The sequence below is a fragment of the Neovison vison genome, chromosome 3 (genome assembly GCF_020171115.1).
Source record: "Neovison vison isolate M4711 chromosome 3, ASM_NN_V1, whole genome shotgun sequence".
NCBI lineage: Eukaryota > Metazoa > Chordata > Mammalia > Carnivora > Mustelidae > Neogale > Neogale vison.
The window spans coordinates 218,293,323-218,395,038 of record NC_058093.1 but is presented as its reverse complement, the minus strand read 5'-3'; the positions used below and the strand labels follow the sequence as shown (position 1 = coordinate 218,395,038).

Here is a 101,716-nt window from a genome sequence, read left to right as displayed (position 1 = left end):
CAAGGGACGTTTTGTGGCCTGAAGCCTGGCTGGCCCTTGCTGTGCGCCGGCCTTACGGTCACTTGGTGTGGCCTTGGTCAAGTAACATCCTCATCTTTCTGGGCTTCCATCTCTCCACCAGACCAAACTCCAGGAAACAGAGAACCAAAGATTGGCGTGAGAAGGAGATGGCGGAGATTGAGACAAGGGTCCCGGAGGGGCAGGAAAGGGGCTGGGGACATTTGCCTGAACAAAGCAGGCCAGACACAGCTCCTCAGGGGGGCCCAGAGGCTAGGTCTTCAGGCAGGTCACTCTTCTGGGCAGTGAAATGGGCACGATATTAAGAGCAGCACTGCCTCATCTCCAACAAATAATCTCTGATGCCCACAGAAATGTGAAAAGTCCACACACTGTCCTAAAACTCATCTTTTTCTCAGAGGGCTGTGGCTGCTGGGAATCGCCTCATCTGAAACCTGAGCCTTTTAAAAAGTGTATCCTGATAAAAGGGTAAAGGCCAGATAAGCCACAGCACTCTTTCCCCCCATAATTTTTTTTTATGATTTTATTTATTTATTTGTCAGAGAGAGAGAGAGCATAAGCAGGGGGAGCAGCAGGTAGAGGGAAAAGCAGGCTCCCCACTGAAGAGGGAGCCCGATGCAAAGCTCAATTCCAGGACCCCCCTCCATTATGACCTGAGCTGAAGGTAGACACCTAACTTAGCCACCCAGGTGTCCCTCCCCCAATATTTTTTTAAGGAAAATTTCAAACATACTGAAAAATGAAAAGAATTTTATAGTGAACACCCATATAACCACTAATGTTGAATTGTCAAGGGACTCCTGAAGAATATGATGGAGAGAACAAGAGAATCTGAAGTAAGTCCAAAGACAGACAAATGGGGCATGAGACAGAGAAGCCAGAAACCGGCCTACACACAGAACTGTGGCTTTGTCCGAGGGACCACTGCAGTTGGAGAGAAGAGCCGTATTATGGACTGCTTGACAAATTGTGCCAGGGAAATGAGTTAACCATAACAAAAAGCAATGAAATTGGACCTCTACTGCACATTGTACCGGAAAAATCAATTCCATGTGAATTAAAGATCTAAATATGAAAAGCTATATTTAAGCATTTTTAGAAAGAAACGTAGAAGACTATCCTGTTTACTTCAAGGTCAGGAGAGATTTCTTACTGTATAAAAACAGATTATAAAGGAAAAAATTGAAGAAATGCATCTGCAGTAAAATGAAAAAAACCCTTGTAGTAAAGTGGTAGGGAAAGCAACAAACTGGGAGATGGTATTTGCAACCAAATTATTGCTATGCAGAATATACAAATGTGTAGATAAGGGCCCAAGATGCAAGTAAGCATTTGACAAATAAGAAAACAACAATGGCCAATAAATTTGAAAAGATCCTCAACCTAATTACTAATTAAGGAAATAAGATCACAACTCGTCAGTAGGAGAAGAGAGAAATCTGTGATACGTTCATATGTAAAATACCATGTAATAGAGAAAAACAAATGGTTTATTTGTGTGTATCACGGTGGATAATTCTAACAGAATGCTTAGCACAAAAAACAAGTCTCCAAATAATTCATATGATTTAAACTCAAAAACATCAGTATTTATAGCAACAGTACACAAAAATCAGTTCTGTATCTCTATGCCAGCAATGAACGATTTTAAAAGGACATTAAGACAAAAATTCAATTTACAACAGTTGCCAAAAAAAAAAAAAAAACCCAAAACCCACTTGGAAATAAACTTAGGCAATGAGCTGAAAGATCTGAGCACTGAAAACTACAAAACATTGCAGAAATAAATGAAAGGAGATCCTAAATAATGGAAAGACATCCCTGTTATTGGATTGATAGGCTTAGTAATGTTAAGATGGCCATACTACCCAAAGCAATGTACAGACGCAATGTACAGATTCAGTGTATTGAAATTCCAATGATCTCTTTTGAAGAAATGGAAAACCCATCCTGAAATGTACATGGAGTTGGAAGGAGCCCTGAATCCCCGCTGTGGACAAAAAGAAGAACAAAGAGTACTAACACTTCCTGATTTTAAAATGTACTACAAAGCTACAATAACCAAAACAGTGTGGTTCTGGTGTAAAGAGACTCATAGATCAATGGAATAGAATTGACAGTCCAGAAATATGCCCAGACATCTATGGCTGATTGATTTTCAACAAGGGCACCAAGACTATTCAATAAGGAAAAGAATAGTCTCTTTAACAAATGGTGCTGGGACAACTGGACAGCTATACACAGAAGAATGAAGTTGGACTCCTACCTCACATCATATACAAAAATTAACTCAGGGGTGCCTGGGTGGCTCAGTGAGTTAAGCCGCTGCCTTCGGCTCAGGTCATGATCTCAGGGTCCTGGGATCGAGTCCCGCATCGGGCTCTCTGCTCAGCAGGGAGCCTGCTTCCATCTCTCTCTCTCTGCCTGCCTCTCCATCTACTTGTGATCTCTCTCTATCAAATAAATAAAATCTTAAAAAAAATATTAACTCAAAGTGGATCAACGACGGGAATGTAAAATGGTGCAGCAGCTGTGGAAAATAGTATGGTGGTTCCTCAAAAAATTAAACATAAAATTACTATATCATCCAGCAATTCCACTTCTGGGTATATATCCAAAATAAATAAAGGCAGGGACTCAAACAGATACTTGGACACCAATATTTATAGCTGTGTTATTCACAATAACTGAAAGGTGGCAGCAACTGAAATGTCCATTGATGGATGAGTGGATAAATTTTGATATGTCCATATGATGGGATATTGTTTAGCTATAAATAAAAATGAAGTCCTGGGGACGCCTGGGTGGCTCAGTTGGTTGGACGACTGCCTTCGGCTCAGGTCATGATCCCGGAGTCCTGGGATCGAGTCCCGCATCGGGCTCCCAGCTCCACGGGGAGTCTGCTTCTCTCTCTGACCTTCTCCTCACTCATGTTCTCTCTCACTGTCTCTCTCTCAATTAATAAATAAAATCTTAAAAAAAAAAAAAATGAAGTCCTGACCCGTGCTACAAGATGGATGAACTTTGAAAACATTATGCAAAGTGAATTAATCCACACACAAAAGGCCTAGATGTCAAATGCTAGATCCAGAATAGATAAATCAGTAGAGAGAGAAAGCAGATTGGTGGTTGAAGGGAAGGGGAAATGATAAGTAACTGCTTACTGGGTACAAGTTTTCCTTTTGGGGTGATGAAAGTCTTTTGGAATCAGAGGTGCTGGCTGCATAACATTGTGAATGTACGATACTTCATACTGAATTTTTTTTACTTGAAAATGGTTGATTTCATGTTATGTGAATTTCACTTCAATTAAAGAAAAAAAACAAGGCAGACTGACTACATTTTGAAGAGAGAAATTCATCTGTAACAAAACTATCAAGAAAATCAAGGGACTGAGAAGTACAGACTTCCGTTCACCAGGTGGGATGTAATTGGGGAAGGGCACCCAGGAGTGTTCTGCTTAAGTCACGTGGGTGTTTCTTGTATCATTCTTTATTCTTCGTGCTAATGTTCTTTCATACCTTAAGCAATCTCTCTTTGTAAGTTGCAAAAGGCACTCTGCAGGCCCCTAGGTGTCCATGGAGAGTCTTGCTTCTCCAGGTCCGTGAATGTCCCAGTCCATCTATCAGCCCCAATGACAGGGTTGCAAGTTCACACCCTGTAATCAGTGAGGCTGTTGGCTCCGCTGTCTGCCTATCCCTATTCCTACAGCTTGCTCCCTAACTCCATCTTGCCCACTTAGGCAAGGGGTCCTCTCTGTCCCCTTAACACACACACACACACACACAAAACAATGAGGCACAGACCCTTGCCTCTACCTGTCTCCAACCTGGAACAAGCTTCTGTTTCCCCCATGAATATCCACATCCTAGCTTTCCATCAGTGGGAGCCTGAGGTGTCCTGTAAACTTAGTGAGTAACCAAGGTAACTCTGTGGTCTGTCCTCCCACCAGGGAACGGTTAGTTATCCCAGAAGAAACAAGTGCTTGGAGAGATAGTCTAAATGTGGCAGGACCCTTCTGCTATAGAGAAAGAGTGTAGATCAGAGCTGCCATTGGAGGGAGTATTAGCCCAGGGACAAGGCAGCAAAGGCCAGGAGACTGATAGCAGGGAATGAGTGCTGGGAGAGCATGTGAGGAATAGGAGACTAGAGGACCACAGAGGGAAGGACGAGATCCCAGCTGGGAGTAGCAGGCCTGGTGCTGAACCTTAGCCTCCCTGCTCTTAGGGCTGGGCAGACAGGATGCTCAGCCCAGTGGGCCCCTCCAGAGGAGCCGAGCCCCTAGATCCCAGCTAGCTTCCCTTCTGGGGCTGAGTGGGGAGCTGGCATGGACAGGGCTGTTACTCTTTCTGCCGTGTTCCTCCCAGTAAGCCACTTCCTTTTTCTTGCCTCATGTCCCCAGCTGTAAAGGAAAATGAGAGTTGGACCAAACGATTTGGGGGCAGGGGGTCCTTTCACCAGACATGCTGTGATTCCAAGTGACTTGTGCCTTGGATTACAAGGTTCCTTGGCCCTGGGCTGGGCCGTGAACTGGGTGGAGGAGGCCCCAGTGTCCCGTCTCCTTCACCCCCTAAAGTTGCAGGAAGACCTTGGAAGAAATGAAGCTGTTAATGAAAGTGTGAGGCATGGGCTGTGTTACCGAAGTGGAACAGGCTTGAGGCAGTGAAATGTTCTAGAATTGACACCAGGAATAGAGTATGTGGTAAGGCCGGTGAATTCCATGGGCTTGTGCCCACGGTGTCTCTTCCTCTGCTGTGAAATGAATTCTTCGCTGTGATGCCAGGCTGTGCATAAAAATGGACAAAGCATTATGTGAGGGATGCTGGAAGTGGGATGAAGGCAGAAAGGCAAGTCCATATCCAGAATCTGGGTCTGCCCCCTCCCCCCACCTCCCCAGCTGCGAGCACCCTCCCAGATGGAATAGGACCAATGCAATCAAGCTGCCACCAGGTGGCAAGATAGTCCCCAGGGAATGGGACCACGCAGGGGCCCAGTTTTGGGCTCTGCTCTTTTTACAAAGGGCCGTCAGCTAGACAACTCCCAGCCCCTAGGAGTGCAACCCACCCCTACAACCGTGGGGGCTTTCAGGAACAGTGACAAAGAGAGAGCTAGACTGGCTGGCGACTGTTATTTTGAGACCCCAGAGATCCTTGAGGTCCTTCCCCCTAATCGGCATGAGCCACTGGATGTATAACAGATTTTCTTAGAAAAACCTTAGATCTGGGGGGCTGGGGGGCTCAGTTGGTTAAGCATCTGCCTTTGGCTGGGGTCATGATCCCAGCGTCCTGGGATCAAACCCCGCATCAGGCTCTCTGCTCTGCATGGAACCTGCTTCACTCTCTCCCTCTGCTGCAACTCCTGCTTGTGTTTTCTCTCTCTCTTGCTCTCGCTCTCAAATAAATAAATAAATTAAATCTATTTTAAAAAGAAAAAAACCTTAGACTGTCTCTTGGTTGCTTAGTTCCACTGCTTCTTCCCTTTCCTCACCTGGATGTCCAGAGAGGGGAGGTGACATGCCCAAGATCACACAGGGCAGGTGCAGAGTAGCAGCAGATAACTGTGGTTTGGGAGAGAGGAAGGGGTACTGAGTGGAGGGGTGGCCAGGGGCCTGTCTGTCCCTGGGCCCAGCCCTCAGGGGGCAGAGTGAGTGTTGGCTCATCTGGGCACTGGACATGGAACAGCGACCATGACCAGCAATGGCTCCTGCCCTTTAGAATAGCTAGGAAACCATAACTACATATACAAGCAAGGTAATTTCAGACCACGGTAAATGCTACACGAAGGAGATAAAATAGCATGGGGAGAGGGAGTTGCTGGGTGCTGCTTCAGCTTCAGTACCAGGGGAAGAAAGGCCTCTCTGAGAGGTGGTGTGGGGGGTAAGAATGGCAGGTATATCAGGGTTGGGTGGGGGGAGAATAAGAAGTACGAGTGAAAACAGCTGATATGTTTACTCTGTTCCAGGCACTGTTCAAGGCCCTTCGCACTAATAAACTTGTTTAATCTCATTACAGCCATATGAAGTAGTAAGATTATCATCGCCATCCTATGGAATGAAAATTGAGGCATGGCAGTCAAGTAACCGTGGTAGGTGTTGGAATCAGAACCTGAACCCAGGTAGTCTGACTCCAGAGTCAGGAGGGCTCATCCCCTGCTGTTCTGTTTCTCAAAATCATTGACCTACACTGAACAAGTCGGGTGGTAGAATCTGGATTCCAGGGGAGCCTGGGTGGCTCAGTCGGTCGAATGTCTGCCTTCGGCTCATGTCATGATCCTAGGGTCCTGGGATTGAGCCCCACATCTGGCTCCCTGCTCCTCAAGGAACCTGCTTCTCCCTCTCCCTCTGGCTGCTGCTCTCCCCCTGCTTGTGCTTTCTCTCTCTGTCTGTCAAATGAATAAATACAATCTTAAAAAAAAAAAAAAAAAAAGAAAAAAGAATCTGGATTCTATCTCAGATGCAGGGTACAGGGCTAGAAATGAAAACCCACTCTTCCCAAGAGAGGTCTCCAGGCTCATGCTAGCCAGTCCAGAGCCTGGGCAAGGTCTCCAGCACCCTTCCTGCCCTCCTCTGCCCTCCCCTCCACTCCAGGGGAGTCCTGAAGTCCCTGCTCCCTGCCCCCAGCCTCTGGGTTCACAGTTAACTGGGCCAGCTCATTCTAAAGGGATTTGACTCCCTGAGACAACTGGAGACCGGTGAGAAAGGGCTTAGGGATTAGACAGTGATAGCCAGGAAGGTAAGGGACTTAATTAGAGGGGTTTGGGTGTGGGAAGTGGGGCGGGGAGGGGATTTGTGTCTTTGCAAAGCCAGGGTGGACTGCGGAAGTGACGAGGAAGTGGGCTCCTTGGGAGGAGCCTGGAGGCAGGCTCGGTTTCTCCTGTTCTCTTGTGCTTTCTGAAAAAACACATAATAGTACTAATAATGCTCCACTTTGTACACCCATCATTTTTCCAGCCATTATTCACCTGGAATTCTCACAGCAGCCCCCAGAGAGAGGCAAGGATTATTTTTCTCCCCAGATAACAGGAACCTGGAGAAGACAGGTGACTTTGCCCCACCCATCCCCCAGCTGGGGTTTGGTTCCTGGCCTCTGGCTCCAGGTCCATGATTGCTTCATTGGCTCTCTTGCATTGCCTCAGGGGGAGACACCCCAGGAGGAGCCAAAGAGCTGCCAAGGAAGAATGAAGTCATTCATTCAGTGCCCTGGCTGCCACCTCTGCCACTGAAGTTTCTGAAGACCCCTGCCCTCCTCACTGGGGGCTGGGAAGGGGGGAAAAGAGTTAGGGAATAAATGGGTTGCCATCCTCTATCCTGGGCAGCAAGGCAAGGCTGGGGCTGGAACATGAGGGGCCTGATTAGGGGGCTCCTTATCCCACCCCCTCTCCTACACACACCCCACCCTCTTCAAGGGAGACTCATTTGCCGACCTCCACCCTTCAAAAGCACTCTCCACCCGCAGTCTGAATGTATCCTGACTGAGGTTCCAGTTCGGTTCCACACCAAGGATGCTGAAGCCCCTGAAGGAGAAGGATCTGCCCACTCCCACGGCTCACACAGAACATACTCAGCTCAAGCTTCTTGGAATAGGCCCTCCCCATCGCTCAAAGTCCCTCCTGACACCTGCCCTCCTACATGCATGTACCCCTAAGTGCTGATTCTTTATCTGACCCCGTCACTTATCTAGCCCCTCTCACTTATCCACAGACCAAGCTCAGGCTGGTCATGCCCCCAATCTCGATACTGTGTGTTCCCTGAGGGCAATTTTCCTACTCCAGGACTTCCACAGTGTTCAGTGAAATATGTGAGGAAGGAAGGAAGGAAGGAAGGGAGGAAGGAGTGAATGGTTTCCAGGTCTCCTGTCCCCTCCAGTGTGGCCAACTCCTGCTTAGTCATCAGGTCTCTGGGGAACGGGAGATGCCAGTCCCCCTTGACCGGGATGGGGAGCTTCCTGACTGCACCAATATGGTGGCACCAGCCGCAGTGGGCTGGAATGACCTGTTGCCTTAGCCATCTCCCCGTGGACCAGGAATTTCTTAAGGGCTGGGCCTGGTCAGCCTCCTTCCCCCAGGTGTCCCTGTGCCTGGCACCATACCTTCTACTTAAATACTTTTGGAGTGAAGGAATGAAAGGTGCTCTGGCTCCCAGCTCTAGTTAGGAGCTGAAGCCTAAACCACCTGGAGGAGAGTGAGGGCAGGTACAGGAGTGAGCCCATCACTGTCACTTCCTCATTCTACTGCTGTCACGGCCATGTCATCCCGGGGAGGGTGGATTTCTTCATTCCTTCCCCACTTTGTTGGAAAGAAACTTAAGGCAGCTGAAACCCCACATGGCAGGACTGGGATAAGGAGAGGAGGCAAGGAGGCTGGAGTCAGGATCCTTCTGCACGGTTGCCTGCAAGCACAGGGTTTTTCCAGAGAGTTCTGCCGTCCTGGTCCCATGGAAGTAGAGTGTTCCACAAATATTTGTTGAAGCGTTTGAAAGACTGTTTTCTCCGACTCTCGAACCACTGTGCCAATCTCGGCACCACCCCCTTTCCCTGAGGGCACCAGAGAATCAGGACAAGGTCCCCCAGGGGACTCTGATCTGGAGGTCAGTGCCCTTGTTTTGGAGAAGAGTCATCCAAGGCCCAGAGGCGAAGGCAGGTAGCCCAGAGGAACACCCCTTTCCTCCCCAGTGCTCACTGCTAAATAGTCACTGAAGCACATTTGCTTGAGAACATGGTTGAAAGCCCGGCCCCGGACTCCCAGTCCAGTGCTCCCACCTGATCCCACAGCCACCTCCTAGAGGCATCTGAGCCCACTACCTGGCAAGACTAGAACCATTAGTTAGCCCATGCTCCTCCTATATCTCCTAGGCCTGGCAGCCTTCTTTCAGGTGTAACACTACCTTGCCTGGCAAGTTATACTCCACACAGCACTCTGGTTACAGAGCTGGAAAGTGGTAGAACTTGGATCTTACCTGCGGCCTGCCTGACTGACAAGGCTGGGCTCTTCCTGTCGGGCCAGCCTGTTGCCTGACAGTCAACTACTGCAACACAGAGCAGTCGGTGTCAAGGTCGGGAGAGAGGGGCTGCTGTTTAGTAGGGCTCATGTTGGATTGGTTAGATCAGGGAGAAGTTCCTGGAAACAGCATTTGATCAGGGCTTTGAAGATCAGGGAGGATCTGGCAGGAGGAAACAGGAGAGGGAAGTAACTATGACAGAGGCAGGAGGGCCAAGGAATGTCTGAGGGATAGCAGGGAGCTTCTTTGACTAAAATCAAAGTGTGTTGGGGACGAGTGGGTGGCTTGGTTGGTAAAGCATCTGCCTTCAGCTCAGGTCATGATCCTGGGGTCCTGGGATCAAGCCCTCCGGTGTGGCTCCCTGTTTAGTGAGGAGCTTGCTTTCCCCTCTGCCCCTCCCCCTGCTCATGCTCTTTCTCTCTCTCTCTCAAATAAATAAATAAAATCTTTAAAAAAAAAATGAAAGTGTGTAGAGGGGAAGAGTGGCAGTTGAGGCCCACAAAGGATGCTGAGACAGGATAGGCCTTGGCCTGGAATGCAAGTTGGTGAGATTGTGCTGACTCCTGAAGGAGCTAGGGAGCTACTGCAGATTCTTGAGCAGGTGAACAACATACCTAGCAGGGAGCGAAACTTGTAGGACAGGGGTAGGGGATGAGAGGAAAGGTGGGGATGTGGAGGAGGGACTCTCTCTTAGTAACCAGCTCAAAGGAGGTGACCAGATTATTGGTCTAGGATTTATATTATCAGATTAACTAGCTGTTCCATAGTGGGCCAGAGCTAGGTAAGTTTCAGTGGAGGAAGGAGAATCAGGCAGTAACAGGATCTGGGAAAGGCAGACTGGAAGAAAGGTATTTCACTTAGACCTTTATCGTGGGTAATTCTAGATTCCCAGGGGCTTGTTTAGGGCTGAGGATGATTTCCTGCTGGGTGAAAGTTTTCCTTGTGCTTTCCTGGGGAGCCGGTGTAGGCAACTCCCAGGCTAGTCCATGCTGCAGCATGTGGGTGCCTGGAAGCACTTGGCCCAGAAGCCAGAGACTTGGGTGCAAGTCATAAATCAGCATGTACTCTTACAGGATGGCCTCCTTCCTTAGGTTCCTCAATAAATCACCTGACTTAGAGGTTCACCACAGGCTTAAATGAAAAGCTAGATCGGAAAGTAACTTGCAGAACTATAAAGCACTGTGAAAGGGCTATTGTTCTATTTTTCTTTGAATAGGCCCTACCTCTTGCCCCAGAAGGGTCTTATATAAAGATTTCAGCCACGTGTTCAACAAGGAAGGCAGCCATGCCTTCTGCCTTAAGCCAGAAGCCCATGCATGATTCCTTAACTAGGGCAGAACTGCAAGGACAGCTAAAAACTTCTCTCAGGGGTGGAGGGTGGCAGGGGCCTCTCAGCAACAGGGCTGAATGGAGACCCTCAGCTCTCTGCACCTCGAGGCAGACCTTCACTGTGTGGACCATTTCAGGTGCACAGTCCTCCCAGCGACTCTAGCACGCCTGCTATAGCCTGCCTCTGCCTTCTGACCCAGAGAGGCTGGGATCATCCTGCTTTCTATGCCCTTGGAGACCTGTGTGTAGAGTTGGCAGGGGCCTCCCCACCCACTCCCCCTTGAGAGGTGAGATGTCCTTGGGCTCCTGGGATGAATTCCTTGGGCTCTGTGTGAATTCCAGGCTGTAAGTGGAGGCCTTCCATGCACCAGGAACCAGGCAAAGCTCTCCACAGCTGTCATACCACTCAGGATTCGGGGCCATGCTCTCTCTGGGTCTTTCCATGGCTGTTAAGTGAGGTGAGCTGCCGGATCCCTGAATGATCTGTGCTTGTGTCTCCTCCCCAGGGCTCCCTCAACACCTGGCTCTGTGCCTATTGGAGCATTTCTTGCATTCATTCATTCAGCATACATTTCTTGTCAGTCCCTGTGTGTAGGCTGCTGTTCTGGGGGTTGGGAGCTTGTGGGGATTCAGGGCCTTTTGCCCAAGGACCTCACACTCTAGCAGGGATGATGCTGCTAAGCAGGGCCACACAGTGTCTCTCTGTGGGTCCTCCCTGCCTATTCTTCCTCTGCTTCCCGTCAACCATCCACACTTGGCTTATGCCATTGTGCCAGCATGGAATGAATGGATTTCCTTTCCCTTTCCTTCCTACCCCATATTTTAGGGCCCAGCTCCAATGCCACTCACTCCACATAGCCTTCTAGGGTTCTTAGAACCCAAAGCAAATTCACCTCTTTTAACCTCCCAAGTACTTACTCTCTTTGACACATTTATCTCTGTCTTATATTCTGGATGATGGTGCCATATTTTACCTCTGGGAGGGCAAGGTAGTGTCTGATTCATTTCAGGGTTCCCAGAACAGTGCCTAGGGCCTGGCACACAATAAGAGGAAAGAATGGCCCAGGGCATGTGAACAGCTACTATCATGGAGGTAACAATAGAGTATGTGGTTGAACTCAGAAAGGAGGAAATGGCTTCACTGGATAAGGAAGGGGCTGTGAGGCACGGCAGGACAGTCAGAGGGCATGGAGGCATCCATCACACAAGTCAGATTTGCAGTTACAGGAACCCACAGCTCTAGCCTCTGGGCAGGAGCAGGGGAAGCAGGTAAGCGGACCGCAAGGCGGCTTTCACTGAGTTTTCCTGCGACTTCCTGCATGTCCACCCTACCCAGAAGGCCAAAGCCTGGCCAGGCAGGGGGCAAAGGGAGGCTGTGCAGGGCGGAGTAGGGCGGGATCACAGACCTGAACCCTTGGCTAGGCACCACTGTGCTGACGACTTAGGTACAGTAGCTCACTTGATCCTCTCAAGCTGACTTGAAATCAAATCACCTCCTGTGGAGTGAGCGAAGAAGCTCAGGTTCACAGGAGTGAAGCTGCTTGCTGGAGTCTGACAGACGGAAGTGGAAGATGTAGGGTTCAGACTCAGGCCTTCTGACTCCAAGAGAGAAAGCCCTCCTACCTGCGAGGAGGGGTGGGTGTGAGCATCTCAGGAGCAGCTCTTTGAGAGCTGGGAAGGTTGGAAGCAGAGGTCAGGGCCCTGGGTGGGGAAAGGGGAGTCTGTGCTTGCTTGTCCCCTAGGCCTGACTGCCTCACAGGTGGAGGGGAATGCCTGTCAACACGGAGAGGCTCCAAAGTTGGGTTGGCAGCAGTGGACCAAAACTCGAGGCAAACAGGAAAAGAGCAAGGACCCCCGGGAGAAATGGCTGATACCACAGTCCATCACAGGGTGCAGAGCTATGCTAGGCTTCGGGACTTGTCTCCCCCACCCCCCCCAGTGGCACAGGGCAAGCTCCCGCCCATCTGGGAGAGTGAGGTTCTGGACTAAGGGACCCCAACTCGGGAGAGCTCATTAGATAGCATCTCAATGGGGAAACTGAGGCCCAGGGAGCACAGGTGTCTCGTCCAAGGTCACAAAGCGAGCTAAAGAGAGATTTGAGACTAGAACCCAGATTTCCTGACTTTCTAATGTCCACTGGCCTCAGCCCGGGTGGGCACTCCTGCTCGCCTTCTGCCAGGGTCTCCGCCTTCAGGAGGACAGAGACGGACGCTCCAGAGTCTTCCGCACGAGGCGCATCCCTCCCCACTCCACCCCTCGGGATCCTTTAAGAGGCGGGGCTTGGCCGCCCGCCCCGCGGCCCCGGCAAAAGGCTGGGACTTTACTCCGGCGGCCGGGAACGAGCCCGTGCTCCATCAGCTGCCGCAACCGCCGCGCCCCGAGCCCGAGCCACGATGAGCGGCAGAGTCGGCGATCTGAGTCCCAAGCAGAAGGAGGCACTGGCCAAGGTGAGACGTCCCCCGCCCACCCCACCCCCCGGGCCCCCCTTCGGGCCAGGGCCTCGCCCTCCGGCTGCAACGAGCTGGGAAGGGGCCGGGGCGGGGGGCGGGCGACCGTGCGGGACAGGCGGACGGAGGAGGGAGCTGCGGCCAGCGGCACCTGACGCCTCGTATCCCTCGTCCCAGCGGCCCGCCGCACCGGGGCGGGGGGAAGTTTGGCTACCCCAGCCTCATCCCCGAGCGAGCCCTTGGCGGTGCCACCTGGGAAGAAGCGGTTGCTTGGAAGCCCTCGGAGGCAGCCGAGGGCACAAAGGCAATATTCATTCTGGAAACTGGCAGCCGGGCCCTGGGGGCCGGGGCAGGGGTAGGGCTTCGGGTTTCCTCCCATTTCCGGGAGGTTTTCCTCTTGTAGGGGCACTAGGCACCACAAACAGGCCCCTGACAGCTCCTTAGGACACTTGGAGAGCCCCTGCTGGGGCACCAGGTCTCCCTGCGACCTTGGGAAAAGCCGTCCTCCTCTGTGTGCTGCTCAGTAAAAGGAAATGAGAGGTTGGACCCCACGATGTCGAAGGGAGCACCCTCATGTGTGAAGCCTGGGATCCTATGGGTGACTCATTGGGTTGAGGTTAGTTTGAGTTCAGACCAGGCCTCCCCTGACCAACAATCCAGGCCCCTCCCTGGCTGGCAACTTGGGCAGAGGCTCTTCAGAAGGCTGGGAGGTAAGCCTGGCTTTGCCTGGGCACCTGGGCAGAGGAGGGGGCAAGAGTTTGAAGGCTGGAGCCTCTGTCCACCAACTGCATCTACTCTTTGTTGCCCTGTAGGAGAGAGGAGGTTGGCTGTACTGGGACCCAGAATTGATGGGGTCTGGTCTCCAGGTTAGGGGGCTCCACGCCAAGGAGTTCTCCATTGCTGGGGGGACAGATGTCTCTCCTGCCACACAGTGGGGCTGAGGCACCAACCCCACGAAGGCTTTGCCCCAGGCTGGGCCTTCCCCCATCCTGGGGAGGCTGGATAGGGAGGCTTCAGATTTTACTGCTGACCTGCAGGGGAAGTCAGGCAGAGGAGGGGATTAGGTGGTGATTAAACTGGAAACCAGGGGCTGGGTTAGGGTCCTTGGTGAGGGGCCGCTTCAGGCCTGGGCCCTGGAGGAGCAGTTTCCCTGGGAGTCCAGGAGCTGTTAGGGGTGGGGTGGGAGGATCTGTGTCCCTGGCTGACCTCAGCAAGGGACAGAGGTGGCAGGTCCTCATTGGTCCCCTCCCGGGCTGCCCTATAGGTCAGTGACTAGAAAAAGGTGAGGGGTGGGGAGCAGGAGGCATGGGGAGAGCATGGAGTGTGTGTGTGTGCTCACCTACAGGGCAGTGAGCAGTCGGAGGTGGATATAGTCATCCGTTGGGGTCACTGTCCGTCTCTCTTGTTTGGTACTCCCTGCCCTTTCCCCCTTCGTGGCTTCCTGTTGAAACTGTTCCCTCCCACCTGGTTTGTCCTCCTCCCTCCTTCTGTTACCTTTGAAGTCCTTCAGGCACAACACAAACTTTTTTTGAATAGGATGAGACCACCGTCTTCCTGGGCCTGTCACCATCAGACTCTTCCTTCCCTCGCTTCCCCAGCCCGTTGCTCACCAGTCCATGACCATGGGGCAGAAGACTACAGTGGAAAGCGTGCACCCTCTTGCCTTGGACAGATGTGGGGCAGGGGGCAGGGTTGCATCCCAGCCCTGCTGATCACTAGCTGTTCAACCTTGGGCATGTTACTTAGCCTCTCTGAGCTCTAATTTCTTCATCTGTAAAATGGGGACAGTAGTACCTCTAGGGACTCTGAGTGAGGCATGAATAAGATAAGTGCCAAGTTCAGTGCTGGGTACACAAGGAATGCTTGGCGAACGGACATCTTTGATTGTGGCACATCCCCAAGTGTCTACTATCACATTTAGCAGGGATAGCCTATGGCTGCCTGCCACACTGGAGTGTGGAAGGGCGTACAGACAGGCAGGGGTAATGTGTTACTCCCTTCCTGCCACCTCCTTGCTATCCACCAGGGCAACCGAGTATACCCATGTGCTCAGCCAGTGTCTGCAGAGTTGACCCGTGTTGAGGTGGGGTCCAGCCGAGTCCCTATGGAGAACCCCGGGCAGGGGGTGGTCAGGGAGGGGACCTGCCACTCACCTTCCTACCTCTCCCTACAGTTTCGGGAGAATGTCCAGGATGTGCTGCCCACCCTGCCGAATCCAGATGACTATTTTCTCCTGCGCTGGCTCCGAGGTGAGGGAAGAGGGGCTGTGGGAGGCTGGGCAGGGTCTCATTCTGGGCCACAGAATTGTACCCCCGGAAACCCTGCCCCTCGCAATCTGAGAATCTGGAGAATTCAACCATTAGAACCAAGAGAGCCCCGTGTAGTTATATAACCTTGACCCTCCTATTGGGTGGAATAACAACAGTGAGACTCAGAGAGCTGAAGTAACTTGCTCCAGGTCACACAGCACCTGAGCCACAGGCAGAGAGAAGGTGGTACCTGGTGGGCTGACTCCCAGCCCAATGCACTTTCCTTTCCTTCCATAAATCCTCTCTCCTGGTGGGCTTGGGGAAGTAGGTTGAGGAAAAGCCTAGGAAGACCCAGGTGTGTGGGAAGTCTTGAACTTCCCCCAAGTTTTGAACCAGAGTGCAGGTCCCTAGGAGAGGCTGGCCTCCTCTGGGGCCTTTTGGGGATGGCAGGCCAGCTGTTTCAGCAGCTTGCTGGAGGGGCAGAGTGCATTGGGTGGGGATTGTGGGGGGTGCTCAGCCTGACCTCTGTTGACAAGATTCCGCTTGAGCCACCACCCAGCTCCAGAGCCCCACGTTCAAGTTCCAGCTCTGTCCTGGCCTGGCTGTGGCAGGTGGGCCAGGGGTGCACATCTACTTTAGGAACTACATCTAGTTCCAGTAGAACCAGACCACATGGGGTGCCCTGCCTATCGCAAGATGTAACACGACAGAACCCTGCCTGTGCTAATGAAGGGTACAGCTTTCTCCTCACATCAGAGTCCAACTCAACCCCCTGTCCCGACTCCTGAAATTTCCCCTTTTCTTTTTTCTCTTCTCCTCTCCTGTGGTTCAAGTCATGCGCCAACCTCTCCAGTTCCTGTGACACAGTTTTTTTTCTTTATAGAAACTTTAATACCAGACATTGAAATAATAGAGAAAATTCTACCGCGTGAGGTTGGTAGAGAGTCGGTTGTGTTGTAGAACGATAGCCCCAAATATTAAAGTACACATCATGCCTGAGTATGTATAGACACAGGCACACATATGCATCCCCTAGGGGTCCTGGGACAGGTGAAGGGATGTATTTTTCTTTTCTGCCCAGAAATGGAGCTGGCACACTCTGGGGAACTGCTAGTAGGCATCCCAGGGCAGGAAAGCCAGGAAAGCCATGTGGGGTTCCGTGTGCCTCTGGAAGTGCCACTTGCCCGATCCCCCCACAAATGTTGTGACACGCCTCCACCCCCCTACCCCCCAACCCCCTCCCCTGCTCCAGCCCACTCAGATTGGGTGGAGGGGCAGTAGGGGGGCGCAGTGGAGCCAGTCGAGGGCTGGAGGATATTTTGGTCCAGCATTTGCTGAAGGACTGTAGCTACAAGCAGGTGGGTAGGCAGCGTGGGAAGGTTGTGCTGCCTTAAAGGGCCAGCTGCAAGAGGATCAAAGACACCACCGGGCTGCTGGTAGGTAGAGACATGTGGTTTCAGAGAGCTGAACAATAACACAGCCCTTTTATCTTGGGGAGGCTGCTTGGGCTCCTGGCAGTTGGTTTCCCTGACATTCCCAACTCTGCAGTCCTGGGATAACCCCTCTCTTTGCAAGAATATCAAAGAGTATTGTCATCCTCTTTTTGCCAGATGAAGCATTGGAGGCTCAGAGAGGGGAAGGCACATTCTGGAAGGCACACAGCTAATGAGGAGCAGAATCCGGGTGGAAACCTAGGGCCTCAGAGTCCTGGGCCAGCATTCTCTCCTTTAAGCCATGGCTGCCCCTTGCCCCACCGCCCCGCCCAAAGCCAAGCTTGGCCTCTTCAGACAGAGGAAGTGTCTCTTCACTACTTTACTTGCGCCTCACATTTCCTGGGCAGGAGCTCAGGCCTTGTCAGACTCTACTGTGAATTTCAATTAGGGTTTTTGTTGCCCTTTTTTTAATGGAAACCTTTTCCCTCTCTACCTTTGCTTCTAAAGGAAACATTTTCAAAGTGCATGCCAAAAGAATGCCTTTCTCTAACCTAGGTGTGAGCTCGGGCTTTCACTCTTGGCCCCTTTCCCCTCACATGGGTTCCGTTTTCTGCTCCCCGCATCCACCCCCTGGCCCCCGCCCTGAGAGCAGGCACAGAAGTCTTTACTGCTTTCGCCTGACTGGGGCTGAGCTCTGGGCTTCCCAGCAAGGTCCGAAGGCCAGATGAAAACCCACAGGCAATAGCAACTGTGTGCATATTGGGGAGATAGGGCCTTGTCAGGGAGGTAGAGGGCAAAGCAGGTTGGAGTCTCCTTCACCAGGACTCAGAAGTTATCAAATCAGGACCCAGGACAGCTGCTCCTAGGTCATCTCTGACATTGACCTAAGCCAAGCTTTGATCTGCCCCCAACCAGGGCACAGGAACCCTGGAGAGGCCTGACTCAGCAGGCATAGGGAGGCACTGGGCCAGGTACTGCCACGGCCAAGTGGCAACTCGGGGAGGACTCTCAAAGAAGACCCTGGCTGTTGGAGCTTGGCAGATACGGGTGAACTGGAGAGCTGTCTGGAGAGAGGGGGGCTCACGCTTTACTGCCACTCCTGTTCCTATGGACCACGCCCACTTTCACAGACCAACTGGGCTCCCCCCTCATGACAGTAGGTTACTTTGTGTTTTCATGTGTTTCTAGATTTAGTTGGTGATGTGGAGTATCTTGTCCAAGGTCAGATTGGGAGAAAGGGGATGGGCTGAGAGTCAAACCCAGATTATATGCCTCTAAAAGGTGCCCCTCGCTGCCACAATGGTGCGTGCAAGATTGCCATCAAAAGAAACTTCCTAGGAGTAAAGGCCATTCAGTTCTATAAATGGGTGTCCAGCAGTGATGGTGGGCATGGCATTGGTCAATCCCCAGATGCACCCTTTGAGTGCAGGAAAGTGGAGTTGATTTCATGATAGCAGAGTCAGGGAATATGCTTGGCCACTCCCAGAGATCAGTGATTAAGGGACCAGTGATAGTCCAGAGGGCAGCCTATCTGGCCCAGGTCCCAGGGCTGTCAGCATATCTCGATGGCAGTCCGATCCACAGAGGACATAGGGATGGGAGGGACAGTTCACAGGGCAGTTGGCAAAACTGGTCAGAGTCTGGATCTCAGAAACTCTTTAAAGGATGAACTGGAGTGAGCTGTCACAAGATGAAATCTGATAGGGATGGATCCAGAAAACCACCTCACAACATATGGGTTGGAGGCTTAGCAACAGCACAGCTGAAAAGGATTTGGGAGTTTCAGTTGACTGTAAGCTCCATCTGAGTTAAGAGTGTGACTGTTGCCAAGAAAGTTCTCAGGCTTTCTTGGAGAAGGGTAGGCAACACCTCGCGCCGCACACAGTTCCATGGAGCGCGCTTTTGAAGTAGGGCGCTCGCAGACTGGGAAACATCCAAAGGGAAGTCCTGTGAATGGACTTGAAACCAGGCTGCGAGGAACAGTCAGAGGAAGGATCCATAGAGGGGCAACATGACAGCCAAGGGCATGCAGGGAGCAGCACAAAATTCACCCGTATTGGAAAACTTGTCACATGGCTGAGGGAGGGACCCCACTCTCAGAGCGTTTCAGCTGTGGGTCCCTGCTCAGTGTAACAATGAGTGCAAGTGCAAGTGGCCACTCAGATTATCTGAAAGCAGTTGGCTTTTGGGGGGCAGTGAGTTCTTCGTGTTCAAGCTTGAGCAGGATGACTTGGGGTGAGAGCATGAAATGAAGAGTTGGCCCAGGTGAATTCTTTAATTTTGAAGTTTTCCAGGAACCCTGGTAGGAGGGCCCTCTATGTCCCATTAGGGTATATGTGGATCCTTTGAAAATATGGCAAGGTTGACCAGAGGCTCATCAACCATTCTATCATCCTGGGATGTTCTGCCAGGTCCACCCCAGATGACAGGGCAGCTATGCTCATCTTTGAACTAGGGGACAAGTTCTCAGAAAATGAAGGAGATTAACTTTGTATAAAGGGAGAAAGCTGAATGATAAGGGTGTCCAGGGTTCACTTTCCCTGATAGGAGATAAGATCTTTCACCTCTTGTATCCACGAGGGTAAAATTCATTGGACCCCAGTGTTACAAGACTGCACCCACCTGCCCTGATCCTTGACCTGCTCTTTGGGGGCTGTGGTATTCCAGAAACCCCTTTGTGGAGTTTCTCCTCTTAAACCTCTGCATGTGGGGTCATCTGGAAGTCAGCTGGGGTGAAGTTGGAGAGGAGCCATCCCCAACACAGGAATAGGGAAATCTCCCTGTCCTTGGATGCCCAGCCCCCTGGTCTAACCCTGACCACATTTCCCTGTTACAGCAAGAAACTTCGACCTGCAGAAGTCTGAGGCCATGCTCCGGAAGGTGAGCTCCATTTAGATATAGCCCACTGTTGTCTCGGTTCCCACCCATCAGAATCACACTGAGGTAGGACTATCTTTGCCCACCCTGCCCACCTGATCACAGCTTCTGGCTCATGTGGCCAATCTGAATATTAGCTGGCCGCTGTTACAGCCTTATCCCTTTGGGACAAAGTGCATTCCCTTCCCTGAAACAGAGCTTCTGGTCCTGCTAAGAATTACAATCTGTTCTGCCTGGATCTCCGAAACAGGCAGTGCCTTCTTTTCCAGTCCCACCACTTGCCTTCTCACGATGTACCTGGGACACAGTGTCACCTATTGCTAGATGCCTATAAGGGGTTCTACTACCCCTGCCTTTTTTTTTTTTTTTAAGCCCTATCTCTATGTTTGCAGCACGTGGAGTTCCGAAAGCAAAAGGACATTGACAACATCACGAGCTGGCAGCCTCCCGAGGTGAGGACGAATGATCTTGCCCCAAACCTGTGTTAGTTAGGTCTGTTGCACCCATAGTCTGTGTCCTGAAGGCCGTCGGACTGAGGCCCTCAAGAGGAAAGGTTTGACAATGCTCAGTGAGAGCAAATGGTTCTCAGAGTGGGTATCCATTGGCACCCAGGGGGAAAGGCTGTGGAAGGAGAGCCTGATGAACCTATGGGAAGGCCCCGGGATGCAGGCCCATGGGCCTGCTGAGTGGGGGCCTGGTCTGTGTCTTTGCCCAGGTGGTCCAGCAGTATCTGTCAGGGGGCATGTGTGGCTATGACCTGGATGGCTGTCCCATCTGGTACGATATCATTGGACCTCTGGATGCCAAGGGGCTGCTCCTCTCAGCCACCAAACAGGACTTGCTCAAGACCAAGATGCGGGACTGCGAGCGGCTCCTGCAGGAGTGTGCATGCCAGACCAAAAAGGTGAGTGGTCTTAGCATGGTGGAGAGTGAGTTCACCACCGTGGAGTTGTTCCAGCAGAAGCAGGCGTGTCACACGGGGATTTAAGCACAGGCTCTGGGCTGAGACGTGGACGTTTGGATTTCACGGATGAGTGAAATCTCCAAGTTTTAGGGATGGACCCACGTTGCCAGATTCGTACTTTTTTTTTTCCAAGTAAGGACTTAAAAAGAAAATGTACTGGCTGCTATTGTCCTGGTTAACCCCCAAATCATAGGAATGGCATAGTCTCAGAATGAAGGGCTGTCCTTTAAATTGGAGAAATGTGGTTTCCTAAATAACATACTATACTGTCATCGCATTTCTCATTCATCCAGGCACTGGTAAGATCTCTGTCATGGCCCAGCCTCTCCTCAGACAAGTATCTGGGCACCTCTGGTGCAGATGAGCTGAGAGTCTGTGCTTCTCTAATTCTGTATTCGAAAAAGAGAGGACAGGTGATTCCCTCTCCAAGAAAAAGGCTAAAGGGAGAGCTGGATCTTCTCTCCTGCCTTTCTCTTGAGCCTGCGTAGGATCCAGCAAAATGATGTCATAGGTTTGGGAACATTTCAACACTGTTGTTCGCGAACATGCACTGAGAGCCTAGCGTGTCCAGAGACCCTATAGGCTGCGGATGCGGAGAAGTGTTTGATGGGCATCCTTCAGGGCTTAGGTTGGATGAGGTCCCACGGACTGAGCCCTACCAGGTGCTACGCACAGAGGAAGAGGGAGGCCATCAGGTCAGACTGCAGAACAGAAGAGACCTCAGATATATCCTAGATCCACCCAGTTGTTTACTGGATGAGAATAGGACAGCTAGGCAGGAAGAGTGACTAACCTTGGCCATAATTCTGGCCTTGGGGCTGCTTATCTCAATTTGGAAAACCCTAGATATGGCCCTGCCCAGATCTGGTCGCCCTACGGGTACATCAGCAAATCAGCTTCCTGCCCTGAACTAGGGTAGGCTTCTGCAGGGTAGCAGCCTGCTGTGACTTTCTCCTCTCTGTCCCCTGCAGATGGGGAAGAAGGTGGAGACCGTCACCCTGATTTATGACTGCGAGGGGCTTGGCCTCAAGCATCTCTGGAAGCCTGCGGTAGAGGCCTACGGGGAGGTGAGAGGCAGAGCCGGGGGTGTGGTTGGGAGGAGGAGAGAAAGCAGAGGGGAGTGGGCCCCTCTGCTAGGAGGTCCTGTCTGGCCTGGGAGAGGCAGGGTGTGCTGGACTCAATGATTTTGTTTCCTCAGTTTCTCTGCATGTTTGAGGAAAATTACCCTGAAACGCTGAAGCGTCTTTTCGTTGTTAAAGGTAAGATGGGAACTACCTGTGGTATAGTCAAATGGGAAAGAAGGGCCCCAAATGTTCCTGAGACAGATTCGGGAGAGTGGAATGGGGTGAGCCAGAGGAGGAGATCCGAGGGCCCCTGACATAGGCAGACGGATTTATGATTCACAAAGCTTTTGGATTTATTGCCTCATTGGAACCACTCAGAGTGGTGACACAGGAAGACTAGACCTGCTGTCCAGACAGGGAAGCCAGAAGTCAAAGAGGTGCCTGTACCAAACCTCCCACCCTGGGCTGACCCGACACAGGGCTGTGGTGGACACTGTCAGGGACAGATTGGGCCTTGCTCCGGGTCTCACAACACCTGCTCTCTCGTCCAGCCCCCAAGCTGTTTCCTGTGGCCTACAACCTCATCAAACCCTTCCTGAGTGAGGACACCCGCAAGAAGATCATGGTCCTGGGGGGTGAGTAGCTCAGACTCTTCTCAGTGCCACCAGTTGGCCCGTGACCCAAACTGGGGATAGCTTTAAAGGTGGCTAGGGTGAAGGCTTCCTCTGCTGATGGTAGTAGTAGGATCCAGGAGCAAGTGGGCGCCACGGAGGTCATAGGAGCAGAGTGCTTCCTTTGATGCACGCTTACCCTGGGTCAGCCCTGGACTAGGTGACAAAGAGGTATCAGAGTCCCCTGAGGAGCTCCTGGCCCTCTTGGGGAAGGGGAGTTGCACCCTGGGTGAGTGGGTGGGAACACGGACTAGGGGCACTCAGCCTTCCCAACCGAGACACCCAGGCAGGACCAGATGCTGACCTCAGCTGAGTGTTGTGGCATGAGTAAGAGGCAGTCCCATGAAGCCAGGCAGGAAGCCACCAGGCAGAAAGAATAGCACTGAGCGAAGGCCTTGTGCACCACGGCTCAGGCAGTCTTGGAGAGCACGTGGCAAGAGGGGAGGTACAGCTGGATAGGCTGCCTGGAGCCAGGCACAGAGAATCCAGGGCACCGTGCTGAGAAGCTGGGACACAGTTCCACAGGCTGTTGGGAACCAGAGAAGAGTTCTGAAATGGGGACGTTGCTGGGAAGGACCAGGATCAGACTCTTTTTTTTTTTTTTTTTAAGACTTTATTTATTTGGCAGAGAGAGGGAGAGAAAGAGAGCACAAGCAGGCAGAGTGGCAGGCAGAGGCAGAGAGAGAGAGAAGCAGGCACCCCGCTGAGCAAGAAGCCCGATGCTGGGCTCGATCCCAGCACCCTGGGATCATGACCTGGGCCAAAAGCAGTGGCTTAACCAACTGAGCCACCCAGGGGTCCCTAGGATCAGACTTTAAATGGAGACCTATATGACTGGCATGCCTGTGAAGGACAGGTACTAGTTTGTACGCTGTGGTCATCGTCCGCACAAGAGCTGTTGCAAACCCAAGCCGGGCGGTGGCGGTAGGGCTAGAGAGGAAAGGAGGGATTTGGGACTCACTTAGGAAGTAAAACAATAGAACCCCAAGATCGACTAGGCATAGGGAGGGAGGAAGAGGAATCCAGAATGACTTTCTGGTGGCTGGTGCGGCTGGTGTGAGTGACTTGAGTGTTGCAATGACTCTGGTGTGTTTAGTTCAGCCGGCGGACATAACCTTGATGTTGAGTCTGGGGAGTCTGTGAGATGCACAGAGACTGGGGATACGTGAGTCTGAAGCTGAGGCGAGGACTCTGGTTTGGAAATTTGGGAGTTAGCAGTTATACGCAGCAGCTAAGAACTTGAGAGTAAAGACTGCCCACGGAAGAGTGAACCCTGGGGACTGAGTTCAAGGGCAGGCATGGCAAGAGGAGCCCACCAGGGAGAAGGAGTGATTGACGAGCTTGGCAGGGTCACACTCGACACAGGTTGGATATGCAGGGGAGCTGAGAGGACATCAAGGCACTAGGAGAAGCCAGCAAGGAAGATGCACAGGAATCAAGCCAGCCAGGAACAGAGAGGAGCTGAGTTTCACCAGAGTATTGGTAGAGGAATTGGTAGGAAGGAAAGGCCAGAGAGGTAGACTGGCATTGGCTTGTGTCAGGCCAGGTGCTGCCTATGGAATTGACCTTGGGGGTAGGTAATAGGGATTCTAAAGGTTTCTGGATGTTCACCGCTAGGTGACAAATGGAAAGTGGAGATCTTTCCGATGCGTATTAGTGAGCCCCAGGAGTGGCGTGAAGCATTCTGGAAAGTTCAGAACTTCTGGGTTCTGGTCCTGACTCTGGCAGCAACAAGTTCTGCTTCCTGTTGCCTCAGTTACTCTCTCTGTAAGATGGGAAGGGCCCCTCTGGCCTTATTCCAACTCTCCAGCTGAGCTGGGGGAAGACATACAAAATCTGAGCAAAAGGCTCCAATGATTTTTAGCTTTGCTGCCGCTACCGCCCACCATGAGCAGGAGATGGCTGGGTTTCCTGGCAGCAGACTGTTCTCCCGCCCACACCTAAAACCCTTTCAACCAAGCCCGCCTCAGGCTCAGAAGATACCAGATCTTCAAGAGAAGATGGAAAACATTCATGCTGGGCTGGTCAGGGGAGCTTAGGAAGCACAGATAACATGCCCCACCAAGAGCACAGAAGCTGTTTTCCAACAGTTCTAACAGTATGGTCTCAGGACCCTAGAAATCAAAGGGCTGGGTGACCCTGGGCAGCCTCTATGAGGCTTCTAGTCAGTCCCCACAGCCGAGGACCCTGGGTCTGTACCCCATGACTGCCTATTTATGGTCTATAGAGTCAGCATAGAAAGGTTTCCAGTATCAAAATATTGTGCTTGGCTGATACTGGTTTAGGAATTTGGAGTGGTGAAATGGTTCTCAGCATTGGTGGCACTAGAGTCAAACTCTCCTAGTCAGGAAAGGGCTTGGTTATTTAAAAAAAAAAAAAAAAAAAAAAAAAAAAAAGGAAAGAAAAAAAGAGCCGAGTCACTGGCAGCTAGACAGCCTGAAAAACAGCAGAAGTAGGTAAAGTCGTGGCTGGGGTAAAGCCAAGGGAGCCCCATTTAAGGGGCCACTCGACAGTGGTACAGTCGGTAAGTCACGACTGAGCACGATTACGTGTAGGTGAAAGCAGGGGATGAGACATGTGGTTAGACCCCTCAGTCTAAGCAGGAAAGATCAGATTGATTCAGGCCTTCCTGCTGTTCCCTCTTGGTGGGATGCCCTTCCCTCTATTCTTTGTTCCTTCTGATTGCACACCAGATATTTGTACCCCATGCCTGGGAGTGAGCGTACACTCTCATACAGGTAGGGGGTTAATAGTTTACGACATCCTCTCAAGTAGTTAGTTCCCTTCACTCCCCCCGCCCCCGCAGCCTCGTGGGGCAGGTAGAATCAGGCTCAGCACAGAGTGACGTTACTGAAGGTTGCTCAATGGGTCAGAGGCAATGGAGACAGACTCCAGGGGTTCTGATTCTTAGTCCAGGGAAAGGGCAGTCCTCTGGATGATGCTGCCTCCTGAAGCCCCCAGCAAAGCTGTGTGCACATCACCGGCTCCTAATGTTAGTGTTTTCTGTGCTGGGGCAGACAGGTTTTTCCTGCCCATTTTGTGTTGACCACCAGGGCTGTGAAGCAATCCTGCCTAGTGGTGATCCCTTTTTCCCTCCTTCCTTCCCCCCTGCTGCCAGCAAACTGGAAGGAGGTTTTACTGAAATATATCAGCCCTGACCAGCTGCCTGTGGAGTATGGGGGCACCATGACTGATCCTGATGGAAACCCCAAGTGCAAGTCCAAGGTATGGGCTGTGTAGTCCCCTGAAGAACCCAGAAGGGCTAGGGATCACCAGGGGAGCCTGGCTCAAATGCACATTCCAGTTCACTCTGTGCCCTGCTTCTAGATCAACTATGGGGGCGACATCCCCAAGAAGTACTATGTGCGAGATCAGGTGAAACAGCAGTATGAACACAGTGTGCAGATTTCTCGTGGCTCCTCCCACCAAGTGGAGTATGAGATCCTCTTCCCTGGCTGTGTCCTCAGGTAGTGCTCTGGACCCCGACAGGCAACCTGTGCCTTTCAGCCCTAGGGTGCCAGTGGTTGGGCTGGGGTGGGAGAAGCCTTGGGGGTAGGACCCACAGAGAGTGCGCACAGAGACACAATCAGGTCTGAATGGGCGGATGTCCCCGGCAGGTGGCAGTTCACATCGGAAGGTTCGGACATCGGTTTTGGGATTTTCCTGAAGACCAAGATGGGGGAGCGGCAGCGGGCAGGCGAAATGACAGAGGTGCTTTCCAATCAGAGGTACAATGCCCACCTGGTGCCTGAGGATGGGACCCTCACCTGCAGCGATCCTGGCATCTGTAAGTCTCCCTCTCGTGGCTTAAAGCCCCTTCCCTAGCTGTCTGCCTCTGGGGTCCCTCTTGCTCCATGGATTTAGGCTGTCAGACTCTCAGAACTAGATGTGGGGCTCCATGAGCTCAACACTCTCCTTACACAGATGAGGGAGCGAACCTAGGGCAGGTCTCTGACCTAATACTTCCAGGTCGAGGTGAGTCATGGTCCTAGGTGATCACGAGGGTCCAGAACACCTGCTCTCTGTTCCAAGTTTAACTGGATCTGTGACTGTGACCAAACGTTTCTGGAGAATGCTCCTTCCAAAGATGTCAGAGAGGCAGAACTGCCTGGGTGGGGGCAGGGATCCGAAAACTGGGTACAGGACACAAACAGAAAGTTTAGCCAGGAGGAATAAGAAGAATGGCAAATGGGCCCCCCCGTTTTTTTTGCAAACAGGCATTTGGAAGTGTTTTACATCCCTCCACTTTGTAGTATCAATTAAAATTCCTTTTCAGCAATTCTACTTCCAAAAATGTATCCTACAGAAATGTTTACACAAAGGCACAAAAATAGAGGTACAAGGATGCTCTTAGCAGCCTGGGCAACTGGCAATAAACCAAATGACCTTAAATAGGTCTTGTTAAATGAATTATGGTACATGGGTACATGAAATACATTATACCCATTCAGGAGAATAAATTGAAATGTAAAGGGTCTAATGTAAAAAAAAAAAGAATGAAACATAGCATATGGCATACACTCACTTTGTTTTTTGGGGTTTTTTTTAAGTATATACATTGAAAAGAATTCTGAGGAATGTATGCTAACTGTAATGGTGATTATCTCTGGGATTGTAAGATGCTTCTAGAGGGCTTTACTTTTTTCACTAGTTCTGCAACTAGCTTATTTTACAATGACCATGTACTACATTTGTAAGCAGAAAAAGCACATACACGCACACAAAAAGCCCTTCAAATCTCCCGTTTCCTTTCTATCAGAGCCAATGTGCCAGGCGTGGAAAATTAATGAGAGCAAGGGCTTTATCATCGAGCTGACGTGGATTTGCCTACTGATTAGTTCTTAGGCAGGTGACTTAGTCTCCCCGCGCTTCAGTTTCCTGATTGCTACAATGGGGATCAAATTCTTCACCTCATGGGGATACATGATGATTAAATGGGCAGCACTTAGCATAATGCCCGGTGTGCAGCAAGCACTCAACACACTGTAGACATCATTATCCTTAGGGCAAGACCTGTGTGGGGAGAAGGGCCATCCTGGAGATGGTCCTGGAGATGGGAGAGAAGCCCTGTGCCCTGTTTCTAGGGGCACAGATGTCTCTCATACCATCATCCCAACCCCGGATGCTGTGTACTTCCCCACCTGCCAGGCAACCTTCCGTCTCAACCACCCCTTTCTCACAGATGCTCTGTGGTATGTCTCCCTGGGGAGGAATATTCTTGTTAGTGAGCCTGCAGCCAGGTCCTTGGAGGAGAAGGCGTATTATTGTATGCTTCAACAAGAACAAGGCCTGGCACACTGGCACACTATAAAGAAGTTCGAATTTTTTAAAGGGTTCGCCCATTTTTTCTGAAGATTTTATCTATGTATTTGACAGAGAGAGCGCGCACAAGCAGGGGGAGCAGCAGGGAGAGGGAGGAGCAGGCTCCCCAAGGAGCAAGGAGCCCAATGCTTGATTCCAGGACACTGGGATCATGACCCGAGCCAAAGGCAGATGCCCAACTGAAACATCCAGGTGCCCCAAAGCTTGATTTTTTTTTTTTAATTTTACTTATTTGAGAGAAAGAGGGAGTAAGAGCATGAGTTGGGGTTGGTGTGGGGGAGAGGCAGAGGGAGAAGGGACAAGAAGACTCCCTGCCGAGTAGGGAGCCTGATGTGGGACTCAATCCCAGAACTCCAGGATCATGACCTGAGCTGAAGGCAGATGCTTAATTGACTGGGCCACCCAGGTCCCCCTAAGCTTGATTTTTTTTTTCCCCTTAATGGACAGGGAAGCTGAGGTATAGAGAAGGGATGTTATCTCTCCCACAAAGCAGTTCATGTACACACCAGAAGACGGAAGACATGAGGGAATCCTAAAGTCCTGGTCCAGATCTCTAGGCAATAATCTATCCTAGAGATGATCAGGTCTGTCTCTGATGTGACAGACGAGAGAGTAGTCCTGGACCAGGAAAGTAATTTACCTGAGATCGCGCAGCCAGGATTTTCCAGCATTGCCCATGATTGTCTGTAGTATCTGAAGGAGGCAGCCTGAGAAAGGACCAGGATAGCTTACACCATAATCAGGCTTAGGTTTGCAAACCCCAAATTTATTTCAGCTCTTCTTGGTTACATTCCCAGCTGGAACATTTATCTGCATGCAGGGCCTTGACTGGGTGCTGCTTCTCGTCCATTCCAAGGAGGATTAAAGGCAGGTGGCAGCACCCACGTCCCCTTCCCAGGTGGAAAGACAATGAGGTGGGATCAGCTGTTGCCCGGAGCCATGGCTCAGGTTAGATCTGAGCCCAGAGAGAACCCAGTGTTAGGTTACAAGCTCACCTGTGGGAGGGCAGTGCCCTTGAAGAACCAGGCGACTCCCTGCAAAGTAGAACATAATCACCCAGTGGAGAAATTAAAACTCTGAGCCAGCCTCCAATGGCAAGAGCACATTAATCCTCCCCAGGCTGGTCTGGTCCTTGCCCAAGTGTGCTTAAAGTAGGGAGAAGGAGAAACAAAGTCAGAATTGATTTCACTTATTTTCTCTAGAGTAATGTTTCCTGGGGGCCTGAGTGTAGAATACTCTATTAGGAAAGAAGATTCAGCAGAAAAGATCTGGACTTTGTCCACCAGGAGTGCATGAGGTGGAACAGGCAGCCTCAAACACGGGATGAAGGCTCCATCGTACTTCCAGGCAGTGCTGCGGGCAAGAGAGCCCAGCCAGGCTCCAGGAGGCCTGGTTTCTGAGCTGGGATGTGCCACCAACTCTCTAAATAATTAGTTTTTGCTTTCTTTCTCCTTAAAATGAGAAAAGTGGGCTACAGAAGGAGGTCTTCTTTATTTATGTACTTATTTAAGTAGGTTCCGTGCCCAGTGTGGAGCTTGAACTCACAACCCTGAGATTAAGAGTCAAAATCTCCAGGTGCCTGGGTGGCTCAGTTGTTAGGTGTCTGCCTTCAGCTCAGGTCATGATCCCAGAGTCCTGGGATTGAGCCCTGCGTCAGGCTCCTTGCTTGTCGGGGAGGCTGCTTCTCCCTCTCCCATTCCCCCTACTTCTGTCCCTGTTCTCACTGTCTCTCACTCTGTCAAATAAATGGAATCTTAAAAATAAAAAAAAAGAAAGAGTCGTACATTCTAGCAACTGAGCCAGCCAGGAACTTCTAGAACGGGAGGTCTTGATCTGGGGTTTATAGACTCCCTTAAAGACCAAACACCTGTTTTTTATAACATATAGCATTTAATATCCCTCTTACTATTCTGAAATTAAGTTCATGGATAACATAACCCACCTAAACACATAATTTAAAAAGCATTATCATCTTCCATCAGGAGAAATAAAAGGAAGCTGCTTTAGAATATGTATTTGTTTCCATATATAAATGAGAGGGGATGATCACAGCTATTTGCCACCACTCTTCAGAATGGTGCCTTTCCCACTGGGAAACCCTGCCCCCAAGAGTCCATGATGGGCTCCAGGGGATCTAAAGTTGGGTGCGTTTATCAGATTCTCAAGGGGGTCAGTTCCCCAACAAAAGTTGAGGAGCCCTAGCCTAGAGGATCTCTGCGGTGGGGGGGGGGCTTTATAGGTCTGTCAGCATATAATTAGTGTCAAAATGAACCACGCAATCCATGAACTCTACTTCCCCTTAGGCCTCGACCTCTGAACAGCCCCTTCCTTGTTTCTGAGAGCAGAATATGCAAAGCAGAGCCATCTCCACCCTGGTGCTTGATCCAAGGAGCTCAGACCTCTCCTCCAGCATGACCGATTCTGGTCGATTCTGGTCGCTGGGACTCTGTCATCCAGGGCACTGAGGAAGTGTCCCTCTTTCCAGAGGGACTACTGGCTCTGAAAGACCTCTGGTGCAGAGAAAATTGATGAGTAATACTTTATACCATGAAGAAAGTGTGGGTGTTATGTCTACCCAATGTCTAAACTATGCATTTAACTAGGGTAAGAAAGGAGCGAGGTTGAACCTCAGGATTAAATACACTTTTGGGGGGCGGGGGAGGATTGTTTTATTATTTTTTTTTCCTCCCCTGGCAAAAGTAAGAGAAGACCAGGATAGGGAAAGGGCAGAGCCAGTGTTTCTGTTCTCACACTCTGTTCTCTTGAAGGGCTGTTTGACTGAAAGGGAACAACTTCTCAAAAAGGGCCAGATTAAAAGCAGTCTGTTTCTTGGCCAAGGCTTCAAAGCCTTCTCTGCCAACTCCATGCCCGTTTTGAGGTTTCCAAATCTTTTAGGATTACAAACAGGGGTGCAGGGCACATCTTGGTCTGTTTATCTTTCTGTGGGATCAATTCCTGGCTCAAAAACTCCGGGTATTTTACCTTCACCAGAACCTGAACGGGGCTCACCTTTCCGGGGCCCAAGACAGGCAGTGATGCCGGTCAGAGGGAAATTCCAGCTCCATCACTTCCTCACCGTGTGACACAGTGCCCTCCTTTTTATACGCTATAAAACAGGACTAATGCTGAGCTATTCTGAGCAATAACATAATAGTATATATAGATTACCAACCCAGGGCTGAGACACCTCCATAGCCATTGTTGCCATTATTACTATGACAATTGATGCTATTCAAGTTCAAGTCCTACCTCTTCCAAGAAGCCTTTAACAAGGCCTTCTCCTTCCAAGCTGTGACAGATGTGGCTGTCTCACTCATCTGGCACTCAGCATGTTCTGTTTTTTATTTTTCTTTCTGTGAATATCTTGTCCACCCAGCTTAAGTTTCAGAAGGTGAGGGACCACTGCTTATGTCACCTTTATCCTCATTACATACCACACTGCCTTGTTCAGTCAACAAAATCGCTGTCCTTTGTAGAACTGCCTGAATGTCCGGTTTTCTGCCTCCCCTCAGATGTCCTGCGGTTTGACAACACCTACAGCTTCATTCATGCCAAGAAGGTCAGCTTCACTGTGGAGGTCCTGCTTCCGGACAAGGCCTCAGAAGAGAAGATGAAACAGCTGGGGGCAGTCACCCCGAAGTAATGCCTCTTCCCTCGGCAGGCTTGGCTCCCTCCGTGTCTCCCTGTCAGTTTCTGTCCCTTGTAGCAGTCATTTTCCCAGTACCCAGATGCCCAAAAAAGCTGGGCTACAAGAAAGATCTTGGGCTGGATTTGGGGAACTTTCATTTCAGAATTAGGAAGAGGGGGAGCAGCAGGACAGGGTCTCCTTCCTCTCAAATTACTCAGGGGTCCCCAGGGGCTGGGCACCATGATAGGATCTACCATCCTATAAGCTGTGCCAACATCACCTGTCCAGTGACAGTTGAGACAGGAAGGGGTGGGGGGTGGGGGGAGATGCGGGTGACAGCAGGGCAGAAATTAGAAAACGGGGGGAAGGTTCTGTTAACACTTCAGGGAAGTCAGCTGTAGGGGAGGAACTTGCTCCCAAATTGAAAATGTTAAGTCTAGATCATTATGAGGAGTAGCAAGGTAGCAGTTTGCTAGAATTATGGTGGGGGTTCAAAGGCTCTTCTAAACTTTCTATCTCCAAGGCTGGGACCTTTTGGCTTTTCCCACAAGTTTTCAGGGATGGCCTGAGTCAGTATAGATCTTCCCACTCAGGGGCAGACAGAGAGGCCACCTTGAGACTTGGGACCCACCGGCTGTCTCTTTAATTACTGATTGTCAGTGACTCAGAGCTTCTCAGGACAGCAATTTTGTACCCAGCCACTGTCCTGCAATGCAAACAAAGCACAGGAAAATTACTTCCAGGAATCCCAGTTCCAGGATGGGGCCAGGAGGCTAAGGGTGGGAGTAAATCCTGAGGCTTCCAAACCCCCCTCCCCTTTTCAGTGCTGTCAGCCTTTCATCAACTCTCCATTTGAGCACCCCACACAAAAATGACAAGTGGGATCAAGACAGTAGATCTCAGTGAAAGCCTTTTTAGTCTGAGTCTCCCACGGTGCCTGCCGGTCAGCCGGCTTCCTGAGTGACCTCAGCAAGGCTCTGGCAGTCCCGTCTCTGTGGGAGGCATATGGCGGGTGCATTGGGTTCCTGGTGTCTGGCGGGGAGGCTGCCCGGGCAGTGGGCCAAAGGCTGGCCCGGCATCTGGGGGCAGCCACAAATAGCCTCGCAGGCCCCCAGCCCCGCCGTCCACACTGACAAGCAGGGATGGCCAAGGAGGCCCTCAGCGACCACGGATTGGAGGGCACGGACCCTGCGGGCAACCACAGCACATAACCCAACGCCCCGCCCCGCAAACGAACAATGGAGAGCGCCCCCCACCCCCATCCCCAGGCCCTCGCAGTAACTCCCTTCCCTCCGAAAGCCAGCCACCCCCGCCCCGGCCCAGCGTGGGGAGATGGTCTGGGGAAGCCGAGGGAGAAGGGGGCAGGGCTGGAGCTGACCTGAGCGGCCTGAGGCTGCGCCGGCCTCAGCTACTCCGCTTAGGAGGCATCATCCTGACCTTGGTTTACAGCGCTCTCTTAGGAAAATTAACCAATGAATAAAGCAACGTTCAGTACACAGGGAGTAGAAGTCAATGCCCACTGCCTCCCTCCTCGAAGCCCCTCACTCAGACAAGATTCACGCCTCAGTAGCGGACCACATAGTCGCCAACAGCTGGGGCGCACGCGCAGAAGCCCCTCCCTGTTTCCCCTCTAGCGCGCTTTTCCATGAGGCCCAATGACCAGATTGCTTCCCGATTGGTCCACGTGATGGAATATCTTCCGCCATCTTTGTTAAGGGCACCAGGGGGCCTCCTGGCTGCCTTCAAGGTCTGGGCGGAGGCTCCGCCCCGCCCGGTTTCTGGATACGTGCCCGAAGGTTCTAGCGCGCGGATTTGTGCGGGTCTGGGGAGAACGTGCAGCGCCTGCGGTGGGCACAGAGTGGGAGGGAAGCGGACGAAAGATGCTCACGTGGTGCTAGGGACCGTCTACTAATTCCGCGCCAGCACTACCGGTGTTTCTGGGGCTGGAGAGCGTTTTTGGTCGTCGCTGACCCGGCTGCCGTATATACGACCATACAATGACAGAGACGCCCAGGGCTGAAAATGGAGTCGTTAATATTGAACTAATGGTCTTATTTCCCTCATCCTAATTTGATAATAAAAAGCCAATTCTTTAATAAAATAAGTGCCTACTGGGTACCACGCCTCAACCCTGTGCTTATTTATAGCCCTGGGTTGTTGAAGAGGTTCAAGGAAATAATATGTGCAAAGCGCTTAGAAGAGAACCTTGACAAGTGAGCGCTCAGTAAATATGGGCTACTGGTAGATTTTACAGACGTAGATAAATAGATGGCACAACTGGGATTTGAACCCAGGACCCCCTCTCTACTTCTTTGCTGCCTGATACCTCCAAAATCCAAAGGATTCACGGTTTTAGTGAAGGGCACTCATTGCTCACGTGAGAATACTGAGGTCCAGCTGGGGAATAGTTTCTTAGTAATCATGACAACCCAAGACCACTCTTTCTGTTTTGCTCACTTCCATGATATCTTGCTTTCCCTGTCTCTTCGTTCGTTCGTTCATTCATTCATTCATTCATTCATTTTAACCATTCGAGGTCCTGCCCCAGAGAATCTTGGTCCGGGGGTTATGCTGATCCAGTTAGACCTCAGAGCTTGGTATATGAACATAGCACCTGGCAGGGAGAGTCCAAATATCCACCTCACCAGGGTGCTGCTCACTATTCACTTCCCCAGCCTCATTCACTCAGCTCAACTTGAGAGCGCGGCACCTGGAGCCACGACCTGGATTCAAATGTCAGCTTCACCTCTTAGTTGTATGACCTGGAAAAGTGACCCTTTGCGTGTGTGTGTGCCTTTATTTCCTCGTCTGTAAAATAGGGGTCCTGGGTTGGTGGGAGGCTTTTAGGAGGCAATCTGTCTAGAGTCTTTAGCCAACGGTCTGGCCAGTAGTAAACTTCATAAATGATTCCTTATCATTAATCTTTGCAACTGTCCCAGGACTGAACACGGCGTTCCCCATTTAATAAATTAATAAAACGAAGCTCAGAGTACAGTGTGTTGCCTGAGGTTATAAAGTGCAACTAGGAAGTGTAGCATGTCGCATTTGAACCCCAGTCTCTTAGGCTCCAAGACTACAGTCAGTCGTGGGAAAGGATTGCGCCAACCACTCAACCCCAGAGAAAACGTGAAGCGTGTTAATCTGCAAAACCCAAGCCTGGGAGAGGGGCTTCAGTGCGCGGGGTAATTTGCAGACGCTCCCTGCTGGCGGGGACCGCACGACCTGTCCTTCAGCCCGGGACCTTCAGCCCGTCCCGCCGCGGTAGTGGAAGCTGAGGTGGTAACGGCAGCAGGACCGGCTGCAGTGGCTCCTGCGGAGGCGGAACGCCATGTCCGAACCGCTCCCGCGGGGCGCCGAGCGCGACCTTTTCCGGGACACGTGGGTGCGGTACCTAGGTGAGTGCGGTGGCGAGGGGCACGGCGACTCCCCTACCATGTGGCTGGAGAGACAGGGGTCGCCGGGCGCCGGTCAGTGCCCTGGAGAAGGTGGGAGGATCGTAGTTCTCATTCTGCATGGGCCAGAGACTGGGCTCGGAGAGGCCTGGGGACTTGCCCAAGGTCACACAGCTCAGGTCGGCCCAGCTCTGCGCTCAGGGTCTCTGCTGGCCAGTCTCCCAGGTGAACGTTCCAGCCCGGCTGGGAGGAACGGGGTGAGTGGGCTGCTCTCTCTGGTATGTCTGGGCCTTGACTATGGAGTCACTATCTGGACTCTCATATGGCTCTATTTGATGCTTGGTTTTCTTTGGGGGCATACGGAGATAAACGGCGCCTCTCTCGTGGGCTGGTAGTTGGAAGGGTAGAATAAGGCACAGGAAAGACTGGTGCAGGGTGAGTGCCTCATCAGCGGACCTGCTGTTAGTCTCTGCCTTAGTGCACATGCTCCTAGAACCCAGACTGGGAAGGCAAGGGAATGATGATTGTGACTGTACTCAGCTCTCCCACAGTGGCCCTAGACTGGAGGTGGACTTAATGGTTGCCTTTTTAAAGACTGGGAAACAGAAGCTCAGAGAAATAAAATCACTTATCTAAGGTCACTCAGCTACCATTTAGCAAGCTGGGATTAGAATTAGTGCCCCCTTGTGGAGCAGCCCGTCCCCCCTCCCCACCACTGGAATTATTTTTATTTTTGGTTTTTTAGAGAGAGAGGGAAGGGGCTGAAGGAGAGGGAGAGGAGAATCGTGGGGCTCTATCTCATAACCCTGCGATGTGACCTAAGCCAAAATCAAGAGTCAGAAGCTTAATGGACTGAGCCAGCCAGCCGCCCCCCCCACCCGCCTCTAGCTCCCAGGGCTCACTTGCTCATTCCTGTCCACCACAGGAGTGAAATGTCTTCTCCCCAACAGGCTATGCCAATGAGGTGGGAGAGGCATTCCGCTCCCTGGTGCCCACAGCTGTGGTGTGGCTGAGTTATGGTGTGTCCAGCTCCTATGTGCTGGCGGATGCCATTGACAAGGGCAAGAAGGCGGGAGCCGTGAGTGTTGGCTTGCCCCTCCACCCCCCACCCTAGTCCACTCCCTTTGTGCTTCTGTCCACAGCCAGTGTTTGCTACAATGCCTGGTGGGACAGTCCAATTCTTACTACCTTGCCTGTTGCAATCCATACCCCAGTCCTGTTTGTAGGGTAGTGTCCCCTGCCCCCAGCATGCATGTGCCCTAGCCTGTACCCCAATTCTGGTTGTGGATGAGTTCACGCTCAGCCCTGAATTGGTACAGTCCAGAACCTGACACCATTGTGGTTCTGTCCCCACCCCCACTCCCCACTGGCCACCTACCTCCCCTGGTCCAGTCTTATGCCCCTTGTCCACAGGGTTTCCCACCTTTGCTCCTGCTGGATTAATTCTCTCTTCTCCATACCAGGTACCGTGCCCTGAAGCGGGCCGCAGCACCAGGGTGACCGTGGCTGTGGTGGACACTTTCGTGTGGCAGGCTCTGGCCTCTGTGGCTATCCCAGGCTTCACTATCAACCGTGTGTGTGCTGCCTCTCTCTACATCCTAGGCACCGCCACCCGCTGGCCTCTGTCTGTCCGCAAGTGGACCACCACTGCACTGGGGCTTCTGGTCATCCCTGTCATCATCCACCCCATTGACAGGTGGGTGCCCCTTCTAGCCTCAGGGGTCCTCTGAGAGATGTGGGGTGTCCCCACTTTGCACAGGACAAGAGCAGCACGGGAAGGGCTGACAGAACAGACTTCTGAGGCAGAAAGGACGGTCTGTGCCTGTGTTCTGGCAGGCACTTAAGCAGTAAAGGTATGGGCGGAGCCTTGAGGGTATAGGACACAGGACCACTAAATTCTAGAAGGAAACCCTAGTGTTACAGAACAATCAGAGGCAGACAGGATCAACCATTGGAGGGGATGTTGGGGAGATTTTGGTGACAGAAGCCCGACAGAAACTAGGTGAAGGAAAATAAGAATGATTTGTTTCATGAAACTGAGAAGTCCAGAGTTAATGCTGCTTTCAGGCATGGCTGGATTGAGGCACCCAAATGGGGTCATTGGAGTCTTGGTCTCCACATCCTGCTGTGCCCTTCTTCCCATACCATCCCATGTTGGTATGTTAGCTTCACTTGCTTTCCCCACGTGGGAGCAGAGATGGCCTCCAGCAGCTCCTAGCCTCCTCCCCACCAGCTTAGCAAGCCCCATAGGAAGCTTCTCGTAGTTGACCAAAAAAGTCCCAGGGAAGGCTGACATTGGTCTGTTCTGGACTGAGTGCCCACCTCTGAGCCAATTTCTCTTTTCTGATTGGCCACCCTTGGGTCACATGCCTACTCTTAGAACCAGAGAACAAGGCCAACTCAATCAGACCAATGTAGAGTGGGAGGAGCAGGCCTTTCCCAAGGGAACACAGCTTACCCAAGGGCCCTAAGTGAGCCTTTTACCCTCTCTGTGCCTCAGTTTCCCCAACTGAATAAAGAAAAGGGTGATGTCTGCCACCTGGATGGCACTCATGTCCTGCATCTAGGAGTCCCTTTCCTAGCGCTGACCTCCTACCTCCTATTCCCCCCTCTAGCTCCCAGGGCTCACTTGCTCATTCCTGTCCACCACAGGTCAGTGGACTTCCTCCTGGACTCCAGCCTGCGCAAACTCTACCCCTCAGTGGAGAAGCCCAGCTCCTCCTGACCCCACCTGGGTCCCTGGCCTGTGGGTTGGCCCACTCCCTGCTCTGGTCCAGCTTCTTCCTCCTGCCAGGGGATCTGGATGCCTGGCTCCCTGGGGCCTGAGGCCCTGGCATCTGGGCATGTTTGAGCCAGATGGAGACTGAGAGACAAAGACCTCAAGGAGCAGCAGCTGCGGTGACTCACAGAAAGGGAGACCTGACCCCCATCTGCTTCCATGGAATCTGTGATACTGACGGCGAGCAGACCTGTCTTTTGATAGGAAGGTAACCTCCTCCCATGGAGGATAAGCAGACAGAAGCCCAGACATGGCAAGGAATATAGATAGCCAAGATCGCTTAGCAAGCTGGGGACCCAGGAGTCCCGGTGGCTCGGCCCCGTGGCAATGTGGCTGGACTGAAGAGCAGCAGACATGCGGAGAAATGCAGGGGATGCCGTCACGGGCACCCTGAGGACTGATTCTCTAGCTGGCCCACCCCTGGTGCAGGATCTGCTCGGGCCTAGCTGGAAGGCAGGACAGCCCCTGGCCCAATAAATCCTCAAGAAACTGAGTTCTTTTACCTTTTCTTCTGTGGATGAGCAGGGATGTGGTGGTGGGGAGCAGGCCCAGGGGCCCTCAGAGGTAGAGGCTGACTTCTCCAGTCACACGTGGCTCACAGTATGTCAGGTACTCCTCGCCCACCGATGCTCCCCTGCAGATTCGGGGATCTCCCCCTCGGTGCTGCCATTCTCCCTTTGGCATTGGCCTCTTTGCAAGCCTGCTAAAGCACTGATACCTTTGAAAGGGTTACCACCTGAGCCTGAAGGTGCCCGAGGTGAAAAGAGCCCCCTTATGAGTATCACATGAGATTCCCAGGAGGAGACTCAGGAGCCTTGGAGAAAAGGGAGTGACCCAGGAGGCTGTCCCTGAGAGCACTGAAGGGGGCATTCCTCCTCGATGCTGGGCCAGGCCCATTTTTGGCTGCTAACAACTCGGAGGGGTAGAGAGATGGGCAGCCTGGGTGCACACTTGGGGGCTGACCCGTGCCTGTAGTGACCCCCTGCACCTGGCTGGGGACTTACAGGGGCCAAGGGACCGGGCAGATTGCTGGTGTGACAGGATAAGGGCTCAGGTGGTGGCTCGTGCTCTGGGGATGTCTGTAGCTACAGGGTGCGTCTGATGGCTGGGGTCCCTGATGGTGGGCCTTTCTCTGCTGCTCTTCTCATCCCACAGCCACTGGATTCCTTTCCCTGGCCCCCCTTGACCTCTGCCCCGTCTCCCATAGCTACCTTAAATGCTCTGAGTCCCCTTCTTGGCGCCTCTCCAGTCCTGCACCTCCCCATCTCCCCACCGGGGTCGACCCACACCTGCATTCCTGTGACATGTGGGCTCTGCCACCAGTTCCCTGCTCACTTAGTCTCTACCTTGGTCACTGAGGTCGTGGTATAAACATGTTCTTTTTTTGCCTCAGGACAAGTAACTTCATTTTCTGTCAACTTTCAGTATCAGTGAGCAGAAACTGGGTCAGAAGGTTAGAGGTGTGTAGAGGTTGGCTGGGTGGCTGGCTTCAAGCCTTCTGGTGGGGTATCTTTGTCTTCCCTTTGTCTCTGGGAAGTCCGCTGAGAAAGTTTCCCACCAGATGATCTGGTCCTCTGAACTGAGTCAGGCTTCTGACTCCAGGGGGTGCAGAGATGAGGAAGGGAGTCCTTTTCCAAAACCTGGGCCCATTTTGGGGTCCCCTTCATAGTGGGAGACATGGGGTGAGGGGCCCCTTGGCAAATCCCAGCAGAACCTGGTTCTGGCTTCTTCCCTCCCCCCTTCTTCCACTTGGCCCCCATTCATGGCCTGCCAGGGCGAAGCCCGAAACATCAGGGAAGTTAGCTGTGAGCTCTATGACCCCATCACTGGAAGCCACTCACCACCCTGAGCCGCCTCATCCCAAAAGATAACTGCTGTCCACTGTATATGGACAATCAGTGCTACCCCCTTCGTTATCTGGCGGTTTCTCTTTTTCTGCAATGACCACATGTGATTCTCCCAAGAACCGTATGTAGTACCCCAATATTTATAGCATTGTCCCCAATAGCCCAACTGTGGAAAAAGCGCAGATGTCCATTGACAGATGACTGGATAAAGAAGATGTGGTATATACACATGGAATGTTACTCAGCCATCAAAAAATGGAAAGCTTACCATCATTGACAACAGTGTGGATGGAACTAGAGGGTATTATTATGCTAAGCGAAATAAATCAATCAGAGAAAGACAATGATAGGATTTCACTCATGCGGAATTTGAGAAAGGAAACAGGATCATAGGGGAAGGGAGGGAAAAATAATACCAAATCAGAGAGGGAGACAAATCGTAAGAGACTCTTAATCGTAGGAAGCAAACAGGGTTGCTGGAGGGGAGAGGGGTGAAGGGGCGGGGTAAGTGGGTGATGGGCATTAAGGAGGGCATTTGATGGAATGAACACTGGGTGTTATATATGACTGATTAATCACTAAATTCTACCTCTGAAACTAATATTACATGAATATACTGTATGTTAATTTAAATTTTAAAAAAGAACCCCATGCAGTAGACAAGATCAGCTCCGTTTTAGAGATGGGAAAACTCATCTCTACAGGCTTGAGGTCACACAGGTACAAGTGAGCCCCATGCTCCCACACTCTCCATGTTAACAACATGGTCTGGCTGGTGGAAGCTGTCACCCAGCCCCCTCACACCAATGACAGGGACTGTGCTCATGGTGATGTTGATGTCCATCCTAAGCACGCATTTTCACCCACGGCCACCGGCTCACGACACAGAGTCTTGCAGGCAGGTTTTAGCTCCAGACCTAGGCAGTGGGGTCAAAGGAGTGCTCAGTGCCTACTGGAGTTTCCCAAGAAAGAGATGCTCACCAACGACTCTACCAATCACGGTTTTTCTGAGGTGGGGCTGGGGGGAATTAGTTCTCCAAGAGTAGGAGCTGGTGTTGGGTCTCTTGTGAGGTGAAGACCCAGGAAGTGAGCAGGCCCAATGCCTGCCATCTGAGAACATGGGCAGGAGCAGTGGGGTGGTGGGCAAACCCGTGGCTTGCCTGGGGGCACTGGAATCAGGGTGCTTCTCCCTTTGCTCCTTTAATGCTTGCTCAGGGGCCCAGCAGTCCCCTAGCCAGAGTGGGGCCTCTTCTGGATGCCTGAGACCTGACCCATCTACAGGCTTACTTTGCAAAACCTTATTGTGGGCCAATGAGTGGTGTGTAAGAGGGGTTCACAGGGGCCAGAACCAAGATCCTTACCTTATTCCGAATCCTTTTAAACACAGCCATTATTTAAATTAAATAATGGGTGGGGGGGTTGCGGCCCCTGGGTGGCTCTGTTGGTTGTGGGTTAAGTGTCTGCCTTTGGCTGAGATCATGATTCCTGGGTCTGAGATGAAGCCCCACACGGGGCTCCCCTCTCAGCAGGAAACTGCTTTCCCTCTGCCCCTCCCCCTGCTTATCTGTGCGCTCTCTCCCTCTCTCAAATAAATCTTTAAAAGAAACACAAATACACACTAAATTCACAAATAGCAAATCATGTTGTACACTGAAACTAATGTCATGTCAATTACTATCTCAAAAAGACAAGTCAGCAAAACAAAACCCAAGCAAGCAAAAAAGAACAGGTGGTAACACTGAAAGCTTCTTGATGATTTTAGCAGGCTTTGCTATGATCTGCACTCCCAAGGTTACTTGCATTTCTTGCATCTGTTTGGTGGCTATACTTTGTTAGAGTTATTGCACATTGCTTCCCAACTCCATTTAGTGACCTCTGGGTAGCCTGCAACAGGTCATGAGGGGACTATCTATCTGATGGAGATCAACAGATCAGCGTCCCCCTGCTTGAGGAGTGAGAGGTTAAATGTTTACCAGCCCACCATTGCTCTGGCCCTCCTGCCAACTTGCGGGCGGGGGAAAAGGGGGGAGGCTCACAGCACCCTCCCCACCGTGTAGAGCCACATCTAGGATCAGAGAGGGCAAGTGACTTGGCAGAAGCCTCACAGACTGCAGAGTCACGGATTAAGACTCAGCCCTGCTCTGCTCTTTCTTCTCCCAAACAGGCAGGGAGAAGGGAAGGTGGTCTCAGCTGCAGCTCCTGCTTGTCTAGAACCTTCACTCCAGCTTTCCGCCTTCAGCTGCTACCCCAGCACCTGATCCTCCGGCTCAGACCCTTCTCGCTCTTTCCTGGGTGTTCCCTTTCACTCATGTAGCTTCTGGCCCCAATCCTCCGCCACCACATGTCCTATCTGTCCCCTCCAGGCTTGGATGAGGGCAGCAGCCTCTGGCTTATCTCCCCCGGACCCTGCCCCCAGCTTTTCTATCTAGCCAACCACTTCTTAAAATGTTCAGAACAGAGCCCAGACTCCTTGAGGTGGCTCTTAGACCCATAGACCCAACCCTTTCCCCCTACCCTATATCTTCATCTCAGGTTTCTTGGATCTGGCATTTGTCTTGACTGGGGCTTTCTCATACGCTGTTCCCTCCAACTGGGAACCCCCTTCCAACCTTTCTCCACCGCTTCCTGCTGGCCTACCCACCCTCCCTCTTGACTACAGCCCACTCAATTCGATCCCCCTCAAGGTACCCTCTGATCCTCTAGGGCTGGCTTGGGAGCCTCCTCTGTGCTTCCTCCAGCCCAGTATTTCCTCCCCTGCCCAAGAGGGGGCCCAGACCCCTGCTGGGAGTGGGGGCAGGAGGCCTGTCTTTCCCCACCTCCTCAGGGCTTTGTCCAAGAACGTTCTGGGACTTGGGAACCCAGAGGCCATCTTCATGCAATGCTCAGCATCACCACAAAGAGGCAGCAGCACCCAACATCCCCTTGCTGGCTGTTTCAAACTGCCTCCAGGGTTAAGGAGAACAATGTGTTAGTCAACTGCTCCTAGTGTGGGTCAAGTCCAACGCTAAGCACTTCCTGTGGTGTTGCTCATTTACTCTTTACAATCACAGCATGGCTAGGTCCCTGTTTCTTGGAGTTGGAGTCACTGGCCCAAGCTCACAGTCTGGCCCCCATCCCTCCCCCCAACCCACATAACTCAACATTCCTCCTACCTTCTCCACCTTCCCTCTCTCTCTCCCCTAGCCCCCCTTTCCCAGCCCAGTTCTGATTCTGTATCTCCTGCCTTCCAGCCTGTGGTTCTCTACACAGTTGGTGTGCAGCTGACTCACAGGCTGTGTGACCATGGGCAAGTTGCCCAACCTCTCTGAGCCTTGGTTTCCTCACCATAGAATTCTCTGTAATGACCTGCTGAAGCTGCTGCCAGGATTACAAGATAAATGGCTCACAAAGCATTCAAGACAGGCTCACAGGGCTCCGCAGACATTGGCTATTATTAATGTGTCAAGACCTCTCCTTCAAGGACAAATGATTGAATCGCCACCTGATAGCCAACCCAGATATCAATTATGCCAATTAGATACTTCAAGAATTCCACTCCTAAGAATTTATTCAGAGGTGACCATCCCAAGGAGTGCAGCTGAGGGTTTTATTTGTATGAAAATCTTGGGACCTCCTTAAATGCCCAGTGCATGAAGAAACAGTCTTCTTTTTTTTTTTAATTTTTAATTTTTTATAAACATATATATTATTTATTTATTTGACAGAGATTACAAGTGGGCAAAGTGGCAGGCAGAGAGAGAGAGGAGGAAGCAGGCTCCCTGCTGAGCAGAGAGCCCAATGCGGGACTCAATCCCAGGACCCTGAGATCATGACCTGAGCCGAAGGCAGCGGCTTAACCCACTGAGCCACCCAGGCGCCCCTATAAACATATATTTTTATCCCCAGGGGGACAGGTCTGTGAATCGCCAGGTTTACACACTTCACAGCACTCACCAAAGCACATACCCTCCCCAATGTCCATAACCCCACCCCCCTTCTCCCAACCCCCCTCCCCCCAGCAACCCTCAGTTTGTTTTGTGAGATTAAGAGTCACTTATGGTTTGTCTCCCTCCCAGTCCCATCTTGTTTCATTTATTCTTCTCCTACCCACTTAAGCCCCCATGTTGCATCACCACTTCCTCATATCTCCCTGATATGATGAAGAAACAGTCTTCTGATCATGCTGATGGCTGAAATCTCCCCAGGGGCCTTCTGTTCTGATACCTTCTGTGACTCCTGACAGTCTGCAGGATCCCATCTGAACACCTCCGCCTGGCAGTCAGAGCCTCCAGGCCTTGACAGGCTTATCTCTCACCAGGACACATTGGCGCACCAGCATTCCTGCCTCCGCGGACACCTCACCTTTCCCTAGATGTGCCCTGCGCGCTAGCCTCCGTGCCTCCACACAAGCCATGCCACTGGCCAGGAGTGCCCTCAATGTCCAGCTCTGATGGCATCTGCCCCATGCATACTTCTCGACTTTTCCTCCCAGACAGGATCATGTTGCTGTACAGCATCCTCCATCATCACGCTCTCCCCAGCCCTTGGACAAGAGTTATGAAAGACACCCACGGAAAACCTGGAGGGAGGGTTTGCTGTATGCCAGGCCCTGCACTAAGCCTTGTGTTACATAACGTCTGTAAGAGCCAAAGCAATAGGCGCCATCACCATCCTACAGCTGAGAAAATGAAGCCCCCTGTGCGGTAAGCCTTCTGTCAGCATTAACTCTTCCCTAGCCTTATTAAATCCTCATAAGTCAGGAGGACTTTGGTGTCCTTTCTAAAATCAGGAGGCACAGCAGGTGGATGGGGGAGTATGGACATATTTGGCCCGTGCCCCACTAGCCATATGGGCTCCAGGTGAAGGGGTTCCTTCTCCAGTCCCCCCTTGGCCAACTTAAGGAAGCTTGTGGCGGGGGGGCAGTAGGGACCGGTCATGTTTCTTTTCATTATGCACCCCAGGGGGGCTTCTGTGTGTTGCTCTGGTCTTGCTGTAGCTGCCAGCAGAGTACCTGGTGAGTCTCCTCGAGGATACCTTGTCCCACGCTGTCCTGCTGAGTAGCAGCAGGAGCCAGACATCCTGGGCATACCTGGAGGAGGGAACTTCTTTCCTAATGGCCTATGAGTTGCTGTGCTGGTTGCCTTTCAACCCTTGGCCTCACCTCCCAATGCCTCCAGCCCTGGAGTCTCTTGTTTTTTCCCCCCAGCTGAGAGCTGAGGACAGCTCCTCTTTTGTGACCTTCACCGGGCTTCTTGGAAGCCTTTCAGCCTTGTCCCAGGCTGAGCAGGACCCTCCTGGACTTGAGGGCAATCCTGCTTCTTGCTGCTTGGGCTCCCCAGCCAGGCCCAACTTGGGGGGCAGAGGCCCACCCCAACTCTGCACCCTGGGCATTTAAGGCAGAGCCTGTCGTTCAGTAAAAACTTCGGAAATACTAAACAAATACCTTAAATTCGTTTTTTTTTAAAAGATTTTATTTATTTATTGGACAAAGAGAGAGATCACAAGTAGGCAGAGAGGCAGGCAGAGAGAGAGGAGGGAGCAGGCTCCCTGCTGAGCAGAGAGCCTGATGTGGGGCTCGATCCCAGCACCCTGGGATCATGACCTGAGCCGAAGGCAGAGGCTTAACCCACTGAGCCACCTTAAATTCTTAAACACACACACACACACACATAAATCCCTAAAACTCCTTTCTGGTCTTTGGTCTTCCCAAGGCCCCCTGGGTCGAGATGATAACTCCTGAGACAGTGTGGCAATGTGGTCAGCCCAAATGGTAAAAAAAAATTCACTGGGGCCTATGCCGGGATGAGTGGTCTTTTAAGCAGTTGCTCACACAGATGAAAAGACGTTTCTGGCAGAGAGAGGATAAGGTAAACTCAGCTTTCATTTTTTAAAAAATATTTTATTTATTTATTTGACAGACAGAGATCACAAGTAGGCCGAGAGGCAGGCAGAGAGAGAGGAGGAAGCAGGCTCCCTGCTGAGCAGAGAGCCTGATGCGGGGCTCGATCCCAGGACCCTGAGACCATGACCTGAGCTGAAAGCAGAGGCTTTAACCCACTGAGCCACCCAGGTGCCCCTCAGCTTTCATTTTAATGTCGTTTGATATCTTCTGAGTCTTGCCATATAAAAATTTCAGCCATTAAATATTTCCAGAAGAGCCCTGGCTTGGGATTTTGAATCTGAGTTCTGCAGCTGATAGCTGCATGTAAGCACCTTGGGCAGATGATAACAGGACTTCCTGCCTCAGTTTCCACATCTGTAAAACAGAAGTGGTTGTGCAGTTCACATGGCATGTATGAATTTGCCCCTAGTAGCAGCTATGATGATACTCAGTGCTGATCAAGCTTATTTATTTAGCAGCTTCTCCTTGGCCTTCCCACTGCCTTTGCCTCCCCCATGGGAGCTTGCCCAGAGCTTGCCCTTCAGTCTGGCTGGGGGAACCCACTATTCTGCCTTGATCTATAAGCCCCGTCCTCGGCAGTCATCCAGCCAAGGCTGCTCCTTGGGGAGGAGGCGAACACTTCTTCTGCAGCCGTCATAGACCCCACAGAGCTCTCCAAATGGCACCATCCTCTGGGACCCCCACCCCATGTAGGTGACCCTCCAGGTACTGGAGGTGAGTCTCAGCCTGGTGTGTGTAGCCGTGGTGGGAGTGGACTGTGAACCCCTGAGGATTGCCTAAGGAGGTCAGAGTGTGAGCCCTTTGTTCCATTGTGTTGAGCCTCAGTCTTCAGCCCTTGGTAGCACAGGGGTGCACCCATTTGGTAGGTGAGACCAGGGTAGGAGAACTGAAGTTCAACCACCTCTCTGAGCCTCCATCATCTCACCTATAAAATGGGTATAGCAAACACTACTCAGACCATTCAGGAATAAATGGAACTATGGTTGCCGCCTACAAGGCATGTGGTAGATGCTTGTTAGGAGGTGACCATACTACTTGCTGGGAATAACCCTCTTCCCTCTCTTCCCTCAGATGGCTTATCCCCTCCCTATGTAGAAGGCTCATGGCAGACTCTTGAAGCCTGCATCCAACCGCTGTCAAACTGGGCCATGAAACTCTGTAGATGAGTGTGTGGCTCTCGGAGATAGCACCTGAACTACCCAGAGGATATACACTTTTGTCTTCAACCGAGGGTCTGTGAGGCTGCAGGGGAGCGAGGGCGAGGGCAGGGGGCTTATCCCAACCCTGGAGTCTTGCTTCACTGGACCATTGGTGTAACCTGGTATAGAGGTCTGTCTTGTTGGGCTTGGTTGCCGATGACCAGCCTTTTTTTGTGCCTGTTTGGAACATGTCTGGGTCTGAACATGTCCGCCTGGGCTGTGAGTTTGGCAAAGGACGGGTTGTCCTTCCCAGCCAGGGTGCAAGCTTCGAGAGGCTGCCACAGCCTTAGAGTCTTGTCAGTTGGAGCTGATTTTCTAGCATTTGCTCTTTGCTCAGGCTAAGTGCAATGGTCCCTGAGCTCTAGGAATGGGGTGGACATTATTTAATGTGGGCTTTCAGGGGAAAGAAGTTCCTGGAGTATAAGTCTCTCATGGCTTCCCAGGAAACTTGTTCTGGCCAGTGTCTGAGTTAATGGTCCCTCCAGATGCCGGCTGTCTGCCAGGTGCCTCTCAGAAAGCCCCAGATCTGGCCCTTGGTCCCGGCAAGATTAGACACTGTAGTTCGGCCTGGAAGTTTTTGTGCTCATCAGTGAAGTGGAAGAGAGTGAGGTGAGGGCCGCGACTCAGGCCCAGCTGTGGGTCTGGGGACTCTCTTCCTGTTACTCCGCTTCCCTCCCCAGGGCTATTCTGGGCAGAGCTGGGGGTGAGGAGTCAGCCCAGAGAGGGGTGCTAGATCCCCTGATCAGGTCTCCAGATTTAGCAGATGAAACTACAGGATTTCCAGTGAAGCTTGGGAAGGCCCATTCATCCCAGAGAGAGCTTGATAGATATGATTATGGGGGAGGGAATCTGTGCACCATGGCTTCTGTCCCTCTGGTTGCAGGAAGCCTGGGTCTACTTAGAGATTCCTTCCTTCATAAGTATCTTCCTAAGACACGGTCACCACAGGACTTACCGGTGTATGATAGACAACTATTACTGCGTGGTAGGTGTCCCAAGATGGCACTGGAATTTCCCAAGTGCATGTCTATAAAGAGCCACACTCTACACTTGACTCTTTGCTGTCTTCCTTTTAAGAGCTGTTCTCAGCATTACTTGTTTGTGTATAGAACAGAATTACCAATCCTCGGGCATATGCTAAGTTAGTGTTTTAGAAAATAGGATTCTGTGTGCCATTATAGAACTCATGTCTGTCCCTCATTCTTTTTTTTTTTTTTTTAAGATTTTATTTATTTATTTTGACAGAGAGATAGTGAGAGCAGGAACACAAGCAGGGCAAGTGGGAGAGGGAGAAGTGGGCTTCCCGCTGAGCAGGGCCTCGCACCCAGGATGCTGGCATCATGACCCAAGCTGAAGGCAGATGTTTAATGACTAAGCCACCCAGGCACCCTGCCTCCCTCTTGATATTAGCACATTTCTCTACATAGGAGAACATGTTTTTGTGTTCTCCTATGAAAGTTAACAGCTACGGGTTGCCTGGTGGCTCAGTCAGTTAAGCATCTATCTTCTGCTCAGGTCATGATCCTGGGATCCTGGGAACGAGCCCAGCATTGGACTCCCTGCTCAGCGGAGAGTCAGTCTGCTTCTCTCTTATTCTCTCTCTCCCTTTCTCTTTCTCCCTTTCCCTCTCTCTGTCAGAAAGAATAAATCTTTAAAAAAAAAAAAGAAAGTTGGGGCACCTGGGTAGCTCAGTCGTTAAGTGTCTGCCTTCAGCTCAGGTCATGATCCTGGGGTTCCGGGATCGAGCCCCGCATCGGGCTCCTGCTCAGTGGGAAGCCTGCTTCTCCCTCTCCCACTCCCCCTGCTTGTGTTCCGTCTTTCACTGTGTCTCTCTCAGTCAAATAAATAAAATCTTTTAAAAAAAGAAAGTTAACAGCTACATAGAACCTACTGTCAGGCCAAGTTGTAACTTGGGAAACCAGGGAAACTTGAGAAACAAAGGAAACCAGGGCCCTATTGTAGTACCTGAGGATTTGTCTGTTCTTGTTCCAAACCAGAGCTACAGTGAGGAAATACTCATGGATAGGGAGAATCAGGATTTTCTTTTGCTCTAAGGGCTTGCAATGGCCTAGGGCTCAGAGGCTGGCCCAGCTTCCCACCGAGCTGGTGGGGGATACATGAATTATACCGTCGTTCTATACCGGCAGGCTGTGTCACTGACCATGGGAGCCAGTGGAGGAGGAACCTCTCAGTGGGTGTTGGTGTCCCAGATTCTTCCTTAGACCATGGTGTTTTTCCAAGATTATATATCCCTACTTGGTGAGTGTCTGGAGTTGGACAAGACCCTCTGAGCCTGCTTGGAAATCTGTATTTACATTTCCTCCTATAGGTGAGTGTTCTTTGTTTCAAGCTGTGAGACACCAGGCAAAGCCCTCCCCCATTTTGGATCTTGGAGGTTGACAGGGGGTGGGGGGCTGCATTTCCAAAGTGAAAGTGCTTGCTGCCATGATGTGCGGGCTCTGGGTCCTGAAAGCTGGGCAGCGGGAGAGGTAGAAGGCCCCACCTATAATGGGGTGCTTCATCTGTACTATAGGAATCCTTACCCTGGAAATGTAGGTGGCCTCTCCCTGGTATAGTCAAACCAGGGAGAGGAGGACCCAGAGAGGTCAAGTGATGGCCTGCTGTCACCCAGCTAATAGGGCCATGCAGGAATTGGGATTTGGGATGGGCCTCTTCCCCAGGCAGACTGTCTTCCCCCTACCTCCCTGCCTGAGCACATCTTTCTGTCTGGACCACCGGCAGCTGACAACTGATTAAGTGGGAGAGCTCTATTCGTGACTGCTGTGATTTTTGGCTCTTCCCATCCACAAAGAACCAGGTGAGAGGGATTACTGAGGAGCCCACAGCTTGTGTGGCCAATGGATGTCACTGCATCTGCCACGGGCACGGCCCCTGGGTTGGGAGGGTAGACAAAGTAGTGAGTCAGGGGCCAGGAAGAAACTGTGGCTGGGGCAGGGTAGGCTGTGGGCCATCCGGTCGCCCACAACTGCCTCTTCTGTCCCATGGTGGGTTTTCTGTTGTTATTTGGTTTGGTTTTTAAGGTTTTTATTTATTTGAGAGAGAGAGAGAGAAAGTGAGAGAGGGAGCACAAACAGGGGAAGTGGGAGAGGGAGAAGCAGTCTTCCTGCCGAGCAGGGAGCCTGATGCAGGGTTCGATCCCAGGACCCTGGGATCATAACCTGAGCCGAAGGCCACCCAGGCTCCCCTGTCCCATGAGGCATCTTCCTCTGCTTGGGACAGGACCTATGACGGGTATACTAATAACTTCTTTCCCTGCCCACTGATGTGGAAATAGAGTAGGAGCTGATTTGCCATGGCTGGCCATCAGCAGATGGAGAGGGGTACTTGGTTCAAGAACTTGTGGTTCTTGGCTTCAGCCCTGGCCAAGGCTCCTGGTAGCAAGTACCCTTCTGCTCAGAGGGAGCTCTCTGAGTGGCAGTAGAGGAGGTCGAGCAAATGACGGCATCCTGTGCTGACGGCTGCCTCAGCTTCAAGGGTGTAAAGGGTCCACCCCTCATCCTCCTTCTGAGCCTGCTGCAGTGTAGGAGGCTTTCCCGCAGGGGACAAGGGTAGTGCTGCCTTCCGCCTCCATCCTGCACCAGAGATGCTGGGCCAACCACTCCCAGGGACCCCTGGACCCACATTGCTGATGCTACCACAGTCTTCCAAGAGAATGAGCCCATCCTCCTCTTCCCTTTCTTCCCTGCTTCTACCTCCTCTCTCCCTCATTTGTAGGGTAGACAGATAAAATACAGGATGCCCCATTAAGTTTTATTTCAGATAAACAATAAATTTTAAGTACATTCCACATATTGCCTCTTCCCCCCATAAATCTGACAACCCTCTCCTCCCTCCCTCACTTTCCCCACTTCTGAGAGCCTTATTCTGGCAAATTGCTACAGTAGTGTGAATCTGGTGCAAGTGAGCAGGTGGGGGAGGGTGGCCCTAACTTCAAGACTATTTCTCCCACCCATAGGCCAAAGGAAACCAGGCCAGTGCCTTCTGAGATCTCAGGTTCCCATCTATAAAATGGAGATAAAATCTTGTGCCCATAAGTGCAGATGGAAAGTGCTAGGCATTGCTGAACACTTGCTTGATTGGTTGTCTTGAGTGGAAGACAGGCCTTCCACTGTGGCTCACTTCAGCAGCCTTGGTCCTGGGCAGCTCATTCCCAAGGACCAGTCAGCCTTTGGTTTCCACCTACCCACCTTCTCTGTGTAATTCGGAACCTCCTGGCGAGAGGTCCTAGGGCTCAAGCCAGTGTCTCTGTGTCTCTGGCTTGGATGGAGCAGGAATGTTCTGGAGATGTGACTTCTCCCTCAGTCACCCAGGGCCATGGAGGGTGTCAGGAGGTCATGCTTCTCAGAGGCCATGTGAACAGTGGACAGGGTGCATGGCTTAGAGGCAAAGGCCTAGTCCATTTTGCTGTGAATCTCCTTGGACTAACAATATACAATTGAGCACTGGGGAGCTCTATTACCCCAGCTGCCCAATGGACATAACACATACTTTGTCCACAAACTGGGATTGGAAAGGATGACACCCAGGACACTTCTAGTGGAAGATCTAGGACAAATAAGTCATTCTTTGTTTCCTTTGTGAAAGTAGGGTCTGAGGAAGTGGAATTATAGACAGTTAAAAACAATGTCTTTGGAGTAAAGAAAAAACAAACCCTAGGGCTTGAATCTGCCACTTAAGAACTATATGTTAGAGGTGACTTTACCTCTCTGAGCCTTCCTTTTCTTATCCATAAGATGGTCATGAGAAGTGGCCCCCGGGGGAGGTTTGAGAGTGAAATGAGCAACACCCATAAAGCACTTGGCACCATGTGTGGTGTGCAAGAAAGCACTCATCAGATGATAGCCTAGACTTTTAAATTGTTATCAACAGGCAGCAGCCAGAGCCAGATAGGACCTCTTTGGCTTTCAGTAAAGTTTCTTTAATTGCTTAAAATATAAGGTGTGAGTTCCAAGGGAAGTGGGTACAGGTGGGAGTGATGGGTTGGGAAAGCTATGTGGCGGGAGTCAGACAAAGTCTTATGGAGGCCTGTCCTACCTACCCGAGGGGGCAGGTACTCCCAGAAACGAGGGTGGGCTTGGCCTCTGTCCGTGGTGCTGAAATGTACACCCGTGAATTACCCTGCTCACTACCCTCATTCAAGTTCACAAGTATATATTGAGCATCTACTGTATAAGGAGTAGAAGTAAAAAAGAATTTAGATGTATTTGTAACCCAAATGGCTCATAGCTCATAGCGTAGAAATTTGAACACACACAAATGCCTTAGGAGAAGTGAGGACAAAAGGTAAGGATTCGTTTTGTGATTTCTTGGGTTTCAGTGATGTCACCTCTTGCTTTCACCTTTCTTCCTTCTCTTATGCAATCTTGGCATCCTTCAAAAACTATGCCTTTCCTGATCTGACCACAGCACATAAGTCTTCCTCAAGGCAGCTCTTTCTTTACTGACTAATCTCACAGAGTCAAGAAGACTAGTGATCAGTTTCTGAGGGAAGGAAGGGTGGTAGGATATAGATAGAAAAAGGAGAGGGTCTGGGGTCTCAGAGAAGTGAGGAAGCTGCCTAGACAGGGGTGAGTTCTTTGTCATACTTCTGCATGCCTTCGTCTGGGAGCAGCACTTCCACCGTAAAGCTGACCTTCTTGGCATGGACAAAGCTATAGGTGTTGTCAAAGCGCAGGACATCTGGGGGGACAGATGGACAGATGTATAGTTAGGCCTGGCTTCACATTCCCCATGTCTCTACCCCAGCTACAGGAGGGAGGACAGGCTCTGTTTCTACCGGCTATGTTAACTAAGCTGGGCCAAGTTCCCACCACTCCTTTTCCCTTTCCCATGGGAACTGTCACTCTTAAGCCATGTCTGTAAACAGACACTGACCTCCTCTTGGCGCATGCCCAGCCTGACTTCAGTTGCATGAGTTGGCAATGAGAACAATGGCCACTGCGTCCCATTATCTCCACACCTGGACACTTGCATGATAGGGGTTGGTGGGGGTGGGAGGGCAGCTGGGAATGTCAAAGACCTCCCAGCCCACTTGGATAAAGTGAGACCAGTGTATACCTTCTACTTCCTCACAATCACCCAAGAGGCAGAGGTTGTAACCTCTGCTTCACAGAAGAGCAAACCAAGGGTCCAGATTGGTAAGCTTTGCCTGGGGTTATGCAGCTACCATGAGACTGAGGTGGGACCCTGACATCACACTCAGCTGTGTGGCTCTGAATAAGTTGACTTACTTCTCAGAACCCCAGTTTCTGCCTGGGAAATGCCTTATTGTCCTTTGTCTGTGTCCTGTGGCCCAAGTACTCTCAGCCTTTTCAAGGCATGTGTGTCACTAGCTTTTGGTGTGTAGTAAATGCCCGAGAGTGTAGTCTGAATGATCAACTGTGTGAATGAATTACACTAACCTAGGCTGTATGTTCCTGGGGTAGCAGAGTCATTGCCCCTCTGTTTCCTCCTCTAAACCATGGGACAGGTGGCTCCAGCCTTCCAGAGCTGAGGCCCAGCCAGGGTAGACTTACAGACACCGGCTTCTGCACAGGTGAGGCTCCCATCCTCAGGCACCATGTGGGCATTGTAACGCTGGCTGGGGAGTACTTCTGTCATTTCCCCGGCTCGCTGCCGCTCCCCCATCTTGGTCTTCAGGAAAACCCCAAAACCAATGTCTGCACCATCAGAGGAGAACTGCCACCTGGGTGGGCGGGAGGGGGATAAGTCCTACTCATTCTTGTGGGACCCTGAGGGTGTAAGATCAGCCAGAAATGGGTTGGTGTTCAGGCCCTTACCTGAGGACACAGCCTGGGAACAGAATTTCATATTCCACCTGGTGTGAAGAGCCACGATTGATTTGCACTGAGTGCTCATACTGAGTCTTCACTTGGTCCCGCACGTACATGGACTTGGGGATCTCCCCACCATAGTTGATCTGCAGACACAGGACAGAATGGGATTGCTTCACTCTTTTGACCATGGCATTGCTTGTGCTGTTGAATTCATGCTGTTTCTCCTGCCTGAGATGCTTTCACCATCTTCTGGAAGTATGTTGCTCACCCTGTCCTCTCCCACTGCCACCTTCCCACCACCTGCCACCTGGCTTCCCTGACCCTCCTCTGGAAACCTCCCCTTCCAGTTCATCCCTCAGAGTCACATTTTCCTCATTTCTTGTTTGCCTGCACAGCTGCTGAGAGCCCGGTGATAGGGAGGCTGGGACTGTCTAGCTCAGTACCTGTCTCACAGGGGTCTCTCCATGTCTGTGGAGAATTTGTGGAATGAATGAGTGGGTGAGAAAGGAACTCAGCTCTACTTCTCTCCCCTCTCCTGTCTGGGGTTCTTTGTACCTTAGTTAAACACTTGGGGTTCCCATCTGGGTCAGTCAGAGTCCCTCCAAATTGAGCAGGCAGTTCCTCGGGACTGATGAGTTTCAGCAAACCTTCCTTCCAGTTGCCTGTGGGCAGAGGGGTTAAAGTGTGGAGGGGACTTGTCAGCCCTCTCTCAGGCCTTGGGCTGTAGGAAGTGTCATCCAGCATTGTATTGCTATGGAAAAATGTTTCCTGAGCTGACGGGTTTGCACATTTTTGAGGGTCTTCCAGTCCTGAGTAGTGAAGATAAGAATCATCTAATTGTCTCAAGGAGACTTTAAAGCCTTTGAAGTAAAAAACCGTGTTGGCGGCCATACAGCATATAGATGGCATACTCAAGACAGACCTCTTGGTGGGAAATGGATAGCCCTGGGCCTTTGAATAGACCTTCCCTTTCTGTGCTGCTTAATCACTAAAGCCATAATGCTCAATACTGTTCTTCATGCCCTGTGCAAAACTCTAAGCATTCTGGGTCTTATGACAATCCAGGCTATCTCCCCTACCCACCACCAACCCCACTGTGGCCATGGGATATTCCTTGCCTCCAGTGGGATAAAAGCAAAGACCGTAATGCTTGGCACATGAGGGCCAAACACACAGGGCCCTGTGTGCCACCAGTAGGACAGAGCCCCAGACTTGTACCTGGAGTATGGCATTACCCACACTGCTACAGGATTTGGGGGGGGCCACCTTGTGATCCACTTAGCTCCCTATCCCTGTGGAACTGGGCAGAGACAGAGACTCAAGTATCAGGAAGAGAAAGAAAGCAAGGATTTGTAAGACTCTACCTTCCCAGATTCTTAGATCTCCTGATTTGATGATCTGACCATTCTACTTGCAAGAGGTTGCTCCAAGTTCAAGTTCATTGGCTTGAGTTTAAGAACTATATCTCTTCTTTCTTTCTCTTTCCTTGTCATTTTTATTTTTTTAAAGATTTTATTTATTTATTTGACAGGCAGAGCAGTAGGCAGAGATAGAGGGGGAAGCAGGCTCCCCACTGAGCAGAGAGCCCGATGTGGGGCTCGATCCCAGGACCCTGAGATCATGACCTGAGCTGAAGGCAAAGTCTTAACCCACAGAGCCACCAGATGCCCCTCCTTATCATTTTTAAAAATAATGATATTTTTCTACTTATAAAAGTAATACATGTTATTATAAAACTTTAGAAAACAGAAAAAAATACAAAAAGTAAAAAAAAAATGCTTGATTTCTTGCCATCCACAAATCAACATTTTGTTTCATTTTCTTCCAGTAATTTATTTTTGTTTTTACAAGGAAGATGATACTATCCACTCCACTTTATAATCTGCTTTTAAAAACTTAATAACATTTCCCTTGGTATCAATTCATCTTTTATGGTTTTCTAGTAATTCATCAAATAGATGCATTATTATTCACTTATCCAGTCCCTTCTTGTTGACACTTCTTTCCCTGAATCACATCTCCTTTTCCTCTTCCTGATCTTCTTCCTTATCCTACTCAGCCCACATTGCCTTTAGAAGCACTGAGGTGATAAGGATTGAAAGGAAAATGAGGCCTATAGCCCAGAGGCTGCCTATCAACCAAACTGAAACTAATAAGGAGAAGGTGTGAGGCCTCAGTCACCAAGGACATGGAATGTTCCAGAGATAACTGGGTAGACTCTATAGTGTAAAATATATTTCGCTTTACTTTTGAGAAGGAATGTCTGACTCCAGGAGGCACAGTGCTCAGGGAATAGAGCTAGAATTACTTACTTCCCAATACTATAATTTTTCTGCGTGTGTCTTCACTCAGGAAGGGCTTCATGAGGTTGTAGCCCACAGGGAACAGTTTGGTAGCTGGAGAGATACAAAGATAATGGAGAAAAAAATTGTGACACTCTCTCTGTAATAGTCATAGCCAATAATATGGAGGATTCATGAATTGGAAAATGTCCTGCACTTGCCAAACCGTCCCCACAATTGGTCAGCCAGACAACAGGCAGCCAACTAACCAGCCACCCAGTCAATCATGCAATCAACCAAGCAAGAAAATGGCCCATCAATTTGCCTTCTAATCAGGCCACCAATTAGACTACCAACTAGTCAGCCAATCTACCAAATAGTCATAACAACAAACTAACAAATCAGCCAACCAGAAAACCCATCAGCCTATTAAGCAACCAACTAAAAAACACAGCTACTTGCCTTCTGCAGCCAACCAACCATCCAAGTTTCAGCTAAATGACAAATTGGCCAGTTGACTAACCAATCTGCCAACTTGCTAATCACCTACCCAACTAACCCAAATGCTAGCTGGTCCCTCAGTCAACTAAGCCAACAACTATCCAACTATCCAACAACTATCCAACTATCCAATCAACCAATCATTAACTGACCAACTAACTCTCCAACCACCCACCAGTCATTCATCTAGACAGCCAACCAACTGGCCAATAAACTAGACAACCAACTAAACAAATAATCAACCAACCAACCAATTAACCAGCCAACCATCAAATATCCATTTGGGCAGAACAACTGAGGGAAAAAACCAGGATGAACACACACAAGACAACTAGAGACCTCTAGAAGACAGCAGATAGGAAAGGCCAGACTTGGCTGCTCCAGCTTTCAGTGTCACAGGCAGTTTGGCAATGGAGAGATCAACATGGGTGGGAGAAATGAGAGAGGATTCCTAGAAGAGCTAGTATTGGAACTGCCTCTTCTTGCAGTAAGGCCAACCGCAGAAATTACTATTTATGGAACACTAACTTTATTCCAGGTGTTCTAAGTGACTTGCATGCAGCCAAGCAACCAACCTGCCTCACTACTACCCAGGGAAGAAGGCACTTTTATTGTTTCTAGGGTACAAATGAGGAAACTGAGGCACAAAAAAGTGAAGTCACTTGTCACACACCTTTCACAATGAGCATGAACTTCAGGGTCTCCGGGTAATTCTCTTCAAGGAGGCCAAAGAACTGTGGAACCAAGAAAGACCCCATCAGAGCCCACACCTCATCTTCTCCTACCCCCATTGCCTTTGCAATCTCCCTTCTGGAGTGTCCAAAGGACTAAGGAGGGTTTCCTTTATTTCCATCACCTCCACTGGCCTCCGGAGGAGAGTTTCTCACTTCAGACTTTAACAACCACACTCTAATAGTAATCATTTTCAGAGTAAATCTTATAGTAATAGTAGTATAGCAATAATAATAACTATTGTTCATTAAATCTTCACAATTTTCCAAGCACTGTGTACACATTTTATATATCAACCCACTGGAATATCCCTACATCCCTTTGAAATGCAGAATACCGGTATTTGCATTTTGTAGGCAAGGAAACTGAAGCATGGAGGCATGAAGTGACTTGCTAGAGTCACAGAGCTTGGGATGACAGAACTGGGAAGATTTGGCAGAGGGTGGCCTCTAGGGTCTCAGTACAGTGTTGACTCTGAGGCCTGTCTTTTGGAAAACACATTAAGGCCCTTTAGGTCCTGCGTTGCAGTGCCAGAGCCCAGAAAGTCCACCACTTTTTATCAAATCCTGGCTCTGAGTGAGCAACAAGGTCACAGCAGACCAAGCTCATCATTAAGGAAAGTAGGAGTCACCCATGGGGCCTTCTCCTCACCTCTTGGTACACTTCCACCAGAGGTTTCCAGAAGTGCTTCAGTCCCAGGCCCTCACAGTCAAATATCATCACAATGGTCTCAATCTTCTTTCCCAGCTGCAAGAATAAAAGCGAAGACTAGTTCCAAGGTTCAGGGTGCAGGCTCAGAACTTGGGACCTGGTGACCCTAGCATTTGACCCCTCAGTGATTCTACCAGCCCCCTACTCTGTCCTTAGAGGAACAAATGGACAAAACTGAATGCATTTACCCACACATCCACCTACCCATCCATCCATCTATCTAACTATCCATCCATCCATCATGCATTATCCATTTATCATCTGTCCATCCATCCGTTTGTCCATCCATCCATTAATTGACCCACCCATCCATCCATTCATACTACAATTCAATCATCCAATCATCCCTCAGTTAGTCCAATTGATATTTATTTTTTAAAAGATTTTATTTATTTGAAAGAGAGAGAGAGAGATCACAAGTAGGCAGAGAGGCAGAAAGAGGGGGGGGGGAAGCAGGCTCTCCACTGAGCAGAGAGCCCAACACAGGGCTCAATCCCAGGATCCTGAGATCATGACCTGAGCCGAAGGCAGAGGCTCAACCCACTGAGCCACCCAGGCACCCTCTTAATTGATATTTATTAAACACCTGTTTTGTGTCAGACATGGAGAGTATAACCTATAATATTGTGCTCAAAGGCTTCACATTCTGCTTGGAGAGACTGACAAGCAACTAGGTCGCTATAAGTCCCGAGGTAAGTGCTGCAAGTAAACAGCACAGGAGCTGTGGGGACACATGTTAACCCAGATAGGGACCTCAGAGAAGGTGACATCTAAGTTTGGGACCTGAACGATAGAAGGGAGAGAGCCAAGGGAAGTGTGGGAGGTAGCGATGCACTGGGGGATAGAGTTATCTGAACAGAAGGGACAGCAGACTCAAAAGGAATAAAAGTAACTAGCATTGTTGAGAAATGTGCATGAGGCTCTGTGTGCTGGGCCATACATTTGCATTATCTCATTTAATCTTTGCAACCATTATTTATTATTATTGTTGTTTTGTAGGTGAGGAACAAGCTTAGAGCGGAGACATGACTCTCCAAGACCACACAGCTAAGAAGCAGCAGAGCTGCTGAGATGGTTTGACCCCAGAGTCCTCTGACTGTGACAGCAGAGAGCACAGTGTGTGTGATCTTGGGTCTCTGTCCCCTGGCAGCCTCACCTGCACCCAGCTGCCCACCTCACTCAGCTTGGGCCTTACCCGCTCTGTCTGCAGGTCACACTCATGCAGAATGCGCTCGCAGTCCCTCATCTTGGTCTTAAGCAGGTCTTGCTTGGTGACTGAGAAGAGGAGGCCCTTTGGGTCAAGCGGCCCAATGATGTCGTACCACACCGGGCAGCCATCCCGGTCATAGCCACACAGGCCACCAGGCATGTACTTCTGGATCACCTGGGCATGGAAAGATACACAGAACTTGGCATTATGCACTTCTCCAGAGACCCCCATACTTGGCTGGCCTGGATGACCCAAGCCTGCACACAGCGTGCTATAAGCACTGCCCCTTCCCTGAAGAATGGCACTATTGTCCAGGTGAGAAAACTAAGGGACCCTGGGGGGAATACCTTGTTTGTAGAGAGTACATGGCAAAGCCAGGCATCAACTGGGTCTGGCTGAAGGCCTCTTGGCTCCTTAATTCTGTCCCCCAACATCTCCCACGTCCCTTTCCATTAACTTTTCTTTTTTTTTTTTTTTAAAGATTTTATTTATTTATTTGACAGAGAGAAATCACAAGTAGATGGAGAGGCAGGCAGAGAGAGAGAGATGGAAGCAGGCTCCCTGCTGAGCAGAGAGCCCGATGCGGGACTCGATCCCAGGACCCTGAGATCATGACCTGAGCCGAAGGCAGCGGCTCAACCCACTGAGCCACCCAGGCGCCCCACCATTAACTTTTCTTAATGGAAAAGTTGAGCTTAGTGATGGAAAACATGGATTCTGAAGGTCAATATATTTGGTCCAAATAGAGACACCACTGCATCCTTGCTGTGCATCCTTGAAAAAGTGACAGTCCCTTCCTGAGTCCCATTCCACTTCTCTTCTGTAAAATGGTTTGGTTAATCCCTCCCTTAGGGAAAGTCCCCAAGATCATATTGGTAAAGCACAGTGCCTGGCCCAGAACTCACACTCTACAAATGAAACTATGGCCATTGCTTTACTAAGAGTTCCAGTGGTAGGACTGTTCTCTCCAGCAACTTGGTGGGCTAAATTTCTTTCCCGTACAGACAGGATGCTTTGATCAAGGCCCTAGGGGTGAGGGCTCAGAGGCACAAGCTATCTGTGGTGGTGAAGAGCCAGTATCATGTGAATTCAAATCCCAGCTCGACTTTGAGGCTGTGGGACTTTGGGTAGCATGCTTAACCTTTGCTGGGCCTCAGTCTCCGCATCTGTAAAACAGGGACAGTTGTATCCACTTCACTGAGTTGTGATGACTAAGTAAATTCATGCAGTTAAAGTTTTAACTCAGGCCAGGACCTCATAAGCAACAAGGAAGGTTCATATTTATTAGAGGAGAGGGGCTTGGAGGCCTGCAGGCAGTTCCACGGGCCTCTCAGGCTTGCAGCCCTTCACCCATGTTCTCCAGTGACCCAGAGGCTGCTTGAGTGTTATGTCTGTAAAAGACTGGGGTGTTGGGGGAGGGGTTGGCTCACCTCTGGGGGCTGCCAATCAAGGATGTGGTCAATGTCCATGGACTTCCGGAACTCCATATACTGAAAGGGAGAGGAGAGGTAAGGCCCCGCTGGGCTCCCAGCACCTTCAGTGAGGGGGTGGAGATGGGAGCTGGAGGTGTGGATTGCGCCCCACAAAACACTCCCCAGATCTCCATCAACCCAGATCCCCTATCAAACATGGTTAGACAGGTCTCACCTTGCGGAGCATGGCCTCTGATTTCTGCAGGTCGAAATTCCGAGCTGTGTGAAGATGGAAGGAAGGTGTGAGGCAGGAGAGAGGCTGCCTTGTAGTCACTTTGTCCTGGTCCTGGACTGTGAGGAGCTATGCATGGCACTAGGGGCCCGGGTAGGACCTTCCTTCCTTCCTCCCGAGTAGGGCCCTCCCCTCTCCTGGATCTGAGCATGTGAAGCAAGACAGTGTGATTGGATCCTGAGAGCCTTGAGTTGTCCTGCAGCGGTTAGGACCAGGCCCCTCTCACTGCCCCTCACCCTGGTCTCCCCCACCTCTGCCCTCACCTCGGAGCCAGCGCAGAAGGAAATAGTCATCAGGATTGGGCAGGGCGGGCAACACGTCCTGCACATTTTCTCGGAACTGGGAAGGGAGATGCTGGTTAAAGCGGCTTTTGCACTGAACCTTGGCCCCCAGACTCAATAATTGTTTTCATCATCACTTCTCTTTCACATGCAGTCTGGCCCATGACGATGGAAGGATGGGTGCACAGATGGATAGGATGAGAGACAGGTATATGGGTAGACGGGCAGATGAATGGAAGGAAGGCTAGATCCTGAGTAAATGGATAGAAAGAAGGATGGATGGATGAAGTCTTGGATGGTTGAGTGGGTGGGTGGATGGAAAAAGAATGAAGGAGAAATCAGCGGATGGAAGGAGGGAGAGATGGGGGAATAGAGGAAAGAGAGATTGGTGGGTGAAGAGACAGGAGGAGGGATGGATGGATGGTTGAGGGGGTGGGGTGGGAGGTTAGAAGAAAAAAGGATAAATGACTGACTGTGTGGGTGGGTGGGTAAGGGGATTGGAGTATGAGTGCATTCATAGTTCTTTCCGTGTATTAGCCTGCCAAGGCTTCTGCCTTTTTTCATCCCATCTTCTACAAAAGCGTGGTTAGTGATTGCATGTTCTCCTCCCCATAGGCTGTGGGGCTGACCACTCACCCTGCTCTGTCCCGCTCACCCTTACAGACAGGTTATCTTTCAGGGTCCTCGGGAAGGAGGGGAAACAGAATTAGAGGGCAAACCATTAGCATCCTCGGGTTCCACCGAAGGGGCCTGGGAGGAATGGCTGAGGTGGGATCAGCTGTCGGTAAAGCTCTCTGATACTGTCTCCCACAAAAGAAGTCAAGTTTGATCTGGCACACACACTATTACTGCTTGGATGTGGTACTTTTCCCTCAACCCCTGCCCTGGACAGAGCTGATATCACTGGCTGCTGTGGAACATGACCCTGGGTAAGGTGACGGTAAAGAGAAAATGTCAAAAACACATTAAGCCAACAGAGTGGGGCAGGGTTCCGTCCCCCCCTCCCCCCTCTCCTCTGCCCTTTTCTTCTGGGGCTCAAGGAAAGGGGCTCTCACCTTGGCCAGGGTCTCTGCCTGCTTGGGGCTCAGGTCTCCGACTCGGCCACTCATGGTGTCTGGGTGAGGCTGGAGGAGTGGGGGCTACTCCAGGCAGAAACCGAGCCTCATCTGTGGCCCTACCCAGCTGGGGCCTTTTGCCCCCACTTCTGGGTGTGGCTCCAGGCACCTCCTCCTTGGCCAACTGTTGGATTGCATATTACATAACTGGGATTAAGTGAGGTCCCGTGCTTGGCTCTGGGACAGGTCTGGGGGGGGCAGGTGGGCACAGGAGAGCATGCCAGAGGGTTTTGGAGCCCAGGCTGAGTGCCTTTCAAATCCCCACCCATGCTCCCAGGCCTCCAGAGAAAAGGGGGGATTTCAGGAGGAATGAAGACTGCCCCCTGCAGGCACCTTTCTCTCTCATCATCAATCTCCCATCTCCTTAATGAAGAGACCCCATACCTAGCGTTCTGCAAAAGGCACCCCCTAAATCCAGCTCTGACTGGTAAGACTTGGGGACTTGTTTAAGCTAGCAGAGATCGTTTAATTTGTGGGGGTGGGAAACTCACAGCCTTTTGCACCAAGTGTCCATGTTCAAGAAGAGACAGGCTGCGTCCTTGCTGAAGGTCTATTTTTTTCTACTGGGCTGACACTACTTTTCCTGGTGTCTTTCAAGTCCTATCATGTGATGCTGACCCTGCACCTTCAATATGGGGAAGGGCTGAGCACCCCCACCTTGTTGCCTGCTTTCTCATCGCTGGGATCATGAGGACATGAGGGTCTTTGTTTGGGATCCCACATTCCCTGGGCCCTAAGGAAGAGGTGGGGCATAAGCACAGTCTTGGGGGGTAGTGAGGGTGTTTCTTGGTTTTTTGGATTTTTTTAATGTTACTTGGGTTTTTAAACACCTGATCAGTGAGGGGTGTCCACCAAGTATGCAAGGTGATGAAGGAAGCCCAGAAGATTTCCCTGTCCTTTGATTTCTGTCATGCTGCCTGATATCCCACCATTAGACCTGCCTAAAAGGCCTGGCCTGGCTCCCCATGCCCCTATGAGTCCTCCCTTTCAAGAGGACATCTCTGAGAGTCACTTGCCTCATTTATGCAATGGGACTACCAGTGCTTGCCCTGTCCTTGTGCAGTTGGAGAGAAGATCTAAGGAGACATATGGACTGTCAAGGGTCATCACATCTAAGGGATTATTCTTGTCCAGCTGTCAGAAACTCCAATAGAGCAAAGGCCACATTGTCAACGACTATCTAAGAGAAGGAACCAGGGCCACATCTGCTTGAGAGCACACCACGCCTGTGTGGCCATATCTTCACGACTTGATGGGGTCTGTGGGGACTGAAACAACCCCTGGACTAGCTCAGGGCACTCTGCCCAGGGCTCTCCCAGGTTCCCTGTCTGTGGGCATCCTATGTCCCCATCCCTGGGCTATCTTGGGACTTCTTTTTTTCTTATTTTTTTTTTTTAGATTTTATTTATTTATTTGAGAGAGAGAGAGAGAGAGAAGAGCATGGGAAGGGAGAAGGTCAGAGGGAGAAGCAGACTCCCCATGGAGCTTGGAGCCCGATGTGGGACTCATCCTGAGACTTGCAGATCATGCCTGAGCTGAAGGCAGTTGCTCAACCGACTGAGTTACCCAGGTGTCCTATCTTGGGACCTCTTTGGGCTAGCTGACTTTGGTTAGTGCTGGATATCTTCCTTGCTCTGGGTCCCTGATAGAATCTGGCCCACAATGAGAAGGGGGGCATTGTTAGCCATCTCCCTCAATCTGAGGCACCTGCCAGGCGCACTCAGAAGCAATTAGGTAACTCCACACCTCAACCCCACCCCACTTCACATTCCATCCTTTCTGCAAAGCCCCTAGCTGCTGTCCACACCTACTTCTGGCCAGGCTGGGAGCAGGTGGAGATTAGGTTCCTCCACTGCCCTTTCATTAGCCCCTAATCCTTCCTATTTCCCACCAGTCTCCTTTCTCTCCCTCATCCTTTTCATGTAAGGTGCCCCAGTTATTTCTAGGGACATCAGGGGCTGGGCAGGGAGAGCCAGAAGGGAACACCTGTTGTGCACACAACATCATCATTCATAACACTGGCCAACAGAACTTTCTGCAAAGATGTCTTGTATCTAGGCTGTATCTAGCAAATATTCAACATATTTGCTAGCCACTAATCACATAGGAAAATGGTTAATGAGACTGAGGAATTCAAGTGTGAATTGAATTAAACTCAATTTTGATTAATTTTACTTTAAATCACCCCATGTGGGTTGTGGCTACCATATTGGACAGTGTAGGCTTATTATACTTATTGAAGGTTTATTCCACGCCAAGCCCCATCCTAAATACATTGCCTCATTTAAACCTCAGAACATCCCTAGGGGTAGGCATCATTGTTAAGCCCATTTTATAGACAAGCAAACTGAGGTATAGAGAAGTGAATTCAACTTAGCCAGAGTTGAGCCCAGGCAATTAAATACTCTGCTGTTGCACTATTAGATGATCCCACAGTCTCAGCTCCAGGAGCTTCCATCCTTATCAGAGGGAGGACCCAGGCACAGAAGTCACCCCAATGGGATGGATGCAGGTAGCATTTGAGCCACTCTTTCAAGAAAAGAAGGATGGAGATTGGAATAGAGGAGTGGGCATCCCAGGTGGAGGGAAAGTGCATGAGCAAAGGTGTGGAGGTGGGAAACTGAAGAGCATGTGGAGGGGAATGCTGGGGATATTGCAGTAAACCAGATGGATTAGGTCTCTGTCTCCATGGAGCCCACAGTCTCCCATTGGTGGAGCATTTCCTCTCTGCTTAGAGCATGACATCATTATCAGACCATTTGGAAACAGGTAGGGGTATCCCCATTTTGCAAAGAAATAGAAGATCAGAGAGAGTAAGAAAATTTTCTGAGGTCACACAGCCAGGAAATGGGGAGCCAAGATTCGAAACCAAGCCTGTCTGATTCTGGAACCTGCACCAGAACCACTCCCCAGCCCTGCCTTCCCTCAGGAGACTTAACGTTGTGCCTGGAACATACTGAGTACTCAATAAATGGACTATATCATCATCATCGTGTGTTGGGAAGCCTGGATCCACACCCCTTGGGCTGTGGAGTGTCTTGAGGCCAGCAGAATTAATTTCCCTCCTTTGAAACAAAGGCCCTGGCAAAGGAGAGCCACCAACCCCCACCCACTCTGTATGCATGTCTTCTCCCAGTAAATCCCCAGATTGTGTTTAGCTCCTAGTTTGTCAGACTCTCAGTGGACCATGGTAACAACCACAGAAACAAACAACGGCAGGGGGGCAGATGGGGCCACCCACGGCACACCCTGGAACCCTCCTTCTAGGTGGTTACTAGGAAATGTGAAAAGGCTGCTACTCAGGCCACTTGGGCCCCAGTGGGGTCACATTCCTGTCCACCCTCCCCTAGATGGATCATACCAGAACTAGTTGGGCCAGTACAAAGGGGGCCCAAGAGAAGTCTTACTACAGGGTGAGTGGGCTGAGCGTTGTTGGATAGAGGCAAGTGGGGAGGGTTCAGAGGGCTGTAAGGTGAGGTGGGAATGGCTTGAAAATTGGAGATGGAAGAGAATTTGGGGGTGCCCCACCAGAGTTGTGCTCTGGGTAGCACCCTGAGACAATTTACTTTTCATTTTTACTCTTGGGCAGTTTTGTCTTCTCCTTAAATTAAAAAAAATTTAAGTGTTGTAATTCACGTGTCATAAATTCACCACTCTTAAAGTGTAAAATTCAATGATTTTTTTTAGTATATTCACAAAGTTGTGCAACTATCATCACTACCTAATTATAGAACATTTCATCACCCCCCCAGATAACCAACCTCTGTATACCCATTAGCAGCCCTTCCCCATTTCCTGCTCCCCTACTCCAGCCTCTGGCAGCTGCAAATCTACTTTCTATCTCTATAGATTTCCCTGTTCTGGATATTTCATATGAAGAGAATCATCTTGTCTTTGCCGACTGGCTTCTTCCCATGTTGTAATGGAGTTGTCCCAGGAGTATTTGGTTTGTTTTTGTTTTTGTTTTTTAGATTTTATTTATTTATTTATTTGACAGAGAGAGAGAGAGAGAGATCATAAGTAAGCAGAGAGGCAGGCAGAGGGGAAGGGGGAAGCAGGCTCCCTGCTGAGCAGAGAGCCCGGTGCTGGGCTCTATCCTAGGACCCAGAGATCATGACCCAAGCTGAAGGTAGAGGCTTATCCCACTGAGCCACCCAGGCAACCCCCAGCAGTACTTGTTGAAGAGATTATTCTTTTGTCATTGAACGGTCTTTGCATACATGTCGAAAGCCACTTGACTGCAGATGAGTGGATTTTTGGACTCTCCGTTCTTTGCCACTGATCTGTAAGTCTATCCTTATGCCTGTACCGCATTGTTTTGATGACTGCGGCTTTATATTAAATTCTGAAATCAGGAAATGCAAGTCCTCCCTAACTTCATTCTACTTTTCCAAGATTGTTTGGGTTATTCTGAGGCCCTTGCATTTCCACAGGAACTTTGGGGTCGGCTTGTTCATTTTTGCAAAAGAGGCAGTTGGGATTTGGGTAGGGATTGCCCAGAATCGGTAGATCACTTTAGGGAATGTCGCCATCTTAACAGCATTAAGTGTAGGTGTCTTTTTACCTACACTTAGTAGTCTCTAATTTTCTTCAACAATATTTTGTGGTTGTCAGCGTATCAGTCTTTCACTTCTTTAGTTAAGGGCATACGTGAGTGCTTTACTTTTGGATGCTGATGTAAATGAAATTATTTTCTTAATTTTGCTTTTTGAATGTTCCCTGTTAATTGTATAGAAATGGGACTGATTTTTTTAAAAAAGATTTTATTTATTTATTTGAGAGAGAGAGAGAGAGACAGAGAGGAAGTACAAGCAGTAGGGAGCAGCAGAAGGAGAGGGAGAGGCAGACTCCCCACTGATCAGGGAGACTGACACGGCACTCAATTCCAGGACCCCGAGATCATGACCTGAGCTGAAGGCAGGGGGGCAAATGGGGCCACCCACACCACACCCCAGAACCCCTGGTTAGAAGCCAGTAACCAAAAAAGAAAAAAAGAAGCCAGTAACCACTCACTGCCTGGCACATGGTAAATGATCAATAGTGTTGGCTTTTATTTTATTTTTTTTTACGCTTATTTATTCTACACCCAATGTGGGCCTCGAACTCATGACCCCGAGATCAAGAGTCACATGCCAATGAACTGAGCCAGCCAGTGTTGGCTTTTATTATTATTATTACTATTACTATTACTATTATTGTTATTTAGTGTCAGCTTTTATAATTATTGTGAGGTCCACCATCATCTCAGGACAGGGACACAGCTGGGTGTGCCCATCTTTTCCGGTTCCTTCTCCTCTGTTCTGTGGCTGTCTGACCCTCTACTTGGGTCTCTCCCTGGTGCTGAGTCATGCTGTTAGTCTCTGCTCTCTGGCAGTGCTCCTGGTATGACCCAATCTGGTGGGGGGGGGAATGGGTGAGGGAGACATGTCACTCAGGAGTCAGACATCCTGAATTCCAGTCTTGACGCCATCACTGAGCAAACCACCATGTCTCCGAGACTTACTTTCCTCCCCTATATTACCAGAACGACTGTATTTATTTGACAAGCCTGCCATGAAGATCAGACAAGATAGCACAAGGGCAGCAGGCCTGCATAGACACTCAGTAAATGGTATCTATTTTTTTTTTTTTTTTGCAAGGCTTTATTGAACATCTGGGGAGTGTAGCCTGGCCTGGTAGCTGGTGGGGAGTAAGAGACAGACATGAGACAGATGATGACTCTCATGATAAACACTGGGCCCCTTGCAACAAGAGCATGGAGACGAGACTCTTACTCTGCTAGGGACTGGGGAAGGGGGCTTGGCTAGGGAAAGGTCTCTGGGAGCCTCGAGGGTGCACAGAGCAAGACTGGGAAGGGAGTCCCAGACTGAAGGTACAGCATGAATAAAAGCAGGGAGGCAGGAAGGAGTCTGATGAATTGGTGAGTTTAGGTCGTTGGGTGAAGCTGCAATGCGGGTGTCATAAGCAGGTCACAGAGGGCCTTATAAGCCACCAGTGAAAACTGAACTTTCCCGGGGAGGAAATGAGGAGCCAGGGAAGGGCTCCCACAGGAAGTGATGATCAGATTTTCATCTCAGAAAGGCTTTTTCTGGCTGCCCCGTGGAGCCTCCTGGGAGGCGGTAGGAACAGGCACAGGGAAACTGACTCATGGACACCTTTCTAATAACCCAAGCAAGAGATGATGGATTATGGCAGCCAAAGGATGGAGGATGGAGTCTACAGGGATCTAGAGAGAAAACCAGCAAGGGGCAGAGCCAGGATCTGAACCCAGGTGGGACCACCTCTTTCAGCTGCTCCGCATGGGCCCACAGGGAGCCTGGGCCCAGTGAACTTCGCCTCAAGCCACCTGCAAATCCACCCTCCACTAGCCAGATCCCAAGAGGGTCCTGTTACATTTCTGCTGCAGGGAGAGAGACGTACTATCAACACCGCCCCCTGGTGGCTGAGAGCAGAGGTCGCAGACAGCGGAGCGCCACCCCGCCCAAGCCTATGGCTGCCCCCTCCTCTCTGAAGTCATCAAGCCTGAAGCCAGCCCACTCAATGTGCTCATTTAGCACTTGGGCTGTCTGGATAGATGAACCCCTCTTCACATCCTACCTTCCCCCCTTTACGTTGGGTGTCCTGACAAGTCACTTCCTGCCCCAGGCCTCACCCTCCTTGGTAAAGAGGGCGTGATGCTTCCTGCATCAGCTTGTCCTGGCCCACAGAGAAGAGCCTGGCCCATCCCACAGAAAGGTGGCTTCCTCAGACCCAGGCCAGTGCCCCTCTCTGTCCCAGGCTTGCCCTCTCTGGCGGTGCCCACCTGCCCACACTGACCTTGTCCTCCTCTGAAAGGCAGGGCAGGGGTACTGCTGGCAGCTAACCTGGGTGCTGGCTCCACCCCTGCCATTAGACACTGAGCCTTTGGCCACAGCACTCCCTCTAACTGAGCCTTGGCATCCTCGCTAGTTTCTGGGGTTTCCGTCTGTTTTGGGGTTTCACGGAAGGAGTCATACTGTGGCCTGCCAAGCCCTGGAGTGCTGAAGACTTGCTCTAGTGATTGTGAAGCTGTGATTGTCCCACACTGGGGTCCCTTTTGGCCTGGGCTCTTGGAAGGTGAGCTAAACTGACTTAGAGATTGGAGGGGCAGGAGAGCCTTCCCAACTGCCCTCAAAAAACCCTATTCATAACACCTCCCCGCTCCCCAGCTTATTTCCGCGCTTCCCCTGGAATATTGTTAGGATTCCAGTTAGGAGATGGGCCCTGGGAAAGGCAGGCCCTGCCTCCACACCTCTGGACGGGGAAGGCCTGGCTATTTCCAACCACCTCATTTTGAGCAAGAGCTTTGATCCATGGCTTCCTGCCAAGCTTTTGCCACTCTTTCTTGACAAACAACAAATCTCTGTTTTGTAACCTCCATTATGAAATAGTCTTATTAACTAATGTACCTAATGTGTACACAGTCATTCACAAAGAAACAGCAAACATCGGTGACCCATTTCCAGCGTCACCCAAGGGCCCTTCTGGCTTTCCTCTAGCTTCAAACACCCTACAGCTGTTCTCACTTCATTCCTCTGTCTGGAAGGCTCGCCTACACCTTCAGCTCTCCCTTCAGGGGTCCCTGCCTTTGGCAAAGCACGTCTGATACCCCATCAGGTTTTTTTTTTTTGTTTTTTTGCTGGATACTCTCCCAGAATTTGCCTCCTGCCCCACCGAGCTGCCCACTTGATAGTGGCCATGAGAATCACTTCAGCCTCCCTTGGTGCAGGTAAGCTTTCTGCCAGCAGACAGGGGTAAGCCCAGCACCCTGTGTGCCCAGGGCCTGCAGGGCCTGGTGCTAGGCCCTCAATAAACATTGATGAGTGACTAGAAGGAAGAAACAAACCTCAGGGGAGCCAGCCCCTCTCTGGGCTACTCCCCTCCCTCCCCCCCCTTTTTTTTTTGGTAAAGAGGTGATGGTGTTGAGTGAGGGATGGAGTTGCTGAGGACAAGCTCCCTGTCCACCTTGCCGGACAGGACATCCTGTCCTCACTTCCCAAGGTGACCTCCGTACTCACAGGTTCACATGCAGTACACTACTAGCTCTGAGATTCAAGGTCACTGGTGTCCACACCCAGCCCCTGAGCCCTCCATTCCTTGCCACTCCCCAGGCGGCCCATATTTGTGTAAATTAAACCCTTGTACAAGGACCAATCTGTTACTTGCAAGGAAACCAGAGAAGGCTGTGCAAACACATTGTGGGAAATTTGCTGTGGGTGGTTGGAAAAGCAAGGATCAGGTTCAAATCCATGAACCCCTTGTTTTTCGGCTGGGGATGTGAGGCTGAAATGAGGCACTGTGAGCTCCCTCATCATGACATGGGGTGGGCCCAGGGAAATCTGACCTGGACCCTTACAACTGCAGCCAGCCACACCCTCTCTAGCTTGTGCTGCAGGAAGATGGCTCTGAAATGCCCAAGTGCCTCTGGGTCCGCGGAGGGGGGCCACAGTGTGCTGTAGGGTGGTGGTGGGAGACCCCGTTGCAGTGGGGAGGCAGGAGCACCCCTTGGACACAAGGATGTCATATGATTTTCACCCAGCAGCCCTGGCCCTCTCTCCTTGGCGCTGGCAGGACCAGATTTTTTCTCGTCAAACTCCTCCTACGCTGTTGGATCAGCCATGCCTCCATGCATTGGCTTTAAATTGTGTTTCTGAGTTCATTGGCTTTCTATGGCAGCAGAGCCCCTGTTTCAGACTGTGTGCTGGACCATGGATGATGGAGCCTGCCACAGGTGGAGGGTCTGGGGCCCTAAGGACATCATGTAGCTCACCTGAAGACCCCTGCCTTCCCAAGCCTCATTGTTTTCTTGCCTGGGAAGAAGAGGCCCTGTGAAATCAGGAAAGCTATTAACTGGAAAAAAATGAAATCACAGAATCTGAGAGCAAGAAAGGGGTCCAAGCTGGCTTCTTGTTTGCAGAGCACCTGGATGTTGGTGTTAGCTGAGGCTTCCTGCCTCTGGTAAATATCTTGGCAGCCATGATGCTAATCCTTTGCACCAAGGACCCCTATAACAGGGACATCTGACCACTCAGCGACGGCGCTGGTTCATTCTAGGCATTCATTCAAGCACACGATGATCCTGACTGTGGGATGTGGGAGGCATCACCAGCCATCACCAGCCAGCTACGGAGTTGCATTTGGGGTGGGGTAGTGGGCTGTTGACAGACAACCCTTAGCTGTCCCTCTAGCGAGACACAAAGATGGAAGAAAACTCGATGGTTCTCCAAGAAGCAAATGAGAGTCGAGGATAAGCACACTGGGGACTGGCAGCTCTAACTCAGCACATTCTACTTTATTCCAGCATGTTCCATGGCCCTCCAGCTCTGCTATGGTCCTGGTCCTTCCTCAAAGCCAAAAAGAACCCAAGCTGAATATCAGCTGGATCATGGCAGGTGGTGAGAGGGAGGCCAGGGTCACTGAGAATTCTGATAGACTTAGTCTTCACCCATCTAGCTCTGGGTGACTGAGCATGGCTCGTCCTGGCCATGGTTATCCCTGCTGGGCCTCATGCTCCATTCCTGATCTTCCCTCCAAAGGCAGAAGGGCAAGTCTAAAGGGCCTTTGTGCCCTCCCACAACCAAGACCCTCCACTTTATCACTTAGCTGGCTCCATCCTTTCACCAGGCCACCTCCAGCTGCCCCTATCCCCATCCACTGAGTCCCCAGGTACAGAGACAGGGGCGTCCTTGCTCTTTCAGACTTGATGCTTTGCTTTCCCTGTAAGGCCCAGGGCATAGGCACATGCTCCCAGGCCAGATTGCTAGGTGTTGGTGAGTCCTGGGACTAGTGTCCTTGGTCTCCGCAAACGGGATCAGGAGCCTGTCTGAATCCTCAGTGTGGCAGATGGACTGGTTGTCCCCTTCCTGCTCTGCCCCTGTGCCTGGGAGGGCAGGGCACAGGGAGGGAGAGCTACGGGGTTGAAAAGCACAGGCACAGAGGCAGCCGGGGTCTTCACTGCGCTGGGGACGGTCTCCTCGCCTAGAGACCCTGAAGCTTCTCCTCGGAGGCCTTATCTGGGAGCAGCACCTCCACGGTGTAGCTGACCTTCTTGGCGTGCACCAGGCTATAGGTGTTGTCAAAGCGCAGGATATCTGCAAGGGTGGAGAAGTCATCCTGCAAAGCCAACCTGACATATTTGCATGCGTAGTGCCCTTGGCAATGGGCCCAGGACTGCAGGTGGTGCCGGAGGGTCGGCCACTGCCCCGCTCCCAGCGCCCACTGCCCAAGCCATCGCCTTGGGCTAATGAGAGGAATAACCACCGGCATCCGGCAGCCCCTTCTATGTGTCAGGAGTCCCATCGGCGCTCCCGGCTTTCCAAACCCTCAAAGCAGCCCCATGGAATACTATCAACCCCATTTTCAGGATGAGGGAGCTGAGGCTACAGAGGTAGAGAGGACTTCCCGATGAGTACAGAGCAAGGAAGAGAAGGACCAGGATTCCCTTATCTTGATGCTCCAACCGAGAGAGGAGCCCTGCTCTCCCCAGGGGAAAGGGCTGAGCTCCACAAGCCGCTTTCCCATCGTGCCTCTCAAAGAAGGCATTCCCTTCAATGCCAAGGTGCAAAGGGAACTCTGGGATGTGATGAGTCACCCAAATTTCTGGGTTTCCACCCTTCTGATTCTCCTTCTCCACAAAGGTGAACTAGATACGTGTTAACCAGAGCATTAGTAAACCTCATGCTCCTCAACCCTGGGTTTCCTTTCTCGTAGCTCTGTTCCCAAGAGAGGCAGGTCAGTGCTGTCCCTAGGGAGCGCGGCTTCTGGAGAGACGGACCTAATTGCATCTATCTTGGATGGCCTGAGAATGAAGGATAAGCACATGGAGGAATCTTCTCTTTAGAATTCCCACAAGGACCTGCCTATGCCCCTGGGCAGCCGGGAACCCCTAGAGGGTAGCCCATGTCTATTTACCTACCTGTCTCTCAGCCTGTTGGGTGCTGTGTAAGGGGTTCCCAGGAGCTAAGTCTGGGGCTTCAGGCTGTGAATCCCACTCTCTAAAATGTCTCTCTGCCCTGTTACCCATACCCAGGGATTACTCACCAGACCTAACATCCTGGAGCCAATTCCCCCAGCCGTTACAGGATCTAGTAACTTACAGAGACTCCCTCCCCTCCCCGAGAGCAGGAAAAAGAGGGCAAGCAGGACAGCCTGGACAAGAGGCTCATTTCTCGGCCATAAGGAGGAAGGCGACTCCAGTGAATCCTACAGCTCTTACAGACGCCGGCCTTGAGGCAGGTGAGGCTCCCGTCCTCAGGGACCACATGGGCTTTGCAGCGTTGGATGGGCAACACCTCCACCATGTCCCCTGCCTGCTTCTGTTCACTCATCTTGGTCTTCAGGAAAACCCCAAAGCCAATGTCTGCCCCTTCTGATGCGAACTGCCACCTGCAGGGGACAGGGCCCCACAGATGACCACATGCCTGGGCTCCAGGCCCCTCCCAGCTGTGCCTAGGGGTGACATGGCCACCATCCCTACCTGAGCACACAGCCTGGGAACAGGATTTCGTTCTCCACCTGCATGAAGGAGCCTCTGGCCACGGTCACCGTGTGCTCATATTGTGTCTTCACCTGGTTACGCAGGTAGTAGCTCTTGGGCACATCACCCCCGTATTTGATCTGTGGGTGAAGGCTGGTGAGCAAGCACTACACCGTGGTCACAAACCCTCAGTCCCCATCCTCTGAGCACCCTATACCTTGGTCAGGCACTTGGGGTTGCCATCAGGGTCAGTCATGGTCCCCCCAAACTCCACGGGCAGCTGGTCGGGGCTGACGAACTTTGGCAGCTCCTGCTTCCAGTTGCCTGAGCGGGAGCAAGGTGGTGGCGGGGAGTAGGGGACAATGGGGGGCTCAGGGAGGCTCAACAGAGGGCAGAGAAGCCACACCTAGGGAGGAAAGCTGACGTTCCCTTAGCTCACTCCCCTGAGCCCCTACTCCTGAAAGCACCCAAATGCTTCATGTGGCCACCCAGGCTGGGGTCCAGGATGCAAAGCTTCATCAGAGTGTGCAAAGGTAGGTGTGAATTCAGGCCAAAGTCAGTGCCTGATTAAAGAGGATGAGGCAGGGAGAAATGCGACCTTTCACATTGACCTCTGTTTGCCCAGGCAGAGATGGGCACAGCCAGGAGACCAAGTCACTCACCTCCCAGAATCACTATCTTCCTTTGTGTTTCCTCACTCATGAAAAATTTGACCAAGTTGAAGGCCACCGGGAACAGCTTGGGGGCTGAAACACATGAAACTCCCTTGGGAAGCTGTCTAGAGAGGACTAGAGGTATAGTCATGGCCAGGGTCCTGGGCTGGATACGAGTTGGGTTGATCTAGATTCTACTACTCCCTGCTGTGTGACTGTCAGCTAGTTACTCACCCTCTCTGAGTCTTAGTGCCGTTAACTATAAAATGGAGATAAATTAAACTATGTATGCATAACACATGAAAGAGTGCCTGGCTCTCAATAAATGGTTGCCTCCCCCACCCAGTTGTAGGGTGTCCGTAATGTAGATTTCCCAATAGTGCCTCTTCCTGTCCACACTCACATGTTTTCCAAGTTGCCTCGGAATTTTCTTGGGTGTAAGTAGATGGAGCATCTGCATTTGACCTCACGTCCCACCTGAATTGCTCACACTGACTGGACACTTTCTGTGGGCTGCTCCTCCACAGACTGTCTCATTTAACCTCATGGCTGTCTTACGGGATGTTGTCATTGCATCCCTATTTTACAGACTTGGAAAACTGAGGCTTAGTAAGGTTAAGTAGACTTGCTCACAATCACAGAGCTAGTCAAATTGGGAAGCAGATCATTTGACCCCAGAGCACACATGGTGGGCCCCTCACTGTACAACCGTCACAGACAGGGACCATTCCCACTCCAAACATATCTCCCAGCCAGTGTGGTCCTTGAACAATCTGTTACCATTCCACACTGAGAAAAATAAAGTAAAGAAAACACCCATTTACAATTAGAAACTTACAACTTATTTGACATTTGCTGCAACCTATCAGAGCAGATTCTGTATACTCTGAAAGTATCAGTCTATGAAGGACTGACTAAAAAAACAACAACAACAACAAAAACAAACAAAAAACCCCTGATCTTCACAAAGGATGGCTTGAGAAACCCTAAACTGGGTGATTTACCCACTGATCCCCCCTTTCCCTTCTCCTCCCCCAGGGGTCATCCCCATCATGGACTCACCACGAATGACAATTAAATTCTTTATCGTCTCAGGATAATTTGCTTCCAGGATGGCAAAAAACTGTGGCAAGACAATCTGGTCAAGGTCATGCTTCAACACATTCTATACCTGGATTTGGTGGGCTTTAATGCTGTTGAGACAGGAGATCCTGCCACCGCCACCCCCTGGCCACCCACCTTCCCCCAGGAGATGTACTTCATCCCCTGTAATACTCATGCTCCTCTTTGTCCTTGGAAGTGGGGGACCCCAGGCCAGCTTCACTGGCAGCTCTGGGGGCCCCAGCGGTGTGTGTGGGGGTAATCCCTCCTCCATGGACTGGAAGCTGGTGTGGACAGCAGCTCCCTATTGGCCTGGAGCCGGCTGCCTACCTCACCTGCTGGTAGACCTCGACAGCTGGTTTCCACAGGTGTTTCAGGCTGAGCCCCTCCATGTCAAACACCATCAGCACCGTCTCAATCTTCCTGCCCAACTACATGGGACAACACAGAGATATAAGTCAGACAACTCTGGCCAGAAGGTCCCGGCCAGGGAGACCCTGTACAGCTTCCACCTTCCTGCTACCCCTGCCCGCAACTGCCCACAGGGTTTTTCAAACAGATTGAGCCCACCTAGGGGCTAAGAAAATGCTGCATTCTGAGCCCTGGCACAGTGATTCCTTATCACGCTGTTTGCTCAACACGAATGCCCGGAATTAGTTAACAGTAGAATTAAAGACCTCATTTGTTGTCCAGCGGGCATCTCCCTGTACAACAGTACGCCAGGTCAGCCAGCGTCTGCAGTCCCAAGGTGTGTCAAACCAGAGCTACACTGCTGGCAGGTTCTGTAGCCTTGGGTGGGTTTTTAACCGTTCTGAGCCTTATTTTCTCCTTCTGGAAAGTGGGAATAATTCCAGGTTCTGAAAGGATTTCTAGGACAATTCAGTGAGATAACTCCCAAAGAGCCCAGTGCCTGACACATGCTTTTGTCCGGTTAATGTCACAGATCTCTGTGCCAAGGGCTCCTTGGTGTCCAGCACCGTGACAGACACTGGAGACACAGGTCCTGTCCTCGCCATCAGGCAGGTCATCCTGAAGTAACACAAGAGCTCCCCCACCCAGGGTCCTCTTAGGCTCATGGAGACACTTAGACTCACAAAGCCAACAGACCACACTTGGCAATAGATTTGTTCTGAAGGGTATGGACCAGGAAGTACAGAGTCCGGGCAAAGAGAAGATCTGTACAGACTGGTGTGGGTCCTCCTGACTTGGAAGCCCTATGCCCCATAGGACTCAATTTTTTTTTTTTTTGGTAGCAATTCCATACTAGTTTTTAGAGCCCCGTGACAATGTGCCAAGTCTCAAGAGTCACTAGCCCACAGCAATAGCTCCTCCATCATGTTATAGTTATACAGTTTCCAACCAGGCACATCTTTTCCATAAGCAAAGCTGACCATCCACTGTTCCCAGGGTTCTCAGGGAACAAAGCCAGAGTGTTCACTGCACTCAAGGTCAGCCTCTCATCCAAGGTCAGCGGGGAAGGGGCTTTGGTGATCCTTGGCACGCGCCAGCAGCGAGTGTCACGCACACGTTAGATACTCACAGATGGGTGAGTGTGAGGGAAGCCACGTCCCACCAAAGCCCAGAGTGCTGAGGCCTGGGGAGATGCAGAGGCAGCATGCCTCTCCTACCTGGTCTTGGTGCCTCCCATTAGACAGATCAGGCTCTCCATGTGCTTCCCATCCTGGACCCAGTCACTTACCTTCTGACTCTGCAGCTCACACTCCCGCAAAAGCAGCTCACAGACCCTGATGCGCTTCCGGATAAGCTCCTGCTTGGAGGCTGACAGGAGAAGACCCTTGGGGTCAAGGGTCCCAATGATGTCGAACCACACGGGGCAGCCTTCGTAGTCATATCCGCTCAGACCACCAGAGTCGTACAGTTGGATCACCTAGGCACGGGGTTCGGGGTTGGTGTGAGGTCCTGACTCAAACCAGCCTATCAGCCATCAGAAGGCTGGATGTTGGGGAAGGGGTATGAGGGGTATCTGATGGTCTTGGAGGGGATGCTGCATGAGGCTCACCTCTGAGGGCTTCCATGAAAGGATGTTGTCCAGGTCCTGTTGCTTTCTGAACTCCATGTGCTGTGGAGAAATGGCAGGAGCTGAAGACTGCCTACCACAAAGGCCTTGAAAGCAGTTGTGGGTATTAGGCGAGGTCCCTCTGCCTATAGACCCCAAGACCCCAGGCTCTACTGACCTAGAACTGGAGAAGGCAATGCCAGGAAGAGGGCTGTGGGGGATCCAGGTCTGATGCAGAAAGGGATCCAAGGAGGAAGGGAGGAAACATGCAAGAACAGGACAGGGCATGGGTTCCTACTCTCTTTGTTACTGATCCCTGGGGTCCAGTGTGTGGGAGGCAGGAGACTCATGAGAATGGGGCCTCACCTTCCGGAGCATGTCCTCAGATTTCTGCAGGTCAAAGTTCCGAGCTGCAAAAAGAGCCAAGGTAAGAGAAGGCTTGAGGCTGGGTCTAGAACTCACAGTTCTTTGAAGACTCAGGAGGAAACACGGAGCCTGAGCTTTCCATGACATACCAGAATATATTGGGGGGTCTGGACATATTTTTACCATTTTATTTTTTTAAAAGATATTTATTTATTTATTTTGGAGAGAGAAGGAGAGAGAGGGAAAGAGAGGGAGCGGTGGGGGGGGCAAGGGAGAGAGAGAGACTCTCAAGCAGACTCCCCGCTATCTCAAAACCCCGATTGTGACCTAGGCTGAAGTCAAGAGTTGACCTCTCAAACAACTAACTAAGCCACCCAGGCACCCCCCGACGTTTTTAAAAAGCAAGGATCCTTAATCCTCTAGAAGACTTTGGAAGTCCTTGATTTCAGTATCCAAGCCCTTGTAAACTTTTCAGCCCAGAGGCTGATCTGGCCTGTAGTATTTGATGTCCCCGTAGTCACACAAACCCCCTTGGTATTAGGGGTAGTGAGGAGCATAGGCTTTGGAGTCAAACAGACTTGGGTTTGAATTTTAGTTTTGTCCTTTTAGTTGTTGTGCAACTTTGAGCAATTCACCTATCCTCTCTAAGTCTTAGTTTCTTAATCTGTTAAACAGGAATAATATCTTCTGGTTCCCAAGGACTTCTTAGTAAATTGTTAACTATTGTTGTGGTTACTTATTTTGAAGATATAAGTTCACTTTAATTAAAAATGTGATGCTTTATTTTAGAAATGAATGTTCTAAACTTGGAAAAGAAATTTAACTCTTCCTTTCTAGTCTAGATTACTTTTTTCTTTCCTTATAATCTTGGCAAGGATCTCAAGTTCTGTTTAAACTATGATGCTGCTTGACATCATCCTTTCCTTGTTCCTGACTTTAAAGAAAATGCATCTAAAACTTCTTAACTGGCAACATGTATTGTAAGGTGTTTGCTGCATAACCATTAACAAGCCAAGCCTAGATTACTTTTTTCTTTCCTTATAATCTTGGCAAGGATCTCGAATTCTGTTTAAACTATGATGCTGCTTGACATCATCCTTTCCTTGTTCCTGACTTTAAGGAAAATGCATCTAAAACTTCTTAACTGGCAACATGTATTGTAAGGTGTTTGCTGCATAACCATTAACAAGCCAAGCCAAGGAAATTTCTTTCGATTTCTAGTTTGCTAAGAAATTTTTATTTTGTTATTATCTTATAAACAGGAGATGAGCCTTTTCAAATGCTTTTCCTGCATTGAGATAGCCACATACTTTCTCATATTTAATTCTATAAATGTGTTCAATGACTTTGATAGATTGCCTGATGTTGAATTCTTCCTGCACCTAAGATAAACTCCCACTGATCATGCTGTGTAACTTAAATACCTTATTGTATTATTTTATGTAATGTTTCCCTTAGACTTCCTTACACCTACATTAACAAGTGTAACAAGTCTAGAATTTTCTTTTATTGTCCTGACCTAATTTTGGAATCAAATTAACCCAAGCCTCATAAAGTAACTTTCACTTTTTAATATATATTTTAAAGCAGCTCCAACAATTTGTAAAACCGGGTATCAGCTAATCTTAAAACTTTGGGAAAATTCATCTGTAAAGCCACTGGGGTCTGGGTTTTGGAAGGAAGGAAGCTTTTTAGTACCATTTATATGTCTTTAATATTTACTGGTCTTGGAGGTTTCTATCTTCTTCTTGCTGGATTTTGGCCTTATATGTGTATTCTAAAGGAATGCACAGATTTTATTGAGATTTTCAAATTTGTTTGTGCATAACTATCTATAATGTTCTTTTATTGGCTTCTAAAAAAAAATAACTCTGGTGTATAGGAGATTTCCTACTGAGAACCAGGGCAGTTTCTTGTTCTACAGAAAGTGGTTTGGGCATTATTGATGGGCACTCATAGCTTTTTTTAGTAGCACCTACTCCATGCCAGGCTGGAAGTATGGGGCAGGCACTGACCCTGCTGCCATCATGGAGCTGGCATCCAAGGGGCAGAGATACGCAGTCATAGGATGGAAACAAAACAAAATGTGAAGGGACTTGAAGGAAGGTCACGGTGAGCCCTTCTGCATCTGGCCTGAGCCGAGAGACTCCAAGTTCAGCCCCAGAGATCACCCTTCCTGCTGCCCAGGTGTTGAGCTAGTGAGGCAGGGAGGGCAGCTATGTTGGTAAAGTTGAAGGGGAGGGGGCTATGTCAGCTGGTCTGCCTCAGCAGAAAGTGGGAGGCATCAGGATACCCTGTCTCCTCTCTCCCAACCTTAGATCCTTCTCCTTTGCCATGACCCAGCAGCCTACAGTGTCTGTGATTTAACTCCTTTCTCAATGACGCACTAGGGACTGGAAAAGTTGGTTTTTAAATCCAGAAAGACTCCAGAGGAGGAGAGAGGTCTGATGGGGCTTCAAGAAGTCTACTGTCCTCACTCCTTCTTTAGTCCAGGAGAATGACATGGACATGACTTGTTAAAAGCATAATGGGGGGCACCTGGGTGGCTCAGTGGATTAAGCCTCTGCCTTCGGCTTGGGTCATGGTCCCAGGGTCCTGGGATTGAGCCCCGCATCGGGCTTTCTGCTCAGCAGGAAGCCTGCTTCCCTTGTTCTCTGTCTCTGCCTACTTGTGATCTCTGTCTGTCAAATAAATAAATAAAAATCTTAAAAAAAAAAAAAAAGCACAATGGAAGGGACACCTGGGTGGCTCAGTTGGTTAAGCATCTGCCTTCAGCTCAGGTCATAATCCCAGGGTCCTGGGATGGAGTCCCATATGGGCTTCTTGCTCAGCGAGGAGCCTGCTCCTCCCTCTGCCTGCTGTTCCCCCGGCTTGCACACGCTCTCTCTCTCTCTCTCTCTATCTGACAAATAAATAAATAAATAAATAATCTTTAATAAAAAACACACCAAAAAACCCCCAGAATAAAACCTGCCACAGCCAAGAGAGCCTAGGGAGATGACAACTAAATGTAACATGGCATCCTGGATATGCTCCTGGAACAGAGGCACTAAGGTGACCTGAACAAAGTAGGAATTTTAGTTAATAATAATGTATCAGCGTTGGTTCATGAATTGGAACAGACGTACCATAGGAATGAAAACGTTCATGATAGGGAAAACTGGGTGCAGTGTGTGTAGGGACTTCCTGTATTACCTTCACAATGCTCTGTAAACCTAAAGCCATTCTAAAAAATAGTTTGTAGAAAATAATAATTAATTAAATAATTAAAAAATAGAATCAAATAGAACAAACAGAACATAAGGGAGGGCTTCCTCGGTGTAGGCGCTGTGCTTGCCCATGACCTCATGTCTGACTCACAGCATCTGGAAGGTGGGAGACCAATATTATACCCATTACTCAGAAGAGAAAAACAAGGCCAAGAGACAATGAGGGATTGCTGGAGTCACACTGCCAGCACAGCGGAGTTGGGATTCAATAACAGGTTTGCCCAATTCCAAGGCTGACATCATCACCTCACTGTGTGTGTACTTTCCAGCCTGATTTCAACCTTCTGGTTCAAGTTCAGAATCCTGGTTCAATTTCAGAATCCATTCCATGGGGGTGTGTTGAATTGAAATGAATTCTCCCCCTAGGTTTCTGTTTCTCTAATTTTACACTCCTGTGGCAATTCCTGGAAGAAACTCCTTCTCTACTTTTAATTGCACCCACTACCTGAAGTGTTTGCTGGGCACCTGCTCATCAGCCAAGTTCCCTCAGGGAAAGACGCAGCGCTCCCTTCAAGGAACTGCAGATAGACCTGTAGGCAAGTCCTGAAGAGTATATTTGGGACTATCTGACTCCAGACCCAGCCGGGACCGTCATCCTTAGAACCTCCCAGGTGTGAACTCTAACCTCACCTCGACCATATGCCCACCCAGTGCCAGGTGCTACACTCTCTCATTTAGTGCTCACAGCAATCCTTGGGGAGGTGTTCCCATCCCATTTACAGATGAAGAAACTGAGGCTCAATGGAGTTTTGTGCCATGCCAATTTGGAGGGGAACTCAGGTTCTACCCAAAGCAGGATGATTCCAGAGCCTACGTTTCCCACTCGGTAGCACTGTCTCCCAAAGTTGCACCCACTTTCCTGAACCCCTTCTTCCCTCTCTCCCCTTTGCCCACCCCACCCCGGGTCCTGCCAGCCTCACCTCGGAGCCAGCGCAGGAAAAAGTACTCATCAGCATTGGGCAGGGTGGGCAGCAGGTCCTGGAGGTTGTCCCGGAACTGAGGGGGCAGATATAATGGTCAAAGGGGCTCCCGTGACCCCTGGGCTCCCAACCCCACCACAACCCTTCCCGAACTCAGTCAGTTAATCAGTCCTAGCCAGGGACTCTGCAGGGTGGGGACCACACAGTGGCAGCTGCTGACTGCCACCCGGGAATGGAGCACCCCTCAGCCCACCATGGCAGGAAGAGTTGGGTCCTTCTCAAATTCTGGGGGTTCTCTTTCTCCCCAAGATCCTCATTCTACAGGACTGAGGTGGGGCCCTGCTTCCTCTATTTTGACAAAGATCCCTAGTGAATCGGATGTAGGCAAACGAGAAGAATTTAGGAACCTTGCCCTTGATACTGTACCTTGAGGGTCTAGATCTGGAAGCAAGTTACTTAACCACTCTGAGCCTCAGTTTCTTAATCTGTGAAGTGGGATAAAGATGAACTTGTGCCAATCGTAGGAGTGTATACAGGCAAAGTACTTAGCGGCAGTCCTGGCTTATAGCCAGTGCCAGAAAAATGTGGGCATTCTGCAAAACGTGGATTGCCCAGAGCTCTGGGCAGTGGAGTCTTTGTGGAAACAGCCCCAAGCAAAGGTCAGCAGGGAGGAGCTGCAAGAGAAGCAGGGGATGCCTCATCAGGTGCTATCGAGGCTGGGGAAAGAAAGGGACTAACCTGCTGACGGGAGCCTCTGCCTACCGGCAGAGTTTAAAGTCTGGGTAGCCAGGGCGCCTGGGTGGCTCAGTGGGTTACACCGCTGCCTTCGGCTCGGGTCATGATCTCTGGATTCTGGGATCGAGTCCTGTGTCGGGCTCTCTGCTTGGCAGGGAGCCTGCTTCCCTTCCTCTCTCTGCCTGCCTCTCTGCTTACTTGTGATCTCTCTCTGTCAAATAAATACATAAAATCTTTTTAAAAAATGTTTTAAAGTCTGGGTATGGGACTGGGGCTCAGGTCTGGGACAGAGAAGAGGCTTCACTTTCATGGGGACTAAGGGAGCTGAAGGCAAGCCCTGGCGGGGTGGCTTTGCAGGGGAACCTATGAATGGAACTTTAGGATTAGAAGCCAAAGCTAGCAAAGCCATAGGAAGCTATCTTGACAGCCGTCCACCAAACGTCCTTTAGCTTTATGGATCATGTTTAAAATAAGAGTATGTTTGGGGGCGCCTGGGTGGCTGGGTCAGTTGAACACCTGCCTTTAGCTCAGGTCATGATCCCAGGGTCGTGGGAACGAGTCCCACATGGGGCTCTCTGCTCCGCGGGGAGCCTGCTTCCCCTCTCTCTCTCTGCCTGCCTCTCTGCCTATTTGTGATCTCTTTCTCTGTCAAGTAAATAAATAAAATCTTTTTAAACAAATTTTAAAAATAAAAAAAAAACAAGAAAGTGTTCATGTATTGCTCACATGATGAAAAACAAATAATAAGATGAAACATCTCCAGTGTTAACAAGTAACGTGAGCAAGAGCACCAGCTCTCACCACCACCCCAAGTCCCCATTCCCCACAAGGCACACAGATCAGGTGCAGCCTCTGGGCTCCTGAGGAAGCTTTTTAGGGAGAGTGAGGACATAACAATAACTCTCCACCCCTCAGCCCCTCCAGGTTACCAGAGTCCCTCCTTTGAATGCCAGGATGTGCCCTGAGGCAGGAGGAGAAAAAGTCCTATCACATCACTGCTTCATGGAGGAGGGAACGGAGACTGGGGTGTTGGAGTCGGGGACAGAGTAAGGAAGCTTCAAGACCATGAGGAGTCCACATCTTCCAGTCTCAAAGCCACCCCATCCTTGGAACACACATCAAGTAAAACAGAAAGCCACAGGGCGCCTGGGTGGCTCAGGCATTAAGCATCCTCCTTTGGCTCAGGGTCCTGGGATCCAGCCCCATATCAGGCTCCTTGCTCAGCGGGGAGCTTGTGTTCTCCCACTCCTCCTGCTTGTGTTCCCTCTCTCCCTGTGTCTCTCTTTGTCAAATAAATTAAAAAACAAACAAATAAACAGAAAGCCACAAGCAGGTACTGGGAAGGGTCTGGAGTAACTTGAAGGAAAAACTATCTTTTTTTTTTTTTAATATTTATTATCTCACAGTTTTTGTTTTTGTTTTTTTAAACATTTTATTTATTTATTTGACAGACAAAGATCATAAGTTGGCAGACAGGCAGGCAGAGAGAGAGAAGGAAGCAGGATCCCCACCGAGCAGAGAGCCCGACATGGGGCTCAATCCCAGGACTCTGAGACCATGACCCAAGCCGAAGGCAAAGACTTTAACCCACTGAGCCACCCAGGTGCCCCAAAGGAAAAACTATCTTAACAATGATGCCTTATGGAGAAGGCAGCCTCTGGCAGCCTGACCACAGGTGGTGAAACTAGGCTTCAGAAAAACCTAGAAGGAAATGCTCCTAGGAGTGGTTGTCTAGACCTCTGGGACCATGGGTGACTTCTTCCTTTTCCTACTTTCTTTTTCTCCCTAATTTTTAAAACAACTAGCATTCATTTCTTTTAAATAATGGAAACAAAATCATAATAATCTCTTTTTACATTGTTTAAGGATCTTTGACCCACAAGCATCTCTGTCATAATTCACCCCCAACGGCCAGGTGTCCAGTCCCTGCCATGAGCCTGGCATCCAGGGCTCCCCTGAGGCCTTTGCCAGTGGGTAGAGAGAGGGCTAAACAGGGGACTTCCTCTCCTCCTTCGCTTGGGGACTCCTCCTTCAGCTCAGGACCCATTGTTCCTGGAAACTCCTCCTTTACCTGGGAATTCACCCAGGGCCCCCCACTCTTCACCTGGACCCTTCTCTCCTTCACTAAGAATTGATCCAGGGTCCCCCTCCTTCATCAGGGGTCCTCACTCCTCCTGGAGGACCCTTCCCAGGGTAGGAGCCGCAAAAGAAACCATTCTCCACAAGCCCGAAGCCTGCCCTTCATGGGCCCAAGGTGTGAGCCAGGGTCGTCACCTCCCTCCCCTAACCTGAAGTCACAGTTTCCAGGCCCAGCCATCTCCAAATCAAATTAATGCTGTGGCCCCTGAGACCAGAATATGCTCTCCTTTCCCCAGGGCGTGACACTCTCAGCTGCAGCCGGAAGGAGTGTCTCCAAACCCCCTCCATTCCCCTTTAACAGAAACACTGACAACAGGGAGAAGGCTTGGGCCCCCGGAGTCCGAAAACCACAAAGAGAAGCCAAACAAACAAATGTCACAATCAGAGCAGGAGACCTGCTGGTCTGTCTGCCCAAGGCTGCCTAGAGGGATGGCAGCACCACCCTACCCCCACAACCAGGGGACAAGGGCCAAGACTCTGTGGTCTGGAGGGGTCAGGAGTGGAAAGCTGGATTCAGCCCCAGTGTAGCCTGGAGAAGTGCTCAAGTCCCGTGTCCCGTATATGTCTGCCTCAGCCACTGTGCCCAGGGGCACGGTGAGCTGGACCCAAAGATGCCCTGAAGGGTCCCTTTTCCATCTAAACAATGGGGGCTCCACCCCGGGTGGGCAGCGTCCAGCAGCTCCTTCCTCCCCAAGCCTCCCACCCGTGAAGCCCCCTCACCCTGGCCAGCGCCTCCTGCTGCTGAGGGCTCAGGTCCCCGACTCGGCCGCTCATGGTGCCCGGAGGGCTCAGGGGTCGAGGGGCGCAGGTGTGCCAGGAGTCTGCCGGCCCGCCGCCTGGCCTCGCCGCAGCTGCCTGGTTTCGTTGGGCGAGCAGATGTTGGCCCCGCCCCAACGGGAGAGCGCCAGCCCTGCCCCGCCCCGCCCCGCTGCTTTCTCGCCTCCGCTCTGGGTGTTTTGCTGGCGGTGGCTAGGACGCACCCTACAGCGCGCAGGGAGGTGACCCGCCCCCGAGGGGTCCCGGAACGCTCACTCAAGGGGAAGGCAGCAGACGCTGCTATCTCCAAGCATCCTCATCAGGGAATCCTACAGGTTCCTGCGTGGCAAGGGGCGGGAGGGGGTCATAAAGGAGATGTGGGCAAGTTGTGGGGAACACACCTAGATCCTCTTTCCCAGCAAAATGGAGGAACTTTTCATAAACCCGTCTCAACCCTCTAGGTGATCCTCAGGAGTTTCGCCCCATGGGACCCCAACCTCCCTCCCCTGGCCTTGATTGTAGGTTGTGCCGTGCACACCGCGCCCCCTCTTTCTGTGTCCACTGACTGATAGGAGCCTTTACGGGCAAAATGGTTCCAGTCCCAAGACGGTCAGGAGGATTAGGTAAGAAGATCTGCCACGGATTAGTCTGGCATTCCACATCCAGTCAGTATGTAATGTTAGGAATACTGTTTTATAATTACTATTATTATTGATACTTTCTCCAGAGCAGGGAGCTGCAGAGGTGGAAATTCTGGGATGGCCCCCTGATGAGCCCCTGGGTAGGATCTGTAGCCGGAAGGCAGGTGGCTATAGTTGCTGGAAGCCCTGGGTGGAGTCAAGAGGCCACGGGTGGTGGGTGACTGACACAGGTGGCCAACATGGCATCCAGGAACCAGGTAGAGGTCACTGAGAAAGGTGAGAAGAACACAGGTTGGCCGGGCAGGAATTGTCAAGAGGAGCAGGTGGAAGGTGAAGGTGCAGGGTTAGATAGATCAGACCATCAGAACACTTCCAGCTCTGCCCCTCCCTCTGGGTTGAACCAAATTCCAGACCTGTGCGGACCAATCTGGTGGCCACGAGCCACTTGTGGCTGTTAAGTATTGGGACTGCAGCTTGTCACTAGCGCAAACAGAGATGGGCTCTTACATGCCAAATTTCGAAGACGTGATACCCCCCAAATGAAATACTTCGTTAATTAATTAAATATAATTAATATATAAATATATTATATATAATATTATATATTATACAATTATATATTATTTTATATATAAAAATATAATTAAATATAATTCTTATATTGATTACATGTTGCAGGAATTTTTTTGATATATTGGGATAAATAAGATATATTGGGATAAATAAATAAATTCATAAAAACTATTCAAATTGATTTCATCTGTTTCTTTTTTTAACATATACTTTAGAATTATTTGATTTTATTTATTTATTTTTTTGAGATTTCGGAGTGTCTGGGTGGCTGAGTCTGTTAAGCGACTGCCTTTGGCTCAGGTCATGATCCCAGGATCATGGGATCAAGTGCCACATCAGGATCCCTGCTCAGTAGGGAGCCTGCTTCTCCCTCTCCCTCTGACCCTCCCCACTACTCCTGCTCTCTGGCTCACTCTCAAGTAAATAAATAAAATCTTAAAACAAACAAACAAAAAAAGATATGGACAGTATGGGGCGCCTGGGTGGCTCAGTGGGTTAAGCCTGTGCCTTCATCTCAGGTCATTGTCTCAGGGTCCTGGGATTGGGCTCTCTGCTCGGCAGAGATCCTGCTTCCCCCTCTCTCTGCCTACTTGTGATCTCTCTCTCTCTCTGTGTCAAATAAATAAATAAAATCTTTCAAAAAAGAAAAAGTGTAAAAAGCTAAAAGAAAGTGAAACAGACACCATGTCTCTGGAAGGGCATGCCTTTGTTTGAAAGCAGTGACAGAAATCACAAAGGGGACAATCAATTGATTTGACTACATAAAAATACAAAAATCTGTTAAGCAAGACACAATTAAGTCAGCAGTTGCTAATGAGAATTTGTAAAAAATAAAATGTACGAAATCGATATCTTTATAAAGAATGCATGTAAACTAATAAGGAAAATACTAAGGCGCTAAGAAATGGACAAAGGACTCAAAACACTAATTATCAGAAGGGAAAATGCACAGGGGAAATGATCTAGTGGATAAATGCTAACCCTCCAGGTCATCATAGAAATGGGGATACAATCGGGACGCCTGGGTGGCGCAGTTGGTTGGACGACTGCCTTTGGCTCAGGGCGTGATCCTGGAGTCCCGGGATCGAGTCCCACATCGGGCTCCCAGCTCCATGGGGAGTCTGCTTCGCTCTCTGACCTTCTCCTCGCTCATGCTCTCTCTCACTGTCTCTCTCTCTCAAATAAATAAATAAAAAATCTTAAAAAAAAAAAAAAAAAAAAAAAAAGAAATGGGGATACAATCAATAAGATACTCCACCCCCCGCCCCCACCTCAGCCAAATCAGCAACAAAATAGAAACAGAGCAAACCAAATAAGGTTCACACACAAATGCACATACACGCACATACACCCACAACTTTTTTTTTTTTTTTTGCACACACAACTTTTAAAATAATACTATGATAAAGGTAGAAGTTGGTGAAATGGAGACATTTATACATTGCGGCTGGACTGGAAAGTGGTTCACCTTTTCTCGGAGGTGCATTAGGTGCATTACCTGACCAAGTTCATTAGGATCCTTCAATATTTTATCACTTTGTCCAATAAAATTACTAACTAACAGGGGTGCCTGGGTGGCTCAGGCCGTTAAGCGACTGGCTCTTGGTTTCAGCTCAGGTCATGATCTCAGAGTCACAAGATCGAGCCCCAAGTTGGGCTTCCGCATAGCTCAGAAACTCCTTGGGACTCTCCCTCTGCCTCTTTCTCCTTCTCTGACCACCGCCCCGCCCCGCCCCAACACTCTCTCTCTAAAATAAATAAATCTCTCTCTCTCTCTTTTTTTTTTTTAAGATTTTATTTATTTATTTGACAAACAGAGATCACAAGTAGGCAGAGAGGCAGGCAGAGAAACAGGAGGAGGCAGGCAGAGAAACTGGAGGAAGCAGGCTCAGAGCAGAGAGCCTGATGTGGGGCTCGATCCCAGGACCCTGGGATCATGACCTGAGCTGAAGGCAGAGGCTTTAACCCACTGAGCCATCCAGGCACCCCTGAATCTCTCTTTTTTAATCCTAACTACCAGAAAGGATTTTCAGCTTAAAATTGAGGTGTGCACTGTTAATAGGAAAATTGGAAACAATTTTTTAGGAAGCCACAGTGCTTAATGTGGTTGATGAAGAGTTTATAACCACATGTAAAAAAATACCACGAAACAATTTGGAAAAGACGAGACCATATTATATATGCCATATGCTTCCAGATTATAAAATGAAATCCATACAATAGAAGAAGAGTCGGGTAAGAAATGTGCTCCCAGCTTTTCCCAGCTCTGAGAAGTGGAAAAAGTCGTATTTTTAAAATGCCACAAGTAAGGAGTCACCTCCCTTATAAGAGAAGGCTTTGTTTATCAAGGGCTTGCCAGTATTTTCCATGGGCCAGGCCCTGTCCTAAGGGCTTTGTAAGTATTAGTTTAGTACGTCCAAGAGATAAACAATGGAAGCCACATAGGTAGCTCTAAATTCTCTACCACCCACGTTTTTAAAAATCGAATTCTAATTATGCTTTATTTAACCAGGGTATTCAAAATATTATCATCTTGAAACATAATCGATATGATTAATAAATGAGATAAATTAATTATCTCATTAAAAATTAATAGTGAGATATATTGCATTCTTTTTTTGTACTAAATCTTTGTGTGTGTTTTTTTTAAAAGATTTTATTTATTTGTCAGAGAGAGAGAGCACAGGCAGGGAGAGTGCCAGGCAGAGGGAGAAGCAGACTCCCCTCCGAGCAGGGATCCCAATGCAGAACTCGATCCCAGGACCCTGGGATCATGATCTGAGCCAAAGGCAGATACTCAACCAACTAAGCCACCTAGACACCCCTGTACTAAGTCTTTGAAACCCAGTGTGTATTTAGCATTTCAGCTCAGTATGCAGTCTTTCATTTCAATTCCAACTAGCCACACTTCAAATGCTCAATGAGCCACATGTCATATTTTGGGTTGGATTGTGTCCCCTCCCAAATTCATATGTTGAAGCCCTAATCCCCAGTATTTCAGAAGGTGACCTTGCTTGGAAATAGGGTCATCACAGATGTAATTAATTCAGGTGAAATCCTACAAGAGAGTGGCGGGCCCCTATTCCAAAGTGACTGGTGTCCTTATGAAGAGGGGACATTCAGATACAGACATGCCCCCAGGGAGAGTACCCTGTAAGGACAGAGATGGAGGTGATGCTCCCACAAGCGAAGAAATGCCAAAGATTGTCGGGAACCCGTCAGAAGCCAGAGGAGAGACAGGGAACAAACAGATTTTCCTCCCATGGGAAGCACCAAGCCAGCTGACACTTGGATCTTGGACTTCTCATGTCCAGAACTGGGAGAGAATACATTTTGTTGTGTAAGCTACTTGGTTTGGGGTACTTTGTTATGGCAATCCCAGCAAACTACTGTAAGTGGTTAGCAGTTGCCTTCTTTGACAATGCAGGGTTCATTCACTTAGTCCTCCTGGTGCATTCTGACATTGGCATGATTATTACCCCGATTAGGGACCAGGAAACTGGAGTTCAAGGAGCCTCTGAGGTCTCAGAGCCAGCATGCAACAAAGCCAGGATCGGAACATAGATAGGCTGGTATGGGTCCAGGCACTCACCACCGTGCCGTGTCCTTCTACCTGACAAGTTCCCTGCATCCAGGTTACCCTCAGGTCCTGTCATGCTGACACAGCACTGATGTCTTTCCTCTGAACCTGTAGGGTGAGGCCACCTCCTCGAATGTCAGCCACTCGCTGGGCATGGAGGACTTTCAGTCTAAGCATCTGGGTGCTGAGGCTTTGGGGGGACAGAAGATGCCCCTCTTCCATAATGGGTCTATCTACCCCCCAACCTTCCCAAGCTCATTCTCTCTGTCCCCCGAGCCATGGGTTGAGAAGCTAAACTACAGGGATGGTGTCGTGATGGTGTATAACCTTAATCTCACATCTTCTGCCCACTCACTGCGCTCACTGTCTCTCCCTCCCACCTTCTGGGTGCTCCGGAAACTCCAGGCATCTGTTGGTGGCCATAGGTGGCCTGCTTGTGGTCCTAATTCAAGCCTGTAGCCTAGCCTGCCAACTGAAGGAAATTCTGTGGGGGGTGAACAAACGGCAACTCCACTGTTGGAGTGAGATCAGTCTTTGCAGAAGCCCCTGCCAGCTCTGCCCCACCTCATGGCTAATTCAGTCCTATCCTGCAGACGTCTCAGCCCAACAAATGCTACTGGATGTCCCTCCAAATATGTAGAATGGGGCATAGGTTACCCTTGGTGCAGGGGTTGGGAGGGAGTGTCTCCCTGACACAGATGCCCGGGGTGGGTGTGGCCTCATGCCTGAGCCTGCCTGGGAGGTGAAGATTAGGCTTTAGGGCAGCTGGGGGAAGGTTTGTCGGCTCCCACCACCATCTCAGGGTGACCTCAGCAAAAGGTGGGGCATGGCATGTGCACATACCCTCTGCTCTTTAACTCTAGGGTGGGAGGTGGTGCAAGGGCCTGAGAAAGAGAGAGAGGTGAGCAGTGGGAGCCTGACCAACTACTCTGAAGACCTAGGGCTAGGAAAAAACATAGGTTAGGGGTGTGGGGCCACAAGTGAATTTCTATATTTCTTTCTCTACAAAAGCCAGGAGGTCTGCCTTTACCGCCACAGAACATCAGGCAGGGAGTATACAGAGCGATCTCTCTTCCCTTGATGTTCTGTCCTATCACAGGGCCTTTGCACATGCTATTCTCTTCATTTTGACCATTTTACCTTACCTCCTTCTGCATTGTCTTGTTAGTGCTGCAATTCCTCTGATTCCGCAGTTAAATGCTCAAACAGAACCCTGTTTCTGTATTCCAGAGTATTGTTCTCATTAGACATTGATTGGCTCAACTATTTGCCTCATCCCCTTACCTGTCAACCCCATGAAGGCACAGGCAATATTTGCTGTGCTCACCATTGTACCAGTGTGCTCCTTTACATGTGCAGCAACTAAGAGGCTGGTAAGACCCAGAACTAGGGTTTGAACCCTCATTTGTCTATACCAAAGGCCTGGATCTTTAACTACTACCTGTCCTATCACCCTGAAGATAGAGTGTTTTAGTAAAGGTATAAGCAAGAACACTGCACTAAGGGGTGTCCTGTCCTGGGATGTCCCCCAGAGGAGATGGTCTTTGAGCTGGGCCTCTAGGTGGGAATGGGAGAAGAATATTCTAGATAGAGCTGACCACTTGAAGAAACTCATAGAGGTAAGAGAGGAGAGAGTGGCTGTAAAGGCAGGGGCCTAAAAAAGATTGAGGTCAGGTCATGAAGGCACTTCAGGCCATGCTGGGGACTTCAGGCAATGCCCTTTCATTCGTGGGGGGCCTTTGAAAGTTTTAGAAGCAGAAACAGATGTGATTCCCCTAGTGTCAGGAAGAAAACCATGGCCCAGGGGTGAGGAATGACCTAGACAGAAGATATTCAGAACAGGAAACTGGTCAGGAGGTTGTTGCATAAATTCGTGGTGGACGTAGGAGAGGAAGTAGAGGAGCAAATGGTGATCGGGGACATGTCAGAGCCTCACCTCTGTCCCAGACCATAACCCTGTGGGCAGACTTGCCTGGGGAATATGGAAGGCTGAGTAGCGCTCAGGGCCTGGTGTGTGGGACTTATTAAATTAATTATTAAATTAGAAATTCATTCCAACGGAGAGTTTTGAGCACTTCAGATTACTTTGAACAGCAAAGGCAGAAATCCAATGATCCCCAGAATTACTACAATTATACTAAGGCTTGTTCCTAGACATCCCACTTGAACTTCATGTGTTTATTGGTTATTTCTTTACTTGCTTTCATATCTCCCTCTAGTCTCCCCACAGGCTTCCAACTCTATACTTTGACATCTCTGCTGAGTTTCAATATTCATCTTTTGTTACTTTGTTGGAATTGTAACTTGGGTGTAAAATTTTCACCAGATACTCCTTGTTATTATGGTTCTGAGTTATGGGTCAATTTGCCAGAGCAGGGGACATGGAACCTGGGGTTTTCTTGCAAAGGGAATTAAAGCCACACCGAACTGACTACAAACTTTACTTGTTACTTCAACCAGATTTAAAATTTACAACTTTTACAGAAGTTTTGCTTGTTTGCTTACAACTTAAAATGCCCGTCCTGTCTTAAAAAAAAAAAAAAAATGGGGCGCGGTGGTTCAGTGGATTAAGCCGTTGCCTTCGGCTCAGGTCATGATCTCAGGGTCCTGGGATCAAGCCCCGCATCGGGCTCTCTGCTTGTCGGGGAGTCTGCTTCCCCGTCTCTCTCTGCCTGACTCTCTGCCTGCTTGTGATCTCTCTCTCTCTCTGTCAAATAAATAAATAAAATTTTGAAAAAAAAAATTGCCCGTCCTGGGGCTCCTGGGTGGCTCAGTCCTTAAGCGTCTGCCTTTGCCTCAGGTCACGACACCAGGGCCCTGGGATGGAGCCCCACATGGGGCTTCCTGCCCAGCGGGAAGCCTGCTTCTCCCTCTCCCACTACCCCTGCTTTGTGTTTCCTCTCTTGATGTCAAAAAAATAAATAAAATCTTTAAAAAATAAAAAACTAATAAAATGCCTGTCCTTCCTCCAAAATGTTTTTTTAATGCTTTTTTATACTTTGACCTGATTTGCTTCTTTAATATTCTCCCTTATCAGTTGAGCTCCTTGGAGGCTTCCTCTCCTAGGAGATGAAGGATCAGCTGGGCTCAGGTGGCCCCCTCTTAGGAAGATTTGATGATGTCATCATCATATGAAGCACTGCTCCACAGGGTTTTCCACATGTCCTATGTGACACTGTCTAATTTCATAATGTCAAAGATGAACAAAGCTGGGGCACCTGGGTGGCTCAGTGGGTTAAGCTTCTGCCTTCAGCTCAGATCATGATCTTAGGGCCCTGGGATCCAGCCCCACATCAGGCTCTCTGCTCAGCAGGGAGCCTGGTTCCCCACCCTCCTTTGCCTGCTGCTCTGCCTACTTGTGATCTCTCTCTCTGTCAAATAAATAAATAAAATCTTAAAAAAAAAAGATAAACAAAGCTGAGCACTAGTTAAGGCAGACAACAGTGCAAGTTGGAGCAAGTATCGCCCCTCCCACTCACCCCTGTCCCCCAAGTTAAGCTTTTATCCTTTTATCCTCCTACATGAACTGGGAACAGGATCAAAAGTCATGTCCTGGGTGCCTGGGTGGCTCAGTGGGTTAAAGCCTCTGCCTTCTGCTCAGATCATGGTCCCAAGGTCCTGGGATCGAGCCCTGCATTGGGCTTTCTGCTCAGTGAGAAGCCTGCTTCCTCCTTTCTCTCTCTCTCTGCCTGCCTTTCCACTTACTTGAGATCTCTGTCTGTCAAATAAATAAATAAAATTGTCAAAAAAAAAAAAAGTCATGTCCTTGAATGTCTGCATTTCAAAGAGATGGCTTTCAGGTCCTTGAGGGACAGTTTTGAGTGGTATATGATTTACATCTCAAAGGAATAGAGAAAGGATGTATAATTGCAAGCTTTCTCAGTGGACATATTAGGGGGTTTGGAATTATCCTAGGGACACAGGCACAAGCTGCTAGAAACCAGGCTGAATTTGGTCAAGGGGAAAGTCTTTGTCAGCAGCCACTAACCACATGTGGCTACTGAGCCCTTGAAATGAACTGAACTGAATTTTTCATTTTAGTTACTTAAGTTTAAATAGTGGTCAATTACCACTGCTTTGGACAGCACAGTTTTGGAAGATACTGGTTTTTTTTTTTTAAAGATTAATTTATTTTTCTTTAAATTCAGTTAATTAACATATAGTGTGTTATTTGTTTCAGAGGTAGAAGTCAATGATTCATTAGTTACACATAACACCCAGTGCTCACTACATAATGTGCCCTCCTGAATGCCCATCACCATGTTACCCCAACCTCCCACCCACCTCTCCTCCAGCAACCCTCAGTTTGTTTCCTGTGGTTAAGAGTCTCTTATGGTTTGTCTCCCCCTTTGATCACATCTTGTTTTATTTTTCCCTCTTATCCCCTATGATCCTCTGTTTTGTTTCTTAAGTTCCAGACATGAATGAAATCATATGATAATTGTTTTTCTCTGGTTGTCTTATTTCATTTAGCATAATATCCTCTAGTTCCACCTACATTGTTGCAAATGGCAAGATTTGATGGCTAAGTAATATTCCATTGTGCATATATACCACATCTTCTTCATCCACTCATCTCTGTCAGTAGACACTTGGGCTCTTTCCATAGTTTGGCTATTCTGGAAATTGCTGCAATAAACATTGGGGGCCACGTGTCCCTTTGGATCACTACATCTGTATCTTTGGGGTACATACCTTGTAGTGCAATTGCTGGGTCCTGGGGTAACCTTATTTTCAACTTTTTGAGGAACCTCCATACTGTTTTCCAGAGTGGCTGCACCAGCTTGCATTCCCACCAGCAGTGTAAGAGGGCTCCCCTTTCTCTGCTTTCTGCCAACATCCGATGTGTACGATTTATTTATTTATTTAACAGAGAGAGCATGAGCAAGAGGGGCAGAGGGAGAGAGATAAAGAATCTCAAGCAGACTCTGTCCTGTGGAGGCTGATAATAATAATAATTACTACTATCTTCTGAACAACACTTATTCTGTGATGGGCACTGAGTAAGATCATCTGTTTTCCATTGCCTTTTTTTTTTTGACCCAACAACCCAGTGATGTAGGTACTACTATCAACCCTGTTTTGCACTGGAGGAAACTAGCTCAGAGAGGTTAAACCACTTGACTAAAGTCACTCAGCAAGCAGCTATGCCAGGTGAGTCTGACCTTAGAGGCCAACTGCTTACCATCTTCCCAGAGGAAGAGCTTGGGAAGAAAGGATAGGGAAGAGGTTTGCTCTTGAGATAAATGTTGGAAATCCCAGGAATCTGAATGCACAGAAGAGAAACCCCTTTTCCATGGTCCCGAGAATGTGGCCAGAGTTCCCACGTGCAGACTCCTTCTTAGTGGGGTAAGCCTGGCATCAATTTTGGCTACTGGGAGGAAACCAATATGAAACTATGTCGATGGGCGCCTGGGTGCTTTAGTTGGTTAAGCATGCTTGGCTCAGGTTGTGATCCCCGGGTCCTAGGATCAAGTCCTGCGTTGGGCTCCCTGCTCCCCCACATCTGCATGCTCTCTCTCTCTCTCTCAAACAAATAAGAAATTTAATACATAAATAAATAAAACCATGTTGATGATTACGCATACCCCTACTTGTGCAGAGTACACAGAGTTCACATGCCTGAATGGAGAGAGAGAGCATGCGGGATACTTAATACGCGTAACAGCTTTTGTATATCTGTGAGGGCAACTTGACTCTGAACGAGGTATATAGCTTATTCAAGTTATACACAGGAATTCACATGCCTGAATGGAGAGAGAGAGCACACAGGATACTTAATACGCGATAACAGCTTTTGTAAATCTGTAAGGGCAACTTGACTCTGAACGAGGTGTATAGCTTATACAAGTTATGTATACCTTATACAAGGCTTTCCCAGCTCAAAGCCTTTGTTCAGACAGTTCCCTCACCTACAATGCCCCTCAAACCATCACCAAAGCAGCAAAAAATCCTCCCTGGAATCCTGAAGACCGAGTCTGCAGATGCCTGGGTGGCTCAGTTGGTTAAGCGGCTGCCTTCGGCTCAGGTCATGATCCCGGGGTCCTGACATCAAGCCCCATGTCTGGCTCTCTGCTTAGCAGGGAGCCTGCTTCTCTCTCTGCCTGCCACTCCCTCTGCTTGAGTTCTGTCCCTCTCTGACAAATAAATAAATAGAATCTTTAAAAAAAAAAAAAAAGACCAGTCTAATCCCATCTGTGCCTCTTACTAGCTGGTGGAATCTGGGGCAGGCGACACCCTTCTGTTGGGCCTCGGTTTCCTTGTCTGTTCTTGGGAAACTTGGCCCTTCTGCCCACCCTGCAGGGTGGTCATGAGGCCCATGTGAAGGCAATGCAGAGACCAGTGCTGGGGCCTTGGGAACCAGTGAAGCCACTCGGTTCTCATCAGCCGGGGGCACTTAGCAGAAGTGCTGCAGACCCAGGTGGGAAGTGGAGTGTGAGCCTGGAGGGACAAGGCTGGCAGCAAGAGGGAGAGCCGGGGAGTGGTCCGGGCAGCTGGGCTTGGCCTTGGAGCAGAGCACTGTCCTTGCCAGCCTACTGGGACTGCTAAGGAGGACCTGATTTTCATTTGTTTATAACACCCACTGGGGTTTTCTGATCATGATATCTAGGCACTCTTCATCATGACCCAGAGATCACGACCTGAGCTGAAACCACGAGTCAGTTGCTTAACCGACTGAGCCACCCAGGAGTCCCTAAAACATACTATTGACACGTCCTTCTTGGTTATTTTGTGTGGTCCCTGGTGCCCGTTAATTCCTTGACTCCCTTCCTACCTATTCATAAAGTCTGACTTCATAAATTTGGTCAGCCCTTCTGTTCTTTATGTAGCTTTTATTTTTCCATGACTATGTGGCCAACCTGTATTTCCCTGTGGATTGTATTTCTTTGCATGTGTGTTATTTTTATATTTGGGGGAAAGGAGTCCACAAATATTACTTTAGTTTTGTTTATTTGTTTGTCTATTTATTTTTAAGTAAATTCTACACCCAAAGTAGGGATCAAAGTCATGACCCTGACCTCAAGACACACATGCTCTACCAACTGACCCACCAGGCACTCCCACAAGTGTTATTTTTTTAAAAATTTCTTATTGGGATAAAGTTCATGTAACAGAAAATTAACCATTTTAGCATACCATTAGTGGCGTTTTGTCCATGCACAATATTGTACAACCACTACTTCTAGCTACTTCCAAAACATTTCATCAACCCCAAAGGAGAACCCCCATTAAACAGTCACTCGCCATTCCCCTCTTCCCCCATCCTCTGCCTCCGCCAATCTGCTTTCTATCTCTATGCATTTATCTATTCTGGATAATTCATATAAAATGTATCCTCCGTCATGTGACCTTTTGTGTGTGGCTTTGCTCACTTAGCACCACGTTTTCAAAGATCATCCACATTCTAACTTGTATCCGTACCTCATTCCTTTTTATGAATCAATAATATTCTGTTGTGTAAATAAACCACATTGAATTTATTCATTTGTCTGTTGGTGGACTCTTGGGCTGTTTTTACCTTTTGGCTGTTGTGAATAGTCCTGCTGTGAATGCGGGTGTACGGGTTTTGTTCGAACCCCTGTTTTCAAGTCTTTGGGATATCTACCTAGGAGTGGAACTGCTGGGCCATATGGCAATTCTATGTTTAACAATTTTTAAAAAGATTTTATTTATTTGAGAAAGAGAGTGAGAGAATGAGTAGGGAGGGAGCAACAGAGGGAGGGAGAGAAGCAGACTCCTCAGTGAGCAGGGAGCCTGATGAGAGACTTGATCCTGGAACCGTGGGGTCATGACCTGAGCCGAAGGCAGATGCTTAACCCACTGAGCCACCCAGGTGCCCCTCTGTGTTTAACTTTGGAGAAACACAAGTTTGTTTTTCTTTTTGTCCTCAAAGGCAGAAGCACAGATCAAGAGCCTAGGACTCTGGAGGCCCTGCCTTCCCCCAACCCCAGGTGTCCCAGCTGGGACATGTCAGCATATGGACCCTGTGGGCCTGGTCAGTTCCTTTGGACAGGACACGCTCAGTGAGGAAGCACAGAGAGACAGGAAGAAAGGATGTCTGGCATACAAGGTTAAGCCAGGCGTAAGGCAGGGTTGAGGAGAGTAGAGAGACAAAAGGCTGAGCAGGAACCTGTTAGAAGAAGCTGGAGGTGTAGAATGAGCAGTAAGACCTTGGAAGAGGGACGCCTGGGAGGCTCAGTTGGTTAAGCAGCTGCCTGCGGCTCAGGTCATGATCCCAGGGTCCTAGGCTCAAGTCCCTTCTTCTCCTTCTCCTTTTGCTGCTCCCCTGTTTGTGCTCTCTCTCTCTCTCTGGCAAATGAATAAGTACAATCTTTAAAAGAAAAAAAGAAAAAGAAAAAAGGACTTTGGAAGAGTCCCGTGGCTGAGTCCTTGGAAGGGGGACTAGTTCTTCGAAGCCTGAACTCAGGCCCTGGGGCCTGGTCTGGTGGCAAGGCTGGTCTGAGATCTGTGGCTTGCTGAGTTCAGCTTGTGGGCCATGAGGGGGTCCTGCTCATGGAGGCTGCATTTGGTTGCCAGCTTGCAGCCCAGGCTCAGGAGACCAGGGGTCAGGCAGGAGACCCTGGGGTTCTAGTACAAGGGATAAGCCTCCTAGCAGATCATCCCAGCAATGCATCAGCCCTACACAGAGCAGAGGAGGAACTTGGCATCATTCATTCATTCATCCATTCATTCATTCGCTATGCACTTGCTCCATGCTATGCACTGGCCCAGTGCTGAGACTGTCAGTGGACACAGGATGGGAAATGTCAGGAGCTCCTGTGTGTCCCACCAACTCCTTAGCTATGTACATTCAAGAGCCCACCACACTCTGGGCCCAGGGCCATCTGTGCTCCCAAAGCAGGGACCACCAGGCTGCTTTCCTCCTCTGCCGTAAGGTACACTAGCAGCCCCGGCTATGGCTGCAGGACAGTGGTGTCCCAGAGGCCCTGGGTGAGTGGACAAGCAGGGAGGGACATGCACAAGGGGCTTCTTGCTCTGCTGTCAGAATCACTGTTGCATGACCAAGTTTGCATTGACCCTCATAATGGGGGGGTCAATGAGAGCCAGAGAGAGTTTGCAGGCCTAATGCCTGGCACTCAGGGCCCAAGCAGACAGCTGCAGTCTGCATTACTGTTCTGTGGTGTGTGTTGAACTGGGATGGATGCAAGACCATTTACTAGGGACGACTGTCCCGAGTCTGGATGGGCAGTCACCACCCAAGGAGAGAATCCATGGAAAGATGTGTAAGTTTACAAGCTGATGGCAGCAGACACCAACAGGCACTGAAATAGCACAGGCTGGACAAGGACCCCAGAAAACATATGACACATGCCCCGGATCTGGCCAAGGAGTCCCTGAAGGGTGGGATGGGGGACGGCTCTCTAATGACCTGAGAAGGGCAGGGTTTTTTTTTTCTTTTAAATATTTTGTTTATTTATTTGACAGACAGAGATCACAAGTAGGCAGAGAAGCAGGCAGAGAGAGAGGAGGAAGCAGGCTCCCTGCTGAGCAGAGATCCCGATGCGGAGCTCGATCCCAAGACCCTGGGATCATGACCTGAGCCGAAGGCAGAGGCTTTAACCCACTGAGCCACCCAGGTGCCCAGGGAAGGGGTTTTGAACTATTCATTAACTGAATTAAGAGAAAGAAGTCCAGAAACAGGGTAAGTGAGAAAGTCAAATTCGGGGACTGATGTAAGAGGTTTACTGAGGCCTAAGTATGAGAGATCAGGGGCAGGGTTGACCATGCTAAGGTGAGCCAGCAGCCAGCTGGGGAGAGATATTGGGGGTGGGGGGGCACGAGACCCAGAGAGGGCAGTGGGAGATCAGAGCTGTTGTAAATGACAGAGGGTTCTTTGGGGCAGTTGGGGCGAGCAGAGCAGGTGAGATGAAGATGCCTGGGCAAAGCTTGTGGGACACATGTGGGTAGGTCTCTGGTCTCCAACACTTGTTATCAGCACCCATGAGCAGCTGCTGTCTGCCCCTCCCTGCAACCTACCATGCTCACTGGGTGCCTGTGGATCTCATTTCTCCTCATAGCAACCACCCAAAGATAGATACCGTTATCTTCCCCATTTGTCAATGAGGAAACAGAGCCCCTGAGAGATCTGGTCAAGGTCACACAGTAAGCGCCAGACTCAGGACTTGAACGTCGGTCTGCCTTATCTCATAGATGATGCCCTCTTCACGAAAGGACGCTCAACAGCCCTAGTCATTAGTGATGTAAATTAAAAGTAAATTAAAACCACAGAAATATCATCACGTACATATTAGAGTGGCATCAGAACATCAAGATAACCGAGGATACCGAGGCAGGGGTGTGGAGAAAATGGAATGCTCAAATGCTCGGATGGGAAATGCAGAACAAGGCAAAAAAAAAAAAAGTTTGCCAGTTTCCTACAACACTAAACAGACCCTTCCCATATGGCTCAGCAGTGATCCCACCCCTGGATATTTATCTTGGAGAAATGAAAACAGGAACAGACAAAAACCTCATGTATTCATATAGCGGCTTTATTAGTAATTGCCTCAAACTGGAAACAACCCAGCTAACCTTCCAACCGGGGGAACGGATAAACACAGCATGGTGCTTCCACGCAATGGAACACCACTCAGCCACAAGAAGGAGCCAACCACTAACACAGGCAACAACACAGATGGTTCTCAGAGGCGTCATGCCAAAAGAAGAAAGCCAGATCCGAAAGATCACATACCGTATAATTTGGCATTTTCGGAAAAGTCAACTGCAGCATTAGAAAACAAATCAGTGGTTGTCAGGGCTGGGGTAGGGGAAGGGTGGATGACAAAGGGACCGCAGGAGGGAATTTGGGGGGAGATGGAGTTATTGTGCATCCTGATTGTGGCAGTGGTCCTAGAACTGTATAGGTTTGTCAAAGCTCTCGGGATTATTCAGTAGAAAGAGAGAATCTCATGGGTGTAAATGACACACCAAGTACTTGCCCTCACTGTGACTCAGCACCACTTGCTGGAGAGAAACTTTGTACAGAGGGAAGAAAAGCACGCCTTCTAGGTGAGGGAACAGCGTGAGCAAAGACAAAGATTTGGGGCAGGGGAGTGTGGGCTCAGAGTGAAGGCTTTGTAGGAGAGGAGGCAGGTGGGGACAGCTGTGAACATGTCCGTTATCTGGCCAACAGCTCTGGTCTTCAGCCCATGTCTCCAGAAGACTGTAGCAAGGGCAGTTGCTGGAAACAGATGGAACGGTGGGTGGGATATGGCAGATCATGGGGTCAAGGCAACCCAAGCCAGGGAAATCCCTCCATCCTTGACATGGCTCTCCAATGCCCTCTCCTCCCATGTGGCTCTTCAACTAAACTCCCCCTACCAGTTGGCCCCAGCACCTTGGTGCCATCTGGGCAAGATAACATGGTAGAGCCATAGAGGATGATAGGAACCAGGCACTGAATTTGGGAATCAGTTGAAAAAACTTGCTATCAAGATTCTGGAATAGATTGTTGAGAAGGGGTGCTTGGTGAGCCCTTAAAAAATGGGATCCCAGGGATGACTGCCTTCAGTCTTTCATGTTTTGGTTGCTTTGCTGTGGCTGTCTGGCCACCCCTGGGACACAGTCCTAGTAGTTCCTAAGATGCAGACCCACTGTGACAACTGGGCTGGGAGCAGCTGTTATAGGATTCCCAGGGAAGGCTATGAAATCATTGTGGTCCTAGAGATCAAAGGGGAGGCTATGGGAGCCACAAGGCTTGCCTAGAATCTCTCCATCTTCTCCACAAAGATTTGGTCCATGAGTAGAACATCTACAGTGGAGCCGATATGTTTGGAATGAACTAGGCTGTAGATGTTGTCAAACCTCAGGACATCTCCATCAAGGGACAGATTTTCAGACGGGATGCCCCACCCAGAACCTCACCCTCCATGGTGTAAATTCTTGTGCCAGGACCAGGGAGCCATTGTCCTGCCTGAGAGCCCAAAGCCAATTACACATCCTGTCTGCTGGTGCCAAGAGCCCCCACCTGGTAAAACGTGGATGCACATCAGGACTCCAGCCCCCAGCCCCCAGGTCCAAGT

The 101,716-nt window shown here is 50.0% G+C and overlaps 4 protein-coding genes across 5 annotated transcripts; 2 read left to right on the top strand and 2 right to left on the bottom strand.

Annotated features, from left to right (window-relative positions):
• The first annotated feature begins 12,652 nt into the window (after positions 1 to 12,652).
• On the top strand, positions 12,653 to 31,012 carry SEC14L2 (SEC14 like lipid binding 2). Its single transcript, XM_044243920.1, has 12 exons — positions 12,653 to 12,789; positions 14,963 to 15,038; positions 19,308 to 19,351; positions 19,741 to 19,800; positions 20,064 to 20,252; positions 21,284 to 21,379; positions 21,511 to 21,571; positions 21,928 to 22,011; positions 25,166 to 25,272; positions 25,375 to 25,514; positions 25,665 to 25,834; positions 30,882 to 31,012. Exons 1-12 carry the CDS (start codon positions 12,736 to 12,738, stop codon positions 31,010 to 31,012), a joined length of 1,212 nt encoding a protein of 403 aa, XP_044099855.1. The 5' UTR covers positions 12,653 to 12,735.
• Positions 31,013 to 34,076: 3,064 nt separating this feature from the next.
• Positions 34,077 to 37,661, top strand: MTFP1 (mitochondrial fission process 1). Its single transcript, XM_044241080.1, has 4 exons — positions 34,077 to 34,392; positions 35,340 to 35,467; positions 35,853 to 36,085; positions 37,042 to 37,661. The coding sequence occupies exons 1-4, from the start codon at positions 34,326 to 34,328 to the stop codon at positions 37,112 to 37,114; spliced, it is 501 nt and encodes a 166-aa protein (XP_044097015.1). The 5' UTR covers positions 34,077 to 34,325; the 3' UTR covers positions 37,115 to 37,661.
• Positions 37,662 to 49,845: 12,184 nt separating this feature from the next.
• Positions 49,846 to 61,513, bottom strand: LOC122903262 (SEC14-like protein 3). The gene is made up of 12 exons (XM_044243918.1): positions 61,369 to 61,513; positions 60,296 to 60,371; positions 59,976 to 60,019; positions 59,759 to 59,818; positions 58,314 to 58,502; positions 57,059 to 57,154; positions 56,349 to 56,409; positions 55,205 to 55,288; positions 53,448 to 53,554; positions 52,896 to 53,035; positions 52,632 to 52,801; positions 49,846 to 51,795 (listed from the first exon to the last, which is right to left on the bottom strand). The coding sequence occupies exons 1-12, from the start codon at positions 61,420 to 61,422 to the stop codon at positions 51,674 to 51,676; spliced, it is 1,203 nt and encodes a 400-aa protein (XP_044099853.1). The 5' UTR covers positions 61,423 to 61,513; the 3' UTR covers positions 49,846 to 51,673.
• Positions 61,514 to 71,023: 9,510 nt separating this feature from the next.
• LOC122903261 (SEC14-like protein 4) lies at positions 71,024 to 84,963 on the bottom strand. 2 transcript variants are annotated; one of them, XM_044243916.1, is made up of 12 exons: positions 84,843 to 84,963; positions 81,249 to 81,324; positions 77,060 to 77,103; positions 76,697 to 76,756; positions 76,376 to 76,564; positions 75,012 to 75,107; positions 74,638 to 74,698; positions 73,585 to 73,668; positions 73,140 to 73,246; positions 72,923 to 73,062; positions 72,662 to 72,831; positions 71,024 to 71,537 (listed from the first exon to the last, which is right to left on the bottom strand). In XM_044243916.1, exons 1-12 carry the CDS (start codon positions 84,894 to 84,896, stop codon positions 71,425 to 71,427), a joined length of 1,194 nt encoding a protein of 397 aa, XP_044099851.1. In that variant the 5' UTR covers positions 84,897 to 84,963; the 3' UTR covers positions 71,024 to 71,424. The 2 variants fall into 2 exon arrangements, with proteins under 2 accessions (XP_044099851.1, XP_044099852.1); XM_044243917.1 differs by lacking the exon at positions 81,249 to 81,324 and having other exon boundaries at positions 84,843 to 84,857.
• Positions 84,964 to 101,716: the final 16,753 nt, after the last annotated feature.

Excerpts from the sequence above, each read along its gene's own strand:
- SEC14L2 (XM_044243920.1), top strand. The coding sequence starts at position 12,736 with ATGAGCGGCAGAGTCGGCGATCTGAGTCCCAAGCAGAAGGAGGCACTG. Across the intron at positions 19,352-19,740 it reads CTGAGGCCATGCTCCGGAAG|CACGTGGAGTTCCGAAAGCA; the intron begins GTGAGCTCCATT and ends CTATGTTTGCAG. Across the intron at positions 19,801-20,063 it reads CGAGCTGGCAGCCTCCCGAG|GTGGTCCAGCAGTATCTGTC; the intron begins GTGAGGACGAAT and ends GTCTTTGCCCAG.
- MTFP1 (XM_044241080.1), top strand. The coding sequence starts at position 34,326 with ATGTCCGAACCGCTCCCGCGGGGCGCCGAGCGCGACCTTTTCCGGGAC. Across the intron at positions 34,393-35,339 it reads CACGTGGGTGCGGTACCTAG|GCTATGCCAATGAGGTGGGA; the intron begins GTGAGTGCGGTG and ends TCTCCCCAACAG. Across the intron at positions 36,086-37,041 it reads ATCATCCACCCCATTGACAG|GTCAGTGGACTTCCTCCTGG; the intron begins GTGGGTGCCCCT and ends TGTCCACCACAG.
- LOC122903262 (XM_044243918.1), bottom strand. The coding sequence starts at position 61,422 with ATGAGTGGCCGAGTCGGAGACCTGAGCCCCAAGCAGGCAGAGACCCTG. Across the intron at positions 57,155-58,313 it reads GTGACCTGCAGACAGAGCGG|CTGGGAAAGAAGATTGAGAC; the intron begins GTAAGGCCCAAG and ends TTATTCTTGCAG. Across the intron at positions 56,410-57,058 it reads TGGTGGAAGTGTACCAAGAG|TTCTTTGGCCTCCTTGAAGA; the intron begins GTGAGGAGAAGG and ends TTGGTTCCACAG.
- LOC122903261 (XM_044243916.1), bottom strand. The coding sequence starts at position 84,896 with ATGAGCGGCCGAGTCGGGGACCTGAGCCCTCAGCAGCAGGAGGCGCTG. Across the intron at positions 74,699-75,011 it reads CTGTCGAGGTCTACCAGCAG|TTTTTTGCCATCCTGGAAGC; the intron begins GTGAGGTAGGCA and ends GTCTTGCCACAG. Across the intron at positions 72,832-72,922 it reads TTCCCAGGCTGTGTGCTCAG|GTGGCAGTTCGCATCAGAAG; the intron begins GTAGGGATGGTG and ends TGTCCCCTGCAG.